Source organism: Amblyraja radiata, chromosome 8 (assembly GCF_010909765.2).
Source record: "Amblyraja radiata isolate CabotCenter1 chromosome 8, sAmbRad1.1.pri, whole genome shotgun sequence".
NCBI lineage: Eukaryota > Metazoa > Chordata > Chondrichthyes > Rajiformes > Rajidae > Amblyraja > Amblyraja radiata.
This window is the reverse complement of record NC_045963.1, coordinates 54,814,492-54,958,670: the sequence shown is the minus strand read 5'-3', so window position 1 is coordinate 54,958,670 and position 144,179 is coordinate 54,814,492. Positions and strand designations below refer to the sequence as shown.

Below are 144,179 nucleotides of genomic sequence, written 5' to 3'. Positions count from 1 at the left end.
GATGGGAGCCCGCGGTATCAAAGGGTAGATAATAGCATGGATAGTGGGTTGGCTGTATGGCAGAAGGCAAAAAGTGACCATAAAGGGGGCTTTTTTTGGATGGCGTTTTTTGGACAAGCGGCGTTCAGTGCTGGGACCGCAACTCTTCACGTTGTATATTAATGATTTGTATGAGGGGATTGGCGGCTTTGTGGCTAAGTTTGTAGATGATACGAAAATAGGTGGAGGGGCAGATGGAGTAGAGGAAGCAGGGATTCTGCAGAAGGACTTGGACAGGTTGGGAGAGTGGGCAGAGAAGTGGCAGATGGAATACAGAATAACAAAGTGTGGAGTCATGCATTTTAGTAGTAGGAATATAGGCGTAGACTATATTCTAAATGGAGAGAGAATCCAGATATCGGAGGTGCAAAGGAACCTGGGAGTTCTGGTGCAGGATTCCCAAAAAGTTAATTTGCAAGTCGAATCAATAGAAAGGAAGGCAAACACAATGCCAGCATTTATTTCAAGACGACTAGAATACAAAAACAGGGATGTAATGCGGAGGCTCTATAAAGCGCTGGTCAGGCTGCATTTGGATTATTGAGAGCAATGTTGGGCCTCATATCTGACTTTGCTGGCTTTGAAGAGGGTCCAGAGGAGGTTTACGAGAATGATCCCAGGCATGAGTGGGGTCACATATGATGATCGTTTGACAGCACTGGGCCTCTACTCGCTGGAGTTTAGAAGGATGAGGGTGACCTCATTGAAATTTACAAAATAATGAAAGGCCTGGATAGAGTGGATGTGGAGAGGATGTTTCAGCCAGTGGGAGAGTCTAGGACAGAGGTCATAGCCTCAAAATTAAAGGATGTTCCTTTCGGGAGGAGATGAGGAGGAATTTATTTAGTCAGAGGGTGGTGAATCTGTGGAATTCATTGCCACAGAAGGCTGGTGAGACCAAGTCAATGGATATTTTTAAGGCACAGATAAATTCTTTATTAGTGTGGGTGTCAGGGGTTATGGGGAGAAGGCAGGAGAATGGAGTTAGGAGGGAGAGATAGATCAGCCATGAATGAATAGTGTATACTTGATGGGCTGAATGGCCTAATTCTGCTCCTATCACTTATGAACATGAATATTTACCAATGAATCAAAAACAGATTAACCATTCATTTATCTCACATTGTTGTTGAATCTTATTTAATGTAAATTGCTGTTTACATGTAATCCTGTCTACTCCAGAACAGCCTACAATGGGCATTCTGGGGTGCAAAAGGAATTTAACAAAAAACTGAATTTATGTACTAGCTTTGAAGAACAAAAACATCACAAGCATTTCACCGAAATTTGTCACATGTCACAAAAGAAGATATTAAACCAGCTCAGTTGAAGATGCAGGTTTTAAGGATCCTCTTGATGGAGGACAGGGAGATAGTGGCAGAAAGGTTTAGGGAGGGATACCATTAATTTTTATTTGAAAGGCATCCCACCTTTGAATTATGCTAAAATCTCCATACATGGGAATGACACTTGGATAGGTTTTCATGGATGAATAGATTTGAATAAAAAAAGTAGACAAATCAAATCAGCCCATCCCTCAAAGAAATGCAGAAGCCTTTTATCTGGTTGTTGGTTTTAGCTTTTCCCCCCCAATCTGCAGTCTCCATCATAATTGGTCCCAAAAACTGTACAAGGGAGCCCCCTTCAGATCAGTTTGATTTTATTATAAATTTATGCCTGTTGAAGTAAATGGTGGCAGCTTTAGGCAAGGCCCTGGAAAGGCAAGATTAAACTGCAATGTTTTACCAGGTTTACATCTAAGCATTATTCCTATATGCAAGCTTCACTGAGGATTAGCCAAAACTATTAAATGAAAACACAGTTTAGAAACTCTAGCAGTTACAGTGGAAAAACAAATAGCATTGGAATTTTAGGTCAATTAGCTTTCAGTGTGATGAAAGGTCATCGACCAGAAACCCCAATTTCTCCACAGATGCTGCATGACCCGATGAATACCTCCATCATTTTCAGTTTTTCGATTTAAATCTTTTTATTTGAATTTCACAGCAATTTGCATACATACAATGATAACAGACAGTGACAATCAAGGCATAATTGTGCAACAGTATGTAAGCGATCCTCACATCCACACAGATATGGTAAGATAAACGAAAGAAAAGTACTAAAAATAAATAAATAAATAAATAAAGGGGTCACTAATAACAGTAAATAAGTAAGTAATTAAATAAATAAGTGTGGGAAGGGGGGGGGGGGGGTTAAGGGGAGAGCAGCTGCAGTAGAGCAGAACAATGGTGGAGCGCACTCAGTCCTCTTCCGAGTCCGGGGACAAGTTGAGAGAGTTAACAAGTTCCAAGAAAGGGTTCCATGTATCTAGGAATGTCTTGGGAAAGCCTTTGAGAGAGAACCTAAGTTTTTCAAGCTTTAAATTGTAAAGCACCTCCTTAATCCAGCCGGCGTGTGTCGGGGGACAGGTGAGCCTCCAGTTAAGCAAGATCAGTCTCCGGGCTAACAAGGTTGTAAAAGCTAGGACCCGTTTCACCGCAACAGAGAGGTTGGTGTTGGGAGGGGTACCGAAAATGGCTGACAGTGGGTTTGGAGGAATAGTCTGGCCGTAGGCTCTGCTTATCAAGTCAAAAGCACTCCTCCAAAAGGCTGCTAGCTTAGGGCAAGGCCAAAACATATGGCTATGGTTGGCAGGAGATTGATTACATCTGTGGCAGGTGTCCCTAACAGCGGGGTAAATTCTAGATAATCTTGCATTTGTGTAGTGGACTTTGTGAAGGACTTGGCATTGGATTAGGCCATGACGGGCACATATGGAGGAAGAATGGATCAAATCCAAGGCAGAGTCCCATTGCTGGTCTGTTAGTTTTGTATTCAGCTCACCCTCCCACGCAGCTTTTAATGAGGTATGAGGGAATTTGGGAAACTTTTAAAGCCTACTTAAGATGTCAAATCATATCTTATACGCCAATAAAGAACGTAAAAAGGAAATGCAAACCCTGTTACAATCCATCTTGGCTCTGGATAGGCAATATTCTGAAGCACCCACCGCCCAATTATATAAAAGCCGTGCTGATTTACAAACAAAATCATTTTCAGTTTTTATTTCAGATTTTCAGTGTTGACAGTGTTTTGCTTTTGAATAAGTAGAATTCCGTCAAAAGTTTATCTGCATTATTTATCAGATAGATAAGAGTACCTGTATAGAATCTGGATACTTAAAACCTGATGGATTTCTATTTGTGTCAGATGCTGCTTTGCTAAGAGCACAATTTTGTCCTATCTATACATGCTTCAAAATTTAGTTCAATTTGTGTTTATCATTCATAATAGCCCATGTCCAAATGCAATCAGGCTAATACTGTGCAAACACATTTATCTTAGATCATCAGTCATTAGAATGAACAGATTTTCATCCTGCTTATTCCAGCTGCATCCTGGCAATATTAGTCTGGTATAAGTTGCCTTGTATCCAAGGAAGATGTTGCTCACAGGTTTATAATCAACAGATTATAAAACCTCACATTTTTAGGCATGCTGATTCTTCTGTCAGTATCATTTCTCATATCATCCCTCTTGCTGACATATTATTGTAACTCAGTTATTCCCTTCCTTTGACTCCAGCAAGGGAATAACATACTTGCTGGCCAAGCATCATGTTGATTTACTTCAGTGGAATAATCATTCCTTTGTTTTGTGTCATGCTTTCTTCTGCCATCTTCCAACTCTGATGTTTGGGCTAATGCATTTGTCTTTATGAATAACGTTAGGTTTAATAGCATTTGGGCATCACTTCATTGCTCAAATTGTTAACATGTCCGAGCATTTTGTTTTAATTGTCGAAGGCAAAGAAGCTTTTGAGTCTATTTTGTATAATTTTGTAAGTTTCTATAAGATCCCCCCTCAATCTTCTAAATTCTAGCGAGCACAAGCCGAGTCTATCCAGTCTTTCTTCATATGAAAGTCCTGACATCCCAGGAATCAGTCTGGAGCACAGAGAAGGTTCAAATAAGGTTTTGTCATTAATACCTTATCTGAACACGCACCAGCTAATTTTTTCGGCAGACCTGAACTGTGCTATTGATCTACTGCTTGATAGGTCTAGTTCTAAGGGGACACCTTCTGGTATGGCAAAGACCTTCTCACTGTTTATGCAACAAAATGGTTATGTGGACCCCTGAAGATTCCTGAACCCAACTGCTAGACAATTCTCTTTTCTTTCCTCATGTTCACCGTTCTTTTTCCAGAATAGACTTTTTTTAAATTTTTATAGACAGCCCCTTCATTCCTAGGGTTAAGAAAATTGAATATCCTGCTATAGTAATATCAGATCACTCGCTTGTGATACTGGACCTAGGCTTTCCTTTAAACATTAGAGAACAACTTCTCTGGAAAATCAACCCCCTTTTGCTTTCCAATGAAAAATTTTGCAGTTTTGTATCGGCTAACATAGACACATTCCTCAAAATTAATAAAACTGACTACGTATCCTGCTCTTTAATTTAGGAAACTTTAAAAGCCTACTTAAGATGTCAAATCATATCTTATACGCCAATAAAGAACGTAAAAAGGAAATGCAAACCCTGTTACAATCCATCTTGGCTCTGGATAGGCAATATTCTGAAGCACCCACCGCCCAATTATATAAAAGCCGTGCTGATTTACAAACAAAATTCAATCTTCTATCTACTAATCAAACAGAACAACTAATTCTTAGGACTCGTGGTCTTTATTATGAATACGGTGATAAGGCGAGCCGGCTTATGGCTCACCAGCTGAAGCGTCAATCCGCATCACGACTTATTCCTCAGATAAGAAACATACACCAAGACATAACAAGCAATCCAAAAGAAATAAAAAACAATACTTTCACAGCCTTTTATTCTTCTCTTTACACCTCAGAATTCCCCTTAGATACAATGAATATGGAAAATTTCTTAGACGATTTGGAAATACCCACTCTGGAATTAGAGGAGGCAGAAGATCTAGACCAAGCCCTTGGGCAGGAAGAGATTAATAATGCCATTATGGCGATGCAGAGTGGTAAAACCCCGGGCCCTGACGGCTACCCATTAGAATTTTATAAGAAATTTAAGGATAAGCTCACACCTGTTCTTTTAGAAATGTTTCAAGAATCTTTGGAAAAAGGTTCATTACCCCCCACCCTTTCACAGGCATCTATTTCACTTCTTCTTAAAAAGGACAAGGATCCGACTCAATGTGGATCATACCGCACCATCTCACTTTTGAATGTAGATGTAAAAATGTTGGCGAAGGCGCTGGCTTGCCGTTTAGAATGCCAACTTCCCAAAATAATCTCAGAAGATCAAACAGGTTTCATTAAAAATCGTCATTCCTTTTCTAACATCCGCCGACTGGCCAGTGTGGTCTATTCGCCCGGTGCTTCTCCACGCCCAGAGGTTGTTATCTCTTTGGACGCGGAGAAGGCATTCGATCGAGTGGAGTGGCCATATTTGTTCAGAGTCTTGGAGAGATTTGGATTCGGCAAAAAATTTGTAGCCTGGGTTAAGCTATTATATCATTCACCCTTAGCATGTATGCAGGCAAATTATTTGCGATCTGATTATTTTCCATTAACACGCGGCACTCGTCAAGGCTGCCCATTGTCTCTGCTTCTTTTTGCGATTGCAATTGAGCCTCTCTCTATTGCACTTAGGTCAACCACATTATTCCAGGGCGTCACAACGGGAAGCCGTCAGCCGTGCCTGCGCAGTTGGGGACTAAGGGTCAGTGTTGGAATATTACCTTGGGGGAACGGGGCCTAACGGGTCCCACTTAGTCTAGTCCGTTATAAAATTCACAATCCATTTGCTCAATAGCCTGTTCTTAGATTCATACCACTTAGAGCCTGAGAGGGGTAGTGGAAAGTCAGAAGCTTTTTGTTGATGTCTGATGCAAACATTCAGGATTGAGATGGCTTCGGTCTTCAGATTTGTGCTCAAGTTATGGATACATCTCTCTATTCAGCCTGCAATATTGACCCGATCTAAGTTTTCCTCATGTGGGCAATAACACTCTTAGGTCTTTCGATACCTTATATGTACAAAGCACATCTTGCCACAGGAAAATGAATGGAGTGGAACAGACAGAATAATCAAAGAGCATAATCCCGTCCCTTAAACTATTTGTTGCTCTGGTTTTAGAATAATTGGGGATAACCACATTTACAACAGTAAATCTATTTGCAATTCACAGACAACAGTACCACCTTCAGGTGATTTGTAAATTGGAGGATCAAGCAATGAGTATTGAGCCTTTGAGCTAAGAGCTAGAATTTGAGGAGGATCATGAAGTTACCTCATGAACTAGTAAGTTCAAGAAGAATTGTCCAATATGGATGGGTGCATTCTGGTTGATCAGAGTGTCACCTGTATTAGAGGGTATTACCTATAAGGAGGGGTTAGACAAGATTGGATTGTTTACTGTGGAGTATCAGAAGCTGATAAAAGTATATAAAATTATGGTAGGCATAGAGTGAAGTCAGAATATTTTACCCGGGGTATAAATGTCACTTAAGGGTCATAGCTAAGGTAGGAGGGGCAAAATTTAAAGGAGATGCGTGGGGCAAGTTTGCGCCAAAAAAGTGCTGGATGCCTGGACTGCGCTACATGGGTGCTGTGGGGCAGATTACAATACTGGTAAATAAATCTGCAGGAGATGGGGGAAAAGGACCATGTGAAGGCAGAGGAGATTAGTTGGAATCATGTTTGACATTGTGAATGAAGGGCCTACTTCTGCGCTGTACTATTCTATGTTCTATTGTTTAAGAAGGTATTGCAGATGCTGGAAAAATTCTATGTTCTATGTCATAATTTCAGTTAAGATAGTTGAGATGTTTAAATCGATAACAGGTTAATAACATGGATACACAGTGGGGAAAAGTTACTTACTCTGTGGAAAAGTGGGTAGAGGTATAGGCAAGAATGGTAGAAACATATCTACCTTTCTGAGACATGAACATAGGACAGGAATAGGCCCTTCTTCCCACAATGCCTGTGCCAAACCCTTATCTGTCTGCTTCTCCCTCCATTCTCTGCATATCCATGTTTTTATACAAATGTATTTTAAATCACATTATCGTAACTGCCTCCACCACCAATCCCGGCAGTGCAATCCAGGCACTCACCAACTTGTAAAAAAAAAACTTGCCTGAAACTTCCTCTCATGTTAAAGCTCTGCTCTCTTGTATTTGATATTTCCATCCTGGGAAATAGGATCCGACTGTCTACCCTATCTTGGCCTCTCATAATTTTATGTACTTCTATCAGGTCTCTCCGACAACCTCCAGTGTTCCAGGGAAAACAATCCAAGTACGTCCAACTTTTTGTTGCCAAAACCCTTAATAGGCATCATTTTAGTAAACCACTTCTGCACCCTCTCCAGAACCTTCACATCCTTCCTATAATGGGGCAACCAGAACTGCATGCAATTCTCCAATTGCAGCCCAGCCAAAGTCCTACAAAGTTGCATCATGACTTCCTTACTCTTGTACTCTCTGCCCTGACCAATTGGGAGAAGCGTACTATATGCCTAAGATAATTGGAACTTCCAAGACTGAAAGATTAGCATGAAAAATATACAGGTGAAGTGGTGCTGAGGTAGAGATTGTCTACCATCTTACTGATAGAGTAGATGCAAGAGAGCAAATGGCCTGCTTCAGATTTCCTATTATTGGGACCAATTCATCTAGTTCGTGGAGAATTGGCTGAAAAATCCAGTTAGCGCAATCACACACAAAATAAATTCACAACTGCCTGGCATCATTTCAGCCAGCCATTTATTTAGTTCAAAATAATTTCCATACAAAGCACAATTTAAAAAAAAACACATGTTATGAAAGCACCTTCCATTAATAGCTGACCAGTGCTGAATTGGGGACTTTAAGATGGCCAACATTCTTGAACTGACCCTATCTTTAGCCTTCTTTGGTGCTCTTTCCTCTACGTGACCCTTTCTTGGTTGTGGAAGCGATATTTGAACAGCAATCACAGATCCAACGACCTGAAAATTGTTTGAAAGAATGTAAATTGGATAATGTTGACAATACAACACACTGACCCAGGAGTGCCGAGATCAGTGGGAGCAATCTGTAAACAAGTTACCAATAACAAGCTGAGACTATTCTATATCACCACTTATACAATTCGGCTTCCATACAAATTATTGAATACCAGTAAAGATACTAAATAAGAGGACAAATGCTAAATATAAATCTTAAGTGGAATTTTTAAAAACACCAAAGTCTTTTCTGATATGTTGCTTATATTATTTAACAAATATAATTGGTTATTCGTAGTATAAGTGCACACAATAATCAAGACTAAGTTGTATAGACACAGGAATTGTGTATTCCACAATAAAACAATTCTGCCTTTGCTATAAAGCCACCATGAACAATGTTGTGGACATAGAAACATAGAAAATAGGTGCAGGAGTAGACCATTCGGCCCTTCGAGCCAGCACTGCCATTCAATATGGTCAAGGCTAATCATCCAAAATCAGCACCCCGTTCCGGCTTCTCCCCCATATCCCTTGATTCCCTTAGCCCTAAGAGATTCCCTTAGCCCACAGATTCACAACTCCCTGGGTGAAAAAGTTTTTCCTCATCTCATTCCTTATTCTTCAACTGTGACCCCTGACCCTGGACTCCCCCAACATCAGAAACATTATTCCTGTATCTACCCTGTCCAATCCTCTAAGAATTTTATATGTTTCTATAAGATCCCCTCCCCTCCTTCTAAATTACTGCGAATACAAGCCCAGTCGACCCATTCTTTCATCATACGTCAGTCCCGGCATCCTGGGAATTAACCTGGTGAACCTACGCTGCACCCTCAATAGCGGCACCTGCAACATGCACCAATCAAAAATTTAAAGTAGGTTTCTCATATTGAACAATCGCATCTGTCACTTCTTCAGTCAGGCATTCACAATTATATAATTTGGAATAGAATGGAATACTTTATTGTCACATGTGACTAGGCACATTACAAGAAAGTAATTTATAGCAATATATGCACATCAATAGTTGCTACACTCTGTTTTAAAAATACAATTTACCTGAGGGGATGGCAGTGACTCCCACACAGAAGGTGTGATACCCACGGTCGCACTTATCGCAGAACATCATCTCCTCCTCATGATGTGGCTGGCCACACACAATGCACGTCTTGCATTCCATACACTGCCACGGATAGGTTTTTATTACAGCCACTAACTCGGAAAACATATCCAGACAGGATGGATGTCCTACGAGAAGCATCAGCAAGTTATCCATTCAAAAAGTAAATATCTTTCAAAAAACAAAATCAGCAAACATGCGACTTAAGTTAGAATGACCAAAGCTTTATGATTCTGATAGCTACAACTAGCAAGCTTATCCAGCACATTTTAAAATGTATGCAGGATTTAAGGAACAAAAGAGGCCATTCAACCCAACAAATCTATGCCAGGGTCCAGAAGGGTCTCCCAGAGTCACGCAGCATGGAAACAGGCCTTCAGCCCACCCAATTTCCACCGGCCATCAAGCAAGCATTTGCACTGATCCTACACTAATCTTATTTTTAAATCTGTCCACATTTTCATGAACTCGCCCCAAGATTTACTAGTCAGACGAGGGACAATGCATACTGTCCAATTCACCTACCCCACAAACCTTTGGCATGTGGAAGAAAGCAGAGCACATGGAGGAAATCCAATCAGTCACAGACATTACCAAGAGTTCACTTTTGACCTCAGTTCACTGGAACCATGAGAACATTTATTGAGATACTTGTGCCAACTCTGATCTTCTACCTTGTGCTGCCCAATGCTTGTAAATGCTATTTTTGCTCATACACACCAGGAGTTCCATCTAATAGTAGCTGTGCTGTTCACTTTAACCACCTTGTGGCAGGGGAGGGGTGTGGAGGTGGTCATTTAGTAAGATCCATATTTTAACTACTCTCCGAGAGGTCTCTCCTAAATTCAATGTAGGATTTAACAGCAAGATTTTCAGGGGGCTTGGTAATGGACTTGCCACAAGTTAAAATATATTTCCTGGAACTACACTACAAAATATATTTGCAACATTAAAGATCTCTGGTAGTCTAATGATAGAGCGACCCGACAATACACTTAAGTTTATCAAAAGGATTGCGGTGCGATTATTATTTTTGGAATGATCTGATCATCTTCAATGCAATACCAGTTCCTTAAGCAAATATACAAAATGCTAACACATCATCATGCCCACTCTCACAATTTCCCCAAATCTGGAAGCAAGATGATATTTGTGTGCATGTACTGATATAGGATAACAATGATTTATCAAGAGTAATCTTAAGTATCAATTCTCTGTTATCACAATGGTAATTATCCAGTTCACTATCATGTCATTTCCCAGCCACAGAACATGTTACATTCAAGAAAAAAAAAAATTTAAATGGTTGCTTCAGGCCAACTTACCACTGTTGTCACACTGGGAGCAGTGTATCAGTGCTTCAGGTTTGTTTTTCTTGTTGGATTCTCTACCCTTTAGACAAATCCCACATATTGCATTTGGAATGATTTTAGGCTGGAAGGGCAATAGTTAGAACAGCACTGTAAAAATTATGTCACTTGAACCTAGGAGTCCAGAACATAGAGTAAGGGCTCAGCAGGTGCAAAGAGAATCCAGGCTTTAAAAGATTTTCTTTCTTCTGGATGCAAAATACAAACCAGTAATCTAACTTAAATCAGTGGATCCACCTTAAACATATTAATAACTACATCAAGGCACATACCAAAATACATAATAATAATAAATAGTATATGTATAGCATGCATAGATAGAATAATATGTATAACCCACACAATCTTGGCAAGGATAAATTGAGGAAAGACTAAACAGCACGCGCTATAGCAAACCATAATTAATAAAACAAATGAACAACTGGAATTCAGATAATATGGGTTGATTTGGAATTAGTGCAGAAAAATTAGGAATTTTAGAAACATATTGAAACCAAATTCATATACCTGGAAGCAATTTGTTTCCAATCTACAATTTTCTAAAGGATACAAATGTACATAAATATACAAATTTCATCAGTATACCAAATATCTTGCATCCTTCATATTTGCATCGTTTTTATAATAAAAAGCAAGGCTTTTATTTACAACCATGAAACAAAAGCCTATATGCGTGTGTTTGTTCAACAAATGTCTCTCACCAACAGTAAATAGAAAATGTATGTATTTATAAGAATTCATGTGGTCTTACAGAGGTAGTTTATATAAAAGAAACAGTCTAATCACTTTAGCAGCAACAATATGCGATATAACATCTCTAATAAAACTGTGATCAACCAATTGTGAATGTCATCATTGGACAGTCTAACGTTCTTGAAGAACTTGATAAAATGCATACGGTTTATTCTCCTTCCTCCAACAAATTGACCTATATTACAGATAATTTTATTACAAGTAGAATGATTAATCATTACTTCTCCACATATTTTATTATTCTTAATCCAGAACATTAAAGATTGTTACACAAGTTAAGTGTTCATGATTAATATGTTCGGTTACACAGATGTTCAGGGATAAAAAAAAACAGTAGAAATGAACAGATTATATTCAGGATGGTAAGGAGTAACTGCCATACTGTTACAAGAATCGGAGCTGAGTTTGCTGTTATTCACAGCCTATATCAACCAAAAACATGGGATTAAGGGTAACCTATCTAAAGCTGGAAGGAGATATAACAAAGAAAAAAAAGATGTAAAACAGTTAATGGCAAGATGATGACAAAATGTATAGTATATGGCGATGTACGAAAATATTCACTTTGGCAGGTATACAGGGAAAATCTGAAATATTATTTTAAAAACACATGCACTGTGAGTAAGATTCATGTTTGGATATAAATATTGTGGTTGAATCATGTGTTTTCCCCAACTGCACCTAGAATGGCTGAGTGGTCTCCCATTCAAGTGCAAACAGGTCTCAAGTCTGCTTGACTAGGTACTCACCAGGGACGTGACAGATTAATTTCTCCCATTAAAAAGTATGGGATTAAGAAATGCTAACATTCAGAGGGATTTTGGGCATCTTTATACACACGTTGCCAAGTCAAAAATGCAAACACCAAGCAATTCGTTAAACACATTGTATTTTTCTCTCCAGAGATGCTGCCTGTCCCGCTGAGTTACTTCAGCATTGTATTTTAACATTTATTGCATAGGGTTGCAGAGCAAGAAATTGATGCATTTTGAAAGGTTTTGATGAGAACACAAATGGAGCACTGTCCACATACTAAAAGCAGGATACACTAGTTTTAGATTAATTCCCAAGAGAAAAAGTGAAAATGTCTATATTCCCAAAAGTTTAGATGAGTAAGAAGCAATTGCATTAAAATGAAGAGAATTCAGTCAAGGACTCAGGGGAATATGTAGACAGTAGTAAGTTGAGCTTTGATATTGAATGATAGATTATGTGCGAGAGGTTGAATGGCCAACTCCTGCTTGTAACAAATGAAAAACAGTTGAAGCTTGTTTTGTTAGATCATCTTTTTGAATTTTCAAGATTAGTTTTACATTTTTTTAAAGTGTTTGATCATGCTGTTTCAATTCAGTCTACACGATTGGTAATCATGTCATCCATGAAGCTTGGTAATCCCATTGTTATAAGTGACTGAAAACTGAAGAACATAATGTGTATAATTATCCTGCATTCATTGCTTCTGGAGAAAAATAACGTCCCACTCAGAAGTTGTGAGCATTTCATGTGTTCCTTCTAAACAATGGAAGTTTGCTGTCAGCTAGACATACAACCCATGATGCATCCAACTCATTGGCTAAGAGTTTTCAACAGCGACCTTTTTAAAAAAATTGCCTTTTGCCAACAGAAAATGTAAAGATACATAAAATAGAAATCATTAAACTAATTTCACAAATAAACTCCAAGCAAATCAAATAACTTGCATTAAATAATTCACATACTAGTTCCCTCTAAGTGCTGCTGTCATCTCAGCACTAACATGTTGCCCAAAATAATAGATTCTGGACTGCTGACAGTCTACGTTAGGCTTATTCACTATTCACTCTCTAAAAGATGACAAAGTCACTCTTAAAATCGGCTTCATATTTTATTTTAAAAAAGTAATTCAGATGTTAAAAGTTTACATCAAAAATGTTGTAACAACTAGAGGCTGTGGAACTGAAACACAACACCTCTCAAATAACATACTATAAAATAATTCTACATCTTAGAAACTATTCAAACAAAGAAGCATCTTAACTATTTTTAGAGTTCTGATTACTCTTCTTCATTGTTTTTTCAGAAAACTAACATTAAAAAAATGTCTGAACATTTAACATTGTACGATTAACTGCACTGATCCCTGGAGCAGAAGCCCTCAGAGATATTAGAAAGAACAGTTCAGATTGGTTTCAACCCTCTCAGTTTCTTTCCATGTTCTGCAATTTTAGGAGAAAGTGTGTATCATCCACTCAATAAATTACGATCATCCTACAACAATTAATAAAGACACGAACAGCTACATATATGTTTTAAAAAAGTGCTTGTATGCATAGGATGCAAGATGTTAAAGTATTCTGTATCTGTGTTGTTTATGTAGTCAGTTAAAAAGTAGTTTGATGGTTGGCCATGAGAAATGTTATTTTGCGCCTATATTTTGTTTCAGAAAGTTAATGTCATCTTCTTGTAGCTTACTAATACTGCAGTTACAATGGCCACAAACTAAATGTTATGCTGTACATTTTAACACGCTGGCACTTGATATACACAATGCCCTCCATAATGTTTGGGACAAAGGCCCATCATTTATTTATTTAGCGGGACTGGAAACTGGAAGAATCCTGAGCTAATTCTGCTCCCACCATCATCTATTACGACAAGTGATGGCTTCCACTGATTGTCGCCGGAAGCCTGTGTCTTTTTCAGTACGGACGATGACAGCGAGGTCAACATTTGTAACAAGATGGACACGAAAAGAAGATGATTTATTTGTTTGCCTCTGTACTCCACAATTTGAGATTTGTAATAGACAAAATCTCGTGGATAAAGCGCACATTGTCAGATTTTAATAAAGGCCATTTTTATACATTTTGATTTCACCATGTAGAAATTACAGCAGTGTTTATACATAGTCCCGCCCATGTCAGGGCACCATAATGTTTGGGACACGTGGCTTTTCAGGTGTTTGTAATTGCTCAGGTGCGTAATAATTGCCTCCTTAATGCAGGTATAAGAGAGCTCTCAGCACCTAGTCTTTCCTCCAGTCTTTCTATCACCTTTGGAAACTTTTATTGCTGTTTAACAACATGAGGACCAAAGTTGTGCCAATGAAAGTCAAAGAAGCCATTATGAGACTGAGAAACAAGAATAAAACTGTTAGAGACATCAGCCAACCCTTAGGCTTACCAAAATCAACTATTTGGAACATCATTAAGAAGAAAGAGAGCTCTGGTGAGCTTACTAATCGCAAAGGGACTAGCAGGTCAAGGAAGACCTCCACAGCTGATGACAGAAGAATTCTCTCTATAATAAAGAAAATTCCCCAAACACCCGTCAGACAGATCAGAAACACTCTTCAGGAGTCAAGTGTGGATTTGTCAATGACCATTGTCGGCAGAAGACTTCATGAATAGAAATAGAGGCTACACTGCAAGATGCAAACCACTGGTTAGCTGCAAAAATAGGATGGCCAGGTTACAGTTTACCAAATAGTACTTAAAAGAGCAACCACAGTTCTGAAAAAAGGTCTTGTGGACAGATGAGACGAAGATTAACTTGTATATCAGAGTGATGGCAAGAGAAAAGTATGGAGGAGAGAAGGAACTGCCCAAGATCTAAAGCATACCACCTCATCTGTGAAACACAGTGGTGAGGGTGTTATGGTTTGGGCTGCTGAAGGTACTGGCTCACTTATCTTCAGTGATGATACAACTGCTGATGGTCGTAACATAATGAGTTCTGAAGTGTATAGACACATCCTATCTGCTCAAGTTCAAACAAATGCCACAAAACTCATTGGCCGGCAGTTCATTCTACAGCAAGACAATGATCCCAAACACATTGCTAAAGCAATTTTTCAAAGAGTTTTTCAAAGCTAAAAAGTGGCCAATTCTTGAGTGGCCAAGTCAATCCCCGATCTGAACCCAATTGAACATGCCTTTTATATGCTGAAGAGAAAATTGAAGGGGACTAGCCCCCAAAATAAGCATAAGCTAAAGATGCAATACAGGCCTGGCAGAGCATTACCAGAGAAGATACCCAGCAACTGATGATGTTATGAATCGCAGACTTCAAGCAGTCATTGTATGTAAAGGATATGCAACAAAATACTAAACATGACTACTTTCATTTACATGACATTGCTGTGTCCCAAACATTATGGTGTCCTGAAATGGGGGGGGGGGGGGGGGGGGGGGGGGGCAGGGCTAGAGAAGCGACTGCAACTACAGAGGCATCTCCCTCCTCAACATCATCGGCAAGGTCTTTGCTCGGGTCATCTTGATCGGCCTCTAGAAGCTGGCAGAACTTGTCTACCCAGAGTCACAGTGCGGTTTCCGAGCTGGAAGGTCAACAGTAGACATGGTCTTCTCCCTTCGCCAGCTCCAGGAGGTGCAGAAAACAGCGGATGCCCCTGTATGTTGCTTTCATTGACCTCACTTTCGACCTCGTCAGCAGAGATGGCCTATTTGAGGCTCTGCCAAAGATTGTTGCACACCAAAACTGCAGAGCATGATAGAACCCTTCCACATCAACAAAGGGGACAGTGCAGTTCAATGGCAGCTTCTCCGAGCCCTTCGACATCCGCAGTGGCGTCAAACAAGGCTGCGTCCTCGCTCCCACACTCTTTGGGATTTTCTATGCTCTGCTCCTGAAACATGCCTTCAGCACTGCAACAGAGGGGATCTACCCTCGTACTAGATCAGTTGGCAGGCTCTTCAACCTCACCCGCCTCAGAGCAAAGACAAAAGTACGTGAAGCTCTCATCAGAGACATGTGGTTTGCCGACGACGCAGCAGTTATGTCCCACACCCAGCAGGAACTAGTCACTGATGGACCGCTTCTATCGGGCATGCAAGGACTTCGGGCTGACCATCAGCCTGAAGAAAATAAACGTTTTGGGGCAGGATACAGAGGTGCCGCCTGTCATCACCATCGACGACTACGAACTTGATGCCGTCCATCAGTTCACGTACCTCGGCTCCACCATCACCGACAACCTCTCCTTGGACACAGAGATCGCTAAGAGGATTGGGAAGGCAGCTACAACTCTCGCTCGCCTCACAACTCGGGTGTGGACCAACCCAAAGCTGACAGTGAAGACAAAGCTAGCAGTCTACAACGCCTATGACATCAGCACACTGCTGTGCGGCAGTGAGACATGGACTACACGTGCCAGGCAGGAGAGAAGACTCAACACCTTGTACCTGAGAAGCATCTGCCGTATCCAGGGCATATCCTGGCAAGACAGTGTCCAACGCCAAGATCCTGTCTCGCGCTGGCCTTCCCAGTATGTACACTCTACTCAGGCAGCGCAGGCGGCGGTGGCTGGGCCATGTCCACCGCATGGAGGATGGCCGTATTCCAAAAGACATCCTCTATGGAGAGCTGACATCTGGGAGGAGAACCATCGGCCGCCCCCAGCTACGTTACAAGGATGTCTGCAAGAGAGATATGAAGGCGCTCGACATCGATGTGGAGTCCTGGGAGAGCCTTGCAGCTGACCGCACGAGGTGGAGAGGCACCCTGAACCAACATCTCAAAACGGGGGAAGAGAAACTGTTGAACGCTGCGGCAGACAAGCGGGCACGCAGAAAGGAGCGCAGCAACTTCAACAAACCAGAGACCACACACAAATGTGACCTTTGCTACAGAGACTGTCACTCCCGCATTGGTCTCTTCAGCCACAAGTGACGCTGCTCCAGCCGAGGTTTGGAGCAAGCTGCCAACAACTAGGATGCATCACCCATGGTCAGTCATGATCGAGCGGGGCATATGATGTATAAACACAGCTGTAATTTCTACATGGTGAAAGGACATTGAACTTTTAGCGGTTAGTTTAAGACCATATTACCTACCCAGGGAGTTCACTGTGGTGGTAGCCATTGTTGTTTACATTCCTCCATCTGCCAAGGCGGAAGTCGCGTGTGACGTGCTGCACACCACTATCGCGAGACTTCAGTCCAAGTACCCAGAGGCGTTCATTGTTGTGTCTGGAGATTACAACCATGTCTGTCTCTCTAAGACTTTGCCCACTTTTAAACAGTTTATTCACTGTACAACTAGAGGTGATAAAACGCTGGATCTCTTGTATGCAAATGTAAAAAATGCATACAAATGTACTGCACTGCCCCCTCTTGGTCGATCAGACCACGACATGCTACATCTCTCTCCCTCCTACACCCCAGCTGCCAAGAGGCTGCCTATCACCACCAGAACATCAAGAGGCTGGTACCCTGAGGCTGATGAAGCCCTGAGGTGCTGTTTTGAGACAACAGATTGGGATGTGTTCTGTGAGGAGTATGGGGAAGACATTGACGGCCTAACAGAATGCATTACCCATTACATCAATTTCTGTTATGATGACATCATGCCATCCAGGGTAATTCGTTGCTACCCTAATAACAAACCATGGATTACCAGCAGCCTGAAGGCCTTACTAAATGAGAAGAAAAGGGCTTTCAGGGAGGGCGACAGGAATAAAATCAAAGAACTTCAAAAGGAACTGAAGGTGAGGATTAAGGAGGGGAAAGAAGCATATAGGCTCAAACTAGAACAACAGCTGCAGCAAGATGGAGTGAAGCAGGTATGGGCTGGAATGCGAAAGATCACGGGCATGAAGCAGAAGGGCGGTACACTGCCTGATGGCGAACAGAGTCTGGCTGATGATCTGAACAGATTTTTCAACAGATTTGACTGCCCCACACCACCCCAGCCTCCCCCACCCGGTCTGCTGACCATTGCTGCTTCCTCTCCACCTCCCCTCCCTCTCTCCAACACTCCTGAGATGTCACCTGCACGGAGTCCCCTCTTCCCACCTCCTACTCCACCAGCAGCCCCACCTATGACTCTTCATACTGCTCAGGTCAAGATGATGCTGGACAGACTGAAGCCAGGGAAAGCAGTGGGGCCCGATGACACCAGCCCAAGGCTACTGAAGACTTGCTCTTCAGAGCTGTGTGGTATCCTAACACACCTGTTCAACCTGAGCTTGCGTCTACAGTAGGTCCCAAGGCTGTGGAAAACATCTTGCCTGGTACCTGTCCCAAAGAAGACCCATCCCACTCACAATGACTACAGACCAGTAGCGCTCACCTCACATATTATGAAGACATTCGAGAGACTTGTCCTCGTCTACATCAGGACTAATGTGTCAACTCAAATGGATCCTTTACAGTTTGCATATCAGCCCAACATCAGTGTTGATGATGCCCTCATTTACATGCTGCAGAGGGCGTACACACATCTGGACATCCCTGATGTATCTGTAAGGATTACATTCTTTGACTTCTCAAGCGCCTTTAACACAATTCAGCCCCGACTGCTAGGGGAGAAGATGGAGAAGATGAAGGTGGATCCATTACTGGTACTGTGGTGTTTGGATTACCTTTTCATCAGACCACAGTACGTGCGCCTACAGAACAATGTCTCAAGCACCATCCTGAGCAGCACAGGGGCTCCACAAGGAACTGTGCTGGCTCCATTCCTGTTCACCATCTACACAGCAGATTTCCAATACAACACCAACAGCTGCTTTTTGCAGATATTATCAGATGACACAGCTGTTGTCGGCCTCATCAAAGGGGGGAATGAGGAGGAGTATAGAGATACAATAAACAACTTTGTGGAGTGGAGTGCACACAATAACCTCCATCTCAACACCACAAAAACGAAGGAGATTGTTGTGGATTTCAGGAGGGGGAGGAGGACTCAACCAACACCAATCACCATCAGGGACACTGAGGTGGAGGTGGTCGCCAACCACAGGTACCTTGGTGTGCAGCTTGCCAGTGAGCTGGACTGGAAGTGTCATATGGAGGCGGTGTACAGGAAGGGACAAAGTCGACTGTATTTCTTAAGGAGGCTAAGGTCATTCAACATCTGCCAACCCCTGCTGTGCAGTGTCTACCATTCAGTGGTGGCCAGTGCTCTGTTTTTTGCTGTGGCCTGTTGGGGAGAAGGCGCCCGCATAGCGGACAAAAACAGACTGGACAAGCTGATCAGGAAGGCCGGCTCAGTGGTCGGGGCTGAGCAACTAACGGTCCAGCAGGTGGCAGAGGCCAGAACTCTGAACAAACTGGGTTCAATAATGACCAACCCCACTCACCCACTCCACGCCCTGAAGGTGATCAAGAGCAGCACCTTCAGTCAGAGACTGATTGCACCAATGTGCAAAACTGAGAGATATAGGAAGTCTTGTATACCAGCGGCTATAAGGTTTTACAATGCACAAAAATAACTTTGCACTTTTTCAGTATTCATTCATTGTATTTTAACTTATTAAGTATGGAAGCTATCTGAGGAAATGTGTGGTGTTATGTCTGTCTTGAAGCTGTTGTGGCATTGTAATTTCCTGTAAAGGATTATTAAAGGATCTATCTATCTAAACCAAAATGTATATAAATGGCCTTTATTAAAATCTGACAATGTGCACTTTAACCACATGTGATTTTTTTCTATTACAAATCTCAAATTGTGGAGTAAAGAGGCAAATAATTAAATAAAAGGTCTTTGTCCCAAACTTTATGGAGGGCACTGTATATGTAATTGAAATTCTCAAACACCGCTGTCAAAACGTAACAAGCAAGAGCAACAGGATATTCCCATTTGGCTCAGGACTTGGAGTTTAAGAAATTTTCCACCTACGGTTAAAGTGTGCCAGGGCAAACTGAATAACATCCAGCTATTTGTCAACCATTTTTCAAATGCATCAATTCACAAGATTAAGGTGTTGCTATCTGGGTCATTGTTTATTACCCATTCCTAACTATCTCTGAACTAGGCCATTTCAGAGGGTCGCAAGGACTCCACATCGCTGTGGATCTGGCAACACACACAGAACAGACTCTGTAAAGGTGGCAGTTTTACTTCCATGAAGAATGTTGGAGAGTACTCAGATGTGTCCCTTTACTCAGTTGCACAACAACAACAACTCAGACTGTACATGAGCATGGATAAACTACACATTCGGACTGGAAGGAGAGTAGAAAAAGAACGGCCTGGGAAATCAGCAGGGGATTGAAGGTTAATGTAGTGATTGAGTATCTGGAGCCAAAGGCAATTGACTTGGAGATACAAGCTGAAATCCCAGCACGGCAGCTGGGGAATTAAAGTTCAATTTAGTAAACAATAAATCTGTTTTTACAACAATCTAGTAGTTTCAGGGTCAACTCGTATCTCCAAATCAGTTTTGGATATTTAATCACTACATTATGCTTTAAGCCTCAATTTGTTATTGACTTCCCAACGTCTGTTCTGTTTCCACTCTCCACCCAGTCGTAATGTGCGTTTTTTCCAAATCTTCATACATCCAAAATTGTTATTGAGTAATACTAAGAGACATACCAGTACTCTCTGACATGTCAATGAGATGTTAATATATTTAAAACATAAATTTTAAGTGGAAAACAATACTGCAGCATAGGATACCATTTTATGCATCTCAGACAGTACAGCACTCCTCTACAATGACCTAAGTTATGCATTCCAGCCCAAGCAGGGGTCTGGAAGCTATGACCTTATGAAAGTAGTGAGAAGACAACCACCAAATTAAAGTGATAATTTAGGTGCTGTTAGTGGAAGAAAAAGCCACATCTCCTTACAGGTTTTACTTATTCAAAACTACAGAACAATAGAAACGATTCCATATATAGTATACCATATATAGTACACAATACTATACCAATTGTTTGGTAGTTGAAATATCCAGAATTTCCAACCATCTATCTGGATTAGTGAAGAGATCTGTTGTTGGGATTTCTTTGCTTCAAGAACAGCAGCATGCAACATTAACTAGAACTCACAAGTAGGAACATGAGGATGTAAAGTCCAATAACCATTTCCTGTGTCAAAGTGGAATGATTCTGAGAAAATTAATTTTAACTGAATCCTCAAATTCCTGAATTTAACCATTCTATAATGAAGGCTGCCAAAGACCTAAGCTTTGGAAATTGTTCCACAAACCTCTATGTCCCTTTGCTGCAAATGTTGGAATACACTACCATCTGACCAACTTAGGTCATCAGTACTTATTTTACATGAATCCTTCTTTATTGGATCGTGTTGCAGAGAAGTGCCTTTGAATATTTTTTGTTACATTGAAGATGCCATTTAAATGTAACTTATTGTTGTTGATTGCATTTCATAAGCAACTGGTAAAATAGGTTAACCTATAAAATAGGTTAAGCAATTTCAAAATATTGCTTATAATATCATCGAGATACCATTAATATGGTATTCCTTCACTTCTCAGCCAAAGGGGAAAAGGTATGAAGTTAAGTTCCAATTTCTATTTTCAATTCAGGGAGAGAAAATTAAATTGTTGTTGGCTGCTCGCATGAAATGCACTGATGAGTTTTGGTTAGTGTTATACTCATTTCCACACATTCACTTTCACTGAACTCAAGAATTTAGTGTCAGTGATCAAAAAGGCATAATATCCAACACTTAAATTCAAATTTGCTACATTCTATTCTGCACAGGACATTAAGGCTTAAATATAAAACGTTTATAAAATCTGGACACCCAAGTTTAGGCAAATGCTACACCCATAAAAATAAAATAAATCATCCCCTCAGACAGATGGAGATGTCAGTAGCAGGCTTCTTGGCTTGAACTTGTTCTGTGGAGCAATAGTGATGAATGAAAACGAACAGAGTGGTGCAAAACTGTGATAACACCTTCAAATTACTAACACAAGGCACCATTTCAAACCATTTCCTGCCATAGTTTTGAGGCAGGCAATTCTAATTCCAAGGCATTTTGATAAATGAAAGTTATCACCTTTAGTAGAAGTGAATTGGCTCAAAAGAAAAAGCAATAAAGATAATCTTGGGCTCAAAGTCGGTAGCAAATTTGTCACGCACTATTAAACAGACCCAAGCTAAATATCAGAACAATGAACGAGCTTTTACAATGTCAGAATTACTATGAAGTTGTTCTATTGTGCAATATGCTTAATCAGGAGTGAAATTCTCAGTATAGGACAGCTTTGCTTAAACACAGCATCTTGTCAACAGTTTTATATTAAAAACAAACATTTAAGCACCGAAAACAATATTTCACACTGAGCTTAACAGGAAAAAAAAAATCATAGATTATTGTAGTCAAAATAAAACACTTCAAGAGTAAAATGCTAACCTATATCAAAACAAAAATAAATATTAACTTTCATTCCTCTTCAAAAGTAATGGATAGGAAACTGCTTAATTCTTGTGCCAAATTGTGACAATTATCGTTTGGATTTTGGCAAAAAAAAAAAGCACAGCAAATGTCTGAAATTTCCCCACCTTCCCTTCTCATCACTCAAAAATATTATCTTATTCTGCATGAACCAAAGGTTGACTGGGAGAGGCTGAAAGCGGGTAAAGGGACATTCCGTGTAGGAAGGAACTGCAGATGCTGGTTGACACAAGATAGACACAAAATGCTGGAGTAACTCAGTGGGACAGGCAGCATCTCTGGAGAGAAGGAATGGGTGTCGTTTCAGATCAAGACCCTTCTTTCTTTCCAGAGATGCTGCCTGTCCCACTGAGTTACTCAGGCATTTTGTGTCTGTAAAGGGACATTCCGCTTGGAAGACTGTTAAAAGGGAGAGTTCAGGGCCAGCATTGTCCTATTAAAGGTAAGGGCAAGGCTGGCAATAATAGGGAACCCTGGTTGTTGATGGATATTGAGGCTTTGGTCAGGAAAAACGAGGCATGTCAGGTATAGTCATCTCTGATCAAATACATTAGACATAGGAGCAATGTTAAAAAGGAAATTAAGGGGGCAAAAAGGAGACAGGAGATATCCCTGGCACAGAAGGTAAAACAAATCCCAAAATATTCTGGATGCAAAGAGCAAAAGGGTAACTAGGGAGAGAGCAAGTTATTTTAAGGGTCAGTGTGGTAATTATGTGTGGAGCCCTGAGAGAAAAGCAAGGTCCTAAATGAATACTTTGCATCTGCATTTACAGTAAAGAAGGATAGAAGCTTGTGATTCAGAGGAAAGGACAAGATATTCTGAAGCACAAAGACATTATGAAGAGAGGTAGTAGTGGTCTTGGAGCTCAAAAAGGTGGATGAATGCAGATCCTGACAAAGTGTATCCTGGGACATTGGGGGAAGAAAGGAGAAGATTTCGAGAACCCTGGTAGAGATTTTTGTATCTTCTTTTCAGGTAGCAAATTTGATATAAAATTGGCTGTTCGTAAGAGTCAGAAGGTGATAGTGTAGGATTGTTATTCCAGATGGAGACATGTAACCATTGGTGATCTGTGCTAAACCCTCTTTTGTTTGTCATGCATCAATGATTTGGAAAGGAATGTAAGTGGCACAATGAGTAAGTCTGCAGATGACACCAAAATTGGTGGTATTTAGGACAGTGGAGAAGGTTGGGTAACGTTACTATCAGATCTAAATGTTACTATCGGATGTCATGTTACAGTCATACAAATGACTGGGCCAGGCTAATTGTTAGTCTAGAATCTAAAGTCCAGGTTTTGGGCTCCTCTGGCCACATCATACTCCCTGGATTAGCTCGTCCCCCCGTTCTCCTCTCTCACTCTCTCCCTCCCACCAACGTATAGGGAGCTACGTATAACTCAGTAAGATGCTGACGTGGTCAATTTCACCATGACAGAGATCCAGCTGTATTTAAGATAAAATCCAGGTTAAATATTATCAGATTCACATAATCTTTTCTTGAAAAGAAATGTTCCAGAGTTTGTTGTAATATATGCACTTTTTGATTATCCTTTTCCATTAATAAACACAGTAACGTTAAAAGCAGTTAACCATCCATTGCAAATCACTGATGTTACTCTTGGCACCGTCAAAAAAGATAATACTCCTTGGATTTCCAGGAAGTAGCCTTTTTCTATACTGTAGATAATGGGTACATTTAAAAAAAAATCTGGATGCAGCAATGAAAATATCTGGTGATCATTTCTGGGCTCATTCATTGTCTTCCATTTTATGTTCAACACTTAATATGCTGAAATGTAACAACAATCCACTAAAGCAGCATCCAACACTGATACCAAAACATTTGAAGTGCTTGGTAATTTGCTTCACTTTAAAATGGCTTTCAGCACCTAAAAGTGATCACCCTGCACAGATTTAATTGTTGCTTTTCTCTGTGAACCTCAAAGTTGATGTGATGTTCAATCTTCTGTAAAGTTTTCAGGGATATCACACCAACTTTCCAAATTAAACCTGGCTTTAAGTAAGAGATATTAACATATGAAGTAGATTTAATTTCAGGCATTGCAACAGACCAAAATCAATCTCAATGACTCCAGTGAACAATTAAATTTGAGCACAAATTTGTTCCTCACTTAAAGTACTACAATGCATGTCGTAATTACAATGCAAAATTCTCCTTTTGAGATATAATGGCTTGTAATGTTTCAAAAGGATGATCTTAATGTAACATTTTAGTAAGGAGGTTCAAACCATTATTGTTTCACCATAACATAAGCTGAATTAGAATTTATGGCCATTGGACTCTTCAGTGTGCAACGTGCTTTAGTCTTTGTCCAAGTACCGTTCAATCTGAATTGTACAACCTGACAGTGCCAAAAGTCTAGGTTTTGCAATTTCACTCTATGTTCTAAACGAACACCATCCTAAATGCCCCAAGGGAAAATAGTGAAGCTAGAAAAACATATAACACTGCCAAGCTATGTAACAATGTAAAAACATTTGAATTTCAAAAATTGTCAAAAAAATACATCTTTGACCTTTAAGATAAAGGACCCTCTTTAGCAACAGAATCAAGATAGTGATTAAGTGTCAAATAGTACATGTGAACTAAGAAAGCAGCGGCTTCAGCAGAGAGAGTATAAGCAAGCTCCAAGGGGATAAAACACAAGCCTACTACAGTTCCAGGAGGAGGAAGAATCCAGGCAGCTTCACCAGTAAGCCTCAGGTGGAATAAAATAGTGCAAGATAAGGAAGCAGAGGGTGATAAATGCAGGAGATGCATTAGTGGACGCTGGCTAGTACAGGCTGACCAATTCTACTCAGAACAAAATAAAAATTAGCAAGAGGTTCATCAGAAAGGATGTCTCAGGGGCTTTTATCTTCTACCTTGTACCCAGTCACTGATTTGGGTGTTACACTGCGTTTTGCATCTTTCAATGCTCGTGGTCCTCTTTCTTTTGGTGTCTGCTTTCCCTGTGATGAGTCATCTTGATGTTCAGTAGGACTTTCACCGCCTGTCGTGCTCCCAGAAGATGTATCCTGAGGAAAAATTGAAAATAATGCAGTTAGATGCCAAAACCCAAGATCATTCTACATATTTGAATTTAATTCATGACCAAAATAAAATCAAAATTTCTTGCTGGTAATTCAAGATTAATCATTCAAAAGCAATACAACATGAACGAGAAGGAACAAAAAGCAGATCAAAATGTCTTTAGAAATTGGAAATCTATTAACTTTGAATGTACTCAATTTTGCTGCCAGAGTGCATGCTAAAATACTTAACGTCAAGAACAGCAGAGCACTGCCGGAAATGAGTGGCACAACTCCAGAATGCGGTCATAGGTGAAACTAAAATAATTTCTTCCATTGACCGGTAGAGTGGAAATAAAGAATTCAAAAATTCATTTAACTGGAGGCATTAAACGAATACAGAGATTGTGAAAATAATGGTTTAGATCTAGAGTCCCTCAGATTTTAAGTTAGCCCCTGCAAATCGGAGAGTAGCTAGTTTTTCAAGGAAGTAAGTAGGAGACAAACAGAAACCATTGGACAATGTCCCAGGACATACGTAGACATTTGTGGTCCAAAACTGGGAGATGCACTCAGAATAAGGAGTTTGCCATTTCGGATTGAGATTGAGATATTTATTTCCCCAGGCAGCTTTGCATTCTAAACTCTAGAGCAGTGTGGATACTCAGTCATTTCCTCCATGGCAGAGATTGAAAGATTTTTGGATACTAATGGAATCATGGTTAGTCAAAAATGACACTAATTTTGTAAATTGTGCTGTTTCAATGAGACGACACTTTTATAAGAAAGTTGGCTTTAAATCTTCTGGCAGGTGAAGAAAAATTAATAGAAAATCAATTTTACAAGAGCAAGTCATCCTCGAAGAAAATGTAAATTATTTCTTCAAAGGTGGCAAGATAATAAAGCGCTGAATAAATGAAAAAGCACTTCTGCCACATCTGAGTCACATGTAACACAAAAACTATCAATGGTTCTAAATATTAAGTTGCCACTTCTAAGCTGGTGCCATTAAATGTAACAATGTTGCCATGCAAAGTTCAATCACTTCACTGACAGCTAAACGTTGGACCCAAATATAATGGCAAATCTGACCTAATCACTCATTATCTGTAGTAATACCATCATTATGTATACTTAGCCCAAATACATGCTTAGTTACGACACAGAAGTAAAGAATATTGAATTGTAATGGAATTTAATTTTGATTCTGTTTTTTGACCATTCACATAAAAATCACTTGAATCAAATAACATAAACTGGATTTTTACTACACATAAATAGACCTAGATATAAAAATGAAAGTAAAATGATGCAGATGCTGGAAGTCTGAACTAATAACAGGAAATCAGGGAAGTTTTCAGCAGTTTCAGGTCAATTAAAAAGTTTGAAGATGCAGTGAGAGTGAGAACAAATATGGTCAAGAAATGGTAATGGCACAAAAACTAATAGGGTGTACATTGGAAGAGCAGGATTACAATAGATAATAGGTGCAGGAGTAGGCCATTCAGCCCTTTGAGCTAGCACCGCCATGCAATGTGATCATGGCTAAAAGTCCCCAATCAGTACCTCGTTCCTGCTTTCTCCCCATATCCTCTGACTCCGCTGTTTTTAAGAGCCCTATCTAGCTCTCTCTTGAAAGCATCCAGAGAGCCTGCCTCCACTGGCCTCTGAGGCAGAGAATTCCACACACTCACCACTCTATATGAGAAAAAGTGTTTCCTCGTCTCCGTTCTAAATGGCTTACTCCTTATTCTTAAACTGTGGCCCCTGGTTCTGGACTCCCCCAACATTAAGAACATGTTTCCTGCCTCTAGCGTGTCCAAGCCCTTAACAATCTTATATGTTTCAATGAGATCACCTCTCATCCTTCTAAACTCCAGAGTGGTCAAGCCCAGCTGCTCCATTCTCTCAGCATATGACAGTCCCGCCATCCCGGGAATTAATCTTGTAAACCTACGCTGCACTCCCTCAATAGCAAGAATGTCCTTACTCAAATTAGGGGACCAAAACTGCACACAATTCTCCAGTTTTACGACCTGAAGCTTGAGTCTGGAAGGTCATAATATGCCAAGTCGATACTTGACATGCTCTCATCACATTTACAATATTTAACTACAGTCAAGTTTCTGTTTGTCCGGTTTCTTACGGAAAAACCTTTGTCTTCTTTTCGCTCATCCTCCCCACGTCCATCTTCTGCATCATCGGAATCTCCATCACTGTCAGGTGCTGGCAATTCTGGGTCCAAAGGTGGTTCATACAAGGCCGTGTTTACAGGAAGGTAACGCAGTTCATTGGGAGAGTACCTAATACGGTAAATGCAATTACAATTATCCTTAATTCATATTCAACATTTAGTGTGATTTTCATTTTTCATCATGCATGAAATTTTAATCTGGTGACAATCAGGCAGAAATAAATAGAGAAATAAAGTCAGTCATCAGAAGACCTCGCTTGAATACAAATCTAATTTGCTTTTCAGTGCTAGAATTATCTCATTTAAACTGCGACCAAACTTTTTATTTTATTTTTTTAATTGTATTTATTTTTATTAGAAGTACAGTAAATTACAGTAATACACATCACATATATCTTATGATATATGTGATATATGATATATAACATATATCTTATTTGTTGTACCACTTCATTTTTCGAGCTTTAAAAAAGGTAGAAATAAAAGAAGTAAGGAGTGTTGGGAAAAGAAAGCCCCTTAGAGAAGAAGTTAGAGAAGGAACTAAAGAAAGGAAATAGACCCTAGAAAGAAAAGGAAAAAAAAGGAGAAACAACCACTCTATTATAACACAAAACTCCGCAAAAAAGGATATACCAACCGTGTTTTTTTTTTTTTTACCCCCCGTTACCAGATCCTGGTACCATTTATTTTTTAAATTACTATTGCACCTTATGCTTGTAATAGTTCCATAAATGCAGACCACGTCTTTTGGAAGTGGTCTGCTTTGCCTGCTAGGAGGAGTCTCATCTCTTCCAGGTGTAATGTTTCGAACATGTTTGAAATCTACATTTTTAATGTTGGTATTGGAGCGTTTTTCCAGAATTTGAGTATAAGCTTTTTTTCCCATTATTAGCCCGTAATTAAGTAAGTTCTTTTGAAACACGTTTAGTTCGGGGTTACCTTCCGATATTCCAAAAATGATCCATCTGCTTTTGGTACAAGTTTTATTTTAATTAATTTTGTGAAGATTTCAAATATTTCGTTCCAGAATTTTTGGATTTTTATACAAAAAACAAAAGAGTGCACTATGGTAGCTTCTTGTGACTGACATTTATCACAAGTGGGTGAGTCATTGGGGAAAAGTTTATTTATTTTGTTTTTTTGGTTGCGACCAAACTTTTGAAATGAATTATACCATAAGATGAAAGCCCTGTCGTTACTTTATGCGGTTTGAGATACAATACAGCAAGATCAGTTTGATTTTGACTTTCCGTGCTATCTGTGTGGGTTTGCATATTTCATCTATGACTATATTGATGTTTGCTGTACTCTGGTTTCTTCCCAAAGGCAGGGTGGTGGGTTCATTGGCTATTCTAAATTACAAATGATGTGCAGGCAATAAAGAACAAATTGTAAGAGGTGGAAAAGTAAACGACCGGTTTGACCTGCAAGGAGCCAGCATGAATGTGATAGGCCCAATGGTGGCCTTCCGTGTCGTCATAAGAAATAAATTAAACATCCCAGGCAAGAGACAGGATTGCTAGGGCCTTACATCCCAGGTTCTTGACAAAAGGCACAAAGAAAATTGCTGGGGCCTTGAAAATGTTCTTGGTCTCCTCTCTTGACATACACGCAAGGTGCTGGGGAACAGGAGTGTAGCCAATAGTTCATTGTTTGAGGAAAATAGGAGAAATCCTGGAAATTATTGGCAGGTGAGCCTCACATCAGCAGTAAGGATGCTATTGGAGAGGATTCACTCATATTTAGACACTAATAAGGCATTTGCCAAAGTCCCTCATAGTACAGTGATCCCGAAGATTACAATGCATGGGATCCAAGGTGACTTGGTAGTTTGGATTCAAAACTGGATTACCCACAGAAGAAAGAGGTTAGTGGTAGAAGGGTGCTGTTCTAGATGAAGGTCTGTGACCAGTAGTGCTGTTCAGGCATCATATCAGTCCCGAGACCTATGTTGTTTATGATATATACAAATGACCTGGATGAAAATGTAGATCGGTTGATTCATAATGTTAGATGACACAAAAATTGATGGAGTTGCAGACAGGGAAAGCGACTGTCAAAAGGTCCGACAGGATATTGATCAGTTATGGATATAGGCAAAGCAATGGCAGATACAGTTAAATCCAAGCAAATGTGAGGCACTGCACTTTGGAGGGTCAAATGTAATGGGAAGGTACAGTGCCCTTCATAATGTTTGGGACAAAGACCCATCAACCATTTATTTGCCGCTGTACTCCACAATTTGTGATTTGTAATAGAAAAAAAAATCACTTGTGGTTAAAGCGCACATTACCAGTTTAATAAAGTGTGTTTTTATACATTTTGGTTTCACCGTGTAGAAATTACAGCAGTGTTTATACATAGTCCCCCCATTTCAGGGCACCATAATGTTTGGGACACAGGAATGTCAAGTAAATGAAAGTAGTTATGCGTAGTATTTTGCTGCATATCCTTTGAAGGCAATGAATGCTTGAAGTCTGTGATTAATGGACATCACCAGTTGCTGGGTGTCTTCTCTGGTGATGCTCTGCCAGGCCTGTATTGCAGCCATCTTTAGCTTACGCTTGTTTTGGGGGCTAGCCCCCTTCAGTTTTCTCTTCAGCATATAAAAGGCATGCTCAATTGGGTTCACATCGGGTGATTGACTTGGCCACTCAAGAATTTACCATTTTTTAGCTTTGATACTTTAGCAGTATGTTTGGGATCATTGTCTTGCTGTAGAATGAACCGTCTGCCAATGAGGTTTGAGGCATTTGTTTGAACTTGAGCAGATAGGATGTGTCTATACACTTCAGAATCCATTATGCTACTACCATCAGCAGTTGTATCATCAATGAAGATAAATGAGCCGGTGCCTTCAGCAGCCATACATGCCCAGGCCATAACATCCCCACCACCATGTTTCACAGATGAGGTGGTATGCTTTGGATCTTGGGCAGTTCCTTCTCTCCTCCATACTTTGCTCTTGCCATCACTCTGATATGTTAACCTTCGTCTCATCTGTCCACAAGACCCTTTTCCAGAACTGTGGTTGCTCTTTTAAGTACTTCTTGGTAAACTGTAACCTGGCTATCCTATTTTTGCGGCTACCCAGTGGTTTGCATCTTGCAGTGTAGCCTCTGTATTTCCGTTCATGAAGTCTTCTGTGGACAGTGGTCGTGAATAAATCCTCACCCGACTCCTGAAAAGTGTTTTTGATCTGTCGGACAGATGTTTGGGGATTTTTCTTTATTATAGAGAGAATTTTTCTGTCATCAGCTGTGGAGGTCTTCCTTGGTCTGCCTGTCCTTTTGCAATTAGTAAGTTCACCAGAGCTCTCTTTCTTCTTAATGATGTTCCAAACAGTTGATTTTGGTAATCCTAAGGTTTGGTTGACATCTCTAACAGTTTTATTCTTGTTTCTCAGTCTCATAATGGCTTCTTTGACTTTCATTGGCACAACTTTGGTCCTCATGTTGATAAACAGCAATAAAAGTTTCCAAAGGTGATGGAAAGACTGGATGAAAGACTAGGTGCTGAGAGCTCTCTTATACCAGCATTAAGGAGGCATTTAAACACACCTGAGCAATTACAAACACCTGTGAAGCCATGTGTCCCAAACATTATGGTGCCCTGAAACAGTGGGACTTTGTATAAGCACAACTGTAATTTCTACAAGATGGATAAAAATACCCTTTAATAAAAACTTCATGTGCACTTTAACCACATGTGATTTTTTTTAAATTACAAATCCCAAATTGTGGAGTACAGAGGCAAATAAATAAACGATGGGTCTTTGTTCCAAACATTATGGAGGCCACTTTATACAGTTATTGGCAGGATACTTAGCAGCATTGATGTACACAGTGATCTTGGGGTCCAAGTCCATTGTTCTCTGATATTATATTATTTATATATATTATTTACTTTTCATATATTATTTGCTTTTGACACCGTTGCACAACTAGAAATAAAAAGTGTTTTAGTTGCCATACATTCATTGGCAGAGGGGTTTGTTTTTGCTTCTCTTTTTACCTTTTGTAATATTCTTGAAACTGGCCTGGTATGAGAGCAACTGGATAAGCACCAACCTTCGTCCGCTCTGGGGGAAGAATTTTGTATTTCCCCTGTGGCACTTGGATTACCTGAATTAGGAGACACCAAAACAACAAACAAAAAAAGAGACATAGCAGATATGCAGAATCTTTTCTATGTGTCACTCAGAATAGGAAAAAAGTTTTTTTTACACAGGGAATAAAAATTCCAAACAGATATAACACTGATAGCAGGAGCACTTACTGGTTTCAAAAGGTAAATTTGTTGCCCGATGTTTGTTCCTGTCACTACACTTAAATGTTTATTCCAGTCACTACACTTAAAGTTATAAACACATTTTAGAATGTCCCGAAAGAGATGTGCAAAGCATTTCTTTCATTTTTCAGATTTTTCTGCACAATATAAGTTTATCAGAGGAGGGAGGCTCACATTTCACAACCAAGTTACAACAGTCCAGTCTTGCATGCACTGGTGCCACTCACCTAGCTGAATGAAGAGAAAGGCAAAACAAATTAAAGCTATGCACAGGAGGGCAGTGCAATAAGAAAAGTATGGAAATATGACTCCCTTTTCCATGATGTCAGCAACTTTGAACAAAAGTTGTGAATCAAATAAATACTTGCATGATACAAGAGAAAATGGCTGATTTAAGAACAATTTCTGTGGATAATAAAAGATGCTAGGTGTAGCTTGCAATGTGGGCATACATCCTACAGACGTTGATGTGTGAACCAAGAGGCAATTTCCAAAAATGGTAGAGGTATAAAGGCCAGAGGGCATTAAAGGAAGGGCCAGAGTGGTTGGGGGATGGGTAGAAGAGCAGAGCAGGAATTATACAACATGTAAATCATATATCCACACAACCAGTGGCCATCCTTCTGTATTAATCCTATCACTCAGCACTTGGTCCATAAGAACTCATCAAGGCACCTTTTTAATGCTGTCAGAAACCCAGCTTCAACCACTCTCTCAGGCAGCACCATCCAGGTGTGAAGAGAGACTCAATCTGAACAAAGATCCCAATCAAAAACCTAGTCTGTCCATTCCCTTCACAGATGTTGCCTGACCCACTGAGTTCCTCCAGTACTTTCTGTTTTGATCTCAAAACCATAACCCTCGTTTATTAGCGATTGAGCATTTGGTCACATATCCAAAATAACATTGTGCCCCCACAAGTTATTCATATAAAAGACTTAAGAGTATAGGCCTCAGATTTTTCCAGGCCCCATAATCCAATTACTGAAGATCAACAAGACAAATCACTCCCCACTATTTGCCAACATTAAAGGTATGGATATTTCAACCAGAATGGAATCTCAATTTAAAAGCTTTAAGACTTAAGGTCTGAGTGAAAATCCTCATCTTCTGTGGTCTCTATCCTACTTCATCTAAAAGACAATCTACAATAAATTTGGACCATTGCAGAAAATGTATTTCTTCTCTCGTATTTTTATATTTCCTATTGACATAAGCCATTTGGCCCATCAAGTCTATTCCGACTTTAAAAGCAATACCATTCTTCCACTGATTCCCTGTAATCTTTTCTCTTCCAAATGAACATTATTATCCCCCTACATTAGGAGCACTTAACAGCAGCCAGTTAACCTCCCAACGGGCACATATTTTGGTTCATTTGAGAATAATCTGAGAAACTGGGAGGAAATCCATGCAGTCACAGGGAAAACGTGCAAACTCCACGCAGATGGCACCCAAGGTCATGATCAATCCCAGATTGCTGTATTTGTGAGCAATAAATGCTTCATCATTGGTACTGTGTTCCAGGGAAAAGAATGTTACTAAATTATGTACTTGTGTCTCGCAAGCAACTTCCAATCATTCAACTAACATGCAGAACAACGAAGTTAAAGCGTTGATAAATAAATGTGTAATAAGTTGTCTGGTTTGTCACTGTTGCACTTTAAAAATCACACTTAGCATTTATAATTGCCTCTGACCATGACAAGTACAGAATCAATCTTACCTGTGTCTGCAAGTCAAAGTAAGCCCGCCTTTCCTCCATCCGCTCTCTGTTGAAATTGCTGTTGAATTCTGCGGCTTTCTTAGCAGCTTTTTTGATGTACTCGGGAACTTTACTGGGCTCAACCTTTTGTGTGTTCTGTAACTGTAATTGCTGCATAAAGAATCACAAGGTATTTACACAATTTACTGGCCGGTTTGAGACTATGCATCCAGAACATTTCCATAGAAAGCAACACACCAAATGCAGGTGGATGGGACTCGTATAGATCAGTACAATAATTGGCATGGATATGGTGGGTCGAAGGGTCTGTTTCTGCACTGGATGATTCATTAACACAGCCGATAGATTCTTGCTCGTGAAACTATCACTATTCAATGGAGTGCATAAGTATTGGGGCTCAGGAATCTGTTCATGGACCCTGCTCAGAAGCTATGTTGGACAAAAGTAATAATGTGCTTTTTCTCTCATTTGTTCATAGGATCCAAAAGTTACTAACAACCCTAGCATTAGCAGCAATGTACCAACACGCTTTATAATAATCTAGTTGCTTCATAATAACCATTACTAGTTTTCAATTCCAATTGTAAAATTTTAATTACTAGAATATAATTTCCCCCACAGACTCTGATTAATGGTCCATAATTCTGGATGCTCGCCCAGTAATTTAACCACGTCATTACCACAGCAGTTAAAATCTTTCAATTATCCATTTTTGAAGTGACGTTTCATATTATTTTGTTTTTTTTTGCCTTTTAAAAATAAATGTTTTCTCGTTTTCAACTGTTTTCCAATGCTCCCACTAGTCAGATCAGTGGGCAAACGGGGTGTAGCTTTGTCACCCAGCAAGTGTTTGCTTAGCAGCTCCTTGGGCAAGGCCTGTTCTGATCATATGAGCTGATTACATTGGATGAGGCCCTGGTTCAGTTCAGAGCCTCACCAATTGTGTCCAGGGTCCTCACCCCCAACATATCCCTCTTTACAAATACACAGAGGGCAAGTGCAGGCCAATCGTGGATCTTGGCCACAAGTGCAAATGACGACTAACACATGAAAAACCAGGCCTCGTATTTCAAGCATTCCTGAGCGAAGGAAAAAGACACAAGTTTTCTGTTACTTTTATAGGCTTTTTGAGATTAGAGCCATTTAAAAAAATAAAGATGTGTAGCTTATGTCAAATACTTAGGGATGGGAGCATTCTACAAGTATCCTGATTGAGGTTATTTTGGTGATAGAGGTGACTGAACCCAAATCCATATAGTCATGGCAACAATTCAGTTTAAACTAGCAATCTCACTCTAAGGAGCAACAATCATATTCTGTTACCCAGCAGTGATAATTACCTGGCAACAATACAAAACCTGATTTGAAAGTATACACATTTTGAAATCAGAGTTTAAAATTTAAGAGTGGGCAATTTATAGATAAAATAGATCACAGATATGTGCCTAGAAATTGATTTGCAAACTATATTTTCTCTAATGTTGCACAATGAGCGATGTGGTTGATTTTTAAATGTATTCTAAATGGCCAAGGAGACACCCTATTTAGTAACAGTTAGAGTTGGCAAAAATCACTTGCCTTACCCGTGATACGTACCTCTCAAAAATTTGAATAAAACAAAAATACCCTTCCCACCACATCAATGCAAGCCCCATTCCCTCCCCTCTTCCCCAACCCTTGCAATGCCATTGCCAGTGTGTACATCAAGGCCAGGTAAGGCCGAGGAATGAGAACTATAGATTAATTTAAAAATATATATTTGTGCTGCAGGATTGTGATCAAAATAGATAAAATAATTCCTGCACACTCTTTAAAGGGCATTAGAATTTCCAGACCATACTGTTAACTGTAGCAGGGAAGTTTAATGTATACTTGTTCCAGAATTCTAAGCCGGGGGTTGCAAATGGACTTGCCAAAGAACCAGCAAAGACACGAGTAACCAAAAGATCCCTCTCTTGTAATGCTTAAGAAAGAACTGCAGATCCTGGAAAAATCTAAGGTTGTCTGAAGAAGGGTCTACCCTCTCTTGTAATGCATATTTTTCAAGTAATTTAATGAATGGTCTTTGACCTGAAACCTTAGCTCGATTTCTCTCTCCGCAGATGTTGTCTAACTTGTCCAGTACTTCCACCATTTTCTATTTAATTACAGAAATATTTTTATCATGTACTCATGGTGGAGCAGATAGTGAATAAAGCGTAATATACAAAGAACCATATACAAAATACAATGAAACTCCAGTTATAATTTTACTCTGCCCCCAGTACTGACCGAATATTCCTTGTATCGGTCGGTGATCTGTTGCCGCTCCCTTTCCTGCAGAACCACTGCATATTCAGCATACTTCGTTGGATATTCTTTAATCATCAGATCAATAACTTCATCACTTCTTAGAGCAGTTAAGCCTAAAACAAGAATTTTAACGTCATAAATCCATACAAATTAACAGCGTGACTGGCTTGCTGGTCCCATACCAATTGAAAATCCAAACAAAATCGGCCATTGCAGGTCTTCTCACACTTTTTGAGATATTCCCCAGCACTTGAACCCGTTTCATTCTCAAAAGCAAGCACCCCATATCTTCAAGAACATATATATTAATTTGAGGCCTGGATAACCATTTCAAAGCAGGTCCAGTCAAATGCAAGTTATTCTATGCCTCTCTATCACAGTTACAACTTTGTGGTTAAAATATTAAGCCAATTTTCTAAGCGGTGCAACAATCAGTAGGCAATGGCCAAGATGGTTCTGAACAATAGCCAGTGGTTTGTAGTGAATTGCACTGCACAGCCCAGCTGATTCTTGACTTCCACACCCTCAAGATATTGAGAAACTGTTAAAAAAGATTTGACAGCGACATCAATTAAGGGCAAGGCCTCAGGATTTGCCAACCAAAGTTTTTTGCAGGACAGCCTTGGCTGTCATGGAGCACGATTTGACCTGCAGGCCCACTGAAGGTTAGTCTCACCGCAGGTATAGCAGAGGGGAGAGTGTGGAACAGTCCAATCTACTATGCTTTAAATGGAGAGAAATCTAGTTTATTGCTAAGATATTCTTTCTAGCTTTTATATATAATTTATTCCTATGCTCAAGGGATGCTCATTCAACCGATGCTTTCCCACAAAAATGTCAAACTCTTCACTGATAATTGAATGAACAGATCCTACAATTTAAATATCCTTAGAAACAGGAATTTACTATTTTTTGCTCATGGTATACGATTCCTAATCATTTCCTGTCATACATTTAACTACACGTGGCAATGAAATAGTCATTCATCAAGACCAGTTCGCCATGACTGATCTATACTTTTGCTTTATTTCCTTTGCTAGCATTACCGAATAAAATTACAAATGACTTAATAATTACAGCTTTGATGAGGAAAAGAGCTCTGAGTTTGTACAAAAAAATGTTTGTCAGTTTCCCTGCTGAAGAGCAGTCTTCTAACTTTAAGAAGTGGCTTAAAATGGATTAAATTATTATTTTTTTCAATCATCAATCTAAACACAATACCCCAGAGTGAAGAAGCGAAAACTGGTGTTAAGAAATGTTTGCTAAGTAATTAAAAATAAATAACTGAAATATCACATATTTACATGTATTCAGACCCTTTGCTATGACACTCAAAATTGAACGGGTTCATCCTGTTTCCATTGATTATCCTTGAGATGTTTCTACAACTTGATTGGAGTCCTCCAGCGGTAAATTAAATTGATTGGACATGATTTGGAAAGGCACACACTTGTCTATATAAGGTCCCACAATTGTCAGAGCAAAAACCAAGCCATGAAGACAAAGGAATTGTCCCTAGACTTCCGAGACAGGATTGTGTCGAGACACATATCTGGGGAAGGGTATAAAACAATTTCTGCAGCATTCCAGGGCCTGAAGAGGACAGTGGCCTCTGTCATTCTTAAATGGAAGAACTTTGAAACCACAAGGACTCTTGATAGAGCTGGCCGCCTGGCCAAACTGAGCAATCGGGGAAGGGTCTTGGTCAGGTAGGTAACCAAGAACCCGATGGTCACTCCGACAGAGCTTCAGAGTTCCTCTGTGAAGATGGGAGAACCTTCCAGGACAACTATATCTTCAGCACTCCACCAATCAGACCTTTATGATAGAGTGGCCAGATGGAAGCCATTCCGCAGTAAAAGGCACATGACAGCCCGCTTGGGGTTTGCCAAAAGGCACCTAAACAAGATTCTCTGGTCTGATGAAACGAAGATTGAACTCTATGGCCTGAATTCCAAGAGTCACGTCTGGAGGAAACCAGGCACCGCTCACCACCTGGCCAATACCATACCTACGGTGAAGCATGGTGGTGGCAGCATCATGCTGTGGGGATGTTTTTCAGTGGCAGGAACTGTGAGACTAGTCAGGATCAAGGGAAAGATGAACAGAACAAAGTACAGCGAGATCCTTGATGAAAACCTGCTCCAGAGCTTTCTGGACCTCAGACTGGGGCGGAGGTTCACCTTCCAACAGGACAGCGACCCTAAGCACACAGCCAAGATAACCCAGAAGTGGCTTTGTGACAAGTCTGTGAATGTCCTTGAGTGGCCCAGCCAGAGCCCGGACTTGAACCCGATCGAACATCTCTGGAGGGACCTGAAAATAGCTGTACATCGACGCTCCTCATCTAACCTAACAGAGCTTGAGACGATCTGCAGAGAATGGGAGAAATTACCAAAATACGGGTGTGCCAAGTTTGTAGCGTCATACCCAAGAATACTTGAGGCTGTAATCGCTGCCAAAGGGGCCTCAACAAAGTAATGAGTAAAGGGTCTGAATACTTATGTAAATGTGATATTTCAGTTATTTATTTTTAATTACTTCGCAAACATTTTCAAGCAGCCGTTTTTGCTTTTTTATTATGGGGCATTGTGTGTAGATTAATGATATAAAAAATGAATTGAATCAATTTTAGAGTAAGGCTGTAACGTAACAAAATGTGGAAAAAATGAAGAGGTCTGAATACTTTCTGAATGCACTGTATGCGACGGGGCGGAAGGCGAGGCCAAGGGGAACTCTGTCCTTGTTACGAATGAGGGGGAGCAAGAGCGGAGCTGCAGGATATCAAGGAGACCCTAGTGAGAGCCTCATCTATGATGGAAGAGGGGAATCCCCGTTTCCTAAAGAATGAGGACATCTCTGATGACCTGGTATGGAAAACCTCATCCTGGGCACAGATGCGGCATAGACGGAGGAATTGGGAGTAGGGGATAGAGTCTTTACAGGAAGCAGGGTGAATATAGTAAGTTCTATATTCAAGTCTCAGCTCTAAAACTTTTTAACATATGGACTGCATTTTGTGAGGGACATGGCTTTAAAACAAAACTACAGCTTGTTTTAAATTTGTTGTGCCTTGTATTCAGTATTCAGTATTTCTTTAATATCATTTTCACTGAGTACTCGCATACACAGAGGAAACGAAAAAACGTTGCTCGATCGGTCTCCATTCAGTGTATAAATAAAAAAAAGGATAAATACATAGAGCTTTAAAAACAAATTAAAATTACCATGTCTAAAACAGAAAGTAGACCTAAAATTAACAATATAATAAAAACAGACATTCCGAATTGTGATCTTCGTGTGATCTTCGTAAGATCTTCGTGTGATCTTAGTGTGATTACTAAGAGCGGAGATCAATTAGGGTTCCAGGCTAGAAATGTCAATAACGCATTCCATCCATGCTGAATTAAAATATCGGAGGATATCCAACTTTGATTCAGGGATTTGAGATATCAAAGGCAAAAATTGCTGTTCAACATCGAAGGGAGTATTCAAGCCATGCTGACTGAGTCCGCAAGCCGTGCAGAGGAGAACGACCAGCGAAGCGGCCAGCAAAGTGACCAGCGCCCAACTGTGAGTCCCCATCGCACCCCCAACCCCTTCCCCTCTGGTCCCCCTTGCTGGATCCTGCCCCCCTCCCCCATAATACTGCACACTCCCCCGTGGCTCTTCCCCATCTATTCTCCGAGCTCTCTCTCCCCCCCCTGCCCCCACACATCAACTGCCCCCCACACACCCCTCCCTTCCACACTCCCCTCACAACTATCCCCCTGCCCACACACACCCAGAGCTCTCTACCCCCCCCCCCCTTTACTGCAGCTGTGGGAGACTCCGGATGGCCCGACCCAGCCCAGCCAGCGCAGTCGGAGATGACGCTGATGTCGCCATACGGAAAGCAGAGACTCCCGGCGGAGGAAAACGGCCAGCGAAGTGGCCAGCGAAGCAACCAGCGCCCACTGAGAGTCCCCATCGCACCCCCAACCCTTTCCCCTCTGGTCCCCTTCGCTGGCTCATGCCCCCTCCACCGTAATACCGCACTCTCCCCCATGGCTCTTCCCCGTCTCTTCACAGAGCTCTCTGCCCCCACACCCTGCACCCCAACCCCCCCACAACCCTCCCCCTGCCCACGCCCCTCACCCACACCCCCCGCCCACACGCCCCTCTCCCAAAAACCCCACCTGCCCACACATACCCCTCCCATACACCCGTCAAAGCGCCCCTCCACAACGCCAGACTCCCCCCCCCCCCGCCCACACAACCCTCCCGTCCACACCCCTCTCCACCTCCCCTCCTGTCACATCCATACAAATTGAATAGCATCAAGAGGGTGGGCAGCTTACCCAAGGTACACTGTGTTTCAGTGATAACATTCATCTCTCTGAGATAAAGCTTCTCTTTGTGTGATAAATCACGCCGTTCCAGATCTGTCAAAGCACCATCATTATTATTTTGTTAATAATGTTTCATCATTATTTTGAAAGTTATTGTGACCTTTGAGAAACAAAATCTATTAAATACATGCAAATAAATTTAGCTGAGTTTAGATCAAAATATGAATAACAAATCAGACAATAATCAAAGCCTTTCACATCAGTATTCGTATGTGCACTTGGAGATGGTTTATTGCATATAAATCACAGAATATTTTAAACTACAAAAGCTGGCAAAAGATAATAAACAACTCCATGCCACTTGACAGCTCAAGAATGAGTATTTTGATCAAACATGTTGTGCTCTCTTCGACATTCTTCACTTCTAATGGGCCTAAAATAAAAGTTTTAATGTCGGGGCACCATGCTCAATTAGGGTTCCAGGCTAGAAATGTCAATAACGCATTCCATCCATGCCGAATTAAAATATCGGAGGATATCCAACTTTGATTCAGGGATTTGAGATATCAAAGGCAAACATTGCTGTTCAACATAGAAGGGAGTATTCAAATCAGAATGCCGAAGGACTTAAGAAAGACCATGGAATTGATTCACAATAACTGCAAAAGCTAACAACATCATGGATCCTCGCTACAAAAGACCAGAACTCTTTCTTTTAAGCGTAAAATGCTTGAAGGCATGTACCACCAGATTCAGGGACAGCTTCTTCTCTTCTGTTATCAGAATAATGAATGGACTTTTTATAAACCAAGGGCCTAAACAAATCTTGTTGTAAAACTTGCACCTTTTTTAACCTGCATTTGTCCGCAGCTGTAACAGTAAACCCTCATTAAAGCTGTAAACCTTCATTATAAAGGACCATAGGGTGGAAGAATGGTGTCCGTTATTGTCGACTTTCTTTTATAACCGTGTAAGGTATTATCATTGTATGTAGTTGAAACAGAGAACTGCAGATGGTGGTTAATACACAAAAGGACACAAAATGCTGGAGTAACTCGGCTGGTCAGGCAGCATTGCTGGAGAACATGAATAAGTAACGTCGGGACTTTCTTCAGATTGATTCAGTCTGCTGAGTTACTCCAGCACTGTGTCGTTTCACCTTAAAATGTGTGCCAATGTCACCAGTCTGCACCAGTGAGCCCTTCTTCACCAGCTGCTGCTCAATCAAGTTGTCACGGCTGTTGTTGTGCCTTATGTTGTAGCCCCTGGGGACAGCGCTTTCTTCAGGCCGCTGTCACTGACAGGATGTGCTCGGTCAACTTGGCCCCACCCACCCATCGATTCCAAGGTAGGGAGCCCTACGGTGAACAAGCCCGTCAGTGGTGGTGGCCTGAAGTAAGCGCTGTCGCCAGGGGCTACAACTGGAGCTACAGTGCAGAAGCTGGGGCTCGAGGCAGCCGGGGAGACGGTTTGTCGGCAGGTCCGTCTGCTGTAACCAAAATCCGCAACAAAGGGGTCCATTAAAACGAGGGTTTTACTGTATTTTGAATTCTGCTTTTCTTATGGCTGTACTCTTATATGGTATGATTTAACTGGTTAGCATGCAAAATAAACTTCTTCACTGTATTTCAGTACATGTGACAATAATAAACCAGTACCACTTTCCCGAGTTAAACTGTTGCTTTTTGGTTGACCTCTTTCTAGCATTCCACGTTAAAAAACTGTTTCTTTTCAAAAAAGAAACAGAATACAGAAATATGTCCTTGCCCCATCGAAACCAGTCCTGTTTGCCCACAGTTGGCCTATATCCCTCTAAACATTTCCAATCCATGCCTGTCCAAATGTCCAGTCCCTATACCCACCACCCTCTGTGTGAAAAAGTTGCTCCTCTGGTTCCTGTTAAATCTTTCCCCTCTCACTTTTAACCTATACACTCTAGTTCTTGATTTCCCAACCCTGGGAAAAACACATTGTGCATTTACTCTGTGTTCTCCACATGATTTTATGCCGCTATAATATCACCCTCCTATGCTCCAAGGAATAAAATACCAGCCTGCCTAACCTCTCCCTATGGCTCAAGCCCTCCTCGTGAATGACAACATTCTCGTAAATCTTCCATGTAACCCTTTCCATCTTGGCATCTTTCCCATAGCAGGGTGACCAAAGCTGAACACAATAGTTCAAAGGTGTGGCCACACCAACATTTTGTACACCTACAACTTCTATATTCAGTTCCCTGCCAGATGAAAACAAGGATGCCAAAAGCCTTTTTCACTACCCTGTCTACCTGCGACACCTCTTTCGGGGAACTTTGTACTTGTATTCCTAGAACTGTCTGCTTCACAATTCTCTGCAGGCCCCTACTGCTCACTGTGAAGGCCCTGCCCTTGTTTGACTTGCAATACCTCACATTTATCTGAATTAAACTCCATCTGTCATTCCTTGGTCCACCTGCCCAGCTGATCAAGATCAGACTGTAATTTTTGATAACAATCTTCTTTGTCTACAATATCACTTATTTTAGTAGTTATGCTTTTAGAGGTCAACAGAATATACTTTGCACAATAACCAGAATGAAAATACAAAATGACCGTACAGAGGTATTTAAAACCAAGAGAAGTGTAAAGTTGGATGGTGAATATCCCCCCCCCCCCCCCCCCCCCACCTCCCCCTCCCCCTCCAACGGTTGGAATAGTGAAGAACTAGAGGTCAAAGAGTGAGGGGAAAGATTTTAAAAAAAACCTGAGGGGAACTTTTTCCACACAGAGGCTTAGACAGATACATGAATAGTAAAGGTTTATAGCCAAAAGGAGGCGAATGGGACTAGCTCGGTTGGGCAACGGTTGGTATGGATGAGTTGGGCTGGAGGGCCTGCTTCCATGCTGTATAACTCCTGTGACTAATCAGATATAGATTTAGTGTTGCAGAGCTCAAGATTTGAGGTGCGAGGAAAGCATAGAGGGTTTTCAGAGCTACAGAAGTATAACAATGCTGTACCCAAATTCGGTTGTTACATTAGCACCTGACAAATCCATGACACAGAAATTGAACTCAGAAAATTAACGGAATGTGATTTGAATGAATGTGTAACACTATTAGTAGGGTTATTGAAAATGATGAAGGACAATCATTAGTAAAAATGTGCAGTTGAGATATATGACTGTATCATGGTGTATTAACAGCCAAATATGTGGTGCATGTCATCAGGCCAGGACAGCAGATAACTTGCTGCTGGCTTCCGACTTATCCTAAGGTTACGAAGAAGAATCTAGACAGTTGCACCCTGCTGTGGAGAGAAGGTCAAAGGCCTCGTTGCAAAGCAAGGACTTTCCATGCTGTAACCGGATTGCCCTGGGCAGAACAAACCCCAGCCACAAAAAAGAGAAATTTAAACCGTCGACATCTGGCAAAGCTGAAACCACAAACTTAGCAGAACTGACAAAGCTGTCAAACACTCCAATGTCTCCAGCATTTTAAAACAATTTAAATTATTGTAAATTATAAAATAAATAAGTTAATAGAACTCAAAATTAAATTAACAAAATCTCACATTTAAAAACAGTTAAAATGTTTCAAATAACTGGAAATTTAAAGATGCAAAGATGTAAATTAAGCCACTCGAAATTGGTCGCCTCCTTTCAAATTAAGTAAGTAAGTTTAATGGCCAAGTATTCACATACAAGGAATTTGCCTTGGTGTACTTCCTGCACTGTCCAGTCTGCACAAGTAGCCAATACCGTGCATTCAGAAAAATGATGCCATACAGCATAGCACAACTTTGCAATTCAAGAAATCCAGGGCCAAGGCGGCACGGTGGCACAGCAGTAGAGTTGCTGCCTTACAGTGCTTGCAGCGCCGGAGACCATGGTTCGATCCTAACTACGGGTGCTGTCCGTACGGAGTTTGGACGTTCTCCCCGCGACCTGCGTGGGTTTTCACCCAGATCTTCGGTTTCCTCCCACACTCCAAAGACGTACAGTTTTGTAGGTTAATTGGTTTGGTATAAGTGTAAATTGCCCTAGTGTGTGTAGGATAGTGTTAATATGCAGGGATCCCTGGCCGGTGTGGACCCGATGAGCCGAAGGGCCTATTTCCGCGCGCTCTCTCTAAAACTAAAATCAAATGCACATGCAATGGTAAATTGGTGACATTTCTTGGCAGAATCCAGGGCATTACAGATTGGCACTGAATATTCGGGTACTTTCAAAATTAGGAATAGCATTTAAATGTAATCCAATAAACAAAAATTATTGAAGTGCACAATAAAAATTGCCGAGCAAGAAAGCCTACCTGGATATTTACGTTTGAATGAAGTCACACTCAAGTATTCACTAACTTGTTCCTGTAGCATGTGATACTCCCCTGTATCATCACCTGGCCATTTATACTCCGTCAACATTTCTGCTGGAAAATAGGTTGAGCTGAGAAGAAAAAATATTTTAAATCCCTCTGGTGCAGTTGATTTTTAGTTTAAACAGCAAATCTTCTAATAGGTCAACTGATTATAGTTCAAATACTAATCTTTAAGTTTGTTGTTGCAATCTTTTTAAATAGTACCATCAATATTGCAAGGGACTTTACAGGGAGCATTGTCAAACAAAATATGATACCATTATTTAAAACAATATCAGAACAGCCAAAAGTATGGTCAAAGTGGAAGGTTTAGACAGTACAAGGAAACAGAGACAGAAAAGTTTATGCCAATGCTTAGGATTTGGCATCTGAAGATGTAAATACCAACAGTAGAATGATTAAAATCAGAGATGCTCAGGAGGCCTGAAGTGCTGGGGATCTTTGAAGCCTACAGGAACAGGCCATTGAAAACAAGCACAAAGTTCAGAGGTAATTTAGTTCGGTTTAGTTCAGTTTGGAGACACGTCGCGGAAACAGGCCCATCAGCCCACCGGGTCCACACCCCCACACATTAACACTATCCGACACACACTAGGGACAATTTACATTTATAAAAAGACAATTATGTCTGTACGTCTTTGGAGTGCTGGAGAAAACCCAAAGATCGCGGAGAAAACCCATGCGGTCACGGGGAGAATGTATAAACTCTGTACAGACAGCACCCGTAGTCGGAAACAAGCCCGGGTCTCTGGCGCAGTAAGGCAGCAACTCTACTGCTGCGTCACTGACTGTATGTATTCAGTAATAATGACTGAATACAGTCCACCCCAGGTATTGACCTCTCCACCATTGAAAGCTATCTACAGGCATCACTACCTCAAGATGGCAACCAGCATCATCAAAAACCCATACCACGCTGGCCACGCTCTCATTTCACTCATGCCATTGGGAAGAAAGTATAGGAGTCTGAAAACTAACGTTCAGGGTCAGGAGCAACTTCTTCCCAACAACCATCAAGCCATTAATCACTACAACCTCTAACATAGACTTGGGGACATTGTTTTTGTCTGCATTATTATTGGGGGGGTTTTAATGCACTGAACTTTACTTTTGCTGTTTATTATGGAGTTTACGGCGTACTATGTTTACATATATGTTGTGCTGCTGCAAGTAAGAATATTATTGTTTCAGGCCGTATGACAATAAAACACTCTTGACTTAACTCTTGAAATGCAGTTCCTAACTTTATTGGACAAAACTCTGATAGATAGTTTATGTAATATTAACAACTCGATTTTTCTAAGAGGCATGGGAAAGATGTGGGAATTTCATATTTTTCACATCTCTTTCATGCTGTACCTGAAGTCTTGTGTGGTGTCGCTACTTTTTGAGCTATCCCCAGATCCCATGCGTCGCCGCTTGGCAGGCTGACTGGCATCATCATTTGAAGTCTCTTCTGCATCCTCCTGGACCAAGGAATACAAATATAAAACACCGCACAAACTCAATCGTATATTTAAGAATCCTCTTAAGACGCTGCTTAACATTTACCTCTTATCCATGACCTCAGTCATTTGCCTCCTTTCTGGATGCATGCTCAATTTTGCATTCCCGCTCCATCTGTAGTAACGTTTTACCCAGCTCCCCACTGCTTATCAAGCATATATGTAAACCAACCTTAACTATGCTATAAAATATGTGGTGGAGTTGCATGGAGAACTCTAGTTTTCGTACATTGACTGTTGTATTTCAATATTCCTCTTTAATAGATTAATTTTAATAAAATGGCAAAGTGTTTTTTTTAAACTATGTCCAAAGTTACACTCCAAGGTGCACATCAGAAATATTGATCTGTTTCCACCAAAAGGGGGACTTCAGTTGCAAAAACCAATTCAGAATTATGGTTAGGTCTAGTTTGTCATTTATACAAAGTGTTGGGGTAACTCAACATGTATAGGTAACCTTTTGTGTTGGGACCCTTCTTCAGTAGAGTCAGAAGAAGGTCCTGACCCAAAACATCAACTATCGATGTTCGCCAGAGATGCTACCCGACTGGCTGAGTTACTCCAGCAGTGTCTTAATTTGAAGGCCAACATCTGCAGTTCCTTGCTTCTTCATAATTTTTCAACTCCTGCTCAAAGAATTCAATTCAATTTCAATTTATTGTCATTTGGACCCCTTGAGGTCCAAACGAAATGTCGTTTCTGCAGCCATACATTACAAACAAATAGACCCAAGAAACAACATAATTTACATAAACATCCATCACATTGCTGTGATGGAAGGCCAAAAAAACTTATCTCTCCACTGCACTCCCCCCCCCCCCCCCCGATGTCAGTGTCAAAGTCAAAGCCCCCGGCGGGCGATGGCGATTGTCCCGTGGCCATTAAAGCCACGCCGGGTGATGCAAGGTCGCACACCGGGTCTTGGTGTTAGAGCCCCCGGCGGGCGCTCGCAGTCCCGCAGCCATTCCAAGCCGCGCGGGGCGATGGTGTAAGGCCCCGCTACAGGAGCTCTTCAACCCCGCAACTCGGGCGGGAGAAGTCGCCGTTGCGGAAGCCCCGAAAAGCGGTCACCCAGCAGGGACCCGAGGGCTCCCGGTGTCACTGCCCGCCAAACCCGCAGTTGCAGCCTCCGAAGCTCCGGAGGTCGGGCCGCAGCAGCGTCCACCACAGCTCCACCCGCTCTGGACTCGGCCAGCTCCGCGACGGTGAGGTGAGTAGTCGGCACCACAGCCCCCGGTCTTCCTGTTGGAGGCCGCTCCTCGTTGCAGCCCCAACGACAACGGAGACCCGACAAAGAAAAGGTCGGGTCTCCCGTGCAGGGAGAGATTTAAAAGTTACCCCCTCCCCCCCACACCACCCCCCACACACATACCCCAACAAAAATAACAAAAACTACATAAAAACATAAGATTGATTTATTACTGGGATGTAGTCCTCTTGGGTACAAGGCCTCATGTTTGAAAGCCCTTCTTGCCATGTTTCATTCCTGGCACTGTACAGAAATGTAGTTTTCGAGATACAGTGCAAAGACATTTTGACTCTTATTGAAGTCACTAATGACAATTTACAGTGCATTCAGAAAGTATTCAGACCCCTTCACTTTTTCCACATTTTGTTATTTTACAGCCTTATTTTATAATGGATTAAATTCTTTTTTTTTTAAATCATCAATCTACACACAATACCCCAGAATGAAGAAGGGTGTTTAGAAATTTTTGCAAAATAATTAACAAGAAATAACTGAAATATCACATTTACATTTTTCAGACCCTTTGTTATGACACTCAAAAATGAGCTGTTGTGCTGCAGCAAGTATGAATTTCATTGTCCCATCCGGGACATATGACAATAAAACACTCTTGACTTTACTCTTGAGCTTAGGTTCACCAGTGGTAAATTAAATTGATTGGACATGATTTGGAAAGGCACACACCTGTCTATATAAGGTCCCACAGTTGACAGTGCATGTCAGAGCAAAAACCAAGCCATGAAGACAAAGGAATTGTCCGTAGACCTACGAGACAGGATTGTGTTGAGACACAGATCTGGGAAGGATATAAAACAATTTCTGTAGCATTGCAGGTCCCGAAGAGCACAGTGGCCTCTGTTGTTCTTAAATGGAAGAACTTTGGAACCACCAGGACCCTTCATAGAGCTGGCCGCTCGGCCAAACTGAGCAATCGGGGGAGAAGGGCCTTGGTCAGGGAGGTGACAGAGCTCCAGGGTTCCTTTGTAGAGATGGGAGAACCTTCCAGAAGGACAACTATATCTGCAGCACTCCACCAATCAGGCCTTGATGGTAGAGTGGCCAGACAGAAGCCACTCCTCAGTAAAAGGCACCTGACAGCCAACTTGGAGTTTGCCAAAAGGCATCTAAAGGACTCTCGGACCATGAGAAACAAGATTATCTGGTCTGATGAAACCAAGATTGAACTTTTTGGCCTGAATGCCAAGCGTCATGTCTGGAGGAAACCAGGCACCGCTCATCACCTGGCCAATACCATACCTACGGTGAAGCATGGTGGTGGCAGCATCATGCTGTGGGGATGTTTTTCAGCGGCAGGAACTGGGATACTAATCAAGATCGAGGTAAAGATGAATGGAGCAAAGTACAGAGAGATCATTGAGGAAAACCTGCTCCAGAGCGTTCTGGACCTCAGATTGGGGCGGAGGTTCACCCTAAGCACACAGCCAAGACAATGCAGGAGTGGCTTCATGACAAGTCTGTGAATGTTGAGTGGCCCAGCCAGAGCCTGGACTTGAACCCGATCGAACATCTCTGGAGGGACTTGAAATAACTGTGCATCGACACTCCCCATCCAACCTGACTGAGCTTGAGAGGATCTGCAGAGAAGAATGGGAGAACACATAGAAAACTCTGCTGCACTGTTCTCCCATCGCCTAACCTGCTCCTTGCCCATCCAGAGCATTTTAAAATCTCTCTAGTATAGATAGTAATCACTAAAAATGTAATTGCTCCCCAACTCCATAAGCTCCTCCAGCACTGAATTTTCCCAGATAGACATACCGCCCAACAACTCCACTATTAGGAGTTGCTTCAACTGCTAAGGGCACAACGCTCTAGAATTTCTCTCAACCTTGTTTTTTTTAACATTCCTTGAAAGTCAACCTCTGTGACTAAGGTTTCAGCTCTGAAATTATAGTTGAAAATGTTCTTGTAAAATACCTCCGAAAATATTATTACTAAATTGCTACATATATGCTGGTTGCTGCTGTTATCACTTTGAGGTATTTAACGTGACACCAAATATTGTGTTGCGAGAAATTTATTAACTCATACAAGTTATGAATTACTTCTATGAGTAATTCTATACAAGTATAAATTTTCTATGCATGTACCACGGAAAGCTATTCAGTCCAACATATCCAAGATTTTAAAAAGTGTTATTTAGGGTTTGGCTAATCCCACTTCGAGCCTGCGATCTGTTGCATCTACGTTCAAATGCTAATCAACATCTCAAACTCTTCTACCAATTACAAATGTAAATTATTAAACCCCTCAATGGGGAATAGGCTATCTTGTTCATCCTTTTTGGGATAAACCGCTTAAATTGTTTCCTAATTATTGGTTTCATTACCCTCATCGCTATTTCTTCCTCCTCAACACTCACAAAAAGTGCCGGTACATTGCCATCTGTGAGAGCTTGCTCTATACAAAGAGTGATACGCCTCAAATTATAGCATTGGGTACAAAACACTTTAGGTCATCCAGCAAAACAATCAAATACAGTTCTTTCTCTAGTCATACCGGTAAAAAATACATTTAATATACGGATATAACCATATAACAATTACAGCACGGAAACAGGCCATCTCGGCCCTACAAGTCCGTGCCGAACAACTTTTTCCCCTTAGTCCCACCTGCCTGCACTCATACCATAACCCTCCATTCCCTTCTCATCCATATGCCTATCCAATTTATTTTTAAATGATACCAACGAACCTGCCGCCACCACTTCCACTGGAAGCTCATTCCACACCGCTACCACTCTCTGAGTAAAGAAGTTCCCCCTCATGTTACCCCTAAACTTCTGTCCCTTAATTCTGAAGTCATGTCCTCTTGTTTGAATCTTCCCTATTCTCAAAGGGAAAAGCTTGATCACGTCAACTCTGTTTATCCCTCTCATCATTTTAAAGACCTCTATCAAGTCCCCCCTTAACCTTCTGCGCTCCAGAGAATAAAGACCTAACTTATTCAACCTATCTCTGTAACTTAGTTGTTGAAACCCAGGCAACATTCTAGTAAATCTGGTCGGATATGGTTGGAAATAGTGGCTGGAATGGACTTCCTTCTGTTTTACTAAACAAAAACGCGAATGGAAATGTAGAGAATGCCACAAGCAGTTTGTAAATCATACGGTCCCTGTGGTTGGAGACAATTAATGTTTCAGGTCGTTAATGTCCAGTGGTTTGTTAAGTATTGTACCGCCCGTGTCGTTTTCAGGCGGATTCGTTGAGCCCACACACAAAATCAATCCAGCTCTTCTTCCCGAAGGTGGGCAGGCGCCCAGTAACCTTCGCCTCCGTTCGAGAGAGGGATAGAGTCACGGCCACTGGCCTAGGCCATGGAGAAGTCCGGACCAAGAAGTAAGAGGAAAACAAAGAGATCTCAGCACCGTTTCCCTCGCCACTCACCCGACTGGACTGCGCGCCTGGAGTTGCCGGGTTGCTATCACACAGACGGCTCGACGATACCGCAGCAGCCATTTTTACCGCACTGTTTTTACATTTCGTGGGCCGACCATTAGCCATACCCTGGGCGACAGAGCTTGGGCACCTCGGTCATGGTCGGCCCACTAGTTACCATCTGTTCCCACCCCTTGGGTCCAAAATTGAAAATGTCCCCTGCTTTAATTTGGAATTAAAAAGGGCAATTAGGTGAACGGAAACTTATTTGTTTTTACATAGGTGTATTTTCAAGAGTGAGGCATGTTAAAATATATTTGCATTAAATATAGGGAGATAGCTGCACTCTTACAAATCCAGGAATCAAGTGCACTCCCGAAATTACACCTCGTGTCCTTTAAACTCTGCTTCAAAAGCAAACATTTGTCCATCTGCCCTAACATATAGGTGGAACCGGTATTTCGATAATACAGCTGTGAAACACCTCGGCACATTTTGCCATCAAAGGTGTAACTCGCCCATGTCCTTTCCCCCAAAGATCCTATAGGGTGATTTCACGAAAGGTCACTGGATCATAGATCCTCACCCACGTGACCGCAAAATTTAACTGGGGTACAAACGTCACTTCCAGTACATGTTATTGATGCGCGCACTTTCAAACCCGTTAAAAACCGCGAAAACGGCCCGTTTTTGAGCTGTAAATAACTGTGCTAGTCGGGGTGACCGTGAGGCACAGTTATCTTACTTTAGAGTCCAGAAGATAAAGAAAAACGAAGGTAAAGACAAGAGAGCGCTGAAGGGAAAATAACAGCGGAAGTTGTTGGCTGTGCAGATATAAAGTTGGAAAATATCGGGATTTTATCGCGTTTGCTCGATGCATTTCATCAAAACATCAATAATGCCTTAGTTTTGATGAAATGCAGCGAGCAAACGCGATAAAATCCCGATATCTTCGTTTTTCTTTATTTTTAACAGGTTTGAAAGTGCGCGTTTCTAGCATCAATAACATGTACTGGAAGTGACGTTTGTACCCCAGTTGGATTTTGCGGTCACGTGGGTGAGGATCTATGATCCAGTGACCTTTCGTGAAATCACCCTATAGCTCCGCTATAAGATCTTTTTCTTTCCCCTCCTTATCCCGAGCCTATTTATTTTTCCACGACACCTCTCCCAACTTCCGTTCTCCTCCAAGCACTTTCTCCTCCCCGTTTCCAGATTTCATTCTCCGTCTTTTCACTCAGCAGATCCCACATCGTTTGTCGACCCAATGAACTGTAGGTTAATTCAGTGGATCTGAGCCGCTGAATTTCTCCAGCATTTGTGTTCTTCCGCCACCTTAAGTCTTTACTATTACCAGCTGTCTGCCAATCATCCCGCCTCAATTGGGTCCACCAGATCTCTCCCAGCTTTCTCCCCTCTTTCAGTCTGAAGAAGGATCCCGACCTGAAATGTGTCGGACGAAACTGCAGATGCTGGTTTACACCGACGATAGATACAAAAAGCATAAGTAACTTAACAGGTATCTTTGGAGAATAGGTGACGTTTCGGGTCGAGACACGTCGTCTGTTCCATTCCCTCCACAGTTGCTGTCTGGCCTGCTGAGTTTGAACAAAGAACAGCATAGTTGTAGGAAGGGACTGCAGATGCTGGTTTAAACCGAAGATAAACAAAAAATGCTGGAGTAACTCAGCGGGACAGACAGCATCTCTGGATAAAAAGAACGGATGACGTTTCGGGTCGGGACCCTGTCCCGCTGAGTTCCTCCAGCATTTTGTGACCATAGGGAGGTTTCACGGCAGTCGGGTCACGACCCATGACCCGTACTGTTGCTACGCTACTCCAAATGGATTACACGCGATGTACTGCAGGTAGGCACTTACCATTGTTTCCAGCGTAGCGGGCCCGTTAAAACCCGCTGAAATTGTCAATGTTTGCGCTGTAAATAATTATGGAAATCGGGATAAGCGTGTGAGACAGTTAGCATATTTCCGAATTCCAAAAGTGAGGAGAAATGATGGTAGATAGAAACAAGAGCTGAAGGGACAACAACAGCCAGAGTGCTTGGCGAACATTGGCTATTTGCTCACTGCATTTCATCAACAGTAAGGCATTATTTGTGTTTTTTCTTGATTCCTTTGGCATCTAAAAGTTTCAGAAGTGATAAATCTGGCTGTAATTTTTTTAATCGCCCATGGTTCTCGTGGATTTTTACAAACAAAATAAAAACGCATCTGAAGAAAAATTTACAGCCATATTTATCACTTCTGAGAATTTTTAGATACCAAAGGAATCAAGAAAAAACACAAATAATGCCTTACTTGATGAAATGCAGTGAGCAAACGCGATAATTCCCAATATTTTCAATGTTTACCAAGCACTTTAGCTGCTGTAGTCCCTTCAGTTCTCGCTTCTCTATACCTTCATTTCGCTTCACGTTTGGAATTCTAAAGTTGGGTACATGTCTCTCACACTTACCCCGACTCCCACAATTTTTTTCAGCGTAAAAATTCACAATTTTGGCGGTTTTTAACAGGTAGGAAAGTACGCGTTTCCAGCATTAATAACATATACCGGAAGTGACGGGTGTCTTCCAGTTGGATTTAGCGGCTCCGTGCGTCGAGCCCTCTGACCCAGTGACCTTACGTGCAAACCACTATAGAAAGAGCATAGCACAGGAACAAGTCCTTTGCTCACAATATCTTTGCCAAACATGATGAAGTTAACCAGCCTGCACGCGATCCATTTCCTGTGGTAAACTTTAGCTTTGTCTCCTTTTTTGAATGTGATCATTATTATGGCATCTCTAAGGTGTAATAGCATATTCTCCTCTTCACAGATATCAACAGGTTGTGATCCAGATATACGGGATTCACAATGACTTTGTGATATGGATTCAGAACCGGCTTATTCATAGAAGACAGAGGTTGTGGTGGAAGGTAGATATTCTGGCTGGAGGTCTGTGACCAGAAGAGTTCCGCAGGGATAGAAACATAGAAACATAGAAATTAGGTGCAGGAGTAGGCCATTCGGCCCTTCGAGCCTGCACCGCCATTCAATATGATCATGGCTGATCATCCAACTCAGTATCCCGTACCTGCCTTCTCTCCATACCCTCTGATCCCCTTAGCCACAAGGGCCACATCTAACTCCCTCTTAAATATAGCCAATGAACTGGCCTCGACTACCCTCTGTGGCAGGGAGTTCCAGAGATTCACCACTCTCTGTGTGAAAAAGGTTCTTCTCATCTCGGTTTTAAAGGATTTCCCCCTTATCCTTAAGCTGTGACCCCTTGTCCTGGACTTCCCCAACATCGGGAGCAATCTTCCTGCATCTAGCCTGTCCAACCCCTTAAGAATTTTGTAAGTTTCTATAAGATCCCCTCTCAATCTCCTAAATTCTAGAGAGTATAAACCAAGTCTATCCAGTCTTTCTTCATAAGACAGTCCTGACATCCCAGGAATCAGTCTGGTGAACCTTCTCTGCACTCCCTCTATGGCAATAATGTCCTTCCTCAGATTTGGAGACCAAAACTGTACGCAATACTCCAGGTGTGGTCTCACCAAGACCCTGTACAACTGCAGTAGAACCTCCCTGCTCCTATACTCAAATCCTTTTGCTATGAAAGCTAACATACCATTCGCTTTCTTCACTGCCTGCTGCACCTGCATTCCCACTTTCAATGACTGGTGTACCATGACACCCAGGTCTCGCTGCATCTCCCCTTTTCCTAGTCGGCCACCATTTAGATAATAGTCTGCTTTCCTGTTTTTGCCACCAAAATGGATAACCTCACATTTATCCACATTATACTGCATCTGCCAAACATTTGCCCACTCACCCAGCCTATCCAAGTCACCTTGCAGTCTCCTAGCATCCTCCTCACAGCTAACACTGCCCCCCAGCTTAGTGTCATCCGCAAACTTGGAGATATTGCCTTCAATTCCCTCATCCAGATCATTAATATATATTGTAAATAGCTGGGGTCCCAGCACTGAGCCTTGCGGTACCCCACTAGTCACTGCCTGCCATTGTGAAAAGGACCCGTTTACTCCTACTCTTTGCTTCCTGTTTGCCAGCCAGTTCTCTATCCACATCAATACTGAACCCCCAATGCCGTGTGCTTTAAGTTTGTAAACTAATCTCTTATGTGGGACCTTGTCGAAAGCCTTCTGGAAGTCCAGATACACCACATCCACTGGTTCTCCCCTATCCACGCTACTAGTTACATCCTCGAAAAATTCTATAAGATTCGTCAGACATGATTTACCTTTTGTAAATCCATGCTGACTTTGTCCAATAATTTCACCACTTTCCAAATGTGCAGCTATCCCATCTTTAATAACTGATTCTAGCAGTTTCCCCACTACCGATGTTAGACTAACTGGTCTGTAATTCCCCGTTTTCTCTCTCCCTCCCTTCTTAAAAAGTGGGGTTACGTTTGCTACCCGCCAATCCTCAGGAACTACTCCAGAATCTAAAGAGTTTTGAAAGATTATTACTAATGCATCCACTATTTCTGGAGCTACTTCCTTAAGTACTCTGGGATGCAGCCTATCTGGCCCTGGGGATTTATCGGCCTTTAATCCATTTAATTTACCCAACACCACTTCCCGGCTAACCTGGATTTCACTCAATTCCTCCAACTCCTTTGACCCGCGGTCCCCTGCTATTTCCGGCAGATTATTTATGTCTTCCTTAGTGAAGACGGAACCAAAGTAGTTATTCAATTGGTCCGCCATATCCTTGTTCCCCATGATCAACTCACCCGTTTCTGACTGCAAGGGACCTACATTTGTTTTAACTAATCTCTTTCTTTTCACATATCTATAAAAACTTTTGCAGTCAGTTTTTATGTTCCCTGCCAGTTTTCTTTCATAATCTATTTTTCCTTTCCTAATTAAGCCCTTTGTCCTCCTCTGCTGGTCTCTGAATTTCTCCCAGTCCTCCGGTATGCTGCTTTTTCTGGCTAATTTGTACGCATCATCCTTCGCTTTGATACTATCCCTGATTTCCCTTGTTATCCACGGATGCACTACCTTCCCTGATTTATTCTTTTGCCAAACTGGGATGAACAATTTTTGTAGTTCATCCATGCAGTCTTTAAATGTCTTCCATTGCATATCCACCGTCAACCCTTTTAGAATTAATTGCCAGTCAATCTTGGCCAATTCACGTCTCATACCCTCAAAGTTACCTTTCTTTAAGTTCAGAACCATTGTTTCTGAATTAACAATGTCACTCTCCATCCTAATGAAGAACTCAACCATATTATGGTCACTCTTGCCCAAGGGGGCACGTACAACAAGACTGCTAACTAACCCTTCCTCATTACTCAATACCCAGTCTAAAATAGCCTGCTCTCTCGTTGGTTCATCTACATGTTGATTTAGATAACTATCCCGCATACATTCCAAAAAATCCTCTTCCTCAGCACCCCTGCCAATTTGATTCACCCAATCTATATGTAGATTGAAGTCACCCATTATAACGGTTTTGCCTTTGTCGCACGCATTTCTAATTTCCTGTTTGATACCATCTCCAACTTCACTACTACTGTTAGGTGGCCTGTACACAACACCCACCAGCGTTTTCTGCCCCTTAGTGTTTCGCAGCTCTACCCATACCGATTCCACATCCTGCAAACTAATGTCCTTCCTTTCCATTGCGTTAATCTCCTCTCTAATCAGCAACGCTACCCCACCTCCTTTTCCTTTCTCTCTATCCCTCCTGAATATTGAATATCCCTGGATGTTCAGCTCCCAGCTCCCAGCTCCCAGCCTTGGTCACCCTGGAGCCATGTCTCCGTGATCCCAACTATATCATAGTCATTAATAGCTATCTGCACATTCAACTCATCCACCTTATTACGAATGCTCCTTGCATTGAGACACAAAGCCTTCAGGCTTGTTTTTACAACACTCTTACCCCTTATACAATTTTGTTGAAAAGTGGCCCTTTTTGATTTTTGCCCTGATCTGAGCTGGGACCTCTGCTGTTTGTGATAGATATAGATATAGATAGATATAGATATATATATATATATATATATATATAGCGACACCAAAATTGGAGGAAAAGCAGACAATAAGGAACACTGTCAGAAGACACAGCGGGATAGGGATCAGCTGCATAAATGGGTGGAGAAAAGGCGAAGTTTAATCTGAGCAAGTGTGAGGTATTTCACTTTGCGAGGTTCAATGTAAGGAGTATACAGTTAAAGGCAAGATCCTTAACGTTTTTGATGTGCAGAGCGATCTTGGAGTCCAAGTCCATAGACCACTGAGGGTGGCAGCATAAGTAGATGTGGTGGTAAAGAAGGTGTAGGAGCCATTTATGCTAAAGTTAGTTACTGTTAGTATATTATAACCATACAACAATTACAGCACGGAAACAGGCCATCTCGACCCCTCTAGTCCGTGCCGAACAAATATTCTCCCCTAGTCCTATATACCTGCGCTCAGACCATAACCCTCCATTCCTTTCCCGTCCATATAACTATCCAATTTATTTTTAAATGATAAAAACGAACCTGCCTCCACCACCTTCACTGGAAGCTCATTCCACACAGCCACCACTCTCTGAGTAAAGAAGTTCCCCCTCATGTTACCCCTAAACATCTGTCCCTTAATTCTCAAGTCATGTCCCCTTGTTTGAATCTTCCCTACTCTCAGTGGGAAAAGCTTATCCACGTCAACTCTGTCTATCCCTCTCATCATTTTAAAGACCTCTATCAAGTCCCCCCCTTAACCTTCTGTGCTCCAAAGAATAAAGCCCTAACTTGTTCAACCTTTCTCTGTAACTTAGTTGCTGAAACCCAGGCAACATTCTAGTAAATCTCCTCTGTACTCTCTCTATTTTGTTGACATCCTTCCTATAATTAGGCGACCAAAATTGTACCTCATACTCCAGAATTGGCCTCACCAATGCCTTGTACAATTTTAACATTACATCCCAACTTCTATACTCAATGCTCTGATTTATAAAGGCCAGCACACCAAAAGCTTTCTTTACCACCCTATCTACATGAGATTCCACTTTCAGGGAACTGTGCACAGTTATTCCCAGATCCCTCTGTTCACCTGCATTCTTCAATTCCCTACCATTTACCATGTACGTCCTATTTTGATTTGTCCTGCCAAGATGTAGCACCTCACACTTATCAGCATTAAACTCCATCTGCCATCTTTCAGTCCACTCTTCCAACTGGCATAAATCTCTCTGTAGACTTTGAAAATCTACTTCATTATCCACAACCCCACCTATCTTAGTATCATCTGCATACTTACTAATCCAATTTACCACACCATCATCCAGATCATTGATGTACATGACAAACAACAGTGGACCCAACACAGATCCCTGTGGCACCCCACTAGTCACTGGCCTCCAACCTGACAAACAACCATCCACCATTACTCTCTGGCATCTCCCATTCAGCCACTGTTGAATCCATCTTGCTACTCCACCATTAATACCCAACCATTGAACCTTCTTAACCAACCTTCCATGAGGAACCTTGTCAAAGGCCTTACTTTGTCTATATATACAACATCCACTGCTTTACCCTCATCAATTTCCCGAGTAACCTCTTAAAAAAATTCAAGAAGATTAGTCAAACATGACCTTCTAGGCACAAATCCATGTTGACTGTTCCTAATCAGACCCTGTTTATCCAGATGCTTATATATATTATCTCTAAGTATCCTTTCCATTAATTTGCCCACCACTGACGTCAAACTAACAGGTCTATAATGGCTAGGTTTACTCTTAGACCCCTTTTTAAACAATGGAACAACATGCGCAGTACACCAATCCTCCGGTACTATTCCCATTTCTAATGACATTCGAAATATTTCTTTCATAGCCCCTGCTATTTCTACACTAACTTCCCTCAATGTCCTAGGGAATATCCTGTCCGGACCTGGAGACTTATCCACTTTTATATTTCTCAAAAGTGTCAGTACTTCCTCTTCTTTGAATCTCATAGTTTCCATAGCTACTCTACTTGTTTCCCTTACCTCACGTAATTAAATATCCTTCTCCTTGGTGAATACCGAAGAAAAGAAATTGTTCAATATCTCTATACTATATACTATATTATAGTATTTTGTCTCTATATTTCTAGCTGTATCATTTTGATATGTAGATAGGCGTGGATTTATGTAGATGAGTGTGACTTCTCCATGGATTGTCACCTTATTGTGGTGGAGAAGCTTGTGTGGACCTGAGATCCAGAGAGCGACGCCGTCTGGAGCTATGCTCCTGGTAGGGCCACCCATGATGGTAAGGTTGAGGGGGAGGTCTCTGACAAAGAGCAATCCAAACAAGACCTCAACGGTGGAACAGGTGGAGGACGATGGCTGACCTTAGTGGAGCGTCACAATGGCTAGGAAGACATAGAACTAAGCGATACGACAGGGGTGGTCAGAACAGCACATCAATCCGCTTGGGTAGCTCACAACCCAATGGTATGGTATTGAATTCTCCAAATTTTGGTGGTAACTAACCTGCAAACAATATCCCCCCTCCTTTTGAATCCCACCTATCTGCCAATAAACCTACCCTCACCCTACTGCTTGGCAGCTCTAGCTCACTCATCCGCCCCCACTCTCACCCCTTTTTACCGGCTAGAAGAATTAATCTATTACTGCCCAGTCTTTGTCCTGCCCTCATCTCTCTTCCAGCTTTCTCCCCCTCCTGCAATCAGTCTGAAAAAGGGTCCTGACCCGAAACATCACCTATTCAAGTTCTCCAGAGATGCTGCTTGATCCACTGAGTTACTCCAGTACTTTGTACTCTGCAATATCCAGGCTTTGACTTTAAAGTCAGCTAAATATTATTCTGCATGTTATGTCTTAATCTCTGGATTGTTTATTAATTATAAAATAAATGTTATAATAAAACAAAAAGATTAACTATTTCCAATGGCCTGAGGGTCAATATTCATAGACATGAAAAGGACAGAGGGAAACAAGTGACCTGAAATTGGGAAATTCAGTATTGATACAAGAAACACCAGATTCTGGAAACTTGAGCAAAACACAGTGCTGGGTGATCTCAGCAGGTCAAGCAGCATCTGTGGATGGAGTTCCTCCAGCACTTGTGTTTTGTTGAACAATTGAGTGTTCATGCTGATAGGTGGCAGACTATCCCAGCAAAATATGAAGAGCTGTTCTTCTCCCCATTCATCTCTTTCCTTCCTATTTACCCATATTTTCTCACGTTCTCCCTTTTTTCCAAACCCCAAAACCTCTTATTACCTAGTTATTTTTCCCTCCCCCACCTACTCCAAATGCCGATCATCCATATACTAATTCCACTGGGACCACCTTCTCCTCATCCCATTGTTCCCACCTGCTCACCATCCTTCCCTTATTTGCTTTGATTCCTCCTTTCTCATCAAAATCCATTATCTACAGCTCTTTGTTGTCTCACCAACCCCAGCCTCCGTCACTTTCGCCTCCCTTGGTTTCTTCCCCCCACGTGACTGCATCTGCCAATAAATCCTGCCGCACCCTACTGCTTGGCAGCTCCGGCTCACTCATCTGCGCCCACTCCACACTCTCACCTCTTTATACCGGCTAACTAACCTCTGCTCTACCAGTCCAGATGAAGAGATGAAGCCTGACACAAAATGTTGACTGTCGATTTCTCTCCAGTTGATGTGTTCAAGAAGGAACTGCAGATGCTGGAAGATCGAAGGTACACAAAATTGCTGGAGAAACTCAGCGGGTGCAGCAGCATCTATGGAGCGAAGGAAATTGGCGACGTTTCGGGCCGAAACCCTTCTTCAGACTGATGCCTGTCCCGCTGAGCTTTTGTTTTTTTGCTGCAAATTCCAGCATCGATTGCCTTGTGACTCCAATAGGCATTGCAGTGTTGATGGACCAGTTAGCTTGCTCTTATCGTGCTCGTTCTTTCTGCGGCGTCACACACAGACTAACCACCCCCCACACACGAACCACACCACCCCCCCCCCCCCCCCCCCACACAAGCACACACTAACCACCCCCATTGATATATTAATAATATTAATTCACTCTCTTTATCCCATCCCCGCCCTATCCATTCACGCATAGCCCCCAACTCGCAGATGGGTCCGGAGAGGGAGGGGGCAGAGACTGAGAGGGGGCAGAGAGAGAGGGGCAGAGACAGAGAGAAAGGGGGGGGGGGAGGGGGAGAGGTGGGGAGATAGAAGGGGAGATAAATGGGGGAGAGAGTGTTGGGGAGAGAGGGGGGGGCAAGAGGGAAGGGAGAGAGAGGGGGCAGAGAGGGAGGCGAGAGAGGGGGGACAGAGGGAGGGGGAGAGAGAGAGTGGGCGAGAGAGGGGGGACAGAGGGAGGGGGAGAGAGAGGGGGAGAGAGAGAGTGGGACAGAGGGAGGGGGAGAGAGAGGGGGGGGGACAGAGGGAGGGAAGGGGAGAGAGGGGGGGGACCGGGGGGAGAGAGAGATAGAGGGGAGCTCGGAATTTCTCAGGTACAGGGCCTGACTTGCTCGTTCTTTCTGCGTCTTCTGCTCCCGCGAGCATGCGTCGACCAAAGCTCTCGGGAGCTCTCAGGTACAGTGTCGAGCCAAGGCGCATGCGGGCGAACGTCTTCAGTCGACAGGGCGACTTTTGAGCAACGGTTGGAGGAGGGAGGGGTGGGAGGTGACGTCAATCGCAGTGCGAGCAGATGGCAGGCAGATCCAAAAAGCAGGTGTTTTGAATTCAAAGTTTGATCGGATTTGTCAACATTTTTATTAATCTCAAGAAATAAAGCACAACATTTTCAGGTAAGCCGATTTCGGACGCCAGAGGGTAAATCTCTACCAGAATGTAATGTCTTCCGTAGGACCTTGTTGTGACCAACACAATGAATACACGTCCGACATCTTGTATGACATTCGATAACAATCAGAGCCGGAGCACTTCAAGGCTGAGTGCTCAGCCCCCTGCTGTACTCACTCTATACTCTAGACTGCGTCATTGTGCGAACTCCATCATCAAGTTCGCTGGTGACACCACTGTTATGGGACGTATCTGATGGGGATGAGTCATAGTATCAAAGAGAGATCGAGCGACTGTCCATATGGTGCCAGCACAATAACCTGGCCCTCAACACCAGCAAACTGATTGTGGACTTTGGAAGGAGTAGGATGGGGGCCCACAGTCCCGTTTATATCAACGGGTCGATGGTTGAAAGGGTCAAGAGCTTCAAGTTCCTGGGCGTGCACATCTCTGAAGATCTTTCCTGGTCCGAGAACACTGATGCAATTATTAAGAAAGCACATCAGCACCTCTACTTCCTGAGAAGATTACGGAGAGTCTGTTTGTCAAGGAGGACTCTCTCTAACTTCAACAGGTGCACAGTAAAGAGCATGCTGACTTGGTTGCATCGTGGCTTGGTTTGGCAACTTGAGCGCCCTGATGCGGAAAAGACTACAAAAAGTAGTAAACACTGCCCGGCTCTGACCTCCCTTCCATCGATGGGATCTATCGCAGTCGCTGCCTCAAAGAGGCTGGCAGTATCATCAAGGACCCACATCATCCTTGCCACACACTCATCTCCCCGCTACCTTCAGGTAGAAGGTACAGGAGCCTGAAGACTACAACGACCAGGTTCAGGAATAGCTACTTCCCCACAGCCATCAGGCTATTAAACTTGGCTCGGACAAAACTCTGAACATTAATAGCCCATTATCTGTTTATTTGCACTTTCTCAGTTTATTTACTCGTGTGTGCATATATTTATATAATGGTATATGGACACACTGATCTGTTATGTAGCCATGCCAACTATGTTCTGTTGTGCTGAAGCAAAGCAAGATTTTCATTGTCCTATCAAGGACACCATATAATATAACCATATAACACATGACAATAAACTCTCTTGAATCCTGAATCTTGTAGGAAAAGTTTAATCTGCAATCAACTGAAACTTCTCGAAGGTCACTTGACCTCAGTCAAGAGGCACAGGTACGTTTGCCAGCTTCTGCTTTTGGCCTCAAGGGGCACTGGCATTTACATTACATATTACATTACATATACATCACATCTCCCCCTTCACTTTAATTACATCATATCTCCCCCTTCACTTTAATTACATCACACCTCCCCCTTCACTTCAATTACTTCACATCTCCCCCTAATATCCACATAAGGATTTACACTAGACTCAATTAAGAGTGCTGCTGTTTTTCAATCTAACCTCAAACTCTAGAAAATCTAACAAAGGGCCTGTCTCTTTGCCTTTTGCTGCGACTGGGAGACTGGCTCCTGCATCTCGGCGCATCGTGTCTTCTGGGGACTTGCCCAGGGGAATTAAAGTGAAGGGGGAGATGTAATGTAATTAAAGTGAAGGGGGAGATGTGATGTAAATAAATTCCCGTTTGTGCGTCGTTTTTTCGAGATGTGATCAAACACAAACAAATAAATACACACACACATCCAAGATCAGAATTTTATAGTTATACCAGACCAAGTGGGACCCTTTGAGTCCCGTCCCCTCAAAGCGCAGTTGCGATGGGAGGGGGCGGCCTGCGGCGTCACACACACACTAACCACCCCCCCCCCCCCCCCCCCCCCCCCCACACACACTAACATTGAAACATAGAAAATTAGGTGCAGGAGTAGGCCATTCGGCCGTCCGAGCATGCACCGCCATTCAATATAATCATGGCTGATCATCCAACTCAGTATCCCGTACCTGCTTTCTCTCCATACCCCCTGATCCCTTTAGCCACAAGGGCCACATCTAACTCCCTCTTAAATATAGCCAATGAACTGGCCTCAACTACATTCTGTGGCAGAGAATTCCAGAGATTCACCACTCTCTGTGTAAATAATGTTTTTCCCATTTCAGTCCTAAAAGATTTCCCCTTTATCCTTAAACTGTGACCCCTTCTTCTGGACTTCCCCAACATCGGGAACAATCTTCCTGCATCTAGCCTGTCCAACCCCTTAAGAATTTTGTAAGTTTCTATAAGATCCCCCCTCAATCTTCTAAATTCTAGTGAGTACAAGCCGAGTCTATCCAGTCTTTCTTCATATGAAAGTCCTGACAACCCAGGAATCAGTCTAATGAACCTTCTCTGTACTCCCTCTATGGCAAGAATGTCCTTCCTCAGATTAGGAGACCAAAACTGTATGCAATACTCCAGGTGTGGTCTCACCAAGACCCTGTACAACTGCAGTAGAACCTCCCTGCTCCTATACTCAAATCCTTTTGCTATGAATGCTAACATACCATTCGCTTTCTTCACTGCCTGCTGCATCTGCATGCCTACTTTCAATGACTGGTGTACCATGACACCCAGGTCTCGTTACATCTCCCCTTTTCTTAATCGGCCACCATTCAGATAATAGTCTACTTTCCTGTTTTTGCCACCAAAGTGGATAACCTCACATTTATCCACATTATACTGCATCTGCCATGCATTTGCCCACTCACCCAGCCTATCCAAGTCATCTTGCAGCCTCCTAGCATCCTCCTCAAAGCTAACACTACCCCCCCAGCTTCGTGTCATCTGCAAACTTGGAGATGTTGCATTCAATTCCCTCGTCCAAATCATTAATATATATTGTAAATAGCTGGGGTCCCAGCACTGAGCCTTGCGGTACCCCACTAGTCACTGCCTGCCATTGTGAAAAGGACCCGTTTATTCCTACTCTTTGCTTCCTGTCTGCCAGCCAGTTCTCTATCCACATCAATACTGAACCCCCAATACCGTGTGCTTTAAGTTTGTATACTAATCTCTTGTGTGGGACCTTGTCGAAAGCCTTCTGAAAGTCCAGATATAACACATCCACTGGTTCTCCCTTATCCACTCTACTAGTTACATCCTCGAAAAATTCTATAAGATTCGTCAGACATGATTTACCTTTCATAAATCCATGCTGACTTTGTCCAATGATTTCACCACTTTCCAAATGTGCTGCTATCCCATCTTTAATAACTGACTCTAACAGTTTCCCCACTACCGATGTTAGACTAACTGGTCTGTAATTCCCCGTTTTCTCTCTCACTCCCTTTTTAAAAAGTGGGGTTACATTAGCTACCCTCCAATCCTCAGGAATTACTCCAGAATCTAAAGAGTTTTGAAAACTTATCACTAATGCAGCCACTATTTCTGGGGCTACTTCCTTAAGTACTCTGGGATGCAGCCTATCTGGCCCTGGGGATTTATCGGCCTTTAATCCATTCAATTTACCTAACACCACTTCCCGGCTAACCTGGATTTCACTCAGTTCCTCCATCTCATTTGACCCCCGGTCCCCTGCTATTTCCGGCAGATTATTTAAGCCTTCCTTAGTGAAGACAGAACCAAAGTAGTTATTCAATTGGTCTGCCATGTCCTTGTTCTCCATGATCAAATCACTTGTTCCTGACTGCAAGGGACCTACATTTGTTTTAACTAATCTTTTGCAGTCAGTTTTTATGTTCCCTCCCAGTTTTCTTTAATAATCTATTTTCCCTTTCCTAATTAAGCCCTTTGTCCTCCTCTGCTGGATTACGAATTTCTTCCAGTCCTCTGGTAGGCTGCCTTTTCTGGCTAATTTGTATGCTTCATCTTTTGTTTTAATACTATCCCTGATTTCCCTTGTTATCCACGGATGCACTACCTTCCCTGATTTATTCTTTTGCCAAACTGGGATGAACAATTGTTGTAGTTCATCCATGCAGCCTTTAAATGCCTTTCATTGCATATCCACCGTCAACCCTTTAAGAATCAATTGCCAGTCTATCTTGGCCAATTCACGTTTCATACCCTCAAATTTACCTTTCTTTGTTCAGAACCCTTGTTTCTGAATTAATTATGTCACTCTCCATCCTAATGAAGAACTCAACCATATTATGGTCACTCTTGCCCAAGGGGCCACGCACAACAAGACTGCTAACTAACCCTTCCTCATTACTCAATACCCACCCCATTGATATTATATTAATATTATTCATTCACTCCTTTTACCCCATCCACTGCCCTATCCACTCACGTATAGCCCCCAACTCGCAGGCGCAGCTAGAGAGGGAGGGGGTAGGGAGAGAGGGACACAGAGGCACAGAGAGGGCCGGAAAGGGACACATAGGCATAGAGAGGGGCGCAAAGATGGACACGGCACAGAGAGGGACACAGAGGCACAGAAATCGACACAGAGCGACACAGAGGCATGCAGAGGCACAACAAGAGACAAAGAGGGAGGGGTGATGGGAGGGCGAGAAGGAGCATGAGCAGGGTCAGAGAGGGAACCGGGGTGGGGGGGGGCAGAGATTGAGGAGTGGGGGGGTGGGGAGCATCGTCACAGGGGAGGGCTGGTTCCTGAATGCAATAATCCCTCACTCCCGGCTGCAAAACACCTGCCTGTTTCCCCCACGGGAGGCAGAGAGGGAGCGTGAGGGGGGCAGAGAGGGAGGGGGTAGAGTTTGAGGGGAGGGGGGGACGTGTCAACAGAGGGGAGGGCTGGTTCCCGAACATCAAAGATCATCGCTGAAGTCTACTGCATGTGCTGCGAGTGAAGAACGAGTAAGTTGGGCCCTGTAGCGCTCTATGATCGAGATGAGAAAATCATTTTTTACACTGAGAGTGGTGAATCTGTGGAATTCTCTGCCACAGAAGGTAGTTGAGGCCAGTTCATAGGCTATATTTAAGAGGGAGTTAGATGTGGCCCTTGTGGCTAAAGGGATCAGGGGGTATGGAGAGAAGGCAGGTATGGGATACTGAGTTGGATGATCAGCCATGATCATATTGAATGGCGGTGCAGGCTCGAAGGGCCGAATGGCCTACTCCTGCACCTATTTTCTATGTTTCTATGATCTTTGGACAGTAGGGTTTTTTTTCAATTTTTTTTGGCAGCGACGGACAGGAGCTGAGACGGACCCGAGACCTCTAATACAGGGCCTGGCTTGCTCGTTCTTCACTTGCAGCGCGTGCCACAGTTTTCAGCGATGATCTTCGGTGTTCAGTCGCCGGGGCGACTTTTGAACAACAGGGAGGGGTGGGAGGTGACGTCCGTTGCAGCACAAGCAGATGGCACGGCAGGCAGGCAGATCCATTGCACGTGATCAGCGAAAAAAACTGACTTTTTTAATTCAAATTTTGATCGGATTTGTGAAAATATTTATTAAAAAGTCAAGAAATAAAGCACAACATTTTCAGGTAAGCCGATTTTGGGCTCCAGGAGGTAAATCTCTACCGGAATATGTAAAAAAAATTCCCGTTAGCGCGTCGTTTCTTCCAGTAGATGTGATCACACACAAACAAATAAATACACACATATACCCACACACACACATCCACGATCAGAGTTTTATAGTTATAAGTATGATTAGGGAGGGTTTTATTAGTTTGTACAGGGTGTTTGTTGGTGAGGCCACACCTAGATTTCTGTGCAGTTTCCGTTCCATTAAAAAAGCATATAGTAGCATTGGAAGAAATCCAAAAGAAATTCACTAGGCTAATTCCTAGGATGAGATGGTTGGCTTACCAAGTGAGGTTCAAAAGGCTGGGTCTGTATTGAAGCATGAAGATCACATGGAAACATCCAAGATACCAAGGGGTGTTGACACAGCCAACGTTGAGATGTTTTCAGTGGTTAAACTAGGGAATGTAGCTGCAAAATAAGGGGCTAGTAGTCATTTAAAACCATCTGGTGTAGACATTTATTTTCTCTTGGAAGGTAATAAATCTCTGGAATCTCTGTGCTGAGGCTGCTCGAGTTCAGATCATTAATTGTATTTAAGGTGGAAATCAATAAATATTTGTAAGATTAATGAATTTAAGGTTATGGGAAACTAGCACAGAAGAACTCTCCCTACTATCCTACTGGCCAATGTACAGTCCCTTGAAAATAAAGTGGAGGACTTAAGGGCAAGGCTGCTTTATCAAAGGGAGCTGAGGGAATGTTCGGTGCTCTGTTTCACAGAGACATGGCTCACCCCCAGCTCCCCAGACTTAGCGGTCCAGCCTGAAGGGTTCTCCATCCACTGTATGGACCATACGCAGGCATCTGGGAAAGGGAGAGGAGTCTGTCTCATGGTCAACTCTGCGTGGTGCTCGGACATGGCAGACCTGCCCAACTCCTGCTCTCCACACCTCGAACATCTGGTGGTGAAGTGCCGTCCCTTCTACCTTCCGAGGGAATTCACCTCCATCATCCTGACCGCGGTCTACATCCCACCCCAGGCAGACGTCCGTCTGGCACTGGAGGAGCAGCACGCCGTGGTCAACAAACACCAGACGTCTTACCCCGAGGTGTTTACCACCATAGCTGGGTGCTTCAATAAAGCAAACCTTACAAAATCGCTCCCTAACTTCCATCAGTATGTCTCCTGCTACACCAGAGGACCAAACACCCACGACCACTGCTACACCAGCAGTAAGAATGCCTATCGCTCCATTCCTCCCCCTCACTTCGGTAAATCCGACCATACCGCGGTGCTGCTTCTTCCTGCCTACAGGCAGCAATTAAAGAGCGCACCCCCAGAGGTGAGGACTGTACAGAGCTGGTCGGGGGGGGGGGGGAGGAACAACTCCAGGACTATTTGGAGTCCGTAGACTGGGCAATGTTCAGGGACTCGGCAACGGACCTGAACGAATACGCCACAGTCGTTACAGACTTCATGTGTGGTGGACTGCATCCATACAAAAACCTTCCGAGTGTTTCCCAATCAGAAACTTTGGAAGTTTTGAACTTTGAGATCCGCACTCTCCAGACCAGACACCGGGCATTCATGTTTGATGATACAGTGATCTACAAGAAGTCCAGCTACGACATTGTTAAGGTCATAAAAAGGCCAAAAGGGACTTCTGCTGCAAGCTGGAGGTTGAGACAGATGTTCGGCAACTGTGGCGGGGCATGAATGCAATCACCTCCTACAAGGCGAAATCAGGAGGCAGCTCGAATGTCAGCGTAGCGTCACTCCCTGACGAGCTCAATGCGTTTTATGCACGCTTTGACAGGGAGAACACTGATGTGCCTTCTCAAGCCTCCATTCGCTGTGATGGTATTTCAGTCACAGTCACAGAGGTCTGCGTCAAAAAATCCTTCAGAGGGGTGAGCCCTCGAAAAGCATCTGGATCCGATGGTATACCGGGTCGTGTTCTAAAAACCTGTGAGGACCAACTGGCTGGAGTTTTTACGGACATTTTCAACCTCTCACTTCTGAGGTCCGAGGTTCCCACCTGCTTTAAAAGGGCATCAATAATACCGGTGCCCAAGAAGAGCAAGGTGACATGCCTCAACGACTATCGACCAGTGGCACTAACTTCGGTGGTGATGAAGTGCTTCGAGAGGTTGATCATGGCACAAATCAACTCCTACCTCGACAAAAACCTGGACCCACTGCAGTTCGCTTACCGCCACAACAGATCAATGGTGGATGCGATCTCTCTGGCTCTCCACTCCGCTCTGGACTACTTGGACAATAAAAACTCATGTCAGGCTGTTATTCATTGATTACAGCTCGGCATTTAATGCAATCATCCCCTCCAAGCTGGTTATAAAACTCTCAGAACTGGGTCTCTGCGCATCCCTCTGCAATTGGATCCTTGGCCTCCTCATTCACAGACCACAGACTGTTCGAGTTTGGTGGAAAAGTGTCAGCCTCGATAACAATCAGCAAGGGAGCACCTCAAGGCTGCGTGCTCAGCCCCCTGCTGTACTCACTCTATACTCATGACTGCGTTGCCGGTCATAGTGTGAACTCTATCATCAAGTTCACTGACGACACCACTGTTGTGGGATGTATCACTGATGGGGATCTGTCAGAGTATAGAAGTGAGATCAATCAACTGACCAATTGGTGCCTGCACAATAACCTGGCCCTCAACACCAGCAAAACCAAGGAACTGATTGTGGACTTTAGAAGGGGTAGGATGAGGACCCACAGTCCCGTTTATATCAACGGGTCGATGGAGGAAAGGGTCAAGAGTTTCAAGTTCCTAGCTCAGGCAGGGGTGGAGATGAAAACTGGGAGGAAGTAGAGAGCCGGCGAAGCCGTGCAGCAAGCAGAGTCTCGGATACGCCACAGAGTCCTGGTGGGAGCAGTGACTCGGGGAAGAGCTGGCCTGGGAATCTTCCCATCTCCCCAGTTTGACAAGGCCAAGGGGAAGGAGAGGCGCAGGCTGGTCTAGGAGGAAGTGAGGGCAGTGGTGGAGGAGGAGAGGTGTACCAGAGCAATTGGATTGAGGCAGCAGGGAGCCTGGACAAGGTGGGAGCAGGCCATGGACAGAAAAGTCACATGAACTGAGGTCTGGCAGGCTGAACCACAGCGCATCAAGTTCCAAGTCCAGGCAGTGTACGATGTCCTGCCCAGCCCATCGAACATCTTCATCTGGGGCAAAGCAGAATCTCCAGATTGCCCGCAATGCTCAGGCAAGGGGATGTTGGAACACATCCTGAGCTGCTGCCCAACAGCTCTTGGGCAGGGCCGGTACACCTGGTGTCACGACCAGGTTCTTAAACCCATTGCAGAAGCCATCAGCATGGGAATCAGCACCTGCTGACGAGCATGGCCCACCACCCAGATGATCACCTTTGTGAAGGCCAGAGTGCAGCTGCCAAGAACCACAGCAGCGAGGAATCCGTCAGGAATCCTGGCGACTGCGCAGGACTGGCAGCTTTCCATAGACCTGGTGAAACAGCTGAAGTTCCCACAGCAAATTGCCACGACCACCCTGAGGCCAGATATCCTCCTGGTCTCAGAGGCGACCAAAAACATCGTCTTGTTGGAACTGACAGTGCTGTGGGAGGACCGTCTGGAGGAGGCCCACGAAGGGAAGATGGCCAAGTATGAAGAGCTGGTCATAGAGTACCGCAAGCAGGGCTGGAAGGCAAGGTGCATGCGCATCGAGGTTGGCTGCAGAGGTTTTGCAGGGCAATCGCTCTACAAAGCCTTGAGTGCACTGGGCATCAACGGAGTGGCGAGGAGAAGAGCCATCAAGAACACCACAGAGCCAGTGGAGAAGGCCTCGAGATGGCTCTGGATCAGGAGAGAAGGTCCATGGGGAGGAGCGAATGCCACCTGAAAACAAGTCGTGGTCTGATCAACCACGGCTGGGTCGCCTGGGTGAGGGTGTCTGATGTTGAAAGACCTGAAACACCCAATGACCCCAGGTTACATCACTGATGATGTGTTCAGGAGCATCTATAGATGTATTTGTATCAACCTGAGAAGATTACAGAGAGTCGGTATGTCAAAGAGGACTCTCTCTAACTTCTACAGGTGCACAGTAGAGAGCATGCTCGGTTGCATCGTGGCTTGGTTCTGCAGCTTGAGTGCCCAGGAGCGAAAAATACTACAAAAAGTAGTTAACACTGCCCAGTCCTTCATCGGCTCTGACCTCCCTACCATCGAGGGAATCTATCACAGTCGCTGCCTCAAAAATGCTGGCAGTATCATCAAGGACCCACACTCATCTCCCCGCTACCTTCAGGTAGAAGGTACAGGAGCCTGAAGACTGCAACGTCCAGGTTCAGAAACAGCTACTTCCCCACTGCCATCAGGCTATTGAACTCAACTCAAACAAAACTCTGAACATTAATAGCCCATTATCTGTTTATTTGCACTTTATCTGTTTTATTTATTTATACAATGGTATATGGACACACTGATCTGTTCTGTATTTATGCCTTCTATATTCTGTTGTGCTGAAGCAAACTATCTGGGACACATGACAATAAACTCTCTTGAATCTTGAAGATAAAATAGGATAGTACAGATCAGCTATAATCCAATGCAATGGGAGGGCAGGGTTGAGGAAGCTGGTGGCCTACTCCTGCTCCTGTTTTCTTGTGTCCAGCAGTTTTTGAAATGTATTTCAGAGTAAAATTGCTTGGATTTAAGTTATAAAATATTTTCTAAAGATTAAAATGAACAATATTTTAATAACATTCAGTTAATTATAGTCTGTGATGCTTTCTATTTGTGTCAGATTAGAAAAAAACCCATTTATTCCAGATTAATATGTAATTTATGATATTATTCATAATTACCGATAGTTACAAATTATCTACTCTTGTATTTACTCCAAAGAAATGACTAAAATCAAAACATTTGGACAAATATATTGATAGGAAAGGTTTAGAGGGTAATGGGCCAAATGTCAGCAAGTGGGACTTACCCAATATGCCAACTTGGTCAGCATGGACATGGTGGGCTGAATAACTAATTTCTGTTCTAAAAGCTTATTGATTAAAACAGAAATGCAGACAAAATTTGGGATTTAGTTAAAACAATTAACTTTATACTCCATGTTTCACATTTCGTTAATGCTAGGTTTCATTTCTTCAACAAAATGTAATTCACTTTTTAAAACGCTTAAATATTTGAACTAATTGGTAAACATTAGATTATATTAATGCTATTCAAAATATAGAGCATATACAGTCGTTACTACAAAAAATGAGTTGGTTTGAAATCGACTTTCACACCAACTATCGTGTTCTGGATCCCATAGAAATCTGCTGGCAATCTGTGGAATGAAAGTAATATCTGTCAGATTGACCATGTCATACGTTCAATTATGTTAAATTGCATTCTTAATTTGATGTAAAAATAGAATCAGAAATAAGAAAACAAGTAAAGGGCACTTGGGTCATTGTGTATTTGCTTGCTCTTCATTGGAGCGATACAATTAGTTAAGAGCCACTGCCACGCAGTGCCAAAGACCTGGGTTTGATCCTGACCGTGGATGCAGTCTAAATGGAGTTTGCACATTCTCCCTGTGACTGCATGGGCTTCTTGCGGGTTTTCCTGTTTCCTCCCACATCCCAATGACAGGTTTATAGGTTAATTAGCCTCTTTAATTGGCTCTAGTGGAATAACACAGAACTAGAATGATGCCTGGGTTTCAGCACCTAAGTTACAGATAAAGGTTGAACAAGATAGGTCTTTATTCTTTGGAGTGCAGAAGGTTAAGGGAGGACTTGATAGAGGTCTTTAAAATTATGGGAGGGATAGACAGAGTTGACGTGGATAAGCTTTTTCCATTGAGAGTAGGGAAGATTCAAACAAGAGGACATGATTTGAGAATTAAGGGACAAATGTTTAGGGGCAACATGAGGGGGAACTTCTTTACTCAGAGAGTGGTAGCTGTGTGGAATGAGTTTCCAGAGGAAGTGGTGAAGGCAGGTTAGTTTTTATAATTTAAAAATAAATTGGATAGGTATATGGACAGGAAAGGAATGGAGGGTTATGGTCTGAGTGCAGGTAAATGGGACTAGGGGAGAATAAGTGTTCGACACGGACTAGAAGGGCCGAGATGGCCTGTTTCCGTGTTATAATTGTTATATGGTTATAACTAGTGTGAACAGGTGATCGATGGTTGGTGTGGACTCCGTGTGCCGAGTCCTTTTGCGTTATCATTAAATATTGCCATTTTGACCTATGCACCCAAATCCAAGTTATTAACTCAAATAAAAAATAACAATAGTTTTAACATTAATCTCTGGGGAACCACCAAACCCAATCTCTCCTTCCAGTACAGGTCAGATTACCGGGTCTTCCAGTACAGGTCAGAATACCGGATCCGGAGATCCAGGCATTTTTAATAATATGGTGACAAATAAAGTTTAGTATATTTTAAATAAGCATGTTTATGTATTGCCATCTTGTTTTTTTTTAATGTATATATACTTACTGTTAAGCCTTGATTTTTTAATTCTCCCATGAAAACTCTGGCAATTAGTTTAAATCGTTCAGGTGTCAACTCTTTTGCTATAGATCTTATGTCATCAGAAAGGGAAAGGGTCAATGCCTTAAATTGTTTGGTATCGATTTCCTTATGTCTGAATTTAGCCTTTTGAGGAAAATGAGAAATAAAACTTGATATTGATTTTTCGAAATTTTAAATAATTTTTGCTCCTTAATTAATAACTTTCTTTCTAGCAAAGCAAAATAATATAATACAATTAAGATTTTACAAGGTATGTTTTCTTCACAATGGCTGACTAATAAATGTATTTAATCTCTGGCCAGGAAGTGTGACATTCTTTACTAATAGCAGCCGCCAAACAGGCTGCAACAAATCAATACTCAACTGCCTTTCTCTACTATATTGACACTGGAAATATCTAAAAGATAGTTAGAAAGCAATTTGTCCATAAGTGTACCTTTTTTGACTATTTCTTTGAGTTTCAATCTGGCCCACTGAATCTCCATAAATGTCAATTACTTTGAAATCTGCTGACAATACCCCTTTCTAGACAGCCGCACTCCTGACACATTCATTGATAAACTTGATGCTTGATATTGTTATTGTATGCTTGATAAACCCATTTGAAATACTTGGTACTAGGAGCCAATGTGTTTAAATTCCTTCCTCATCATCTCTATAAAATTTCCAGTCATACAACCCTCTGAGAATTTAACATTCATCACACTCTTATGAGCATTGAAATTCTGTTCATGCATCTGTAAATTCCCAAGGAGGCCAGCATGAAGCAGAGTTCCAACAGAATAGAACTTCTGACCATATCCACATTGAATTCTTACTGCCATCAGAAGCTCCAGGATCATATTTTGCCTGAAGTGAAATTTAGTTCTGGAACAAATGACAGCTGTACGGAGTTTCAATCTTTCTTTAAAAAAATGTTTTAAACTAGTTTCACAATTGATTGATTACGCTGCAGCAACAAATGTGGAACTTACAAATTCTTACCCTTTCCTCACTCCCCTCTCATTAACCCCATGCCCACAGCCCTCACAACACTACACAAAAGAAAATTAATCTGAAACGTTAACAGTTTTTCTCTCCATTAATACTGCAGGATTTACTGACATTTTGTATAATTTCCTGTTTCGATATGTGTATTTTTACAATGCTGGAGAGATTTCAGCAGAACATTATAAATGTCATATCTCCACTGTTTCAAGTAGTATGGTGTTAATATTTTCAGGGATTGGTATTCAAATGTGCAAGAGATATAAGAGATAAAATCAAGTTAGGAATTAAATCAATTCCCTGATTCAACCAGTTTATATCTCAAAAAATATCAATGTTCAGGACACCAAAGATGTGACATGCTTTGACACAATGAAATAAAGAGGCAATTTCTGCATTAATTTAATTTTAATTCAAAACATTTTCAAGTTTGTTGCTTTGCAGAGATGCATGTTTCACAGTAATAAGCAAAACGTTTGATGAATTTGGCATTAAGTGCTCTGAATGGCCATATTTCAGAGTGTAACGGTGGATACTCTTGGTGTGCACCCTCTTTTAGAGTAACCACCATCACACCACAATGGTAAATTAAGACCAAAGAACTTCCCAAGGAGATTGAAAATGTTCTAGTTTTAAGAACTCAATAATGAAATTATGAGAAGATTCTGTAAAAGCTGCATGCCAAAATTAATGATGGTATCCACCATCACATGCGTAACACCAGCATTTTGTAGTAGCTATATTTCCATCAGATTATGTACCTGCAGACTCTTATTATGTATGGACAATTACTTCCATAAAGTTTATTCTAAACATGAGAAAGAAATTACAAAAAAAGAAATACTAGACGAAACAGTATCATTTTGGTGTCCACCCTTGGATACTGTGTGACGTGCGTAACTCACATTTCAGTAGATAACAGGAATATTGCTCATTTGGTCACATACTCCATGTTTATAGTGTGTTGGTGTTGTGTGGTGTGGCGCCGCCAAACGGCAGCGGCTCGACTGCAGTCCGTTTGACTTTTTTTATTTTTGTCTCGTTAAATGTATGTTTTGACTCGTTTTTATTTATGTTTTAGCTGTGTATATGTGGGGGGTGGGGGAAACCATTAATCTCTTCCCTGTACGGGGACCCGACTTTTTCCCTGTCGGGTCTCTGATGTCGTTGGGCTTAACATCGTGGAGTCGGCGGCGGCCTCCGGCCGGAACCGACCTGACAACCGGAACCAACAGTTGTGGAGCCTGCAGACCCTGCCATTGCGGAGCTGGCCGTCTTCGGAGCAGGAAGAGCAGTGGTGGCGCACGGCTGCAACCCGACTTCGGAGCTTCGGAGGCTCCGGCTGCAGGCCCGGTGGACGGTAACATCGGGAGCTCGCAGGTCCCTGTTGGGAGACCGCTTTTCGGAGCTCCCGCAACGGCAACTTCTCCCGTCGGAATCACGGGGTTTAAAGGACTCGGAGCGGGGCCTAACATCGCCCCGCGTGGCTTAACGGCTGCGGGACTTACCATCGCCCGCTGGGTGCTTTAACATCGGGAGCCCCAGTCGCCTCAACGCTGCAGTTGGACTGCTGGACCGCGGGAGAAGAATAAATGGAAGAGATAAGACTTTTGCCTTCCATCACAGTGAGGAGGTGTTGGAGATTCACTGTGATGGATGTTTGTGTAAACTGTTAAGTGTGGGTCTTGTTTTTTTTTGTAATGTTAAGACTGTAGAAAAGGTAATTTCGTTCAAACCAAGCTGTTTGAATGACAATAAAAGGCATTCTATTCTATAGCAAGAATACATTTGTATGTTGAAAAACAGCAAAAGTGAAGAAATCAGTTGTTATGCTATAGAAAATAATGACTTTTTAAATTTCATGTAACGGTTGTTATGGTGGATACCAAACATAAAGTGTCAAAAACGCATAGGAACGCATGTTAAACAAGGAATTTTGTTCATGAATAAAATGTTCTCAAACTTCATGAACTATCTCTCCCTGTCACGTACTGCTGCTGTGAGGGTTTTTGATTAATTTGAATCATGTTGAAATAATTTATTTGTGAACTTTTATGTATGATGTCACACTTGTTGTACTCAGTATTGTAAAAACACATTAGGAACTTGTGTCTCTGGTATAGTCTTATTAAAGATAGACTAATACTCTGCCCAAAATAGCTGCATGACAAGCAGACAACTCACCATTAGACATGCTAGTAAAATGCTCCTCTGAAGCAAAGCATAAGATATTCCATCTCCCACTAAATTATAATTCCAACGTGAAAGCATGGAGTTTCAACAGCAGGTGATTGCTTCTCCAAACCATGCCAGACAATACTTTAACATCGTGGAGCCCTGGGATCTCTCACCGAGGTCGACAGCGTTGAATCTCCGCCCAGCTCGGCCTGTGGACTTCCGAAGCCGCGGTCTCCGGTAGGAAGCGGCCGATTCGGAGACTCCAGGCCGCTGAGAGTGTTCTTCCGTTCGAGGGCCTGAATCATCGGGCCCGTAGCGATGACTGTGGAGGCCTCAATAGGCCCCAGCCACAGGTGAACAGAGGAAGAGGACTGAACTTTGGTGCCTTCCCTCACAGTGGGAAACGTTGATTCCGCTGTGGGGGGTGTTTTTTATGCTTTATGTTAAATTCTAAAGTGTTGTGTTTATCTTATTAGTGTGCTGTATGGTAACTAAAATTTCACTGCAGCAATTGGTGTATGTGATAATAAATGTCCTTTGTCCTTTGTAAGAGGGCATATTCTTCATACCTAGTCTATCAGTGTATTACAGCCATTATCATTCTAAATCTCAAACTTCACTGGTCCCTTAGTTTGCCACTGGATCTCTTTTTTGTGGCTCTCCAAATGGTGGAAGGTACCAGAAATTGAATCCCAATGCAGATTTTGTTTAAACATATTAAAAACCGTGGAAAAGACAGGGACTACTTTATAAGTGTGATTGGGAAAGTTAGAAGGTAACATTAAAAAAATATATCAATGAAGACCTAAATTAATCTATTTCTGGGTTTAACAGAAAAGCGATGGACTACTAATTTGCTTTCACCTTATGCAATACAAGTACAAGAGGTTGCTTAGAAGAGTTAAATAGTTCAAAATTTGTCTGTAATTATTGTTGTTATGACTTCAAATCAATCAGCACATGCATGATTACAGTATAATAAACTAAAGGCAGAAATGCACATCTAATCATGAACTCATTCATGGCATTCTTATTCCTCCTTTGATGTAGTGATGCATGTTGGAGAGCCCTGGTTATTTTTGGGAAATGTAATCAAATGTAATTCCTTCTCATCAATCCCTAGTATTAAAATCTATGTTTTAATTCAATTTATAAACTACATCTTTTATTGTAAAAGCAAACGACAATTGAGTGGGAATTCTTAATAGCTGGAATGGCCATTGTTAAAACTAAAACGTGGAAGGCCTAAAGGTTAATACACAGTGGTTACGAGGCAATAACGGACATTTACCTAACTATCCCATGATTGGGTTTAAGATAAATGACTGTAATTTTATTGACATTTAAATTTGGGGTGTAACTGTAGGGAATTGCTATAGATGTTCAATTTGAGTCATGATCTCATAATGTGGAAGCTTTGCAAAATTGAGGCACAAGCTGAAAGAGCTAATAGTCAAATCTAATAGTCAAATCTAAAATGCAGTTGTTATTCTACAAAAGCATGTACTAGTAGAACAAAAGAATGGCTCGGTGCCAAGTCTGAATGACTTTGTTAATTATATGAAGCACAATATGTAGAACAGGTTGTCTTTTCAATAAAGGCATTAAGATGGTAGCCTGCAGTAATAATATGTGCTTCTTCAAGGCCATAAGGAAGCCAAGATTGAAAATAATAGTTGACGCTCCAGAGATATGTAATAAGTAATAATGAGCTCGATTTGGACCCAGCTTTCCTATATTGTGAAAGGCTACAGAATCTTTCAGTTATGCCATATTCAGACTTGGCAGGAGTGTTTTACTGATAAGAAAAATGTATAATTGTGCTAACTCTCCATTATTCTGTGAGTGGGAGCCCGAGAAGCACTGAGCAATGTTTGTGCTCAATGTACATCTTTTGCCACTCACGTCTGACGAATCAATTAAAGATTGCCATGGTCTACCTTCAACGTTTGCTGCTATCTGCTTTTTAAGAAACAAACTAGCCAGAGTTCATTTAAGTAATGTAACTCCTACCCTTCCTCCAAACTGCTGCATAATAGTACAAGTACAACATTTCAGATGGCTAAACAAAGCAGTGTTACCAATACATTATCAACTTCAAACCATTGAAGAAGGGTCTCGACCCAAAACGTCACCCATTCCTTCTCTCCACAGATGATGCCTGTCCCGCTGAGTTACTCCAGCTTTTTGTCTATCTTCAGTTTAAACCAGCATCTGCAGTTCCTTCCTTCTCAAACTATTGATTCCCAGGATGGAGGTATTGTGCTTTGAAGAGCAATTAAGCAGAGTGGCCCGATACTAAACTTTATAAGACTGAGATGATCTCCTGGACAAGTGTCGATCGCCTGGATTGGGGTCGGAGAGGAATTTCCCGGATTTTTTTCCCGAATTGGACCTGGGTTTTTATCCGTTTTTTTGCCTCCCCCAGGAGATCACGCGGTTCTTGGGGTGGAGAGGGGTGATAGCGGTATAAAGGGGAGGGTAGTGTCTTGTGTTCTGTGTCTTGTGTCTACTGTTTGTGGGTAAGTTTGTCTGTTTAGTGTTCAGCCATGAGCGAATGGCGGTGCGGGCTCGACGGACCTGGTGGTCTACTCTCGCACCTACTTTCTATGTTTCTATGTTTCTATGAGATATAATCTCGTTGAAACTGAAATTTCTGGCAGGGCTTAACAGGGCAGATGTTTCCCCTGCTGCAGTATTGAGAACCAGCTATGAGAAAAAGCACCTGGCCATCCAGGAATTAAAATGATTAGAAATGTCATCATGCAGTGGATAGGAAATTCCCTTAATTCACTATCCAAGAGGGCAGTGGAGGCTCAGTTGCTGAGTACTTACAAGATAGAGTTAGATATCAACGGAATCAATGGGTATAGAGGGGTTTGTGCAAGATTGTGGTGTTGGGTAATGGATCATTATCACGTGGAAGCACGAGAACCAAATATTCTACTTCCATTTCTCATGCTATTGAAGATAGTCCTGCGAGACTACAACTTTTTACGTAGACTAAATTATTTTAGACCAATCTTCGAGCATATTTACATATTCTCCATGAGAAACAGCTTCAAGGATCCCATGTTTGAGAACATATCTTTTAAAAACACCAGGCCAACGGCCTGTCATTTTCTTCTTTTGTTGTTTTTAGTCTGTTGTTAAATGTTTGTTTTATTATATCTTTACTTTTGTATTATGTGGGGGGGGGGGGGGGGGGAAACTTTTTTTAATCTCTTTCCTCGATGGAGATGCGACTTTTCCATATCGTATCCCCGTTTGCACTGCGACCTTAACACCGTGGAGCTGGCGGTCTCTTTGCTCGCGATCAACTTCAGGAGCTGGAGCCTGCGGACCTAACATCGTGGAGCTTCCGGTCCCTTGGTTATGGACCGACCGGAAGCTCGACTGGGTTCGACTGGCCCATCCGCGGGAGAATAAGGAGGTAAGAAGATAAGACTTTATTGCCTTCCATCACAATGAGGAATGTGGGGGAGCCGCTGTGGTGGATGTTTATGTTAACTTTTATGTAGTTGTGCGTTTTGTTGCTTTTTTGGTATGACTGTATTGCAAATCAAATCCCTTGTATATTTTTACATACTTGGCTAATAAATTAATTAGAATACAATACAATTAAAATCCCACATTTTCCAAATTATGTTGTGTTTTACATTACCTCCAAAAGCTCATCCATTCTTTTTGCAACTGCAGCAAAGTCAAATTCCCTATCTGGAACCATCTTAAAGGTATTAGCTAATCTTTGTTTCACCAGACTAGGTTTCCATGTCAAAGGTTCTTCAAAAACATCATCATCTTCTTCTTCCATTTCACTCTTGTCTGTATGCACAACTTGAAGGATGGTATCATGTAGCCTTTCCTTTAGGATCTCATGAAACTTCATTCAGAAAGAAAATTGTTAGTTATTAGATTTTCCAGTATTTCTTGAATGTTGTTAGCCTTTACCGATCACAAAGTTCTTTGGTTAGCAAAAGTGCTTAACAATAATAATCGCTCTATGGAGAAAATGAGTGAATATATAGAAAGTTGCATGTCCGATTCAACTTTAATTGTCATTGTCTGTACAGAGACAACGAAATGCAGTGTAATCTAATTCAACACAGATCTTATTTTATAAATGCATTTCAATAGAGAAAACTAATTTCATGTGACTTATATGGGAAAATAATAAATGTCTAGAATGATTCATTGGAAAACATAAGTATACTCAGTGGACTTTTTAAATTCACAGTACGTTGTCTGTTCAATTAGAAGTTGTGTTCATTGCCTTTGTGAATGAAAATGAAACGTATTTTCTGAAATTTGTAAAAGGGACTTGGTCTCCTAGTTTCCCACGAGAAAAACGTTGAAAAAAATCAGCCATAAAATCATAGAACATACGTCAGTCATGGACCTGTTGTGGCGGTAGGCGAACTGCAGTGGATCAAGGCTGATTGATAGGCTGGATTTAATGTGTGCGATAATCAGAGGTGAGACTCTCAGAACATTGCTTGCTAGCAGGAACATTAAAAAAAGAAACACAATCGGTCCTTCAACTCCTTGTGTCTGCTGCATAAATCATAGCTGATGTTTGATAGCAACAACACTTTCCAACACTAATCATACATCAGCCATGCAAGGCAACTGAGCCTTCACATTTCTTGAGTAAAGAATTAAAAACAGATTCTCTATCCTGCAAGTGAAAAATATTTTTCTTATCACAATCCTAAATGGTATACCACTTATTCTGAGACAAAATAAATAAATATATTACCTGTGGGGGAAAAGGCTACTTTGAGTGATGGTGATAAATTAATCAGCAGTATCAATGAGTATGCGTCAAGAGTTGCTTATTGTCATATGCGAGTTACAGGTTTAATCAAAATCTTGTTTGCAGCAGTGTCATAGGCACATAGACCGAGACAACACACGAAAACATAAATTTAAATCATAAATAAATTCTGCAAAATAGTACAATAGAAAAAGTGGAAAGGAGTGGAACATTGGTGCACCCTGATGGGTGTATTGGTTTAATAAATGAGGGAAAGTTGGAGGCATGGCAATGAGACACAAAGGCGCTTTAAGGATTATGTTTAATAATTATATTTGGTCAATAGTTAAGAATCATCCAATCTCCTAATGAGAAATATATGAGTGTTCAGTGTTCATACTCCATCCATGGCAATATAGTTCAATAGTTGTGTAAAGGTACACCCAGGAACACATCCAAACATAGTTACCCCAACCACCCGCCACTCCATCTTCAAATGACTGTTAATAATCTTCAAAAATAGAAAGTGCGGGATATTCTCAACAAGTAAGGCATTTATAAAGAGAGAAGTAGGGTTTACATTTCAAGTCAATGACCTTTCATCAAGATTGGTGGTGAGAAGACAAATCTGTTGTAAACTGCAGAGGAGGAGTAGAGATGGAGAGAACAAGTGGAATGTTGGTATAACATAGCAAGGTTACCTAAAATCATCTAACTGAGTATTAAGAACCTATGCCATTTTCTTAACAGATGATGAGAGTTCACACTAAAGCATAGGGAGGAGTGTCCTGATGGTTACATTAATTGATTTCTACCATAGGATGAGACTGGTAATATAACTTCCATTGTTGCAAAATGTAACTCACAATTCAGTAATAAGGGGGTAAAGATTCACATTAATTGGTAGAATCTTCATTGCCCACTGAGCTCATTCTCAGAAGTTTGCATAAGTGATACTTGACCATCTTCTCCAAGGAAATAAGGTTACATTCAAAAGTCTGAAAAAGTGATAGAGGCAGATTTTCCCCTTAAAGAAAAGCACACCAAACTACCTGAAGAGCCTTAACCTACAAGGCTGCAAACTGAAAGTTTGGAATTGGGAGAAAACTAAACAAGAACATTTAGTCAACATGGATACATTATGCTCCATTTGTTTGACCATGAAATCTGGATTTAAGCATGGGGTTGCTGGGCTTAAATCCTATAATTCAGTCCTCAATTATTTTTTTTCCTTGCCACAGTGTAGAGAACCAACTGTGAAATAGGCAGCCAACCATCCAGGACTGAAAATGATTAGAAATGTCTTCACGAAGTAGGTAGAGAATTTCCTTGATGATACTTTATTGTCACTTGAACAGTGAACTTCTTTATTTTTGCATAAAAAGTACACAACAGGGTCGCCACAAAGTTACAAAAAGTACTCACCCAGTCTTCGCCCTCCATCACCCCACTTCCTCCCTGGTTTCCCCATTGTTCTTGGTGGGTCCACCTTTGTTCTTGGCAGCCCCTCCACACCGGGTCCCCCTTTGTTCTCGACATGCAGCTCATCCATCTTGGCCTAACCGCTGGTGCTCTAACCTTGGCCCAACCTCCCGGGACTTCGACCGCCAGGACTCCAACCTCTGACGCCCCACCTCCCCAAAACTGCTAGCAGGCCAGACCTTCGACACAACAGGATTCTGGGCCTAGTTCCAGACTGAGGGCCTCCACACTGCTACATGTTGACTCCAACTGTTATATGTTGACTAACTCTCCTGGGTCCTACTGCTTCACCCTTCCAACAGGGAACCTCAATACTGACTGCACTTGATCCTGCTCCCCCTTGCCTCAATGCCAACTGTGCCGCTTCTCCTACCCAGACCTACTTTTTTTGTAAACCAGCATATGCAGTTCCTTGTGTCTCCAGTCATTATTACACATGGCTACGGACATCCCAAATTGACCAACACTTAATCAGGCAACAAACTAAAGACACCCTTGTAGTTAGGTAGTATAGGGGGGTTGCACGTAAGGTCATAAGGTCATAGGGCGTGATGCACGGAGTAGCTCAAGCCTTCTGGAGTACTAGGCAGCACCAAGGTGTAAGGGGCTGAAGGAGCAGATCTCTCCGGACAGCCCCCACTCCTCCCCCGGGGCCAGCGGTGTCCGGCCATGGCTGCCCTCCGCCCTGTCTCCCCCGTTCAGCCGCACTGTCATGGGCTGTGGGTCGGCAGCGCCCACAAACAGGGCCGGGTGGAGCGGGGTCGCGGCTCCATGCAGTGGACACACGGGGCCATTAACCCGGCAATGTCCCCATCAGCTGCAGCAGAGTTAGGGAAAGTCTAGTCCCTCCGCCCACCCAGAGTCACTGACTGCGCTGCACCAGACCCCGACCCCCACACCAGGGTGATTCAACCGCCCGACCCACACATGACACACGGGGTGATTCACACCACCACCACACATGGTGATTCAACCCCCCGACCCGCACCACCACACGGGGTGATTCAACCCCTGACCCGCACCATCACACGGGGTGATTCAACCCCCTGACCCACACACGGGGTGATTCACCTCCCCGACCCCCACCACCACACAGGGTGATTCAACCCCCCGACACCCACACGGGGGGACAGGCGGCCCGCAGTCCGCGAGTATGTGGAGTCCGGATGCTGGAGTCAGCGTGGAGTCCGGATGCTGGGACAGAAGACGGGCCAGCTGCACTGGCCCGCTTACCTGACATTCACCGCTTGTACTCCAGAAGGCATTGCATGGCATCAGTATGGGTCACAGGTCGTGACCTCGACTACCGTACAACCTCCCTATATATTTTTTCTCCAGTAGAGTTTAAATTTACCTAAAAGTTTCTAAATCAATGTTTAGATGAAAAGTAGGAGGCTATGGAGGAATCTGTGGGGGTGGTGGTCCAGTGTGTAGGTACGTTACAAAACTTACCTTCAGCGGCGCTGCAGATCTGTCACTGCCCGTGTGCGCGACTTTGGCGCCTTTGAGAGGGGGGCGGGTTTAAAATGCCTTGTTTCCCCAGCCTAATCAAATCAATTTCTGTCAGGCTGTTTAGCTGCTAAAGAATAATCGCTTCGACTGCCGTTTTATTACGTTTCTTTTAAACTGCACTGAATATTTTACGAACAGGAGTAAATTAAAAATAATCTTCTAAAGCCGTCAACGCCGACAATGGGGACGGATTTCATGTACGGGACAGGTAAAGGAAAGCCATTTATTTTATATAACCTTGCTTCTAAGGATGCCTTTAATCAAAATTTCACATTGCGAAAATGTCATTATGTAAATATACGAACCGGCAGTGTTTTTCCTGCCGATATGAGGTTTAAATTCACTGCAACCGCAATGTTCCAAACCAGCGCGTTCCACAAAAACCCACTCGCAAGATGATTAAAATGGCCATTAATTTACGGGAATTAAACACTAAATTCCTTCCATTTGGCCTATAAATTCAAGACCATGATATTTAAAAATCATGTTATATTGTGAATTATTGTGTGAATGCTATTTGAACACTTGGGCTATTTAAAAATGTTAACTTTTTCTTAAGAAATGGATAGAAGTTTAGATCTAGTAATTGAATTTTGTAATTAGCTACAATTGGGTAACTAACTAATTATATGCTTTAATTTCAGGTCATCCAAGTAAGATTGTTTCATATTTGTTTCAGAATGTTTCAATCTATAATAACTGAAAATTTCATTCAGTTCTCTTAATTTTTAAGAAAGTTATGGGCTTTTGACTGTCCTTGATCACAGCTTTAGAGTTAAGTCAATGGTAAAGCAATAGGGAACAATATGCTAATTTCAGAGTATGAAAATGGCCATAACTTTTTTAATACTGAAGATAAGAAAATGAATTAGGTGTCAAATTAAACTTCTTTTTTGCTGTATCTGATGAGATAAATTGCAGAGTTAATTTTTTTAACATTGCTAGTGTGGTTAGTCTGGAATATACTGCTAGAATAGGTGATGGGGACAAGTACCCTACCCTCGTGGCATCTGAGAAGCATCTAATAATGTACTTGAATTGCTAAAGTATGTCTATGGATCAAATACAGACAAATGGGATGTGAGTACATGGGTACAATATGCAGCGTGGCTACGGTGAGCCGAAAGGCCTGTTTCCACGCTGTACTTCAGTGTACACTTTCACTGTTCCTCAGTAAATGTGACACATGAAGCTAGTAATAATGTAATTGTTCTATATGGGACATATGACAATAAAAAACTCTTGACCTCTCCAAAAGCCAGTCACAACACGGATGCAAGAGCTACCGGCCACGTGATCACGCCGTGATGTCACGGCAGCCATCCAACCAGATGAGCGGTTAGGCACGTGATCACGGAAGGCGGGGCCCTGTCATGACAGACAGTCGGCCGCAATGATCCTATAGGTCGGCCGGCGGTGAGTTGCAAAGTAAAGATCCTATAGCGCTATAGGATCTTTGGCTGGGTGCAAGATACTGGATCTTTGGCTGGGTGCGAGAGCTTATAGCAGCGTAACCACGTACCGCGTTCTCCTCGAACACGCTGGACCGGCGATTTCGCCCGGTCGGCCTCCCAGTGTCGCTAGCCGACGCCCTTGACATTCTGGGCCGGATAGGTAACCCCATGCGGCCCAGAGGTACACTGTCCTTGAGCTCGTCCATCTCCATGGCATCTTCCGACCCTCCGAACACATCGTGCTCTTCTTCGTCCTCCTCCATCTTCCCTTCGCTCCGCCAGCCGAACAGCGACCGTTAGCGGTTCTGTCGGCTTGAAAAAGTCGCGGCAGCGCGCGATGCTTCCCGGGCCAATGGCATCAAGGGCCGCGCGCTCTCGGCGACCTCGCCGCTATCACTGCACACGCGCCGCGGAAGTGAATTTGGGCCAATTTTGGGTTGTGTGACTGGCTCTTGCGGGGAATACTTGTGCAATAAAATCGCAGCGCTCAAGTGGTTTTAGGTTGCTTTTGCACTGCGAAGTGTCATGCTGGATGGTAAGATCATGCAACGGGTCGAAACGTTCTCAAAAAGTCATATATTCGCGAAAGCAGGCCCTTCGGCCCACACGGCCAACATGCTCCAGCTACTCGTCCCACCTGTGTTTGGCCCATATCGCTCTGAAACTGACCTTTATTAGTTTTGGAGACACCGCCAATGTAAATGTAGAGTCGCGGTCCATCGTCTGTCCATTTCCCTCCACATATGTTGCTCAGCCCGTTCAATTCCGCCATTGCTCTCTTTTTAGCTACACGTTCCACCATCTACAGTTTCTAGGAGACACTACCAATGGCAAAACAATTTCCCACGTCTATTGACTTCTGCAGAGAATATAGTGCAATAATTTGTCAATTAGCCAGTGCGTCTGATCAACAAATAAATTGTAGGCCCTTTATAAGATAGCATATGTATATTATCTGAGGGTGCCTCCTGACCCTGTTTTCAGATGTTAATTTTTAAATGTTCTTTCTTTGTCCACCTTAGTATCTGGTTTGCTTCTAACCTTTCCAAGATACGGTGAAAGGCTTTATTTTAACAAATATTAACTTTCTTCTCTGCGTGCTTAATATCAGACCTGAAGTGTGAAATTATGAGAGATATGGTGTAAACCACCTAGGGTGGCAATGTCAATGACTGCATAGGTTGAAGGTGAGGGGGAAAGTTTAAAGGGAAGTGTGGGGCATGTTTTTATGCAGAGTGGAATCATTGCATGAGATTGTGGTGGATGCAGATATGATTATGGTATTTAAGAAGCTTTTAGATAGGCATATGGATATATGGGGATTTAGATTTATATATAAAACAAGGAACTAGTTTACCCAATAAAACACAAAATGCTGGAGTAATGGGGCCAGGCAGCAGAATCTCGGCAGGATGTGGATAGGCAATATTTTGGGTTGGAACTCATTTTCAAATTGATTGTAGTGGGGAAGAAAACTGGAAATGAGCTGGGCATGGGACAAAGCCTCACAAGTGATGATGGATGCAGATGATGGGGTGTTTGATTGGCTCATGGGTGGACAAAGGTTAAAGATTAAGGGCGGCATGGCGCAGTGGTAGAGTTGCTGCCTTGCAGCGTTAGAGACCCGGGTTCGATCCTCACTGGGTGCTGCTGTTTGTATGGAGTTTGCATTTTCTCCCTGTGACCGCATGGGTTTTCTCCGGGTGCTCTGATTTCCTCCCACATTTCAAATACGTGGGTTTTAGGTTAGCTGGTTTCTGTAAATTGTCCTGAGTGTGTAGGATAGAACTCGTGGATGGAAGGGTCTGTTTATAAACTAAACTAAAAGATCAAAAGCAAACACAAGTATCAGGAAAGGTCTGGGGGAGGGTGGAGAAAGAGATAGTGGGAGAAATGGATGTGTATGTTGGGTTGTAAACTAGCCAAATTGTATACGTGAGCATCTTGGGGGCTTGGCTCCTAGTGAGGAAGGGTTGCCCATTGCCTGCCTTTGCATTCATTACTGGAATCCCTTACACTCGAGGATATTTCACTACAGGGTAGGGAATTCTGGTTTGTTATAATTTTTTTTTTTAATACCCAGACAGGACTTTTGGACAGCCACTGATAATATTTCTATATTATAATTCTGCCGAGACCGTTCCCTCCGTAACTCCTTGGTCAATTCGTAGGAAATGCAACACTTGTCCCTTTACCTCCCCCCTCAACTCCATCCAAGGACCAAATCAGTCTTTCCAGGTGAGGCAGAGGTGCAGGTGAACCTCTGCCTCACCAGCATCCGCTGTTCCGGGTGTCAACTTCTCTATATCGGCGAGACCAAGCGCAGGCTCGGCAATCGCTTCGCTGAACACCTCTGCTCAATCCGTCTTAACCAACCTGATCGCCCGGTTGCTCAGCACTTTAACTTCCCCTCCCATTCCCACTCTAACCTTTCTGTCCTGGGCCTCCATTGCCAGAGTGAGGCCCAGCGCAAATTGGAGGAACAGCACCTCATATTTCGCCTGGGTAGTTTACACCCCAGCGGTATGAACATTGACTCCTCCAATTTTAGATAGCCCTTGCTTTCTCCCTCGTTAGCCTCCCCCCTTCCCAGTTCTCCCACAGGTCCTACTGTCTTCGCCCTCTTCCTTTCTTTCCCCCCTCCCTCCGACATCAGTCTGTAGAAGGGTCTCGACCCGAAATGTTGCCAATTCCTTCTCTCCATAGATGCTGTCTCACCCGCTGAGTGTCTCCAGCATTTTTGTCTACCTTTAATATTTTTAGCCAGATTAGTTTAGAGATGCAGTGTGGAAACCTGCCCTTTGGTTCACTGAGTCCACACCGACCAGCACACATCCATACTCTAATTCAATTCTACACACGAGGAACAATTTTGAGAGGACCAATTAGCCTACAAATTTGCACATCTTTGGAATGTGGGAGGAAACCGGAGCAAACCCGCACAGTCCCAGGGAGAATGAGCAAACCACGTACAGACAGCAGGAGATAGCCCAGCTGTTGGCGGTTGTGCAGTAGCAAGCAGAAGAAGAAGAAGAAGAAGGGTTGAATCTGGGTCTCTGGTGCTGCAAGGCAGCAACTCTACTGCTGTGCCACTGTGATACCCCAAACCTAGAGGGAAGGGGTGGATTTCAGTCCTACATCCTGCTGTTGGATATGTTGGTTTATGAATACCATGGGATATTGAACTATATTTATTGGCAACCCTGGTTAGACACAAAATGCTGGAGTAACTCAGTGGGACAGGCTGCATCTCTGGAGAGAAGGAATGGGTGACGTTTTAGGTCGAGACCCTTCTTCAGTGGATGTAGTGTACCTGGACTCTCAGAAAGCATTTGATATGGTCCCACATGGGAGATTAGCGGCCAAATTAGGGCACATGGTATCGGGGTGGAGTGCTGACGGATGGAAAATTGGTTGACAGACAGAAATAAAGAGTAGGATCCCTTTCTGAATGGAAGGCAGTGACTAGTGGGGTACTGTAAGGCTTGGTGCTGGGACCGCCGCTATTTACAATATACATTAATGATTTAGATGAAGGGATTCAAAGTAACATTAGCAAATTTGCAGATGACACAAAGCTGGGTAGTAGTGTGAACTGTGAGGAGGATACTATGAGAATGCAGGGTGACTTGGACAGGTTGGGTGAGTGGGCAGATGCAGTTTAATGTGGATAAATGTGAGGTTATCCACTTTGGTAGCAAAATCAGGAAGGCAGATTACTATCTAAATGGTTTCAAGTTGGGAAAGGGGGAAGTACAACGGGATCTGGGGGGTCCTTGTTCATCAGTCAATGAATATAAGCATGCAGGTACAGCAGGCAGTGAAGAAAGCGAATGGCATGTTGGCCTTCATAACAAGAGGAGTTTAATATAGAAGCAAAGAGGTCCTTCTGCAGTTGTACAGGGCCCTAGTGAGACCACACCTGGAGTATTGTGTGCAGTTTTGGTTCCCTAATTTGAGGAAGGACATTATTGCTATTGAGGGAGTGCAGCGTAGGTTTACAGGGTTAATTCTCGGGATGGCGGGACTGTCGTGCTCAGAGAATGGAGCGGCTGGGCTTGTATACTCTGGAGTTTAGAAGGAAGAGATGGGATCTTATTGAAACATATCAGATTATGAAGGGTTTGGTCACACGCTAGAGGCAGGAAACATATTCCTGATGTTGGGGGAGTTCAGAACCAGGGGCCACTTGAAGAATAAGGGGTAAGCCATTTAGAACGGAGATGAGGAAACACTTTTTCACTCAGTTGTGAGCCTGTGGAGAGAGCTAGATAGGGCTCTTAAAGATAGCGGAGTCAGGGAATATGGGGAGAAGGCAGGAACGGGGTACTGATTGGGGATGATCAGCATGATCACATTGAATGGCGGTGCTGGCTCGAATGGCCTACTCCTGCTTCTATTGTCTATTCAGACTGATGTCAGGGGTGTGGGCGTTACAGAGATAAAATGTAGTCGGAGACAATGAGAATGGTGGGAGAACTGGGAAGGGAGAGGGGATGGAGAGAGGGAAAGCAAGGGCTACTTCATGTTAGATAAGTCAATGTTCATACCACTGGGGTGTAAGCTATCCAACTGCTGAGAAACTGGGAGATCAGGTAGGATTTAGGCGGGCTGGGCGGAGGTGTTCAGCGAAATGATCGCCGAGCCCGTGCTCCGTATCGTTGATATACAGGAGTTGACACCTGGAACATGAGGTAGGAGGAGGTGCAAGTGAACCTCTGCCTCACCTGAAAAGACTCTGGGTCCTTGGACGGGGTCGAAGGGGGAGGTAAAGGGACAGGTGTTGCATCTCTTGCGGTTGCAGGGGAAAGTATCTGGGGAAGGGATGGGTTGACCAGGGAGATGTGGCAAAGACGGAGGAATTGGGTGCAGCGGATAGTACAGGATGGAGGGTGTGAAGAAGTGTAGTCTAGATAGCTATGGGAATCAGTGGGTTTGTAACATATGTCAGTGTCAACCTGCATCATCTGGAGTTAAGATGCATGTACATCTATGTCAAATAGGTTATTGGATTATGATTACAGCCAATTTATTGAAAATATTTAAAGAGCAGAGGAAACCAACCATTAGTGTGAGATAGTTATGGCATAAATATGCAATGCGGATGTGTGGCATGCAAAATTGATATCAGTCACTTAAAGGTGGGTAGATATTAATTGAAAGTTTATCCAATTATTTCCACTTTGCCTGTTCCCTTTTATTCCCTTTTATTTTGCAGATTGAAGTGATGGAGGAAAATGTTCACCCAGATGCTCAGTGATCAAAGTTCAATTGTGAGTCTTGCAGCTGGATCCAGTGTTTGTGGAAATGTCACAGTGGAGGGGATTGAGCATAAAATAGTACTTCAGAGCAGTTTTGAAAACTTGCTATCCATAGAAAAGCATTAAATTTAGGCCTTGATTCCTTTCGTAAAGATATCACCTGCCGGCAGTCTCTGTGTTTTTTCATTCTTTTTGTTATTTTTTAGTGTGTTAAAAGTTTGTTTTAATGTTCTTCGGTTTGTTTTATGTGGGGGAGGGGGGAGGGGATCCGGGGAAACTTTTTTCAAACTCTTACCTTCCTGGAGATGTGATTAATTTTCGGATCACATTCTCCGGGCGCTCTGCGGCCTTCCATCGATGGAGCTGGAAGCCTCCTCGACTGTTGTGAGCCCCACCGTGGGGCGTGGACTTAACATTGGAGCTGATCCCTTGCCTGAGATTGCTCCCTCCGCGACCACTGCGGAATCAACATCAAGGGCTCGCAGTCTCGGGTGAGGCCGAGTCTGGAGCTCTGAAGGTTTGACCAGCACTGATGCGAGGTTTGATCACCCGGCGCGGGGGAGCTACCATCCCCCCGATGTGGGAGCTTGATCGCCTCGACGTGGGGGGCCCGAATGCCGCCGGCCACAGGAGTCAAGATTGTCCCGTCAACGGGGGCTCGAGGCCCACGTCCGAGGAAGAACAGAAGGAAGAGACTTGAACTTTATTTCGCCTTCCATCACAGTGAGGAATGTGTAGGAGTCACTGGTGGATGTTCATGTTAAAATGTGTTTTTGAGTGATCTGTTGCTTTTTATTGTATGACTGACCTGGCCAATGAAATGCCTCGTATGTTGTAAAACATACTTGGCGAATAAAGTGTGATTCTGAAATGAGGGGAAGAAATATAAATATTTCTTTGCATCATTAAAGTGAAGAGCATGATGGATAGTTGTATTGTAACACAGTAATTGTGTTATGTTCCTATGAGACCTCTCATTATAAAGAACTGTCGTAAAAACAATGCCAGTGAGGAAAGGGGTTTAGAAAGTTTTAGCCATGTGATCATTATCCCACAGATTTAAAAAAAAGAAATGTATTGGCTACGTTTATTTTTGTTACTGCAAGCTAAGAATAGTAAAGCCTATAGGTTAGTATCACTGCACCAGTGTCAATGTAAGCGATTTCCTGTCAATTTCAATGTCATCTGCAGTGAAAATAGCTGTTTTCTTAAGAGACAATTGTGTCTGATAAATGTAGGGAGATCACATGGAAATTTGTTTTCCCTAGATTGCTTTTTTCTAAGACAGCTTTTTTTTCTCTGTGTGTCAATTTCTTAAGTAACACTTATGTGGTTCTCAAGTTTCCAAGAGAGATGTTATAAGCAATTCAGCCTGTATAACCCAAACAGTGTCCCTTAATTTACCAGCCACTTCATATTCAATTCACGTGTCCGTCTGAAGGTGAGGGTAGGGGGGGGGGGGGGGATAGAAGAAATAAAAAAATTTGGGGCGCAATATTTTTTAATTCTACACCAGGACAGAGGGAGCCTTGCCTTTGGGCTCCTTGGACCTCTTGCAGCCGTACAGCCACTGGATTACCCTGGCATTGCGCTCAATGACCGAGAGGGCAGAGGCTTGTTCTCCCGCTATCGTTGCTGCTGTGCTGAGACGGCTCGCTCTCCGAGTCTGGGCAGCTCACGCTGCGAAACTTGAGGGCAAGGCTTTCGAAAACGGTGTAGCCGGCAAACTTCTCCCTGGCCAGGTTCTCGATAACCTCGGGCTCAAGTCCGCAGTGCTCAAAGAAACTGTCCGAGCCTGAGCAGGCTCAGGAGAAGCGGCAGCTGAAGTCATAGTGCGAGCGCCGCAATCCGCCTTCATCAACCCGCCGCTTGAGCTGCTCCTTGGGGCGACCTGCTGCAGCTTCTCGGGGTGCTGATGACGTGGTTAATTGTGCACCCTGGGATGCTGCTGGCGTGGCGACGGGGGGGCGTGGAGGGGGGAGAGAGGCCGGGGGAAGGGAGGGGAGGGGAGGGGAGGGGAGAGGAGCAATGGGGAGTGGCTGTCAACCAAAGGAGGAGGGAGGGGTGGGCGAAGGCGAGCAATAACGAGATATAAAGCATTACATTTTCGGATGGGGGGAAAATCTCTACTGGAACATGTAAAAATGTTACCGTTAGCGCGTCGTTTTTTCGATATAGTTATATGATTGAATCAAAATCAAGAACTATAAATTTCACAATTCATTAGTACTGATTTTCAGTATTCCATACTGATATTTGAGAATACATGAGGTTGCATGCAAAATACTGATTTTCAAAGATCCAGTTTCTGCGTAAAACATTCTATTGCATTTATGTGCGAAATACCGATTTCCCTGACAAAATACTGATTGTCAGCCATCAAAATACGGAAATATAAATTTTTTGTAATCCTGTCATGCCACCCCACTTTTCGAAAAGCTTCGTATGGGCCTGATTCATGTATGAAACGCAGTGTTACAGCAGACTTAGAACTGGTAATTACTTTATTTAGGAATTTACTTTGCTGCTTTATTTCTTGCAAAAGCACAGAAAATACATTTGAGAGTTGATTACTGGTTTAAATTACATTGAGATGACGGGTCTGAAGAACAATAGAGAAATGATGTAAGCATTTTGTTTTGCTTCTTCACCTGGTATATTAAGTACTTTGTTCTCTGCAACAAAGTTTAGAAGTGGAAATACTGGTCTTTTCATCCTTTGTACAAACTAATTACTTGCATATTATATGTTCTTTTGAAGGACGTGGGGAAAAACAGAACTCTCTAAAAATGGCAACGACTGGACAGATAACCACCTGTCTTTCTGAAACGGTGCATGCTTTGGTCTGTCACCTTGGGCTGGAAATGGAGGATAATGCAGATCTGGACCACATTGTGACTGCGTCTGGGCAAGTTTGCTGGGAAGCCATTACATTTAATCTACGCACATTGGACAATGGTAACCACTTGAATATTTCAAAATTCATGTGAAATAAGGTTGTAACTATGCTGAGGTAAATTATGATAATTCAATTCTAATTATTATTACAGAAGAGCATGATCTGAATTATAAAGAAAGTGTAAGGCTATTGGGGCCCGTGTGTAAAGCTGTCCATTTATATCTACAATCACTCAACGCAAAGCAGTTCAATGACCAATATGGTATTTGGTTTATATGGACGAATAACACAGAGGTAGAGTTAACAAATTAACTTAATCATATTTTCAGTCTGAATAAGTGTCCAGAATGTTGCATTGGCTGAATTACAATGTATTGGTAGTAAGCCCTTTGCTTCACCAATTCTGTTTCTTGCCTTTCTGGATTTTTGTACTATTAATTTGTATTAATATGAGGGCTTCCTTTTACCCTATGCCTTACTCGAGCATCAGAATACTGGTTGATGATAAGAAAACATTTCGAATAATTGGTAGAGGACAAGCACTATTTGGGATTAGAATCCATTTCCTGAATAGTGTTTTTAAACCCTCCTGAGGCCTTTGACTCCTTGGGATGATTCCAATCAGAGCTTAGAATTGGCCTATACTTGCTGAAATATTGAAAAGATACAGCAGGAAAACTGGGTGAAGCTGTGGCAACTCGAATTTAGTTTAGGCAAGGGTGATGGTAATGTCCTTTGGGAGGTCAAATTCTGTCAGGACAGAGTAAATGACAGGGTCCTTGGAAATGTTAATGCACAGAGAAACCTTGGGGTGCAAGTTCACAGCTCCCAGAAATAAGTGAAGCAGGTGGATAGAGTAGTGAAAAAGGCATTTGGTGTGCTTGTCTCACAGGCCGAGGCATTGAGTATAAGAATTGGGACGTTATGTTGCAGTTGTAGAAAATGTTGGCTAGGTCATACAGAGCATTGTGTATGGTTCTAGTTGCCACTGCTGGAAGGATGTGGTAGCAAAAGAGAGTGCAGAACAGATTCACTAGTATGTTGCATGGAATGGATGGCTTTCATAAGGAGCAATTGGATAGGACGGGTTTGTATGGAACATATTGTGACCATGTAAAGGTTTACAAAGTTTGACGGCCATAGATGGAGTAGATAGTCTATTTTTTTCCTCGGGGTCGGGGGGAGTCTAGAACTAGAGGGCAGGGGTTTAAGGAAAGAGGGAAGAAATTTAAAGACAATCTAAGGGGAAAGCTTTTTGCTTATGAGGATGGTGAATATTTGGAATGAACTTCTAGCTGAGGAAGTTATATAATTTTAAACTCATTTGGACAGATCATCGGGTAGGAAAGGAGTGTACGGAAGCCTGTTTGGAGCAGGTAAATGCAATCAATATAGATAGGCATCACGGGCGGCATGGATGAGGTGGGCTGTGAGGGCCTGTTTCTGTGCACTATGAGAATGAGAAATGTTTTCGTCCAAACATACAGGATTCTGGAAAAGTGTCCAATTGAATGCAGAAGGATGGGAATGGGGATGTGCAAAGCTTTTCCACGCAGATGTTTATTACAATCTGTAATTAGTCTACATTATTTTCAAAGAAGGAGGGGTGATTTAAAAAAAACAAAACATATAACATCCCTAAGAGGCATGAGAGGGTAGATGTTGAAATATTTACATTTGTGGGAGAATCTTGAAAAAGGTGACATAGCTATAATGAGAGGGCAGTCATTTAAAACTTGAATTTCCTAGAGACATCTCGCAGAGGACGGTAAATCTCTGGAATCTTCGCCATAGGGTTGTGGAGGCCAGATCATTAGAGGTATTACAAAATCAGAAAATTGAGGGATATGAGGAACTGGCACAGGAGAAGATAAGGCCTGCGGTAAATTAGCCATGATCACATTGAATGGCGAGGTAGGCTTGAGGGGCCGAGTTGCCTGTTTCTACTCCTATTTTCTTATATTCTTATCAGACCGTTCAAGCCAACTCTACTACATTCAATATGATCATGACTGATCATTGGAATTTAATAGTCTGTTTTAGCTTTTTCCTTATGTCTGTTGATCCTTCCAGCTCAAAAGAAGATTCATCACCTCCTCCTGCTATGTTATATGCGTAGATGCAACTGTTTACACAAAAAACTTTTGTATGTAGTGTAAATAGTTGCACCCAAGCATATAGCATCCTTGCTCTTTTATACACTGCTTCAAAGAGGCAAATGGCTTTCATTAAAAGTTTATCAAAATTACTTGTTTCTTCCTGATTTCAGTTATTTATTGATGTGTTTGAGGCCATCAAGAGTTCACAGCCTACAACCATAGCTCTTGATTTAATGAAATTAACCGCATGCCTGGAACGAACCTTAGGCAATGTAAGTAAAATGACAATGTTGACTTGGTTTACAGTGTTAAGGAATGAAAGTACATTTAATTTCTCCAATTATGTTGGGTGAAAAAAAGAGTGAGGGAGATTGTGGGCCTCTTGATGTCCATTCTGTTATTTGTTCACGGGAAGAAGAGTTTTCACTTATTGTCCATCTCTAATTGCCCTTGAACTGAGAGAGATGGAGGGCCATTTAAAAAAATATTGAAGAATCACTCAATAACCATGGGATAGAAAGTAAAGTGGCGTCACAGTGTGTCTGAAGTTGCAGGTAACCACATGAGGTTGGTATATTTACCTCCTGAAAAAGAGGTATATAAATGGTGGAATTTGAGTTTTAGTTTAAACCTGAATGTTAATTGGAACAAAATGATTACATGACATATTCTTTAGATGTATAACTACATCCCATGCAACCTTCAGGGAATGTGATAATGTGGGAAAGAATATTGTGACTTTCTTGGCTGAAGGGCAATGAAGTAAACAAACACGCACGCACACACACACACACACACACACACACACACACACACACACCACACCACACCACACCACACCACACCACACCACATCACATCACATCACATCACACACACACACACACACACACACACACACACACACACACACACACACACACACACACACCACACCACACCACACCACACCACACCACACCACACCACACCACATCACACCACATCACATCACATCACATCACATCACATCACATCACACCACACCACACCACACCACACCACACCAAATTAAACAAAAGATTCAACTGCAGATATGTTCTGGGTAGGGGTCAGTCCTAATGATAGATTTTGAAATTTTATGATGATTTTCTTGTGCATTAGGTGTTTCTCTCGATGGGCAATGACTGTCCTTTTCTTCTGAGAGACTTGTTGGCCTCCCAAGAACTAGCTACAATCTTTGGACAAGATGTGGTAAGGTTATGTTTTTTTCTTATTGTTCATGCTTATTGACTGGTGCAGAACAAGGTTTTTTTTTCACCTGAGCATACAGATGTATTAAATTTGTCTGTATTACATGTCTGTATTAAATTTTGCTGACTGGTTTTGATGCTCCATGTGATGCATGCATTAGCTCACACTGTAATAAATTAATAGTTTGTTGTTGCCCAAATGTAGATGAATGTCCTGCGAGTGTTCCTGGGGTCACCACAGAGCTTAAATCTCCGCAACATATTGTGGCATGGCTTTGCAGCTCCTGCGGAAATTCCACCCATGTAAGTATTTTCTTTATGTTCATTCCTGCAACGTGGGAAATGAGTGTTGTTGGCATCTGTAATTCCTAAACGGCAGCTAAGAGTCAACCTTTCTGCTATTTTTCTTGCAAAAGAACATCAAAGAACACAACTAAATACAGTGTAAAAGAAGTTGTATGGTATGTATGTTTGCTTTCATTGGTTCATCCATTTAATACAAAATTTGGGAAGACATGTTACAGCTGTTTTAAAGAAAACTATTTGTTAGGTCACATTTGGAGCATTGTGGTCACCACACTAGAGGAAGGATATGGATTATTTGAAGAGAGTGCAAAAGTAGTTCACCAGGATGTTGCCTGGATTGAACAGTAGTACCATTTTGCTCTGGAGCTCCGGAGGCTAAGGGACAACTTGATAGAAGTATATAAAATTATTAGATGTGTAGATAGTTGGCATCTTTTTCCCAGGTTGGAAATGTAAAGTACGAGGAGGCATGGGTTTAAAGTGAAGGGGAAACGTTAAAGGAAGTTGTGCAAAACAATTTTGTTTTACACAGGGAGTGGTAGGTCACCAGAGCACGGGAAGTACTGGTGGAGGTGGTGAAGCAGATATAATAACAATATTTAAGAAACATTTAGAAAGACAGGAACAGGCAGGCAAGATATATATGTATATATAAACCATGTGCAGGAACATGGGATCAATTAAATAGAATTCATGGAGGCACAAGAAACTGCAGATGTTGGAAACTTGAGTAAGAAAAATAAACTGCTGGAGAAACTCAGTGACAGCATCTTTGGTGGGAAATGGACCGATTACATTTTGGGTTAGAACCCTTCAGATTGATGGAATTGAGGGGATAAGTAAGTAAGTAAGTTTATTGGCCAAGTATTCACATACAAGGAATTTGCCTTGGTGCTCCACCCACAAGTAACAACATGACATATAGTGACAGTTACGGAAAACACTAAACATTAATAATAATAAAGCATTAATGATAAAACACCATTGATCAAGCATGTGAACCAATAAAATACCAGACCAAAGGGAGGCTACAGATTATTGGCTGTTGAGTAGAGCAACTACTCGTGGATAAAAACTGTTTTTATGTCTGGCTGTGGCAGCTTTGACAGTCCGGAGTTGCCTTCCAGAGGGAAGTGATTCAAAGAGTTTGTGGCCAGGGTGAGAGGGGTCACAGATGATCTTGCCCGCTCGCTTCCTGGCCCTTGCCGTGTATAATTCATCAATGGAGGGAAGGTTGCAGCCAATAACCTTCTCTGCTGATCGGTCGATTCGCTGCAGCCTCCAGGTGTCGTGTTTGGTGGCTGAGCCAAACCAGACCATGATGGAGAAGGTGAGAACAGACTCTACGATGGCCGTGTAGAATTGGACCATCATTGCCTGTGGCAGATTGTGCTTTCTCAGCTGCCGTTTCCACTGTCTTAAGAGCATTGAGCTCCAGGTTGTTGCGACGGCACCAGGACGCCAGCTGTGACACTTCTTGTCTGTAGGCAGATTCCTCCCCATCCTGGATCAGTCCAATCAGGGTTGTGTCGTCCGCAAACTTGAGAAGCTTGACAGAGGTGTCTGTGGAGGTGCAGTCGTAGGTGTAGAGAGAGTAGAGGAGATAGTACGCAGCCTTGTGGTGCTCCTATGCTGTGCGTTTGTGCGTCCGAGATGTGCTGAGTAGGGGTGAGATATGGTGAGTAGAGGGAGGAGGGGTAGGGATGGAGCAAGTAATGAGAGGATTCAGGTGAGGAGTTGCCAGCTGGGGGAGAGATAGGAACCAAGACTGGAGGTGATAAATGGAGAAGACAAGGGGGTGCACGTTGTGGAATCTGATAAGGAGAGAAGATTGGGAGTAAAGTGTAGATCCTGAGGGAGGAATGGTGGGTGAAGAAAAATGGGGAACCCAAAGTAAGGAATTGGAGAAGATTGGATAAAGGAGGGGAAAGAAAGTTTGTTACAGGGTCAGAGGGAATGAAGATAATGGTGTGATGGGGCAGGAGGATATTAGATGGATGAGAAGGAAGGTGTGGATGGGGAAAGGGGGGAAATTGAAATTGTTCATCTTGTTGCATTGTAGGCTGCCTAAGCAGAGTGTTGGGTGCTGCCTTCCAGTTATTTATGGTCTCGTTCTGGCAGTAGTGGAGGCCAAGGACAGTCAGGTTGGTGTGGAAATGAGAAGGGGAATTAAATGATCAACAATTGGGAACTCCAGGAGGAGCTGGAGGACAGAGCAGATGTGTATGTCTTCCAATTATGATGATTGTCATTAACATTTTATTGTCTACATAAGTATATAATATCTCCAACATATTTGGTGTGCAATGTTCTAACTTTTTACTGAATCATGTTGATAACTCGGTTTTTAAATGTTTGCATTTAATTATTCCTAGGTACACGTCTATGCTGCTGTTGCTTACAGCTGGTTTAGGACAGATACTGCAGAAAGGTTCCATGCCCCTCCATCGACCTTATTTCAGATTGACACAGCTGGAGGAACTTGCTGTATTTCCTGGTAAGTCACGCAAAATAAAACAGGAAATTAATTATAAAACTATTTGCAAAGGTAATGGATATCTGATGAGGAATACACCCATTTTCCCAGGTATGTACTCAATCAGCTGACTGCTGCAGCATCACAAGGTGGCAGCATCTTCTGACTGGGAATGAGAAAGGAAATGTAGCTGGGATCAGTACAGCTTGTCATTTTATGGTTGCACATGTGCGAAATAGCCACTAGGTGGCATCAACTTGGCACATTGACCTCTGCAACACCAGCAGGAGTCAAATCAATTGGGAGATGAGGGTATCCAATTTGTTTATGGCCATGAAAAGACAACCTCTTCTTCAATGTCAGCAAAACAAAGGAGCTAGTTATTGATTTCAGTGGAAGTGGTTGAGGGCTCCAAATTCATAACAATTTGTCCTGGACCAACTACATTGACACCATTGTTAAAGCACTGCCTCTACGTCCACAGGGGACTAAGGAAGTTTGACATGTTTTCTACAACTCTTACCGATTTTGACAGATGCCCCGTAGAAAGCATACTATTGGGTTGCATTGCACCTTGGTTTTGGAGCAGTTCTACCCAAGACTGCAAAAATTGCAGAGTTGTGTATGTAACCCAGTCCATCACAAATATTTAAAGAAAAGTCAATTAAAAGATCGTTAATTTGGCACGGTGACGCAGCGGTAGAGTTGCTGCCTTACAGTGCTTACGGTGCCAGAGACTCTAGTTCAATCCTGTCTACAAGTGCTGTCTGTACGGAGTTTGTACGTTCTCCCCGTGACCGCATGGGTTTCCTCCGAGATCTTCAGTTTCCTCCCACACTCCAAAGATGTACAGGTTTGTTGGTTAATTGGCTTGGTATAAATATATACATTTTTAAAATTGTCCCTAGTGTGTGTAGGATCGTGTTAATGTGCGGGGATCGCTGGTCTGTACGGACTTTGTGGGCTGACGGGCCTGTTTCCGTGCTATATCTCTGGACAAAACGGGCCTGTTTCCGTGCTATATCTCTGGACAAAAGTAAATTCAAATAACATCCAATGTATTTCAAAAGCTGCCAGTTCAGCATCATCAAAATCCTGAGCATGTTGAATTAATGTTTTTTTTGCTGAATGCAGACAGGATAAAGAGGACACTCAATGGTCTATTTCTATAAAGAGCAAGAAGTAGGCAAGGCTGGCACACTGATTGTGGGTCTCATTATAAATATGCATCTAAACACAATGGCAAATTGATTTCTGATGTTAATGCTCATTGAATCTACTTTTCTTTAAATGTTACACAGTAGTATAATTTTCATTTAATCTGGTAAATTTCAAGGAAGTGTGTGGAAATGGGGCCCCTGTGAATTTTAAGGGAGCATGGGAATCAGCATGTGAAAACCGAGATGTAGAACCAAATAGATTTCCGAACTAACTATTGAATAGCAGATTATTAGAATTTTAATTTCACTTGCCTTGGAAACCGGGAGACATATGTTCTTCTCCATTGGCCACTCACTTCTTCAAGGACCTGTAATTAAGAACCTATGAATTAAGAGCGGGAGTAGGCCATTGGATCCTTCCAGCTTACTCCACCGTTCTGAGAACATGATTATTATTTATCAAATGTACTAATTTTCATTAATCCTCTTATCAGTTTTTTTTCTCAAAACACCACAATGATGGTAACCAAATGTTACTAATCTTTTGTTGCAAGTGGAGGAAACATTTTATGTTAAGCATCATAGCAGGATAATGGAAAAGTTGGCAAGTAGTAAAAGGGTATGTGAAATACATATAATACACTAAGATCCCAGGAATACTAAAGCATAAGATGCTCTTGTCCATTTCCTCATATAGATATTAATGAAGAAGCTATTGCTTTGGCAGAAGATTTTATTGGTAAATCTGATTTTGTTGTGGAAATCATGCTGCCTTACTGGAGAGAGGCAGTTGCAGCTTACAGAAATCAACGGTAGGATTGATACTTCATACGTTTATGCAAGACGTGTATCCTTTATTGATAGTATCTGTTCACATCTGGAAAAGCATTAGCGATAGTCAGCATGGCTTTGTGGGGGAGAAGTCGTCTTAAAGGCCTGTCCCACTGTACGAGGTAATTCAAGAGTTCTCCCGAGTTTTCCCCTGATTCGAACTCGGAGAATGTCCGTAGCGGGTCCGTAGGAGTTTGTGGATGTCTCGTAGTGGCTCGTACGAGTAAAAAGTATCATTTTTTTTCATCGCGAGTATTTTTTATTTGTGGACATTTTTCACAGTGTTGAAAAAACATCACGAGTTTACCGGATTTCCCGAGTACCTACCATTACTCGTACGAGTAACGGTATAAAATTTAACTGCTATAAAATTTAATGGTTGCAATGTACGATTCGGACAAAGAAGTAGGTGTGCTGGTTAGCACGTTTTCAGACAACACAAAAATTGGTGGAGTTACGGATAGTAAAGACGGCTATACACCAGTTGTAAATGTGAGCAGAGATGGCAGATGGAGCTTTATCCAAGCAAGTATAAGATGTGGCACTTTGGGAACTCGGATGTAAGTGTTCAGTAAATGGCAAGACCCATGGGTGCGTAGATGTACAAAGGGATCTTGAGGTGTAAATCCATAGCTCCTTGTTAGTAGATGGGTGGTAAAGGAGGCATGCTAGCCTTCATCAGTCAGTGTGGAAAATTCAGGAAGTCACATTGCTGTTTTATAAAACTTTAGTCGGACAACATTTGGAGTATTGCGTGCAGTGTGGTTGTCGCATTACAAGAAAGATGTGGGTGCCTTGGCGAGGGTGCAAAAGAGCTTCACCAGAATGTTGAATGGATTGGAGAATATTAGTTAAAATTAAGGATTGGACAGACTTGGATTGTTTTCTCTGGCGAGTCAGAGGCTGAGTGAGTATCCTAAATGAAGTAAACAAAATATGAGCCATAAACAGGGTGGATGCTTGGTCTTTTTCTGAGAATATAAATATCAAATACTAGAGGGCATACCTTTAAGATTAGAGGGGGACAGTTTAAAAGTTTCCAAGGCAAGATGTTTATTTATACAGTGAGTGGTAGGTGCCTGAAATCCACTAAAAGAGGAAGTGGTGAAAGATGACAATGTTTAAGCGGTATTTAGACAGATGTGAACAGGAATGGAATTAAGGGATATATATTCCACGTGCAGGCAAATGCAGTTTAAATTGGTATCATGTTGGCACCAACGTCATGGGCCAATGGGCCTGTTCCTAGGCTGCATTGTTGTGTGTTCTCTCTCGAGCCAATGAGATTTGATAATGAAATGTATGACTTGCTTCAAACAAACTTGCCCAATAAAACACACATAAAACTCAATATTTAAAGCAGTGTTGCCAATGTTGTATTCCAACCAAGAAGTACAGATTGTTGGCAAGGCCATAATAAGATCCCAAGATCAGCACCTAAAACAATGGGCATTTGAAATAATATTAAATTGTGAAAAATGAAAAAAATTACATTGTATCTACCATTTGTCTGTTTCCCAAATTTGACCTGTAAATTAAGAAGGCAATGTTCCAAGCCATTTAGAAGGAAACATGAACATTGTTTCTGGATTATGATTTTAAAGAAGTCCTCATTTGATTTATTGCTGTCTAATGTCCTTATCCAGTCTTTGAAATATGGCAACCGATCCACAGCGACGTGGTATACTGAGATGTTTTGTGAAATAACTTAGCATGCCATTCGGGAATTGACAAGCAAAACATAATATAAAATAAAACAGAAAATTCTAGAAATGTTCAGCAGGCCCAGCAGCCTCAGCGATCCTAGACCTGTAATCTTTAAGACTCTCTTCCTGATTTGATTACTATTTCTAGTTTCTGTTGTTGGAAGTTATTCGGTCCATTTGCTGGCTTGCCAGAGAGAATCGTGTCACAGAACCTGTCAGAGAACTCAAGAAAGGTGCACTGGCCATGATATGAGCAAACATATTGCCCAGAACTCTTATGTTCCTGCCTATTGCATCGCAACAGAGAATTATCCAACAAGACGTTCATGTGCATTTCCTTTGCAGAGTTTTATGCAGCTGTTCTTCCAATCTAAATTTTAAGAGTGAAAATGCAAGTAATACATTTTTAGACAAATATTGGAATTGAGATTTAGCAAACGCAGAAATAGCAAAGGAATTGCAATATTTGGCAACTTTTGGTATGTATTACATGATCGCAAATAGTGCTAGAGGCTTTAATTGCTGCTCGGGCATAATTTCATCTTCAGTCCATCGTGACTTGAGTCTTGTTTCCACAGGTATGCGGACTGTGTAATACTACTTCTACCTCAGCTGGAGACCGGACTCCGGAAATTGTTCACAATAGTTAATAACTGTCCCAGTAGGATTCTAACTGCAGAGGTAAATGCATTTGTTTCTGGAACTAAAGGACAAATCTATTAAAAATCAGACTATCTACACAACAATGAAGGCTAATTAAAGAGTAATCTATTGGTTGCAGTGTACTTGGGGGGTGTTCTGAGATTGTTACCAGGTATTATATGAATACATGAACTTTATTGGCTCAAGAATCCTGGACTTGCATGTTGGTGCAGATGAGGGAAGTTAAATAATCATTGGGGTTGCATTGCAGAAATTGTAAATTATTTGCAGTGCCATACCTTCAAATTGTCTAATCCAATTGCAAATGGAATGTGCTGTACTGAATACTCCCTTAACTCAGTGGGTCAGGCAGCATCTCTGGGAACATAAATATGTGACGTCTCTGGTCGAGACCCTTCAGGTCTGAAGAAGGGCCCCAACCCAAAACTTCACCTATTCATGTGTCCTAGAGGTGCTACCTGATTCGCTGAGTTACTCCAGCACTTTGTGTTTTTTTTGTAAACCAGCATCTGCAGTTCCTTGTTTCTCAATGATGGAATGGTGATATATTTCTAATTTGGGATAACATGCAGCTTTTAAACTTTATTCCTGTAAAATGTTATCAATATGTGTGCCTTGAAATGAAGTTTTCAAACTGTATGTGATACAGTCTCGCTGTATCAAGTTGTATGTGACACAGTGGCACAAGACAATCTGCTAAATTTAAAATGTGCGAAACCCAGACATCGGTTCGATAGACCATAACTTTCTAACTCTCATAACCATCATTTTATTGTACTGACCATTGGAATTGACTGTTTGGTTTGCCATTTTTAAAAACTTTTTTCTGTGTGTGACCAAGTAAATTAAGGTGTAAATCAGTGATTGCTTGAATGTTGACAGTTTAAGTCAAGCATGCAGACAGGTGAAGAGGACTAAAAATCCTCATGGTGATACATACGGTGGACTTTTGCTCGAACCAAGCTCCATATGGGCATGAAAGAAAAAGTTACAAATTTCTGGAGCCTATAAATCTTATCCAGAACCTATTTAGCATTGTACTATGGTTCTAGTAGATACAGGGTGACATTCCACTGATGGAGACTTCCGAAGCAGGGAGGTGCACCCTTGTGCAAATTAATTGATACAAACATGCACTCTGATATAATAAGTCAATATATATGAAGCAGGGCTACCTTATATTCAGTATCAGAGTATCATTATGTCTTAAACACATTATATGTTTTTAATCGTCTTTGACACGATTTGGAGTGCACAGTTTCCAAGTATTTTTTTCATCTTGATACCACAACTAAATTATGGCCTCGAGGAACTTCTGCCTCATGGTACAGTCTTTTTCTCTCCTTGATAATTGACCACAAATTCTCGATTGGATTCGGGTCAGCTGGGTTACCAGAGCAGTCCAAGACACCAATCCCCTACTGCTGGAACAAAATAGGTCACCTTTGATGTGTGGCAGAGTGCAAGGCCTAGCTGTAACATCCCCCATCCTTTTGGAAAAGTCTTCGCCATCTCTGGGACCATTCTTTTCTGCAATTTGTCAATCTCATCATTCTGACAATAGGATGCTGTGGAGCAATACTGTAGTAGCTGAAACAAGCTCAGCACATATTTCCAGGTGTCTGATGAGTTGGTTGATGTGGCATTTTTTCATTGGCTATCCAATTGATCTCCAAACTTGTTGGCCCTGAACCAGGAAATGGCTTTCATCACTGACTAACACCTTTCTCCAGTCCTGATGTCCAATCTTTATATTTTAAGGCTCACTAGTATCGTTACTTCTTTGCAGCAGTTAGAAGTTGATTTTTTTCACAGGTCTTCTGGCTATACGGCCGGCTTCACTGAGGTTGTTGCATCAGCTAATTGATATACCCACTGCTTAAAAATCTTTCTTCAGGGCATTACTTGTCTTTCATGGATCCTTCTTACTTTCCTGAATCAACATGCCCTTATCTCTTGGAGTAGTTTTCATTTAACGGCCGCACCTACCTGTCCTCTTCGGACCCTTGCTTGACAATCCTGGATACAGAACTTGGCTCACCACTACCAATTTTGCGATCTCCTACTGTGACTTTAAACAAAGTTGCTACAAGCTTGTTTGCCTCCTTTGAGTTGTAATTATGCTCCTAGAGCTAACCCCTCTTAGTCTAGTTCAGTAAAACACCGAGTCAAGCACCGGACCACTAAACTTTATTTTATGAAACAATAACGAACTCCCTATACAATACCTAACCACCACGGGATCTATCCGTGTTTCTGCTTGTCCAAGCCCTTCAGCCCTGTGCAAGCAGATACCTCCAAAAGGTTACGCAGTCCAAAGCGCTCCTCCAGAAGATCGACAATGATCCTTTTATAGGTCATCGAACACTGCGGGGCAGAACTACATGGGGGTGGTAGCCCCTACAAACCAATCACAGATACATTAAAGTGTTATTGACAGTTCCCTAACCCAATTACAAAGCACCCATTACAATGTTTCTACAAAAGCTTCTGGAAGGAAATCAATCAATCAAGTAATGCAACATTTGCCCAGGGAGTATAAACAATTTAAACAAGGCTTCACACTTCAGCCAATCATCAAACAGTAACACAAACACCTTGCAACATTATTAACAGTATTTACAATCCCTTTGAAGCGGGCCAATCCTGATCATGCATCTGCAACACCTTTGAGATCTTCTGCAAAGTCCTCATACATTTTAACAATAGAGAGAACATCTGGATCTTTCCCCATCCTGCATATCAATCTAGGGTTCAGACCAGCTGGCACCAACCCACAGCCTGTAGCTTTTCACAGACAGAGGCCAAGCCAGAAAAATATAAGAACAAATGGTGGACAAAAAATATAAGAACAAATAGCAAAGTCAGCCTGTAACGCAATTAATTCCCACATGGATGTAGATGGAATGGAGGACCACACGGTATACATTGGAAATATGAGGTGTAATCAAAACATTCTGCATACGACAGGCAGCATCTAGGTAGGGAGAAAATTAGTTAATGTTTCAAGTTCACCAGAACTAGTTATCTAAACTTATGAGTAATAATACTTTTTTCTGTTTCAAATTATGATTGGTTTGTGAATCTCCATACCAGTTCCTTTTGTATGTAGAACATCTGTTTTGATTGCTGTGTGATGCAATTATTGCAAGAAAATTGCTGAAGCTTTAAATATTTCAAATTTGATTTCCTTTGTTACAGTCCACAATGCTTTACACCACATTTGATGAGGTAAGTTTGACTTTGTTCTCATTTAGAAACTGCAACTACTGCCTTCTCACTGTACCTATATGGGCATGCATGAACCAATTATCTACTAAGAATTGGAGTAGCTGTAAAATTTTGCTTCTAAAAATAGACAACAACACAACCAGGTAAAGGTAAACCAAGTCAAGCTTTAATCCAGAGGTCGGCAACCTTGTTCTGCATCAGGGCCAGGACGCATGTCAGTGGGCGGATGGCGGGCCACATCTATCTCGTGTACACATGGATTCCGCCCCCATCCCGCCCCGGATGGCAGGCAGGCGGATGACAGAAGGTAGACAAAAAACAAAGATCATAGAGCTCCGCTCAATGATCTTTGGACAAAAATGCTGGGGGAACTCAGCAGGTGAGGCAGCCTCATGCAATCCTTGCATGTCTCACCCGCTGAACTTCCCCAGCATTTTTGTCTACTTTTGATTTTTCCAGCATCTGCAGTTCTTTCTTAAACGTGTTCACAGAAGGTGCGCGGCTGTGCTGGCGGCTTTGCGCAGGATGCAGTACAGCAAGAGCTCAGCGCTCGGTGGGCCGGATGATTATGGGGAAAAAAATCCGCCTGCGGGACAGATGATTTCGGGTTGCCATAGTTTCCGACCCCTGCTTTAATCGATCATCAGATGGGAGTGGCGGGGACTTGTGCCAATAGTATACAACTATACTCTTTTGCACCCCGTGCGTCCACTCACCAAACAAAGGACAGGCATCATCGTCAAACAATCTTATCTATAAACATTCCTACCATGTCCATATGTGGCATGACTGAAAAGCTCCATTGAGGTACTAAAGGTACTAATTAAGGTTACTATTAAGGTACTAAAAAAGGTTTGAAAACCTATGCCCAAATCAGGCTTATCCAATAAAGAGTTATTACTTCTACAATTTCATGCGGTTCTCTACAAACTTGGCAGCGAGTCCTTCTTTTAGCCTTGGACAAACACACGTTTTACTGCAGCTTCCATTTTAATATTTGTATTAAAACAACATCTACTCCATTTTGTGAACTATATTAGATTTGACTGTATTAACTCATTCCCTCCTTTTTTATCATAACATGATAATATGTTATGATAAAGAACGAACTTTAAGAACGAACTGCAGATGCTGCGAAAATTGAAGGTAGACAAAAATGCTGGAGAAACTCAGCGGGTGAGGCAACATCTATGGAGAAAAGGAATAGGTGACGTTTCAGGTTGAGACCCTTCCGAAACGTCACCTATGCCTTCACTCCATTGATGCTGCCTCACCCGCTGAGTTTCTCCAGCATTTTTGTTTATCTATGATAATATTCATTTTCCTCGATAGTTACACAATGGTCGCATGCATTTAATAATACAAATTAGAGCAGTGATAAACAGAAAGGTAGAGCCATAATGTATCCCAAAGTCCACCGACCCAACTGTCAGGCCACCAGTTCCCATATCCCTTACCATATCCATGCATGTTTCTGCTAACCTTATGAATCCTTCAACTTCCAACAACTTACCTGGATCAGAAAAACGGCAGAACTCGGTGCCGTTTCGGACAAGCTGCTTGAGCACCTCAAGGCTCTCGCAATTTTGCGATCTCCTGCAGCTGCAGGAGCCCCGGACTTTAAACTTTCCCATGCTGGCTGGAAATCACTCGACCCGACTGAGGGCTTTTGCTAGGGCTTCGATAGTTGCATTTGCCAGTGATTCCATGGCGGAAGCAATATTGAGTAAATCCCTAGAAAACTTGACACCTGTGAGATGCAGTGATGTTGCAAAAACAGAGTAGGGCCACCCTTTCAGTTAGGTTTAGGGGGATTGGCACTAGTGGTACGCCTCCCCTGCTGTTGTGGGGAACATAAGTGCACACCCAACAGTGCTGCCATTACCCCTGCGAGCAAACTCACAACTCATGGACAAAAAGGTAATTATTTTTCTGCCTTCTGGGCCATTCCCAGAACACCGAGAAAAGTAATTAATTTCATTGTTCTTTCTCTGATTACTAATCCTTTTACAATCGGTTAGGTGTATCCAACGAGGATAATCTTCGACCTTCACTACCGTAGGTGTGGTCAGTAGTACTTGGAAGGGCCCCTTTCACCGTTCTCCTAGTTGTATGGATTTGCCGTTATGGTCAGCTGGTAGTCTCTAATACCTGTGTATGCAAAACTGACAGGGTTCGGGTTAATTCCTGTGAGTATAATTAGTAGAAGCTAACTTCCACTCTCTAGTCGCTCCCCAGGGGGTACATAGCGTGGGGTCATCCTCATTTCAATGAGGGCCATCTTCTGGTAGGTTCATAGCTTGTCCTGTTATCAGTTCAAAAGGCGTTAACCCTGTCTCTTGAGCTGAAGTTGTTCTGAACCATCAGAATGGCTGGGAATACCGTAACCCATTCCTGTCCAGTCTCGGTCAAGGCTATACTTAAACTCTTTAATTTCCTATTCATTCCCTCCACTAATCCAGATCTCTACGGGTGGTGGGGATGTGAGATCACTCTAACTACTTACAAGGCTGACCCTTTAAAATCATTATTAAGGAAAAAAACAATTTAAAAATTATTCCCAATTGTTCCAATCTATCTCCCCAAATTCACAATTTCAGATTAACAGTTTTTTTCTGGGATTCCACGTGGCCAGCGTGGAATTCAGGTATCTATTTGAACTCAATTCAAAAGGTAAGACAACCTGCATATTTGCATCTCTCCACTATAGCCTGGGCTGGATGTCAAGTATCCCGACAGGCTTTGAGAGGATGCTACTAACGAGAGACAGACAGAGCGCAACACTGGGAACAGGAGAACAAAGAACAAACAGTTAATTTTCATAGATTGCTAACACATTTGCATAGAACAAAGGTAAAGCAAATAACTGTGTGTGGCTCCATCCCTACATAACTGCAAGTTCTTAGATACACTACCTCTTAAAACACATAAGACTCTACAAAGATTTATCACGTTAAAGATCAAGCTCATTCAATGGTATCCTAATTCATCTCAATTATAGAATTAATTCAACATTCACCCAGAACCGGTTCCACAAACAAGTAACTGTCTTCTCACTCTCACCTCAAGGAAATCATACCAACTCATAAAACTTTGATACACTCAAATACGTTCATATGTTGTTCATAAATACACCACAAACTGAAGAAGTCTCGACCCAAAACACACATTTACATATCCCTTGTATCCCAATCGACCCTCTCTCTCCAGTGTTGTTACTCCCCCACTCTTAGACACGGGACATTTCATAAAAGCTTCAAAGTGTAAGCTACATTCTACATTCCCTTCCCTCCTTTCCATCATGCGTAAGGGAATATGTGCAGGAGTAGGCCATTCGGCCCTTCAAGCCAGCACCGCAATTCAATGTGATCATGGCTGATCATCCACAATCAGTACCCCATTCCTGCCTTCTTCCCATACCCATTGATTCCGCAAGCACTAAGAGCTCTATCTAACTCTACCGAATCAATGGTTTCCTCAGCTTTCTGGTGTAAAAGGAAAGGCAGAAAAGCATCAGGTACACAAATGTGCCCGAGAGGGGTGAGCCAGAGGCCCATCAAAGGGTCAATGGCGCAGCCATCTTGTTTCCAAAAATGGCGTTGCGCAGCATAGGCATCCCCCTGTATTAACTTTACAGTCTCCTGTCTGGCAGAGCCATTCTGTCTATTAGAATCTTTGGTTCTGTGGGGACCAATGTGCAGATTTTGCAAGCAGCCACTCGTATAGGCATTGCACTTAATAATGGCCAGGTGGACTGGGAGGTTTAAAGCTTGCAGTAGGCTTGTCACATAGAGTGGCTGGTGCAGTAGCTTGCGCTGTTTTTGAGTTGTGAAAGTCTTCATTTTGATTAATAACTCGAGAAATAATGCATTAAATTTTCAGATGGCGATTTTTGTCACACACACACACACGCACACGCACACGCACACGCACACACACACGCACACACACTAACTACCCCCCCCCCCCCACACACACACACACACACACACACACACACACACACACACACACACACACTAACCACCCCACTTGATATTATACTAATATTATTAATTATCTCCTTTTACCCCTCCGCTCCCTAATCACTGACGCATAGCACCAATTCACAGGCGTGTCTAGAGAGGGAGGGGAGGGGAGTAGAGAGTGAGGGCAGAGACAGAGAGAGAGAGGGGCAGAGATAGAGAGCTGGATGGGGGGGGAGGTGGGGGTGAGGGAAGGGGGAGAGTGGGGGGGGGGGAGAAGGGCAGAGGGAGGGATGGAGCACAGGAAGGGGATAGAGGGGGAAGGAGGGGGGAGAGAAGAGGGGTGAGAGTGGAGAGAGGAGGAGGGGGGAGAAGAGGTGGGGGAAGAGGCAAGGAGGGGGGGAGGAGGGGTGCGAGCGGCAGCGTCACTCGCAGCACGTGAACACAGCACGCAGACCCATTGTGATGTCATCACATCATCAGCCAAAGGCAGCCGGTTTTATTTTCAAAGTTCTTTCAGATATTTGAACATTTTGATTAATAACGAGAAATAATGCATGATTTTTTCAGATAAATCAATTTTTGACTTCACGGCATAAATATGTAAACATGTATATACACGGAATATGTAAACATTTCACCGTTAGCATGTCGTTTTTTCGAGAAGATGTGAATCACACACAAACATCACACTCACAAATAAATACATATCCAAGATCAGACTATTAATAGTTACTTAACCAAGTGCAGACCAGTTGGGTCTGCTCCCCAACGCACCCGTCCTCTACCCGTAGTGCCCACGAAAGGCGTGGTCCTCCAACTCAACCCGTTGCTGAAGGTAAGATTCGAGCACTCAGCAAAGATCATAGCTTGTGAGCCTCCCCAGCTCGAGTTGAAAAAAAAATCCCAATAGCATCTTCCCAATTGCAATACCAATTGACCCTCCCCCTCCTGTCCTGCCAGGAGCTATGATGGCAACATTGTTGCAAATGTGAACTTGCTGTGAGATGCCATTGAGCTGAACAGTTCAGAGTGCTCCAGCCAGAGATCCTGTCTTCAACTTTGTATCAAAGTGTGTTGGAAGCTCTGAGAAATTATTTTGTGGAAAAACCATTTTAAATCCAAAGTTTTGTCAGATCTTTGAAAATTTTCATTAATACCTTGAGTAATAAAGCAAGAATTTTTCAGATAAGTAGACTTTGGACTCCACAGGAAAAATCTCTACCAGAATATGTTAAAATGTTACCGTTACCACGTAGATTTTTCATGAAGATGTGAACACACACACACACACACACACACACACGCGCACACGCGATATGGATGACATAGAATACAAGAGCAAAGAAGTTATGATCATCTATCCATATCTATATTACTAAAAGTCTGATCTTGAACACATGGTGGTTAGTTTGAAATAGAGCACTGCAAATTGTGGTTGGTTTGAAATAAAGCACTGCAAATTGTGGTGGGTTTGAAATAAAGCACTGCAAATGGTTGTTGGTGGTGGTTGGTTTGAAATAAAGCACTGCAAATGGTTGGTGGTGGTTGGTTTGAAATAAAGCACTGCAATTGGTGGTTGGTTTGAAATAAAGCACTACAAATGGTGGTTGGTTTGAAATAAAGCACTGCAAATGGTTGTTAGTGGTGGTTGGTTCGAAATAGATAGACAGACAGACAGACAATCCCCTCAGGGAAATTCAGAATTTTGCCATTTGCAGCACACCAATAAAAGTAAGACAGCCACATTAAAAAAGAATTGAACATAAATCATAAAAACATCCCCCCACAATGGTTCCCACTGTGAGCGAAGGTACAAAGTCCAGTCCTCTTCCTGTGTTCACCCATAGTCGGGCCCATAATTGAGGCCTCCGCAGTCGCCGCAACGGCGACCTGATGTTCAGGCCCTTTCGCCGGATGATGGGGTTCGGCGTTGGGAGAACACTCTTCAGCGGCTTGGAGTGTCTGGAACGGCTGCATACTGTCAGAGACCGCGGCTCCCGAAGTCCACAGGCCGCGCTGGTCGGCGAGAGATCCCAGGCTCCGCGGTGTTTAAAAGTCAGCGCCGCCTCGGGTGGAAGCTCTGCAACGACAGCTCCGCGATGTTGGGAGTCGGCGGTCTCAGCACACTGCACGGCGACCTGGGCAAGGCATCGCCCACTTTGAGATGGCGCCCCAGCGCTGCGCCGCCGGTGAAGCCGAATTTTTGGCCGGTCTCAGCAGGAAACGCTGCTCCTGTTCCGGTGGTAGGCCGCCAGGAAGGGGTGAAGATACGGCCCGGAGAAAAGTCGCTTCTCCGACCAAGTAGGGACTGAGAAAAATAGTTTTCCCCTTCCCCCTCACCTCCGACATAAAAAAGATTAGACCTCCAAACTAACTTTTAACACACTAAAAAAAAATTTTAAGCGTGAAAGTATGGACAGCTGCAGGCTGGGCATCCATACTCGACGGTGACCCCTGGATAATGCACTAAATAAAGCACTGCAAATGGTTGTTGGTGGTGGTTGGCTCGAAATGGCAAATGATTAAAAGTCTAAACTTGACAACTTTCTGTTTGCACTGTATATTGATTTTAGATAAAACGCTACCACTTACGGCTGTGATTTTTGGCCATCTTACTCAGTCCCCCTCCGCGCATCAGGTGCAGAGGATTCTTCCCATCAATTAAAAATAAAAGTGTTATTAGTGTTTAAAAAATGTTGAGAATCTGTCTCCTGTCAATCACGCCATGAAGGCCTCGCCCCTTCCGGTGGGAGGGGGAGGGATTATAAAACCAGGGGCTCAGTCTCTGCAAGATGGGGGAGGGAGACGTCACGACTCTGAGCTGTGAATCAACTGAACACACTGAACACACTGAATGTCACTGAACTGTGGGGTGGTGTTTATGTGGTGTGTTGTGTGGTTTTATGGTGGCCTTGCACCCTGCTTGAAGTGGTAGGAAACTGCACTTGAGTTTAGTGGCCCTGCACCCTGCTTGAAGTGGTAGTAAACTGCACTTGAGTTTGGTGGCCTTGCACCCTGCTTGAAGTGGTATGAAACTGCACTTCAGTTTAGTGGCATTGTACCTTGCTTGAAATGGTAGGAAACTGCATTTGAATTTGGTGGCCATGGACCCTGCTTGAAATGGAATATCAAGGAATAGCTGTGAGTCAACTGCCAGCCCACCAGCCGTGAGTGACTGAGCTGCCACCCCAAGAATCCATTTGATCCACAATGTCTATATTATCCCTCTGGAAACCAGTCCTTTCAGCCCACAACACCCATACTAGCGCTGCAGAAAGCCCCCCCCCCCCCCCCCCCCCCCCCGGCCACCAATATTAGAATTGGCGGAGAGGTGGAATATTGCGTTGGGGGACCAGCCCTCTCGTGTGAACGTGGGACCCAACTGGTCCCACCTAGTCTAGTTACATTATAAACTTGTTCTGAAGACCTGCATAAAAATGTTGAAAAGAAAAATAAATCTTGGTCCCTCAAATCAAATGGCTGAAGAAATTATAAAGAGGAAATGGATGAGCATCAGTCCTCATGGTAGATGTAAATAAACTGTACCAGAAGTATTAGGAGACCCACTGATTATGTTAGGAACTTATATGATTATTATAGTAAAGGGGAAGCCACTAAATAAATTAAGGTAACTAAAAGACAGCTTCCTGGACTTGATAGCCATCTCCCTATGGATGTAAAAGAGATGGCTGTAGAAATAATGGATGCATTAGTAATTATCTTAAACTTCATCGATACTGCAACAATCCCAGCAATTAGAACAGTAAATTAGTACTGTTATTCAAGAAAATTGGGAGAGAGAAAATGAAGTATCACACACCAGCTTTCTTGACATCAGTTGTTAGTAAAGTATCAGAATTCATTTAAAAACATGAAATGCTTAAGGCAGTCAATATGTTTACTGCAAGGAAAATTGGAATTGACCATTAGGTTTTTGAGTTTGTAACAAATTGAAAAACAGGAAATCGGAGGATGATATATATCTGGATTTTCAAAAGGCATTTAATCATTATTTCACATTATTCTTGATCACACTATTAATAATAATATTAATAATAAAAAAAATTTGCGGGCGCCTTTCAAAGTCTCAAGGACACCTTACAGAGATTAACAAGAGAGAAAAAACATATAGTCGGAGTAAAATAAATAATAAGGACATCACCAATACACAAATTAAAGACAGAAATCGCTCCAAAGACAAAAAATCAAAAACACAATGTGAAGAGAGAGCAGCGGCAGCTAAAGCGCGCCAGCGTCCACTCTCCCTTCCGACAGCCATCTTGGACACAGGCTAACATATTAACTTACACACAAAAAAAATCAAAAAAATCATCCCCCCACAATGATTGCCACTGTAGGGGAAGGCACAATGTCCAGTCCCCATCTCCAGTTCTCCCAAAGTCAGGCCTATTGAGGCCACCGATATTGCCTCTACGGAGGCCCGATGTTCCTGGCTGTTCTGGCCGGGTGGTGTTGCCCCGGCGTCGGGAGAGTCCTTTCAGCGGCTGGGCCACCTGGAACGGCCACTTCGTAACTGGGGACCGCGGCTACCGAAGCCGACAAGGCCGCGCCGGTTTGGAGCTCCCAGGCTCCCGATGTTAGAGTCGGCGCCACCCGCTCTGCTCCGCAGCCCGGAGGTGTTGAACACGGCGGTCACAGCTCACCGGAGCTCCAGCGCGTCGATCCAGCGCGGCGACCCAGGCAAGGCATCGCCCGCTCCGCTCCGCAATAGCGCTCCAGCGCTGTGCCGCCACCGAAGCCGAGGTGCTGGGCGGTCCCCGACAGGAAACAGCGCTCCACGCCCGCTGGTAGGCCACGAGGACAGGTCGACAGGGCAGCCCGGAGAAAAAGCTGCCTCACCAACCAGGTAGGGACCTAGAAATATTATTACCCCCTACCCCCAACATTTAAAAGTAATTTCTCCCACAGACAAAGCACAGAACACACTAAAACGTCCAAAAAAAAGTGAATTAAACGGACGGCTGCTGGTTAAGATGGCTCCTCCTCTTCATTCCTTGCAAATACTTCATATGCTCCGTTTTCCACCTGCTCATCTGATCCTGCACCTATATTTCAGTTGTGTGTATTTTTTTTTAGTTTTATGCCAACCCTTAAAGAAGAAAAACTTGCACTCAGGGCATCTTTCATAGTCTCAGTCACCTTAAAGCACTTTGCAGCTAATGAATTGCCTTTTCAAGCGCTTATGCATCAAACGAACTATAAGGTTGAGTTTTAAGGATAATTCCCTCATTCTCCTCAAAGTAACGAATGTCCACCTGAGGCAAACTTGACCTCAGCTTCACATCTCAACTGAAACGAAGCCTTCGAACAATGCAGCATTAAATGGACCTTAGACAATGAGATCAAATTCCATAATTTGAGTTACTTTTCAGTGAAGGTGGGCATTAATGTGAAATTCACCATTGCTTCCTATATGCCCACACAACCTATGGCTGTCTGAGAAAAATATTGCCCAATAACAAAGTGGTCAAACATAGTACATGATCTATCTACTGCACGTTTTTACGATATGGATTATCAGTCTCTCCGAAATCCTGCAAATTGCCTGGCAGGCTAAGTGAACCCATTTTAGCATACTCCCCCAGGCCAACAGCCCCAGCACCAAGGCATGCTTATAGTCAAGGAAGTCCAATTGGCAGGTTACATTATTTACATGTCTGATATTGAAACAAGCATGCAACCTGAGTTCCATTACAAGAGACTGCCCGGAAGATGAAGTACTGGAAGGCACTGAGCACCACAAAACTGTTTGATGGGGGACACGAAGAGATTGAGCTAAAGTGGCAGTAAGAATGAAGTACCTTCCAAACAGCTTTTCCACTCACCCTTCACCTCTGCCTTACTTGTGGCTGAGTCAATGGGGTACAAATTTACTCATCAGCCAACTAAGGTCATCCTGGATTGCAAGGATTTGGCTAAGAAGAAGTCGGTTCTCTCGATGCTTCATTGGACTGACATCCTGGAATGAGACTTGAACTCAGATTCCTGGGTCTGATCAACAGCTAACTTATGTGCTCCATACAGAATTGTGTGGCAGAATTCCAAGATCTTCTGCTAAAAGGATCAACAAAGCGTTGATTTTTAGAGTAGCTTATCTCATTGTTAAAATGTCTGAAAACACTGTGTAAAGAAATACTTTTAAATGTAATAAATAATCTCGGCAAATACAGCAGCTATTGTCTCAGCAGCTTCCCATCAGACTAAAGGGACGAATGATCAGTTCATCCCTTGAAAAGCATGTTGGTTTCAATTCTGTGAAACCATAGAATCATACAGCTCAGAAACAGGCCCTTCGGTGCACACCCTACTTATCTATATTACTAAAAGTCTGTTCTTGACCGGTTTTGGCCATCTGTGCTGCGATTTCCGAGAGAACGCCGTCACCTACGGCGTCATTTTTGGCCATTTTTGCTCAGAGCCCCCCTCCGCCGCATGTGTGCCGAGGATTATTCCCGTCGCTTAAAAAATGACAGAGATATTAATGTTTTTTACAAAATTTCCCATTCTCTCTGCTGCCCCTGCTGGCGGCAGGGGGGAGGGACTATAAAACCAGGAAGTGGTGTGCCACACGGTCTCTTCAAGATGGAGGAAGGCAGAGGGTCACGTTTCTCTGAGCTGTGAATAACACTGAACACATGTCTACTCAAATGTAAGTGCCCTTAGTGGTTCTAAAATGCTTGCAGAATGTGTCTATTGGTTCTAAAGCTTGCAAAAAAAGTGTCTATTGGTTCTAAAGCTTGCAAAAAAATGTCTATTGGTTCTAAAGCTTTCAAAAAATGTCTATTGGTTCTAAAGCTTGCAAAAAGTGTCTATTGGTTCTAAAGCTTGCAAAAAATGTCTATAGGTTCTAAAGCTTGCAAAAAAAGTGTCTATTGGTTCAATAGCTTGCAAAAAATGTCTATTGGTTCTAAAGCTAGCAAAAAGTGTCTATTGGTTCTAAAGTTTGCAAAAAGTGTCTATTGGTTCTAAAGCTTGCAAAAAATGTCTATTGGTTCTAAAGCTTGCAAAAAAAGTGTCTATTGGTTCTAAAGCTTGCAAAAAAATGTCTATTGGTTCTAAAGCTTACAAAAAGTGTCTATTGGTTCTAAAGCTTGCTAAAAATGTCTATTGGTTCAATAGCTTGCTTGAAAAATGTCTCTATTGGTTCTAAGCTTGCAAAAATATGTCTATTGGTTCTAAAGTTTGCAAAAATATGTCTATAGGTTCTAAAGCTGGCAAAAATATGTCTATAGGTTCTAATGCTGGCAAAAATATGTCTATAGGTTCTAAAGCTGGCAAAAATATGTCTATTGGTTCTAAAGCATGCAAAAAAATGTCTATTGGTTCTAAAGCTTGCAAAAAGTGTCTATTGGTTCTAAAGTTTGCAAAAAAGTGTCTATTGGTTCTAAAGCTTGCAAAAAATGTCTATTGGTTCTAAAGCTAGCAAAAAGTGTCTATTGGTTCTAAAGTTTGCAAAAAGTGTCTATTGGTTCTAAAGCTTGCAAAAAATGTCTATTGGTTCTAAAGCTTGCAAAAAAAGTGTCTATTGGTTCTAAAGCTTGCAAAAAAATGTCTATTGGTTCTAAAGCTTACAAAAAGTGTCTATTGGTTCTAAAGCTTGCTAAAAATGTCTATTGGTTCAATAGCTTGCTTGAAAAATGTCTCTATTGGTTCTAAGCTTGCAAAAATATGTCTATTGGTTCTAAAGTTTGCAAAAATATGTCTATAGGTTCTAAAGCTGGCAAAAATATGTCTATAGGTTCTAATGCTGGCAAAAATATGTCTATAGGTTCTAAAGCTGGCAAAAATATGTCTATTGGTTCTAAAGCATGCAAAAAAATGTCTATTGGTTCTAAAGCTTGCAAAAAGTGTCTATTGGTTCTAAAGTTTGCAAAAAAGTGTCTATTGGTTCTAAAGCTTGCAAAAAATGACTATTGGTTCGAAAGCTTGCAAAAAAAAGACTATTGGTTCTAAAGCTTGCAAAAAGTGTCTATTGGTTCTAAAGCTTGCAAAAAAATGTCTATTGGTTCTAAAATGCTTGCAAAAAATGTCTATTGGTTCTAAAGCTTGCAAAAAAATGTCTATTGGTTCTAAAATGGTTCATACTAGCGCTCCAGAAAGCGCCCCCCCCCCCCCCCCCCCCCCCCCCCCCCCCCCCCCCCCCCCCCCCCCCCCCCCCCCCCCCCCCCCGGTTGGCTTGGCTTGGGTGTGCTTTGGCTTGAAGTTGAAAGGCACTATTACTGCAAATGGTGGCTTGGTTGCTTTGGCTTGAAGTTGAAAGGCACTACTTACTGCAAATGGTGGCTTGGTTGCTTTGGCTTGAAGTTGAAAGGCACTACTTACTGCAAATGGTGGCTTGGGTGTGGCTTGAAGTTGAAAGACACCACTTACTGCAAATGGTGGCATGAAGTTGAAAGGCACTACTTACTGCAAATGGTGGCTTGAGAGCTTTGGCTTGAAGTTGAAAGGCACTATTACTGCAAATGGTGGCTTGGTTGCTTTGGCTTGAAGTTGAAAGGCACTACTTACTGCAAATGGTGGCTCGGTTGCTTTGGCTTGAAGTTGAAAGGCACTACTTACTGCAAATGGTGGCTTGGGTGTGGCTTGAAGTTGAAAGACACCACTTACTGCAAATGGTGGCATGAAGTTGAAAGGCACTACTTACTGCAAATGGTGGATTGGTTACTTTGGCTTGAAGTTGAAAGGCACTACTTACTGCAAATGGTGGCTTGGGAGCTTTGGCTTGAAGTTGAAAGGCACTATTACTGCAAATGGTGGCTTGGTTGCTTTGGCTTGAAGTTGAAAGGCACTACTTGCTGCAAATGGTGGATTGGTTGCTTTGGCTTGAAGTTGAAAGGCACTACTTACTGCAAATGGTGGCTTGGGAGCTTTGACTTGAAGTTGAAAGGCACTACTTACTGCAAATGGTGGCTTGGGAGCTTTGACTTGAAGTTGAAAGGCACTACTTCCTGCAAATGATGGCTTGGGTGTGGCTTGAAGTTGAAAGTCACTACTTGCTGCAAATGGGGGGCGTGGGTGCATTGGCTTGAAGTTGAAAGGCATTACTTACTGCAAATGGTGGTATGCAGTTGAAAGGCACTACTTACAGCAAATGGTGGCTTGGGTGTGGCTTGAAGTTGAAAGACACCACTTACTGCCAATGGTGGCATGGGAGCTTTGGCTTGAAGTTGAAAGGCACTATTACTGCGAATGGTGGCTTGGTTGCTTCGGCTTGAAGTTGAAAGGCACTATTACTGCAAATGGTAGCTTGGGTGTGACTTGGGTGTGGCTGGCCCCACTTGGTCTAGTTCCTTAGTAGTTCACCAGGCTCCAACCTTCCCCTCCATTTGATTGATCATGGCTAATGTATGCTGGCCTCAAATTCTCTCTTGTACTAAATTCCCCATAATCATTAGTTCCTCAATCTTTCAAGTATTTATCCATCTGCACTTTAAATATATCTAATGATGTGGTCTTCATCACCCTTGGGAGCAGAGAATTCCCGTGATTCACTGCCCTCCTGGAGAAGAAATTTCCACACACCTCAATTTTAAATGATTGATCCGTTATTTTGTAGCTCTGTACCAATGTTTGTGACTCTCCAATGAGTGAAAACTTTTCAACAAACTTCCTTTGGATCTTGTATGTTTATTTAAGGTCATCCTTCATTTTTGTAAACCCCAAGGAGTACAAACCCACTCAGACTCAGTCTCTTGCTGGGGCAGTCCCCTCATGCTAATAATTAGATTGCTGAATCTCCATTGGAATGCTTCCATTGCTACTATATCAATTTTTAGATAAGGGGTCAAAACACTATGAGGCATTCCAGGTGTGGCCTCACAAACACTCTGTAAAACTGTAACAAAATCTCCCTATTAAACTCCAAGCCTTTAGCAATACAGGCCATTTACTGTTTTATGCTGTGTCCATTTCTGATTCTGTACTTTCAGAAATATGTTAATGCTGTGGTGAAAGTGCAGGAGGGTTTTACTAAAATGATTCCAGGAAGGAGGAAGTTAGTTACGTGGATAGCCCATGGCAGCTTTGGTGGCTCAGTTTGGAGCAGGGGAAGTCGCAAAGGAACCCAATAGAGATATTAAAGTCCTGAAGGATATAGGATCAAAAAGAAATGGATATAGAATGAAGGGCAGAGGACAAAGTAACATGAAGAAAAAACTTCACAGGGGTTAAGGTTGGACAAGCATTGTTCAGAGTAGTAATGTAAATAGATTCACGGACCACTCATAAGGGAGTTGGTAGGTATATGAAAGGAAATCATTTCTGGGGCATTATGGTGGAGAGTAAAGAAACCAGACTAGTTTAATTGGATTGAATGACTTCTATGTTGTAACTATTCTGTGACTTGTTTGCATCACTAAATATGAAATATGAGATTCACTCAACGTTTTACAGATGCTGGCGAAATACCTTGAGAATGATGATACAAACCAGCTTCCAACAGCTCTTGGAGATCCTATAATGGTATGTCCCTTGATGACAGTGACACATTTGGTAAATATGTACAGCACTGGTTACCACCACTGATTCTCTGAAATGTATGGGTGCATTGTCCTATGCATTTGTGAAGGGCGGAATTGGCCTGGTAAAAGCAAATGTTCAGCACCACAGAGCAAGGAAGCACTGAAGCAGATGTGCATTCTGCTTCTGGTGCATCTAGATTTAATGCCTTGTAATAGATTGGCCCATGTTCCCAGATAATTAACACAAAATGTACCATCAGGAACTTCACTCGTGTGGCTTACAATTTATGTAGAGAAAAATATGATTATCAGAGCCCTGCGATTTAGGAATAGTCAGATAAGGAGCACATTGAAGTACCATGGGGACAATATTTAAGGAAAGACCAGTGGGACCTGGAGATATTGTAATAAATGTTTTGAAAATATTGTGTTAACATCCCTGAAAATCTTGATTCAAACCAACTGATTTGATGCATTTGGATTCCTTACAGGAAATTCTTTGGGATCTTTTAAACCATCAGGAGGGTCCCCGGATCCGAGACCATCTAAGTCATGGTGAACTTGATTTGAAGTTGTTTCCTAAAAAAATGGCTAGTCACATCGTAGCACTGGCCATTGTTTTATTACATCGTTGCTGCAAAAATGGAAATGAAATAGCTATGGTAATCAGGTAATTTTTGCATTCACTACTTGTGTAATTTCGTTCGTGAACATTTGATGTCAACTGATGCATGCTTCATTGAATTTAGGAAAATGAATGCTTGAGGGTGATCATCAGTTCTACAAGTTCATACTGCTCTCGGTTCCATCCTATCGGAAGACTTAAACAGCAGGTACTCTGTTTGTTTCTGTCCAATTTCTTAAATCAAAAATTACAGTGGAATTTCTGTTCCTATTCCTAATCTGAACGTCCTTTAAATGTTGCTTGACTTTTGCAGAACAGAATAATGGTGCACTGCTCTCGGGCAACAGCAATTCAATTCAATTCAATTCAACTTTATTGTCATTGCACAGATACAAGTATGGGTACAACGAAATGCAGTTTAGCGTCTGTTCGTAGTAATAGTGCAATATAGAAATAAAAATACAGAATAAGCAAACAATGTGGACGGAGAGAGACTGGAGAAATCTATCGGCGGGACTCCGAGTTCAGCAATGTGATAGTGTTGTTGAAGAAGCTGTTCCTCATCCTACTTGTACGAGACCTGAGGCTCCTGTACCGCCTCCCTGTTGGGAGGACGTAAGAAATTCCCGTCTCAGACACCGTTTTCGGTGGAGGGCATCCATGGCAGGGAGCGGGGCACCGAGAGAATTGTAATCTGTTTTATCATAATTGTTGAAAATGATTGATTTTCTAGAATATTACATTGTGTAAACATTTTCAAAGATCCAGTTCTCATTTTACACATGATAAAATATATTTATAGGAATAGCAGGGAGTAAATTTTATTAATTGAACAACCGTTGCAATGTTGTTTTGCCTGTCTCTACAGGTCCGTACGAAGCTTTTCAAAAGGGGGGGTGGCATGACAGGATTACCAAAATTTTAATGTGAAATAATGTGCGCGCTGCGCACATCACAAGCGCAAAGGATAAAGTCCCTCGATCCCAGGGTCCAGGGCCCGCTTAAGGGTGGTGGGTGTATGGAACGAGCTGCCAGAGGAGGTAGTTAAGGCTGGGAATATCCTAATGTTTAAGAGACATTTGGACACGTACATGGATAGGACAGGTTTAGATGGATATGGGCCAAACGCGTGTGAATGGGACTAGTGTAGATGGGACATGTTGGTCGGTGTGGGCAAATTGGGCTGAATGGCCTGTTTCCACACTGCATCACTCTATGACGAAAAAGTTAAGAAGAAAAATGCATGTAGATAAGTAGAGCAAATTTGAAAGAGGAGTGAAATGTAAAGGCAGAGAGAGGTTTATGGGTGGAAAGGAACATAGGAAAGTAGGGGGGAGGGTGGGCTTGGGCAGATGGGTGAAGGGAAAATAGACACAAAGTGCTGGAGTAACTCAGTGGGTCAGTCAGCATCCCTGGAGAATATGAATAGGTGACATTTCATTGAGTGCTGGAGAAACTCAGTTGGGTCAGGCAGCATCTTTGGAGAAAAGGTATAGATTTTATTTAGGGTCAAGACCCTTCTTCAGTAATATTCATGATGTGACATGTATAGACATTCCTGAATGCTACCCAAACCATCGTAAGCTACTTTGTGACGGTGCTTGCCCTCTCCTATAACGTCTCTGCTGCCTTGGGTGATGCAGGACAGGACACGAGCTTTGGGACATGGTGTGAAGCTGCTGCAGTCTGTCCCAGCTTGGTAAAAGCCTAGAGGAGTGGATGTGGAGAGGATGTTTCCACTAGTGGGAGAGTCTAGGACCAGTGGCCACAGCCTCAGAATTAAAAAGACATTCCTTTAGGAAGGAGATGAGCAGGAATTTCTTAAGTCAGAGGGTGGTGAACTGTGGAATTCATTGCCACAGACAGCTGTGGAGGCCAAATCAATGGACATTTTTCAGGAGGAGGTTGATAGATTCTTGATTTATACGGGTGGCAGAGGTAATGGGGAGAAGGCAGGAGAATGGGTTTGAGAGGGAAAGATAGATAGTCATAGAGTGATACACTTCGCCCAGCATGTCCCATCTACACTAGTCCCACCTGCCCACATTTGATCCATATCCCTCCAAACCCGTCCTATCCATGTACCTGTCCAACTGTTTCTTAAATGTTGTGATAGTCCCTGCCTCAACTACCTCCTTTGGCAGCTTGTTCCATACACCTACCACCCTTTGTTTGATTAATATACCCCTCAGATTCCTATTAAATCTTTTCCCCTTTACCTTAAACTTATGGCCTCTGCTCCTCGATTCACCTACTCTGGGCAAAAGACTCAACCTGATCTATTCAAATCATGATTTTATACACCTCTATTAGATCATCCCTCATCCTCCTGTGCTCCATGAAATAGAGTCCCAGCCTATTCAACCTCTCCCTATAGCTCTGGCCCTCTAGTCCTGGCAACATCCTTGTAAATCTTCACTGTACCCTTTCCAGTTTGATGACATCTTTCCTATAACATGGTGCCCAGAACAGAACACAATACTCTGAATGCGGCCTCACCAACTTCTCATGCAACTGCAACATGACCTCCCAACTTCTAAACTCAGCCTGACCCGCTGAGTTACTCCAGCAATCTGAAACGTCACAGAACAGGGCAAGATTAGCAAGTTTGCTGATGATACAGAAGTGAGTGGTTTTGCACATAGTGAAGATGGTTGTGAAAGATTGCAGCAGGATCTGGATCAATTAGCCAGGTGGGCAGAGGAATGGTTGATGGTTGCATGGTTCCTTGAAGGTCGAGTCGCAGGTACATCAGGTGATCAAAAAGTATTTTGACACTTTGGCCTTCATCAGTCAGAATATTGTTGGGAGGTCATGTTGTGCAGTTGTACAAGACGTTGGTGAGAACGCATTTAGAATATTATGTTCAATTCTGGGCACCATGTTATAGGAAAGATGTCAAACTGGAAAGAGTACAGAGAAGATTTATGAGGATGTTGCCAGGACTAGAGGGTGTGAGCTATAGGGTGAGATTGAGTAGGTTGGGACTCTATTCCATGGAGCGGAGGACGATGAGGTGAAATCTTTGGAGGGAGGGGGGTGAAGGGGGGAGGGGGAACGAAGGGGGAGGGAGGGGTGGGAGGCATGGGTCCGTGGCGGGGGAGAGGCGAGGATCCGCGGTGGGGGGGGAGAGAGGCGAGGGTCTGCGGCGGGGGAGAGGTAAGGGTCAGCAGTGGGGGGGGAGAGGCGAGGGTCCGCAGCAGGGGGGAGAGGCGAGGGTCCGCAGCAGGGGGGAGAGGCGAGGGTCCGCAGCAGGGGGGAGAGGCGAGGGTCCGGGGGGGAGGGGAGAGGCGAGGGTCCGCGGCGGGGGGGGGGGGGGATGAAAGGCGTGGGCCTGGCAGGAGTGGGGGGTGGCGTGGGTCCAGCCCAGCGGGGGGGGCTGTTGTGGGCCCGGCAGCGGGAGAGGCGAAGGCCATGCCGGAGCAGCGTCTGGTGTTGAGGTTACGGCCGCTGCCAGTCGTTCCCGCTCCCACCCGGCGACGGGAGAACGGTCTCCTGTTAGACCATTCCTGTTAGTTTGCTACCCAGGATAATAACCAGACTCCCCCTCCCGCAACGTAATATTCCACTACTTACCCAGAGTAGACACGAGGCATCCAGGCGATCATTGATTGTGTGGAGTGCAAATGGCGATCTGATCCTACCCGTGCCCACTGCGCACGCACGGAGAGACCGTCATTTTGCGTCGCTACTGTGTCACCGGCTTCCCCCAACTGCGCAGGCACGGATGGTCGCAATTTGTTTTTTCCCCAAATCATCCAGCGGGCAGGAACTTGAAATTCGGGTAAACGCTGATTGCGCTCCAAATTGTTTTTTCCTCTGAATTTTTTCTTACTGTGGGGTGGGAATGGGGGGTGCGAGCACACCCAACGCACCCCCCCTTCGGACGACCACGCTATATCTTCAGACTAATTAAATGTGACAATTCAAAATGCTCCAAATCTGTTTATTTTTACACCCCTACACTGGTGTCTATCTGACTCTTTTTCAGTTTGTTTACAATGCTCCATAATACTGGTGTGGTTGTGCTTCATGCAATTCCTGAGCAAGAATTTCTTGTTTCTTGATTCCAGTCCCAAGTTATTAAAGGCAGTGAAATACACTATTTGGCCAAGTCTTGTGTAATGACAAATGAAGTTGGCTCGCTATTGAATTAACTGTTAATTGTGCAGTGTTAATTATTCAGCTGCTTTCTCTTACAGCTTCGACATTGCGTTGGAAGCCTACGAAAATGGGATGAGATTCCCGGGCCCTCAATAGAGCAGGTGTCTGAAAGTCCATGGTAGGAAAATGGGCCAAATAACAACAATGATAAGGAAAATGCTGCTGGAAGGTTGATAAATGGCTTGTAAGAACTTAGCGTGGCTGATTTGTAGGGACAAGGAAAAGTCACGGGTTCAACTTGATCTATGCTGAGGTTTGCTGAATTTTATAGTCTGACTATAAAATTGTGTTTTTATTCCTTTCAATGGGGGAGGGGTGGGGGTGCCATCCACGTAGCCTCTGGGGAGGACAGAGGATACTGGATATTGCGCAAAGGCTTTATTCATCCATAAGCGGAGTCACATAACATGGATATAGGACCCTCGTCCCAACTGAAGAAGGGTCTTGACCCGAAACGTCACCCATTTAGTCTCTCCAGAGCCAGGATCAGCCGGTGCCAGCGCCTACCCCCTGCGCCGGCTGCAAGCCCGGCCCGACATCTCCGGCCGCCCCCAGACAGGGACGGGACGGGACATCCAGAAGGGGACGGGGACGGCCCAGCAGCATCCAACAGCGCCCGCAGCGCTGGAGACCCGGGCCCAACACCGACCTCGCTCACTCACCGAAGCATAAAGTAATAAAAACGACAAAATAATCTTAGCTTTTAACAGAGGAACAATAAATAGAACTAATTCATAGTTTGAAAGCAGACAAAAATGCTGGAGAAACTCAGCGGGTCAGGCAGCATCTATGGAGCGAAAGAAATAGGCAACATTTTGGGTCGAAACCCTTCTTTAGACTGAGGTTCCTTCTTAAACATCATAGTTTGAAAGCAGTATTTTCTTACCTAGAAGAATCAAAGCTGGAAAAACAGATGAATAGGGTACACAGCTCCACTGCTTCCAGCAATGTTTATCCAGAGTAACCTTTGACCTGGGCATGTGCAGTCGGAATACCGCTTATTAATGTTGAGCCAAACAAATTGAAGATGACGACATTTGTTTTCTCCACATTACTGCAGGTCTGAGTATTGGAGTCAAAGAACACTAGCTACCTCTGGCAGTCTCATGGAGGAAATTGTTTCGTACATAGTAAAACGGCTAAAGCCAGTCTACAATGAAGAACTGAATACGTCACAATTGTTAGCTGAGGAGTAAGTATCATGTCTCTAGGATTTGACAGTTTTACTGTGATTGTTTCGAACACATTGACACTAGTTTGAAAATAATTTGGTGGCATGCACACTGCAGACCTAGTGGTGCAAAGGTAATCAAAACACAGGAGTGGGACAATTAGAAAATTACAAGGCAGTCATTCAGATTGATTTGTGATTGTGAAATTGTGTTTGATAAATTTGTTGTTTTTTTGAGGTTGGAGCAAGAAGGGTGGATAAAATAGACTTAATGTGCATTCGATTTCCAGAAGACATTTGCTAAGATGCTACAGAAAAGGTTATTGCATAGATTAAGAGTGTCTGGTGGTAATGTATCAGTAACGAGAGGGAAGTCGCCGGTCATTTTTGGATTGTTAGTAACTAGTGGGGTTTGACAGGGATCCGTTCTGGGACCTTAACAGTGTATATTCTATCTATACATAACTGAAACTCTCATCTTGTTATCTTTTGGTTTGTGTTGTTATTACATTTGTGCACAAACGTACACGACACCACTTCAGTTTTTGGCCACCTTACTGACCATTCTCCTGTGCTGCAAGTGCAGCAAGTTCTATTCCGATCGGTGGTATATTTTAAAAGCTATTAAGGTTTCAAAATCTTTAAAACCGCGCATACGCAGATTGGTCTCCTCTCCTGTCGGTCACCACGGGACGGCGATGCCACTTCCTGCAACGACGCCGCACTGATTGGCCGCGTCAGCTGTCAATCACCGGCGGCGCCCGCTTCATCCCTCTGCCCGGCGCGTCCTCTGCCGGCGCGGCCTTAGATGCTGGTGCTTCGGGGCCCCACCTAGGATCCGAGATCTGGGTGCTGAGCCTGGCACTGAGGGTGCCGACGGCTGATGCTCCTCCGGGGCCACGCAAGAAGGGAGAGGAGCGGCAACCTCAAGATCCTGGGGGAGGTGAGAAGGGAGAGTGGGGGGGATTGTGGGAGAGGAGGGGGTAGAGAGGGAAAAGGGGGGGAAGTGGGGGAGGTGAGGAGGGATAGGAGAGGAGGGGTGTAGGGAGGGAAGAGTAGTTATGGAGGGAGGGAGTAACTGAGGATAGGAGAAAAAGGTGATGGAGGGATTGGGGGAGGGTAGGAGGATAGGGGAAAGAAGAGGGAGGAAGAGTGGGGGAGGAGAGGGAATAGAGGGAGGAGAGTGGGAAAGGAAGGCAGTGTGGGTGAGGAGAGATAGTGGGGGAGATAGGAGGAGGTGAGGATTGGGGAGGTGGGGGATAAAGGGATAGGAGGGGGTAGGGAGGGAGATTAGATGGAGGAATGGGGGAAGTGACTGGGTAGGGGAAAGGAGAGGGAGGGAGAAGTGAGGGATTGGGGAGGGGAGGGAAAATAAAAGGGAACGTGAAGAGGAGGGGGAGAGTGCTGGAGGATGAGGGGAAATGAGCCGTCCTTGCACCGTTGGGGGCTAAGGGTGAGTGGTGGAATATTGCGTTGGGGGAATGGGTTGCTTTGGTGGACTAGGCCTCCCGTGTGACAGAGACCCAATGGGTCCCACTTAGTCTGGTATGTATTAATGACTTGGATGAAGGAATCAAGTGTACTCTGGCCAAATTTGATACAAAAGTGTGCATATTAGTAAATTTGATAATTATATTAAATTCGGCAGTGTATTGGACAGTGAAGAAGGTTATCTCTGATTGCAATGGAATCTTGACACTTGGGCTAATGGGCAGAGGAATGGCTAATGGTGTATAATTCAGATAAATGAGTGGTGTTGCATTTCTCTACGACAAACCAGGGCAGGCACAGAAAAATGGAACTAGCTTGGATAGACAATTATGTCAGCCAAAGGGCTTGATTCTGCGATGTATTGCTCTGTGACTGTGGCTCTATGACCTTAAGGGTGAGGCGAACACAGACTAATCAGTAATGATTAATTGGACGATGGAGCATGCTGTAGGAAAATCTGACATTATTCACTTTGAAGGGACAAATAAAAATAATAATTAAATGGAGTAGGATTATAAAATATAGTACAGAGGGATTAGGCATTCCAAGTATATGAAACACAACGGTTAGCATGATTTTTTTGAATGGCAGAGCAAGCTCAATGGACCAATGGCCACCTTCCTAACGGATCATTCAGCTTCACAAGCCTGTTCAGCTGTTATTACTGATGTGTGTCTTAACCCTACTTGATCCTCCTACTTCCATATTTGTTTAATGCTCGTTCCAGGTAACACAAAATTCTTTGAATTTTCATTTCACCTCATCACAATAGGTGAAATATCCATCTTTAGCATTTGAAATTCTCTACAGTCTTTTCACTGCTTGTGTCAATAAATCCTCCACCTCTACCTCACTCAAATCTCTGAATGTTTCTAACTCTGCTTATACAGTCCTATTTCCCATCACTCTACCACTCCATATTTGCTTCAACTCTTATCTCAGGAAAATCTACATAATTGGCAAGTATTTAGTCAGTAGCTCTGACATCTTTTTACCTGTTTTATATGAAACTTTTTTGAAGCAACCTTCCTGAGAGGTGCCCAGGATATTCTCTACAATGTTAAAGATGATGAATAAATGAGAGTTTCTAATGTTATATCTTTCACAAGCTCTTGTTTAGTGCATTATCTTTACTGAGGATGGTTCTTCCCATGACAGGCAACTCCACCTGGTAATTAAACTGCTGGCCAACTCCATACACACTTTGTATTGTCCTCGGACTCTTCTGGAAGTGGTGGCTCTGCTGAGGAAGGTGGCCTTCCAGTGCCTGACCGTTTCCGAGCAGGTCACAAACGGTGCTGCAACCCGCCAACAACAGTGGTTGAGCAAATCATTGCGCTCACGCCAGAGGCAAAATTATCTTCGGATGTTGGCGAGGTGAGACTTTCCTGCTTCGTCTGCAAAACTCTTTGATCTTTTGCAATTAAATAGCTGAGAAATTGTGAGGTTGTTTTCTTGAAATTGGACTTCCACCACCCCGAGCACTATTTATGAATAGTCCAAAACCTAGATGAAGAGTTTCTGATGAAGGTAACATCTTTTCATCTCCTCCTTTGTGCATACAATAGAAAAATGTATTTGACTTCCTGCATCATATTTACATAATTTCAACATTGTGATTTCAACATAAGTACCAAATGTTTGCAAAGAAAGTTCTGATTGTCATGACATTTCTAAGGAAATTGCAACAATCACTAACTACTCCCTGAATGCACATACAAGGTTTCCTCCTTGCAAATAGTGTGGTCATAAACATCACTCAGATAGCATGTCCCCACACAAACAGTTTGGTTTACATGGAAAGGATAGACTTGTGGTGGCACCAAGAGGTGGGCCACGCTCTTTACATAATTTTCAGCTCTTTGGGGGGGGGGGGGGGGGGGGGGGTCACGGTGTGGTCATGGGTGCCTTTGGGGAGTATTTAAGGGGTTAATCGCGCGAGCACAGGGTTGGTGAGAGGAGAATTAGTGTAGCAATATAGGACAAGAATTTCGGACAAACTTCGTGTCTGCCTTGATCTTTAACGGACAACTCCGCGTCCGCTACATTTGGTGACCCCGACATCTGGAATAGATATTCTCGAAGAAAAATGCGCCCCGCCAGCGCCCAACCCGTCGCTGCCGATCAGGCCCAACTCAGCGCCGTCGCTCTGAAGCTGCCAACCTACCGGACCACCCAGCCGCAGGTATGGATTCAGCAGGCCGAATCACAATTCTATGTTCACGGGGTAATCAACGATGAGACCTATCATTACGTGGTCGGCGCGCTCGACCAGGAAATGGCCGGGCGAATAATTCCCTTCTTGCAGGATCCACCGGCAGCCAATAAATGTGGCGGCCTGAAGGCGCTGCTGCTCCGTACCTTTGGCCTCAGTCGGATGGAGCAAGCGGCCCGCATTTTGAACATGGGCGGATTCAGCGACCAGAAACCATCGGCCCTAATGAGCGAGATGCTCTCGCTCATGGACCGACACCAGCATTGCATGCTTTTCTAGTATGCTTACCTGCAACAGCTTCCAGACGACATCCGCCCGCTCCTCAATAGACAATAGGTGCGGGAGTAGGCCATTCGGCCCTTCGAGCCAGCACCGCCATTCAATGTGATCATGGCTGATCATCCCCAATCAGTACCCTGTTCCTGCCTTCTCCCCATATCCCCTGACTCCGCTATTTTTAAGAGCCCTATCCAGCTCTCTCTCCAAAGCATCCAGAGAACCTGCCTCCACCACTCTCTGAGGCAGAGAATTCCACAGACTCACCACTCTCTGTGAGAAAAAGTGTTTCCTCGTCTCTGTTTTAAATGGCTTACTCCTTATTCTTAAACTGTGGCCCCTGGTTCTGGACTTCCCTAACATCGGGAACATGTTTCCTGCCTCTAGCGTGTCCAAACCCTTAACAATCTTATATGTTTCAAAGATATCTCATCCTTCTAAACTCCAGAGTGTACAAGCCCAGCTGCTCCATTCTCTCAGCATATGACAGTCCTGCCATCCTGGGAATTAACCTTATAAACCTACGCTGCACTCCCTCAATAACACGAATGTCCTTCCTCAAATTAGGGGACCAAAACTGCTCACACAATACTCCAGGTGTGGTCTCACTAGGGCTCTGTACAACTGCAGAAGGACCTCTTTGCTCCTAAATTCGATTCATCTTGTTATAATGGCCAACATGCCATTCGCTTTCTTCACTGCCTGCTGTACCTGCATGCTTACTTTCATAGACTGATGTGCAAGGACCCCCAGATCCCGTTGTACTTCCCCATTTCCCAACTTGACGCCATTTAGATAGTAATCTGCCTTCCTGTTTTTGCTACCAAAGTGGATAACCTCACATTTATCCGCATTAAACTTAATCTGTCATGCATCTGCCCACTCCCCCAACCTGTCCGTCACCCTGCATTCTCATAGCATCCTCCTCACAGTTCACACTGCCACCCAGCTTTGTGTCATCTGCAAATTTGCTAATGTTACTTTGAATCCCTTCATCCAAATCATTGATGTATATTGTAAATAGCTGCGGTCCCAGCACCGAGCCTTGCGGTACGCCACTAGTCTTTGCCTGCCATTCTGAAAGGGACCTGTTAATCCCTACTCTTTGTTTCCTGTCTGCCAACCACTTCTCTATCCATGTCAGCACTCTACCCCCAGGGGTAAGTCCTCGCAGGGGTAAGTTTTGAAAACCGGGCTCTAGCGGAGCACGCTGACGGGCTGTGGCTGGCCGCAATGCCCAGGAAGGCGCTGCGGCCCAGAGCCACGCCCACCAGGGGCTCCGCGGAGCATGTGGAGCCTGTCCTTAAAGGGGAAGTCCTTAAAGTGGATTGGTGTTTTTACCACTAACGTTGGGGCTCTGTGGCCCGCCAATGCCCTCGCCCTGTGCGTTTCCGAGAAACACGGGCCGGCCGCCAGTAATCACCGCAGCGGTCGGCAAAGTTCATCACCTTTATGCCAAGGACCGGCGTTCGGGCTGAACATTTTTGGTCGATACGGGGGCCGAGGTCAACGTTGTGCCCCTGTCCGGGACGGTAAGCAGGGACCCTTGTTGACTGCTGTGTATGGCAGCCACATACAGACGCACACGGGGGTCCGCACCATATCTTTGATATTTTGCGCCTGCCATTTTACTTGGCCATTTACAGTGGCAGATGTGCCCAGCCATTTTTGGGTGCAGATTTTATCCGGGCGCAATCTCTGATGGAGGACATGAGGGGACAGCGCCTTGTCCATGCTTCAATGCTCGAGGCAATCTCCTTGCGCCCTGCTGCGTCTGCTGTGCCAGTTCGCAACTCGCGGCGGTGGACAATATCTAGCTATCCTGACCCCTCAATTCGACTTGATCAACCCAAAGCTTGGGGTCCAGCATCACATTCTGACTTTGGAACCACCTTAAACGCCTGCGCCCGCAGACTGTCCCCTGACAAACTCCGGCTTGCGAAGGCGGAGTTTCAAAAGATGGAAGCAATGGGAATTGTCCGGCGATCAAACAGCCCATGGGTCTCACCTTTGCACATGGTGCCTAAGGTCTCCGGCGGCTGGATGCCTTGCGGCGACTACCACCGCCTGCATGACGCCACGATTGCAGACCGGTACACTGCCCCACACATTCAGGACTTCTCTGCCCATCTGGCTGGAACTAAATTCTTCTCCAAAATTTACCTGGTCAGGGGGTACAATCAGATCCCTGTGCGACCGGAGGATGTGCCCAAAATGGCTATCATCACCCCCTTCAGGCTTTTCTAATTTGTGTATATGCCCTTCGGCCTTAAGAATGCCCCACAAGCATTCCAACGCCTGATGGACACTGTGCGGCAGGGGCTTGATTTTGTCTTCATGCGGGAGAGGGTCGGCGCCTGTTTCCTGTCCCAATGTCTCGGCATGGCGTTGCTCCATTTAACGTGCCGCCGGCTCTTGCGGACTGTCAGTATGTCTTCCTCCACCGCGACACCCACAGGTCGACCTTACAGCGCCCTTACGAAGGTCCTTTTCGGGTGCTAAAGCAAGGGCCCACGACTTTTGAATTGGACATGGGTCTGCTGGAGACCGTGTTGTTGGCTCGTTTGAAGCTGGCCCATTTGGACCTGAGTGAGTCAGTCCAGGTGGCCCAGCCTCGCCATCGAGGGCGTCCGCCGTCGAGGGTGCCACCTAGTTCATCCTTACCAGAAAATAAACCTTTATGTGGGGACGTACGTATGAGGCCCGGCCACCTCATTCGGCTGCCCGTCAGTTTTTGCGCCTCCAGTTCTGGGAGGGGGGGAGGTGTAATTTGATGGCACCAGGTGGTGGGCCACGCACTTTACATAACCTTCAACACTTGGTGGGGGGGGGGGGGGTCATGTGTCCCGGTGACGAGAGGTAGGGGTCACGGTGTGGTCAAGGGGGCCCCTGGGGAGTATTTAAGCGGTTAATCGCGCACGCATGGGGTTGATGAGTGAGGAGAATTAGTGCAGCAATAAAGGACAGTATTTTCGGACAAACTTCGTGTCTGCCTCGTTCTTTAATGGACAACTCCGCGTCCGCCACAGACTGCATATTTCTTTGTTGCCTATATCTCGAAAGTTTCTCCTTTTTTTTTCATCACAAGATGTATGCTTTGTTGGCAAAACCAGCATTTAATGCATCTCCTTCTTTCCCCTCAAATGTGGTAGAAGAAATCAGCCTTGAATCACTGCATACAATCCAGTACATGTGCTCCCTTATTCAGGAACTCAGGATCTTGACCTAACAACTATGAAGAGAGTGATATTTTCAAGTCAGGATGTTATGAATATAGCAATTGTATTGTGCTACTATGTTGGTTGTATTCAAACAATCAAAATTAGATACTGTTGTTTTACAGTGTTCAGTATTTGCACTCCGTCTTCAGCCTAATTACGCTACTAGTAACAGTGGAACTGCTCAAAGCACAAATAATAGGTGAAATGGATTCTTCTGAAAAACGCAGTTATTTGAAGTAAGTATATCAGTCAATGTTACCAATTGCATCAACACTAATTTAGTTTAGAGATACAGCATAGAAACAGGCCCTTTGGCCCATTGAGTCTGTGCTGACTAGCGATCACCCGTACGCTCGTTCCACGCTACACATTGGGGAAAATGTACATGACAATCAACCTACAAACCTGCATGTCTTTGGAATGTGGGAAGGAAACACATGTGGCCACAAATTGAATGTACGAACTTTGTACAGCCAAGAGTTCAAGTGAGTTTATTGTCATGTGTCCCTGATAGGACAATGAAATTCTTGCTTTGCTTCAGCACAACAGAACATAGTAGGCATGACTACAGAACAGATCAGTGTGTCCATATACCATTGTATGAATATATACACACATGAATAAATAAACTGATAAAGTGCAAATAACAGATAATGGGTTATTAATGTTCAGAATTTTGTCAGAGCCAAGTTTAATAACCTGGTGGCTGTGGGGAAGTAGCATTTCCTGAACCTGGTCGTTGCAGTCTTCAGGCTCCTGTAGCACCCGTAGTCAGGTTTGAACCTACTGTGCCACTGTGCTGCCCTTTGGTATTTCATGTAAGAGGTTGCAAATATGTACCCCAAGTATTTTGATGATTGTTGTATCAAAATGCAAATTGAACTAAATGTGCCGTGATATTGATACCATTGCGATGCAACAGATGGGAAGTTTAGGTGGGAATAAATAAAAAGTTACAGATAATTAACTTTTAAATTTCTTTGTCAGATGTTCTCTGGATAGACTGTAGAGGGTTATTTGCCTTGGAACAGAAGTAGCTCTAATTGAGTGTCAGATAAATCAATCGAGGACTCTGACTTATGGAGAGAGACTTTGTTACGTGATATCAGGGAGGAACTGCCACGGGAGACAGTTCCTTCAGAGTACAAACGGCACGGGTGTATATACTGCCGAACAAACAAGTGTATGTGCAGACTAGCACATATTTTAGTTCCTTAAACAGCTTAGTCAGGGAGTTGCGATTATATCGAAACTGCCTAAATTACATTACTCAGACCCGTACATAGGTACATAGGTTGGTTTTTGCAGATAACAGATAATAACATCACGCACAAAGAAACAGATCTCTGTACACAATGCTCCAATCACTCGGCCAAGGCTTTCCTAACACTCAGAGAGTTGTGAATTGGTGGAATTCTCTGCCACAGAAGGCAGTGGAGGCCAATTCACTGGATGAATTTAAAAGAGAGTTAGATAGAGCTCTTGGGGCTAGCGGAATCAAGGGGTAAGGGGAGAAGTCAGGCACAGGTTACTGATTGTGGATGAACAGCCATGATCACAATGAATGGTGGTGCTGGCTCGAAAGGCCGAATGACCTCCTGCACCTATTTTCTATGTTTCTCTGTAATGCGGCATCTTTATTTTCGCAATACGTGTCAACAAGCTGAACAATTAAAGGTTAACAAAATTCTCTCACATTGAGGTATTGAAAATAAAGGTTATAATCAGAGTAGAATTGTCAGAAGAGTAGAGAACCAGACCAAAGATGACAGGGATAAACACATTTTAATGGAGCAAAAATCTTGCATCTGGATTGCACTACCAAGGGGAGTATTGGAAGCAAGTTGAATTTCTGCTGCTTCACAGCTCCAAGGGCTAGGGTTCAATCCTGATCACAAGTGCTGTTTGTGTGCAGTTGTGTATTCTCCCTGCGAATGTGAGTTTTCCTGTTTCGTGCAACATCCCAAAGGATGTGCCGGTGGGTTGATTAGCCAGTGTGAAATACCTATTTGCATTCAAATGCGGCAAAATAATGACAGGCCATCATCGAGCATGATTGCAGAGCTACAAGGGAATAAAGGGTGAATGGGATTGGTAGAATTGCTTTGTAGCACCGACTGGATGCATATTGTTTTCAAAATTCACCGTGAATTCAGACATATGGGTATTGGATAACATTGTGCCAAGTTAAACCATGACATTGAATAGTGGAACAGTCTCAAGGGCTATTTCTGCTTCTTTTTCTCACAAGGAAACCTGAGAGGACCTAAGAAAGTACTCAAGTGTCATCTTGAACTTGCTTCAGGTGACACAAATTCTAGTATAATATTACTAAATCACAGGTAATCATTTAGCTGTTGCTGAAGAACAATCAATTTGTCCTCGCTCTCCCCATTGTGTTGGAAATTTCTTTTTTAGTATGAACCATTGATGAAGACATGGACGTGTGTATTGCATGTTGATGATATGGATGGAAATTGGTGAATTTGTTGGGAAGCAGTCAACTTTCTTTTTTCACTGACTTGCTGTTTCTTGCTCACTGTGTAACCCAGAAGATGAGGAAATTATAAGGAGAAAATGACATATAAGCAGTATTCTATACAGTTTTAAAATGTCTGTTAATATTGCTCTCTGCGATACTTATACTTCTGGCAGAGTAAGGATACTTTACCAGAAGGAGAATTTTTTTTGGAGCAAGACTACCTGTTGGGTTGAAATTCCTGTTGGGTTGTCAACTGGACGAGAACCCTCTTCCACCTACTGTGATTGGAAGAAGGCTGCCATAAGCAGTTGTGGTGTCAACTGCTTGGACCCTAAGCTTATCCTCTTTGCCCCTGACTCTTTTTAAGATTCTACCCCACTAATAAAGCTTTTTGTCACTTCCCCTGATATGACTTGGGAAATATATTGGATGATAATGTTTGTGTGATATGATAATGATGTGATGATAATGATAAAACGGTGGATGGTGGTGGGTATTTTGTTATATGAAGGACCTCATAAATTCCTTTCTTATGCTAACTGTGCACAAAGTTTTAAAATCTGCTCCCTAAGATCTATTCATCCATTCTGGTTAAACCACTAGTCAATTAGATCAAATATGTTTGATAAAGCATAAACCTTCGTCATGAACATTTCTGCATACATAGTCATAGATACAGCACGGATGCAGGGCCTTTGGCCTGCTGAGTCCACGCAAAACATCCAGCACTTTCTTTTTAACACAAATCCTACCCTATGCTATTTATCCTCCTTGCATTCTCAGCATCTCTCCCCAGATTCTCCCACTGATATATACACACGGATCGATTTACAGTGTTCAATCAAATAACTAGCCTGAATGTTTTTGGAAGGGAGGAAACTGGAGCACCTGGAGTAAAATTGTATGGTTACATGGAGAATGTGTAAACTCACACAGACAGCTGATGTCAGGATTGTACCCTAGTCTCTGGAACTTTGAGAAATGGCTGTACTAGCTGCACAACTATGCATCTCTATGACTCTATACATGATTTGATTGAATGATTATAATTTTTACCTCTTTGTAATAAATCTTACGTTTTCGCTTGCAGATTCTTGAAGTCCTTGGTGCAATATGCAGAAAATATGGTGACCTACACAAGCCCGGAGAAAAATAAATGGGGTGAAACATGGGACCTGACTGAAAAGATGCTACTGAAAGTTAAACAGTTTTACAACCAGTTTTTTAATGGAATAACAAGCTAGGCAACATGAGTGTGGTTGAGAGTAATTGATCTTAATCTAAAATAGTTATGTACTTTTAAAATTGCACTCATCATTGTAGTCCTGGAGGATGTAGGTTTATGTGTGTGAGCAGGGATTATGATATGTTTTATTGTGGAGGCCAATGCAGTCGTGCTCAATTCACTCCATTCTAAGCATTGATCAGGTAAAGGGTCCTGAGAACATGATCCCCTTCCTAATTGGTCTTGCACAAGACGAGCTAATTCAGACAAAATTTTAGATCAGATCTACATAGATACATAGACAATAGGTGCAGGAGTAGGCCATTCGGCCCTACGAGCCAGCACCGCCATTCAATGTGATCATGGCTGATCATCCACAATCAGTACCACGTTCCTGCCTTCTCTCCATAGAGCTCTAACTATTTTGAATACATCCAATGAATTAGCCTCCATTGCCTTCTGTGGCAGAGAATTCCACAAATTCCTGCCTTCTCCCCATATCCTTTGGTTCTTAAAGAGCTATCTTTAAGAGCTCTATCCAACTCTCTCTTGAAGGCATCCAAAGAATTGCTCTCCACTGCCTTCTGAGGCAGAGAATTCCACAGATTTGCAACTCTCTGTGTGAAAAAGTTTTTCCTCATCTCAGTTCTAAATGGCCAACCCCTTCTTCTTAAACTGTGGCCCCTGATTCTGGACGCTCTCAACTTCGGGAACATGTATCCTGCATCTGCATTGTCCAATCCCTTTATAATTTTATCTGTTTCTATAAGATATCCTTTCATCCTTCTAAATTCCAGTGGATATAAGCCCAGTCCATCCATTCTTTCATCATATGACAGTCCCGCCATCCCGGGAATTAAAGTCGTGAACCTACACTGCACTTCCTCAATAGCAAGAATGTCCTTCCTCAAATTAGGAGATATAAACTGCACACAATACTCCAGGTGTGATCTCACCAGGGCCCTGTACAACTGCAGAAGGACCTCTTTGCTCCTATACTCAACTCTCGTTATGCAGGCCAACATGCCATTAGCTTTCTTCACTGCCTGCTGTACCTGCTTGCTTACTTTCTGTAGATTGGTTACTTTACTTACTAATCAATGTAGTGCTTTATTATTATAAGCTCTGCCTACTACCACACCATTCATATCGCAACTCGACATGTGCTGTTAGTTGGTACTGCTGCATGGTAGGAGTAACATGCTGTAGTGTGTTGTATTAGTTACGCAACAAATTATGTTATACCAGATCCGTGAGTATGTGAGTTATTCAACATGGTGTCAGAAGTGGGATCAACCAGTGAGTGTATGTTATGTCTGCTATCTTCAGGCTCGGTGAGATTATCCGGAGGAGGTGCTGGTAGCTCTTGGTACTCAATATCACAATCTTCATGTTTTCACAGGTGCACAGGCTGCCTTGCGAATGAGCGATTCCCATGGGCTTGACAGTATTTAATGAAATAGTTTCTTCTTTTACAATATTGGCATAATTTTCCAAAGGCATGGCACAGTTCGCGATCAGCCAGGGTGCGATCCGCCACAGTTAGAACACTTTTCAATAAATCTTTGACATTGTCGAGATGATGTGTGGGACTGGGAGCGCTGGTTGTGGTAGGAGGTGTCGGTAGCATCAACACGGTATGGGAAATGCGGTCCGGGCCCCATTGATTTTCTGAGCGACCTGGCAGAGCAAACGGCTGCAGATACAACTTTACAGCTACTGTCTTCAGTCATCCGGCGTGGCTGGCCGGATAAACAATATCGCACACCACTTCCTCTTCGCCCATACTACCTGGTCCGCGACGAACTGGTGCTGCAGGACGGTGTCGTAATCAAGGGTCACAAAGCAGTCATCCCAACTGCCCTATGGGACAAATATTTTGAAGCCGTTCACAGGGGTCACCCAGGGCGTGGAAGCTCTGAGCAAAGAGCATGTTTTTCTGGCCCGGAATGACCAAATTTGTGTGTGAGAAAGTTGAAGCCTGTGCTATCTGCAACAGTCTGATGGCACACCAACAGAAGCAGCCCCTGCTCTCACACCCTGTTCCTCCTGCTTTGGTCCACGCTTGCTACTGACATATTCGAGTGGCGTGGCAAACAGTATCTGGGTTTCGTTGACTCGTATTTTGGCTCACACCTCTCTCCAGTGGCCAAGTCGTTCGCCTTCAAACCAACAAGGGCTATGGCCGTTTGGGTTTCATCCACAGTCTCGCAAAAGAGCCACGCTCATACCTGGTGAGTGTTGACGAAGGGATCTACAGACGCATCTGCCAACATCTCCTTCCTATGAAGGAACCACGTCCTGCTGTCTAGTACAATGATGCTCCACGTCCGATCTGATTCCTGGGATGTCAGGACTTTCATATGAAGAAAGACTAGATAGACTCGGTTTGTACTCGCTAGAATTTAGAAGATTGAGGGGGGATCTTATAGAAACTTACAAAATTCTTAAGGGGTTGGACAGGCTAGATGCAGGAAGATTGTTCCCGATGTTGGGGAAGTCCAGAACAAGGGGTCACAGTTTAAGGATAAGGGGTAAATCTTTTAGGACCGGGATGAGGAAAACATTTTTCACACAGAGAGTGGTGAATCTCTGGAATTATCTGCCACAGAAGGTAGTTGAGGCCAGTTCATTGGCTATATTTAAGAGGGAGTTAGATGTGGCCCTTGTGGCTAAAGGGATCGGGGGTATGGAGAGAAGGCAGGTACAGGATACTGAGTTGGATGATCAGCCATGATCATATTGAATGGCGGTGCAGGCTCGAAGGGTCGAATGGCCTACTCCTGCACCTATTTTCTATGTTTCTATCTACCCATCTAAGGACGGACTTTCTCTTACCTCACGACCTGCAGCTGCAGACCCACCCCTGGTTGTGTCCCCAGCTCCCTCTCCACCCTGCTTGGTGCCCCGCTCGCCTGCCTCGCCGTGTTTGTCCCCTTGGTCCCCTGTGCTCCCACCGCCTGGGACCCCAGCATTCTCGCGGATGAAGGGAGGAGATGCGGATCTGTACCGTACGTGTGCGGAACGGGTTTGTAGGCCGCCCCTTAGATACAGGGACTTTGCGTGAACCATCTGAACTTCCTTGTATGCGGTTACATTATTAATCAGTCAGCATCTGGTGCTTATACATATATCACTTTATTGGAGATGTGTTTCACTTTTTATTTTTACAAGGAAAGATGTAGATTGGGTACTTTACTTACTAACCACTGTAGTGCTTTATTTTTATAAGCTTCGCCTGCTAACACACCATTCATATTATTGCAACCCGACATGTGCTGTTAGTTGGTACTACTGCATGGTAGGAGTAACATGCTGTGTGTTGTATACGTTACTCAATAAATACTGTTATACCAGATCCGTGAGTATGTGTGATTTACTCAATACTTTCAGTGACTGATTTACAAGGAAACCCAGGTCTCGTTGTACTTCCCCTTTTCCTAACCTGACACCATTTAGTTAATAGGAGGTAAACAAAATGCCTGGAGAAACGCAGCGGGCGAGGCAGCATCTATGGAGCGAAGGAAATAGGCGACGTTTCGGGTCGAGACCCTTCTTCAGACTAACGTGGGGGTGTGGGGGCCTGGAAGAAGAAAGGAAGAGGCGGAGACAGTGGGCTGTGGGAAGGGGAGGAGAAAGAAGGAGAAAGCAGGGACTATCCAAGCGAAATATGAGGTGTTTTTCCTCCAATTTACAGTGGGCCTCGCTCTGGCCATGGAGGAGGCCCAGGACAGAAAGGTCGGAATCGGAATGGGAGGGGGAGTTGAAGTGCTGAGCCACCGGGAGATCAGGTTGCGAACCGAGCGGAGGTGCTCGGCGAAACGATCGCCAAGCCTATGCTTGGTCTCACTGATGTAGCTCAGCTGACACCAAGAGCAGCGGATGCATTAGATGAGGTTGGAGGAGGTGCAGGTGAACCTTTGCCGCACCTGGAAAGACTGTTTGGGTCCTTGGATGGAGCCAAGGGGGTAGGTAAAGCGACAAGTGTAACATTTCCTGCGGTTGCAAGGAAAAGTGCCAGGAGAGGGGGTGGTTTTGGTGGAAAGGGACAAATTTGACCAGGTAGTTACGGAGGGAGCGGTCTCTGCGGAAAGCCAAAAGGGGAGGAAATGTGAAGATGTGGCCAGTGGTGGTGGTGAAAATGTCGGAGGGTTATTTATAGTATGTGACGGCTGGTAGGGTGGAAGGTGAGGACAAGGGGGACTCTGCCCTTGTTATGAGTGGGGGTATGGGGAGTGAGAGCAGAGTTAGAAACATAGAAATTAGGTGCAGGAGTAGGCCATTCGGCCCTTCGAGCCAGCACCGCCATTCAATATGATCATGGCTGATCATCCAACTCAGTATCCCGTACCTGCCTTCTCTCCATACCCTCTGATCCCCTTAGCCACAAGGGCCACATCTAACTCCCTCTTAAATATAGCCAATGATCTGGCCTCGACTACCCTCTGTGGCAGGGAGTTCCAGAGATTCACCACTCTCTGTGTGAAAAAAGTTCTTCTCATCTCGGTTTTAAAGGATTTCCCCCTTATCCTTAAGCTGTGACCCCTTGTCCTGGACTTCCCCAACATCGGGAGCAATCTTCCTGCATCTAGCCTGTCCAACCCCTTAAGAATTTTGTAAGTTTCTATAAGATCCCCTCTCAATCTCCTAAATTCTAGAGAGTATAAACCAAGTCTATCCAGTCTTTCTTCATAAGACAGTCCTGACATCCCAGGAATCAGTCTGGTTACGTGGTCTAGAAGAGACCCTGGTGAGCGCCTCATCTATAGTAGAAGAAACCAGATCATTTAGATAATAATCTGCCTTCCCGTTCTTGCCACCAAAGTGGATAGCCTCCACATTATACTGCATCTGCCATGCAACTGCCCATTCACCCAACCTGTCCAAGTCACCCTGCATCCTCATGAATTAATGAATAAGTTTATTGGCCAAATATTCACATACAAGGAATTTGCCTTGGTACTCCGCCCGCAAGGGACAACAGTTAAGAATGACACATAAAACATTAAACATTAATAATAAAAAATTATCGATTAAACATGTGAATTAAATAAATTACCAGAGCAAAAGGAGGCGACAGATTTTTGGTTATTGAGTATAGCTACTACTCATGGAAAACAGCTGTTTTTATGTCTGGCTGTGGCAGCTTTGACAGTCCAAAGTCGCCTTCCAGAGG

General features: G+C 43.0%; 3 protein-coding genes across 15 annotated transcripts; 1 reads left to right on the top strand and 2 right to left on the bottom strand.

Annotated features, from left to right (window-relative positions):
* Positions 1 to 7,763: 7,763 nt before the first annotated feature.
* On the bottom strand, positions 7,764 to 50,941 carry phf10 (PHD finger protein 10). Of its 3 annotated transcripts, XM_033025929.1 has the most exons (13): positions 50,808 to 50,935; positions 46,695 to 46,702; positions 46,006 to 46,112; positions 44,584 to 44,714; positions 40,303 to 40,386; positions 35,942 to 36,075; positions 33,671 to 33,820; positions 31,669 to 31,778; positions 27,607 to 27,763; positions 25,314 to 25,466; positions 10,471 to 10,579; positions 9,085 to 9,273; positions 7,764 to 8,025 (listed from the first exon to the last, which is right to left on the bottom strand). In XM_033025929.1, exons 3-13 carry the CDS (start codon positions 46,053 to 46,055, stop codon positions 7,940 to 7,942), a joined length of 1,353 nt encoding a protein of 450 aa, XP_032881820.1. In that variant the 5' UTR covers positions 46,056 to 46,112; positions 46,695 to 46,702; positions 50,808 to 50,935; the 3' UTR covers positions 7,764 to 7,939. The 3 variants fall into 3 exon arrangements, with proteins under 3 accessions (XP_032881820.1, XP_032881819.1, XP_032881821.1); XM_033025928.1 differs by lacking the exon at positions 46,695 to 46,702 and having other exon boundaries at positions 50,808 to 50,941; XM_033025930.1 differs by lacking the exon at positions 46,695 to 46,702 and having other exon boundaries at positions 46,006 to 46,119; positions 50,813 to 50,935.
* Positions 50,942 to 71,478: 20,537 nt separating this feature from the next.
* dynlt2 (dynein light chain Tctex-type 2) lies at positions 71,479 to 86,186 on the bottom strand. The gene is made up of 4 exons (XM_033025931.1): positions 85,889 to 86,186; positions 80,281 to 80,499; positions 73,416 to 73,574; positions 71,479 to 72,248 (listed from the first exon to the last, which is right to left on the bottom strand). The coding sequence occupies exons 1-4, from the start codon at positions 86,081 to 86,083 to the stop codon at positions 72,138 to 72,140; spliced, it is 684 nt and encodes a 227-aa protein (XP_032881822.1). The 5' UTR covers positions 86,084 to 86,186; the 3' UTR covers positions 71,479 to 72,137.
* On the top strand, positions 85,866 to 143,312 carry ermard (ER membrane associated RNA degradation). 11 transcript variants are annotated; one of them, XM_033025921.1, is made up of 19 exons: positions 85,866 to 86,001; positions 91,039 to 91,093; positions 93,842 to 94,039; positions 94,132 to 94,274; positions 96,250 to 96,351; positions 97,223 to 97,312; positions 97,517 to 97,614; positions 99,993 to 100,114; positions 101,951 to 102,065; positions 104,369 to 104,471; positions 107,655 to 107,684; positions 122,066 to 122,134; positions 122,625 to 122,795; positions 122,883 to 122,966; positions 126,961 to 127,040; positions 127,983 to 128,114; positions 130,743 to 130,961; positions 135,419 to 135,532; positions 138,869 to 139,401. In XM_033025921.1, the coding sequence occupies exons 3-19, from the start codon at positions 93,871 to 93,873 to the stop codon at positions 139,020 to 139,022; spliced, it is 1,995 nt and encodes a 664-aa protein (XP_032881812.1). In that variant the 5' UTR covers positions 85,866 to 86,001; positions 91,039 to 91,093; positions 93,842 to 93,870; the 3' UTR covers positions 139,023 to 139,401. The 11 variants fall into 11 exon arrangements, 10 of the variants coding, with proteins under 10 accessions (XP_032881812.1, XP_032881813.1, XP_032881814.1 ...); XM_033025922.1 differs by having other exon boundaries at positions 85,873 to 85,980; XM_033025920.1 differs by lacking the exon at positions 85,866 to 86,001 and adding an exon at positions 86,162 to 86,355.
* Positions 143,313 to 144,179: the final 867 nt, after the last annotated feature.

What these genes read in the sequence shown, in the direction of transcription:
- phf10 (XM_033025928.1), bottom strand. Translation starts at nt 50,924, where the DNA reads ATGGCTAATGGTCGGCCCACGAAATGTAAAAACAGTGCGGTAAAAATG. An exon ending in ACTTTGACTTGCAGACACAG is followed by an intron (nt 31,779 to 33,670) that starts GTAAGATTGATT and finishes CTCCTAATTCAG; the next exon opens with GTAATCCAAGTGCCACAGGG. An exon ending in AATCAGTGACTGGGTACAAG is followed by an intron (nt 10,580 to 25,313) that starts GTAGAAGATAAA and finishes TTGCCCTTCCAG; the next exon opens with CCTAAAATCATTCCAAATGC.
- dynlt2 (XM_033025931.1), bottom strand. Translation starts at nt 86,083, where the DNA reads ATGGAGGAGGACGAAGAAGAGCACGATGTGTTCGGAGGGTCGGAAGAT. An exon ending in GAATGGATGAGCTTTTGGAG is followed by an intron (nt 73,575 to 80,280) that starts GTAATGTAAAAC and finishes TTTCCTCAAAAG; the next exon opens with GCTAAATTCAGACATAAGGA. An exon ending in TAAAAAATCAAGGCTTAACA is followed by an intron (nt 72,249 to 73,415) that starts GTAAGTATATAT and finishes TTCATTCCACAG; the next exon opens with ATTGCCAGCAGATTTCTATG.
- ermard (XM_033025917.1), top strand. Translation starts at nt 93,540, where the DNA reads ATGTATGAAACGCAGTGTTACAGCAGACTTAGAACTG. An exon ending in GGAACTTGCTGTATTTCCTG is followed by an intron (nt 100,115 to 101,950) that starts GTAAGTCACGCA and finishes TTCCTCATATAG; the next exon opens with ATATTAATGAAGAAGCTATT. An exon ending in GAAAAACGCAGTTATTTGAA is followed by an intron (nt 135,533 to 138,868) that starts GTAAGTATATCA and finishes TTTCGCTTGCAG; the next exon opens with ATTCTTGAAGTCCTTGGTGC.